General features: G+C 44.0%; 2 protein-coding genes and 1 pseudogene across 8 annotated transcripts; 2 read left to right on the forward strand and 1 right to left on the reverse strand.

Moving 5' to 3' along the window:
- Nucleotides 1-40,612: 40,612 nt before the first annotated feature.
- On the forward strand, nucleotides 40,613-103,045 carry TSPAN2 (tetraspanin 2). 6 transcript variants are annotated; one of them, XM_028102164.2, is made up of 9 exons: nucleotides 40,642-40,738; nucleotides 49,361-49,474; nucleotides 56,546-56,648; nucleotides 67,959-68,056; nucleotides 69,830-69,904; nucleotides 71,195-71,293; nucleotides 72,542-72,613; nucleotides 100,133-100,216; nucleotides 102,858-103,045. In XM_028102164.2, exons 2-9 carry the CDS (start codon nucleotides 49,406-49,408, stop codon nucleotides 102,921-102,923), a joined length of 666 nt encoding a protein of 221 aa, XP_027957965.1. In that variant the 5' UTR covers nucleotides 40,642-40,738; nucleotides 49,361-49,405; the 3' UTR covers nucleotides 102,924-103,045. The 6 variants fall into 6 exon arrangements, with proteins under 6 accessions (XP_027957964.1, XP_027957968.1, XP_087878449.1 ...); XM_028102165.2 differs by lacking the exon at nucleotides 49,361-49,474 and adding an exon at nucleotides 53,970-54,028 and having other exon boundaries at nucleotides 40,644-40,738; XM_028102163.2 differs by lacking the exon at nucleotides 49,361-49,474 and having other exon boundaries at nucleotides 40,613-40,738.
- A 3,824-nt stretch (nucleotides 103,046-106,869) lies between these two features.
- On the forward strand, nucleotides 106,870-109,980 carry LOC114207966 (large ribosomal subunit protein eL30 pseudogene; annotated as a pseudogene). The gene is made up of 2 exons (XR_015768115.1): nucleotides 106,870-107,077; nucleotides 108,961-109,980. The product of XR_015768115.1 is annotated as a large ribosomal subunit protein eL30 pseudogene (transcript).
- A 3,994-nt stretch (nucleotides 109,981-113,974) lies between these two features.
- On the reverse strand, nucleotides 113,975-118,225 carry TSHB (thyroid stimulating hormone subunit beta). The gene is made up of 3 exons (XM_028101874.2): nucleotides 118,167-118,225; nucleotides 114,670-114,832; nucleotides 113,975-114,229 (listed from the first exon to the last, which is right to left on the reverse strand). Exons 1-3 carry the CDS (start codon nucleotides 118,223-118,225, stop codon nucleotides 113,975-113,977), a joined length of 477 nt encoding a protein of 158 aa, XP_027957675.1.
- Between the last annotated feature and the right edge of the window lie 3,671 nt (nucleotides 118,226-121,896).

A 121,896-nucleotide genomic window follows, 5' to 3' on the forward strand; every position in this document is an offset into this window, starting at 1 on the left:
TTTACAAGTGCAAAGTGCAGCCCAATCATTTCATTAGTGTCTTATCATCTGGAGCCCAGTCCCTGTGCAGAGACTGGCAACAGAGGTGAGCTGGAGAAGTGCATTGGCCTTGGTGTAGCCCTGGTATTCTTTACTCACCCAACCCACCCACGCCTCCCCCCACCCTGACCTTCCAAAGGAAGGGCTTGGCCTGAGGTCCATGTGAAGCTTGGTTCACAGAGCTGCCCTCATGCATAAATAACAGTGCAGCAAAAGCAGCGAGGGCTCCAAACACCGTGGGGACTGGTGGTGCTCACAACCTTCAGGCCCACAGCAAGGAATGAGGACAAGAAGATGAACCAGAGTGTTCTCTGTCTCCCTTGGGGAGGATGTTCGCCCGCTGGGGAAAATGATGGTCTGTGCGTCTGTGCCTGTTGGAGAACCTTCCAAGAAGAAGATAATCAACTAGGTAATTTCTGGAGGACAGTGGCCCACTTACAGCATTATCCCCAACTGTTTCCTAAAATTCCAGGCAAATAGCACCTTCCCATCCCCCACCCCTACTCTAGCACACTCGGGCCAAGTTCATGGGCCCATCAGTGCGCTTGAGCATTTCAAATCATTTTGATAGTAACCTAAACAAAAGGGATCTGGAAGGTGAATTGTCTGTGTGTAAAATTGTAGGCTATTTCAGAGTCCAAAAGAACAGATCTATCCTTCGGGTAGATGTTCCCCACACACACCCATGTCCATCATCCATGCTCAGTGTTGCTCAGAATCCATGCTTCTGTGGAGGCTGGTGCTCTGGAAGCATGTCTGCACTGTTCATATCAAACATCAGCAGCTTTCCCGATGCGCTAAAAAAAAAAAAATGTGAACATAGAGAGACTTTTCTCAATTGTAGGCATTTCTCCCATAAATTTCTGTTCCGCCCTTGGTGCCTGTTACCACTTGCCTATTAGCCAGAGCTAGTATAAGACAAAATAAATGAATGAGTAGACACTATTAATGAGAAACTCAGAAACAAACACTCTTGCATCCTTCAGCAGTTTGCTTTCTTGTGGCCTGGGCCGCTGGTGTTTGTGGCTTAATACGATCATGTTTGCTGGGGGAAATCGCTCCTTGATCATTTGAAGGAATTCAAGAGATCATATTTTATGGCATTTGGAAAAAAAAGATAGACCCCATGACAAGACTTTGCGGAAGGGGATTTTGAGCCTGGTCTCATTCCCACCCTGGGCAAGTTCTTCCACTGACCTGATCTCTCCAGCCTCAGTTTCCATATCAGCAAAATGGAAATAAATAGTAAGCAATTGATGGGGGAACATTCTGAGGACTAAATGTGACCATGTATTAATGTGCCCTGTGCGAGGCAGGCATCAGTAAATATCAGTGACTGTTATTACCAGGATAAATGAATGTGCATTTTAAATATCCCTAGCCTAATTCCTCACACTTGCAAGGTGATCCACAAATGTCACTCCTTTGCCCTCCCTGCAGCCAAAGGACTGTTATTCCGCGGCTGCTCTGGCCTCAGACCTCCCTGAGCTCTGGGAAGGGCTTTACACCATGTGGCTTCAAGGCGGGTTTGTGAGCTCCTGCCCAGAGCCACCAGCTCCTGACAGCCACAAACAGCCCCCAGAGGGCCCCAGGGAGCTGAGGCTCAAGGACAAGTGAAGCCAGAGTGAGAGAAAGTGTCTGCACACCTACCACCAAAGGCATCCTGCCCAGGCCAAATCCTGCTGTTTCCTCAAAAGAGAGCCCTCCCCCCTCAAAAAAAGAAAAAAAAGAGAGCCCAGAGCTCTCTCACATGGGGTCCACCCAGGCCCCAGGGTCACCCCCTCACAGCATTGCCTGGACCAGACCCAGGAGTCTGCCACTCCTGGAGCTTTAATCACATGTAAAAAAAAAAAAAAAAATGTAAATAGTTCTCCCTGAAACAAAGAACAAGTGTTGCCACACAGAAAGAGCTAACCCCTTGGAGATGCACAGCCTGGTGCTCATCACAGGGTGTTAATCAGTTGGCAGAAAAGCACAGATGGGAAAGGCTCTTCTCGAAGAGAGAAAAGCTGGCTGGGCAGGAGTGCTGGCCCCTGGCCCCCTCCCCAAAGTGGTTCCATTTTTGGCTTCCTTAAGATGAATCTGTTTAAACAAGATTAAACAAGCATGGAATTTGGGAGGGAAAAAGGAAGAAATTTAATAAAAAAAAAAAAGGCAAGAGAATTTTTCTTACCAAAAGACCCAAAAGAAATCTAAACTGTAAAAAGAGCTTCAGCTCTTGGCAGCTAAAAACAAAACACCAATTTTCAGGCTGCAAGTGTCAGTGTCCAAGGGAAATTAATTTCCTGGGGTCAACATATGACAGAAGAATTACAAAGGAACAATGAACCCAGAGTCACCACCTTCAATTTGCTTTAGAAAAAAAAAAAAAAAAGAAACACATAGAAAGCTTTCTAGCTCTAATGCATTTCTACTTAGAAACACCAGCATCCAGGGGCGCCTGGGTGGCTCAGTCGTTAAGCGTCTGCCTTCGGCTCAGGTCATGATCCCAGGGTCCTGGGATCGAGCCCCGCATCAGGCTCCCTGCTCCGCGGGAAGCCTGCTTCTCCCTCTCCCTCTGCTGCTCCCCCTGCTTGTGCTTGCTCTCTCTCTCTGACAAATAAATAAATAAAAATCTTTAAAGAAAGAAAGACCAGCATCGGCCACTATAAAATTAGAAAACCATGTACTTTGTTAGGGCCCTGAAAACCTCATAATAGATCCACACAAAAGGATTCAGGGTCAGACTCTTGACTCATACATTCATCAATTTAGTCATTTAACAGACATTTTCCCAATACCTACTCGGTGCCAGGTACCATGCTAGGCACGGGGGCTACAACTGGGAACCTGAAGGAAATGATGCCTTCCTTCAAGAAACTTCAAGACTCATGGGGCAGGAGGCTTATAAACCTGCCACACTGGTCCTGCCCAGAGGGGTTATTGAGGCAACATATTGCTTCAGATGAGAGGTGACATTTACCGTGGACCTTAAAGAAGGAGTAGGGGCTCTTTAGGAAGAAGAGAAACAGGAGCTTTTTAAATGGTGCACAGAGGTGTCCCTGGGCATGCCATGAGCTGAGTCCTCCCTGGTGAGGAAAGATGGCTGTGTCCAGGCTGCCAAAGCTTTACCTACCATTTTCCAGAGCTCCAACTTTGCCCTGTGCATATTGGAGCTTCTCTGAAGGCAGAATGATATCATGAAGAGAGCACTGGATTAAGGGCCAAGAAACCAAAGGATCTGCCATTTCCTAGCTATGTGACCTTGAGTAAGGGATTGTCCCACTCTGATCCTGTTTCCTTCTCTGTCAAATGAGAGAACTGAGCAAAAAAAAAAAATTTTTTTATGAGAGGTGAAACAAGTTGAGCATGGACGCATGGTGTAGAAGCAGGTGTGAGGCTGTCCACTGGGAAGGTCCCCATTCCCCTAAGCTTTTCGACTAATGTCCTCTGGACCATGTACATCCATATATGTGCAATCACACCCTTCCAATCCGTCTTCCATTTGCTCACCAAACAGTGATAGGATTAAAGTACTTCTGGGATCCAAAGCCCCGGTAGGATAAAGCTAAAATTCCTCATCATGGAAGAGAAAGACCTTTATATCTCACAAACGTTATAATTGGACGTTCCAGCTCTGACCGGGCCTCTGCCTCCCTGGCCTCAATGCTTCTAGTACGTGATATGGCCTCACATACCTGCTCCTTGCCCATGCGGCTTCATCTGTCTGGAATGCCCTTTCCTAACCCTTGCTCACTTGGTAAACCCCTGTTCACTCTTTAAAACTTGCTCAAGAAGGACCACAGCATGGGCGTCTGGGTGGCTCAGTTAAGCCACCAACTCTTGAATTCAGCTCAGGTCATGATCTCAGGGTCGTGGATCAAGCCCCAGGTCAGGCTTTGCGTTCTGGTGGGAGTCTGCTTGAGGATTCTCCCTCCCTCTCCCTCTAAAAAATAAATATATAAATCTTAAAAAAAAAAAAAGAATGATCTCTTCCGCAAAGCTCCTCCCCGCCTCCACTCGTCATCCCTCCTTGTACATACTTCTATCCGTGCCTGGGACACGGGATGTAGCCACTGGCTTACAGGACTCTCCCTACAGAAGATGAACTTCTCAAGAACAAGGGCTCTGAGAAAATGCAAATCAAAACCACAGTGAGATACCACCTCTTGCCAACCACAATGGCTGGCATCAAAAAGGTAAGAAATAACTAGCGTCAATGAGGATATGGAGAGAAACTTTGTGCATGTTGGTGGGAATATAAATGGGTGCAGCCACTGTGGAAGACAGTATGAGGTTCCTCAAAAATTTGAATATATAATTACCATATGATCCAGAAATTCTACTACTGAATGTTTACCCAAAGAAAGCAAAAACATTAATTTGAAAAAATATATGCACCCCTATGTTCATAGTAGCATTATTTACAATAGCCAAGATATGGAAGCAACCAAGTGTCCATCGATAGATGAATGGATAAAGAAGATATTACATATACATACATACACACACAATGGAATACTACTCATCCATAAAAAAGAGTGAGATCTTGCCATGTGCAACAACATGGATGAACCTAGAGTATAGTATACTAAGTGAAATAAGTCTGAGGAAGACAAATACCATATGTTTTCACTTATAGGAGGAATACAAAACAAACAAAAAACAGAAATAGACTTACAAAGAACAAACTAGTGGTGGCCAGAGGGGAGGGGGGATGGATGAAATAGGTGAAAGGAATTAAGAAGTTCAAACTTCCAATTGTAAAAGAAAGAAGTCGTAGAGATGGAAAAGCACAGCGTAGAGAATGTAGTCAATAATACTGTAATAACATTGTATGGTGACAGATGGTAATTACACTTACCGTGGTGAGCATTACATAATGTACAGAATTATCAAATCACTGTTTTGTGCACCTGAAACTAATGTTCCATTGCATAGCAACTATACCTCAATAATGAAACTTTTTTAAAGAACTAAAAGATTTTAAAAAGAGAGAACAAGGACTGAGTCTCAGTGACACTCGTACCCCTAGCTCCTAGGATTGTCCCCATACATAGAATGCCTGCAGCAGACATCAGGAGAGCTGATCATTTGCAATTTTATTTAACTGTTCTGATTGTATGCACAATAACACAGGATGATTCTTTGATGGTCTTTTGGGAACCAGCGTCCCTCAGAGCTAAGTTAGATGCCAGAAGAGAACTGCCCAGCATAGTTTGGAGGCCCATCATCTTGTATATTCCCAACTTCTCATAACCGCACATCAGACCATGGGAGGACAGGTGAGAAGGTGGGCCCCTCACCCTTGCCCAGCAGTCTGTCATTTTCATATCATTTTCATTTCCTAGAAGCTATTGCAACCCTCCTCCCGGAGCAGAACACCTCTCCCCAGCACCCTGGAGTGCTGCTCATCCAGATTCGGCGGTCGCACCACGTCCTGGGGGAGCCTAGCCTATTCTGGACTGGTTATCAGAATATGCTTCCTCGCCTCGCGCATACAATCCCGGAGTTTCCTGTGCTCCCGTTGCGGTAACATCTCATTCCAGAGAAATAGTCTCACGACCAAGAAGAGGTGAAGATGCGATTCAAAAAGGGCCTGGAATTTCTCAGAGATCACCAAAAAGCCATCGAGTCATCAACTACAAACAAGGTCTCACAATCCGCTTTCTACGTAACTCGTTTTGATCTCCTACTCAGTGCAGAGACCCCCAAAACTCTTCCTTTTAACCATTCCCAAAAAGCCTGCCAGTGGACTGCAGCCTCTTGCTCAGTGCCCCCACCCACCTCCTGCCCCCTGACTGTGCGACTCTCGGGGATAATCTTAGCCTCTCTAGCTCTTTTACTTTCTGTTGTTTTCTCTCTTAACCCACTCCCCAGATTCTGCACTACAAAAGAAGGCCCAGAAGTTTCCTTGATTTTGAAAGCCTTGATATCTTCTATTCCTCTCTTATATGGTGGTGGAAGCAGAAGCAGGAACACAACAGGAAGCTCTCACAGGTTCCCTTCATCTTCTCTTCTTCTTTCTACACAGCCCCCAGTGTTTCATCGGATCCCCAGATGGCACAACCATTCTGATTACCCTCCTTTCGATACTTGATACTGTCCTGGGATAATTGCCCTTGTCTTTAAAAAGATGTGCCCATGACTGAACACAATAGTTCAAGTGTGGTTTCACAACACAGAGCGCTGCAGAACTTTCCATGAAGAAGAAACTCTATTAATGAAGCTAAAGAATGCATTGCTTTTTCGACATTCTCTACAAATTGAAAGTACTGCCCAGTCCAAAGCTGGCCACCAGCTTTCAGAGGTGGGCACTGCTCTCCGCAGGGAAGGCCAGTTGTGGGTGGTAGGCTGATGGATGTGCGCCTTAGCACGTCAAGGGGGACTGAGCACTCACAGGCCCGCCACCCTGTGTGTGAATGGAGGGGCTCTGAGGGCATCCCCACCCCTCCCACCAAGCCATGCCCACTGCCTGGGCACATAGCATGTGACTCAAAGGCATTGAAAGCGATTGTTAAGATGGCACCACGTCGATAGGAGGATGACACCCTCAAACTTGCGACAATTAGTGTCTTAGCCAGAGTGATTTCAGATGTTATTGGCTACCACTAAAGGAAGGAAGGACAGGTGTGAGTCGGCCACAGTTGAGGGTTGTGGTATACATCCAAGGGGGCATGAGGTTAGGGAAGGGTAGTGAGAAATACAAAGGATGCATCTAACGGGAGTGACGGGAGGCTGGTAAGGGCGGCACCGCTCCCATGGCGCCCCTGGAGCTCGCCTTGAGAAGCTAAGGAGCCCGCCTATGCCGGGCGCCCAGCGAAGCACACGGCGACAGTGCCCTCTAGCGGGAGCAACAAGCACTCGCCATCCTCAGGTCTGCGCAGAGCGGCTGGGGTCTATTCATCCATCACCTTCTCTGGGCGCGCATTCCACAGATACTGCTGAAATCCCCACTGGAATGCTCACCACCACCATAGACAAGCGACTGAGACATCATCACTCCCTCAAGAGGGTTTCAGGCTAGCTGGGGAGGCTGGGCTATCGTGGTAGCTCTGTGTGTGTGTGTGTGTGTGTGTGTGTGTGTGTGAGAGAGAGAGAGAGAGAGAGAGAGAGAGGGAGAGAGAGAGAGAGAGAGAAGGGCCCTGGCCTCGCAGAAGCGGAAGTGGTGGCACAGGAAGGTCTTCCCGAGACGGGCGACCCTCTGGATGAGATATGTGCCAGACAGAGAAGTGGAAAACAGGCCGTCTAGACAGAACAGCCCAGACTGGAGGTGTTCTAGTCCCATCTGGGAGAAAGAGAAGGTAGGGGCCACGGCCAGAGAAGAAGCTGGAGAGGGGAAAATCAGGTCAGATAAAGGAGGGTTTGGCCTTCATCCCAAAGGTGATAGAAGCCAGAGAGATATAAATCAATTTTACAGATTTAAAAGGATTTCTCTGGTAAAGGGGGCGGAAGTTGAAGCGCAAGAAAAAACCAAGGGCCTAAACCGAAGATGTCGAAGGCACAGAGGAGATGTGAAGGAGGGAAGGTCTACAGGCCTTGGTTGTGGACGGGGTGCAGAGGGTAAAGGACACAGGTTAGCATGACAGCAATGTCACCTGTCAAACCAGAAACAAAAAGAAGGAGCAGATCAGGATGCGAGAAGGTGAGTTCAGTTCTGAACAGGTAGAATTGGATGTGCCTGAGGGACAACCCTGAGGAAAATTCTGGAAGGCGGCTGTTCATTGACTATTCAGTCTGGAGCTCTGGGAACTGATTTGCGGGTTGGGAATAATCTGTGGCACTAGAAGGGAAACTGTCTCAAGGTGCACAGTCTATATGAAGAGAGGAGAGAGCTGAGGACAGACCCTTAGGGAAAGTTCATTTGTAAGAAGCTGGCAGAAGAAAAGTTGCCCCCCAGGGAGACCAAGAGGAACGACTGAAGTGGAAGGAGAACCAGAAAGGACTGAAGCCATGGAAGAGAGCTTCAAGAAGCCTGTGATCAATCTTGTCCAGTGACCACCAGGACTATGTGTCTTGCCATGGGTTGAAGAATACCTGTGGTATTAAACCGGTATTAAAGACCAAATACCTGTGGTCTTTACACACACTCTTCAACTTGGATTCTGAAAATATCTTTTTCCTTCTTCCTTCTTTACACACACTCTTCAACTTGGATTCTGAAAATATCTTTTTCCTTCTTCCACTCAGCTTCCAGCGCTACCCAGGTACAATATCTTCTAGAGGAGGCAAACCCTTGGTTTGATAACACTCCTTACAGGACTGTAAGAATTCGATAAAATCCTTTACGGGGAGCACCTAGAAAATTGCCCAGCGCATAGTAGGCACTCAAAGCTAGCTCCCTCCCCCACTTTGATAAAACAATTAGGAAAATAAATCTAACAGAATACAGACCCACATTGGATTAGCCAGTGTCTAGGCTGACCAGGTCATGGCTCCTACGCCTGAACAGGGTAACAGAGAGTGGGCTCAGCTCACGTGGACAAATCTCCACCAAGTGGGCATTGTGGTCAGGTGGCTCACACATTCAACTAGGGGTCAGAAATTGGGTTCTGAGATTTAGATCCATTAGCAACCTCAGTGGCCCATCACAGCAGTGGTACGAAGTAAGTATTATCATTATTCCCTATTTACAGATGAGGACATCAAATTTATAAAGATTATGTAATTCTCCAAATGCCACACATTCTTTCTTAGGAACCAGGGTCTGTTTTTAAACTATGTCATCCCCAGTGTCCTTGAAGATGTAGGAGGACTAGAGAGGAACACACATGCACGTACACACACTGACTCTACTGGATGGTAGCCACTCTGAGCAGGAGCCCAATTTTTTCTCCACTCCGCAGCAAGTTCATCGTCTCATCCTTATTCAGCTCCTTTCATTCCTCAGTTTCTCCATCTGGAAATGGGATGAAACAGTCTATGCCTCCCGCTTCCCTCCAGGGAGTGGCCCCGACGAGATCATGTCTGGATTGTTGGCTTGGACAGAGGGAAGGCCAGTCCCCCTCCCAACTTCCAGAGGATATGCATATCCAGAAGCACAAGCCAATGTCACAATGGCTGCCTGATCACATTGCTCCCTTCTGAGGCCTGAGGTGGGGGGGGGGGGGGGTTGATGACGGTTCTCCACAAGGAGCAGCAAGGAAATAACAGCTCCATTTCAATGGTAAACTTTCAAAAGGAAAGGTGGTAGGCCAACTGGTCAGTCTCGGCCAAACTCTAGTAAGATCTATAAATCATCCTATGGATCTTGGAATCTGGGTCCTTTACTCTGCCCTTACCCCAACCTTATCCCTACTTCTGATTTCAATCTCACCAAGTTCTGAATCCAGACACGGAAGCTGGGACATCCCTATTGGACATAACACTCTTGATGGGGTTCCTCAGATATATCTCATGCCTCGAGTTTAACACCCTCACACTTTCTTCATCACTCATCATACTTTCTTTTCCTACCTCACCATCTCACTGCCCTCCTTCTCTACCATCTACACACACACACACACACACACACACACGTGCACATACCCACACGCACGCATGCACGTACACACGCACACACACACATACACCTCTAGCCACTCCAAGCGGTCCAAAGAAGTGAACCACTCTAAGGGCACCTCAGCACCTCAGGCCTGCAGAAACAACACTCATGGGCCTGGAATGTTCCCTGGCCACCTCTTTGCCAAGCCTATCTCGTTCTCCAATCTAGCTGCTCCTGAAAGCCCACTTCCTCTGCAAGGTCTTCTTAGATTAATCACAGAAGCAGTTGCCCCTGCCCCACCCCACTTCAATCTGCATCTTAAAGCTGTTCCTGCAAGCTGCTTTCTTACCTCAATTATTCATTCATCACTTTTTCTAACCACCAGAATGCACTTAACCTTTATGTGTAACTGATGTTTATTCTCCACTGGCACGTTACGAAACTTTCTGCCTTCCCATGAGCATATGTGTGTCCATACTCATCCGTCAGCGTGGCAGGGAGGGTGAGCTCTCTGTGCAGCACCAGACGGGCATTATTAAGCAATTTGCGAAGATGGCCACAACAGTGATCACATTCAATAAGTATTGATTGAGCCGCCCCTATCTGCCCATCGGTATGCTAATTTGGTTGGGGTTGGGGTTGTGATAGAACCAGTAAAAACCATAAAGCAAAATCCTTACAAGAAGAGCATAATATCAATCCTCAGATGTCATTGTTCCCATTTTACAGATGGGGAAACAGAGGTTCGGAGAGGCTCACAGCTTGCCAAAGGTCCCACAGCACAGAGTGCCCAAGCAGGAACTCCTGACTCCAGCCCCAGGGTTCAGGGAAACAAAGAAAGCAATACACCACCAACACAAACACAAACCTCTAAGGCCGAAAGTGTATGTGGAGATGACACATGTGAAACGTATTTGAAGTGAGGAGGAATCCACCTCAGTGGAGGGTCTCGGGACAGCGGAGAGAAACACTGCTCACTGGCCACATGTCCCCTGCTCCGGGACAGCATCACACTGCCCACTTCGGACACAGAGAACAGCATTAGCACTCCTCAACAAATCACTTTCTGGGCACCAGAATTAGGAAACAGTTTGACTTTAAATGACATCTACATCATGAAAGAAACTAAAACTAGCAGTTTCTACTGCCATGACCCATTTGTTCTTCCAACTGGACTATCCGGGAGGGGAGCTTTGCTTTCCTTTGCCCATCCCGTCCACCCCATCACAGCCCTGCTGCTCCACGCTTATAGAAAGTCCGTATCGCAACCAAGTCTGTAAATGCATTTAAATTGAGAGATGCACGTGTGTGCATGCATGAGTATGTGTGTTCGTGTGTGCACGTGTGGACGTCCCCTGACCTTCATCCCCCAGGTTTCTAGGAAGTTAATCTGTTGTATGCATGAGACTGAAACTGATCAATGCTTCCTCTCTTCATGGGGGTTTCTTGACGGGTACATGGATGCAAGAACCCAGGAAAGCCAAGGAGCCTGGTATCAGGGGAGGGGCAGCCCCTGGGGGGTATGTCCCAGATCCGCAGCAGAGTTTGTACATCTTCCAGCTAATGGGCCACCACGAACGTGATTTGGCTTCCTTCTGTGCCTTCCTCTCGTCTCCCACCTCTGAGTGGCTCTCTGGCTGCCTCTGTATGCAGCTTCTCCCCACCTCACAGCTTCTGCTTCTCAGAGCATCTTGCCCACGTCCATCCCAGCCACCCTCCCGTCCCACGTCGTGATCTCACAGCTTCAGCTGCCATGGCTAGCTCATTCTTCTGGTTCAGAGCAGTTAGAGGGGAATCTCACCGGGCCTGGCTCATCTTTTCAGACAAACCAAGTCATGGGGAGGCCTAGGGGAGAGTTGCACCTAGGGCAGATGCTCTGTCCAATCCGGGCCAGCCTTGTGCAAAAATGAAAGCCTTGGGCTGTTTCCCAGAGCAAGCGGCTGCGAGTGGGAGGCCGGCGGGGCGACAGTGACAGGCACATCCAGTGTGCTCAGACCCACAGGTGACCCACAGCCAGGCCCTGTGTCCTTCTCACCTGAGACTCCATGGCAGCCCCTCAGCCCAATCCCCACTCCCCACACTGGGCCAGGATTGAAATCCTGGTTTTGCCATGGTTTTTCTCTCTCTCTCTCTCTCTCAGCCTTTAAATTATTCTCTGGTGCTCCCATTTGCCCATCTTCATTGTCTAGTTGACTCATCAACCAGACTGCAAAATCCTCAAGGCCAGGGAGGATCTTACCTTTCCTGCATATGACGAAGCACTGACTATGATATGCCATGCAGGCCAGAGGCGTGAATGAATGAACATATTAATTTAGGGAGGAAAAAAAGACTGACCAGATGACTTTCAAAAGCCAGGTGGCCTACAGCTTCCTGGACAGATGGTGTGTTCCTCTAGTCTGCAGGCAGCTAAGCCCTTGGCTACCCCGGACACCCAAGCCTACAGGGTCCGAGGAAAGGGCTTCCTTGTCCTTTAGGTCATACTCAGAGCCCACGTGGAAAATTAGCCGCCTCAGTTGGTTACTGGGACTCCAGCCAAGTCCAGAAAGAAAGGAGCCCAAGACATTAAGAAAAGAACATCTTGGGGAGCAGGGGAATTGGGGGGAGGCAGAGAGAGGGCCATCCTGGGGAGTCTTGAGCGTAGCCCGCAAGCTGGGCCTGTGCTCTGGGTCTGGGCCTGTTGCTACGCCAGCTGTGAGCTCTTGTCTCTCATCAGCAGTACCATTCACCTCAGCAGACCTTCCTGCCTCCGAGGGGTACTGTGAAATTCAGAGGCAATCACAAACATAAGATGGGTGTTGTCAGTGTCGGCGATGGCGTTGTCGCTGCAAGGCCAGATTTGTGCCCCGTGCGGCCCCGAGTCCCTCCCGCTCTGCCATCAAGGACAGACACACTCACCCATACATACGTGTGGGAAACACAGACGGTGGGGAGAAATCAAAACAAGACCCAAATACTCGTGGGGGTGTGTGTGTGTAGATCCTGTATCAAATGAAGCTAAGTGGTGGTTTATTTGAAACACCCATGCTCTGAGCATACAGTTGACTTAAAAGGAAGAGGGGGGTGTCATAGCAAGCCACCATCCCGGGTTCAGGTGCCCGTGTGCCATGCCCCAGTGCAGCCTTGAGATCGTTATCTTCTCTTCTGCAGAGAAGGAAACCGAGCACGTGGGAGAATTGAGGCTTGACCCCAGGGCTGTCGGACGGCAAAGCTGGGACCTGTCCACTCCAGGAAGCTCAGGGACTTTCCGGGCCAACCGCCCTTTGGAGCAGTCCATGCAAACCTGGCGACAGGTGGCTTGCTACGCCCTGGGGTGGCACGGACCGTGCTTGTGGACACCTGGGACCCTTAGAAACATGGCCGTCCACCAGCATGGCCAAGGGGCCACATTGCCCCCTGGGGAAGTGACCCTGCGGCAGTCTCCCTCCACATCCTGTACAAAGGGACCTGCCTCAGTCCCCAGAGAAACCTGAACAACCTGATTTTCACGACTGCCATTCAGATCCCAAGCAGTGCGTTCTGTTTTATGAACGGCCCTTGTTTTTAAGACAGAGAACACCGGTGATCTAAACACTTAGACAAAAACAAACAAAACCACCCAGGAAAGGACTAGTGACCCCGCGCTGCAGGATCTAATCATCTCCCCAGCAGCCAAAGGAAGGTTAGTGAGTTGTGAATCAAGTCACGTCACTTCGGGCCTTGGTGAGACACCCACATTCATAAACTGGGCTTTTGGGCCTTTTCAAAGATCCTAAGGCCAAAGCCCTGCTCTTCTCCCCATGAAATCGGGTGTCTTGGGGTAGGCAGGTGAGCCCAGTGGTGAGGAAGGTGCAGACTGAGAGTCCAAAAGGAAGTTGGAAAAGCCAGACAAAGGAGCTTCTAAGGGGCAGCTGTAGGCACTTCATGCTGAGGCCCAAGGACTCTCCATCCAGCCGCGGTCATGTGTGTTGCGTGTGCCTGATGTTTATAATCAGCAAATCCATTTTCATGGAGTTGGCTTGTTTTTGCTCAGTCAACTGACACCTCCTACTTTTCAACCATGTGGAAAATAATGAAAATGGCTTTAATAACTGGGATTACTTTTTTTTTTTTTTGGCCACAGCTTCCCCCAAAAAGGTATCTGGAACCCACAAAGAATGGTCAGATAAGAAACAAGTGGGGACCCGTTCTGGACCAAGCTGCAGGATGGCCGGTCCTCTCCCAGAACCTGGCAGACCCACTCAGGCCCCCAGCCTGCTCCCCTCAAGTGACCCAGGCAGAGGAACTTTCCATCAAGGCAGGACCTGACTCAACCTCTCCCAAACAAACCAGACACCAGCCACCAAACTGCCAGCACAAGAGTTTCCATAATGAGAAGCTTCCAGGAAAGCCCCATAAAACCTTTACTGTAAATTCAATAAACTGGATTTCCAACATGGTGGCTAGGCTGGGGAAGCCTGGAGCCACAAGCCACCCTCCACCCGTCTCCACCATCTCTGCACACGCAGAAGTAGGCCATTCCAGCCCTGACAGAGATGCAGCCCCACCCTTCCCCAAGTCAGCATCCCCATGCTCTCCCCACACCAGCCACACCACCAGAGCAGGGCAGGCCAGGCGTGGAGGAGCCACGTTGATAGAATCTCCACACAGTGCTCAGCCGCTCACGGGGTGTGAAAATCCAGCCCTTGGACCCCCTCGAGCACACCCACGTGCTTCATGAACTTAGCCCCCTGATGCTTGTAGGAGCCCCCCGCTTGCCTTTTCTGTGTCCCGTACCATTAGTCCGGTCAAGGAGCCAGCCATCTAAGACCAGAAAAAGGAAATACACCCCCCTGAATCATTGAATCCAGATGACCCACGCCTGGGTCATGCAGGAGGATCCAACACTTGCAGAGGGAGATGCAGAGGTAAAAATAGACCTCAGGCCTCCAGCTCTGTGCTCAGCCCACCTCACCAGGGCAGGTAGGGATCAGGAAGTGTCCCAGCAGAGTGTGAATGGACCGCAGGGGTGATGGCTGCATTGGCAGGAGCTAGCAAATCTGGGTTTGATCAGAAAGGTTCACCCCTCAAAGCCTGAGAATGGAAAGGGGCTCAGACTTCAGAGATGCTCCAACTCTACGCTTGCATTGTGCAGATAAAGAAACTGAGGCACAGAAAGATTAAGGCAACTTGCCCAAGGGCATACACTCATTCTTTCACACAATCAAGAAGCCACCTAGGGGCCAGGCACAGTGCCACACAGGTCAGGCTCCTGACTCCAGAGCCTTCACTCCTCAGCACCTCCCACCTCTGAAATAATGCAGCAGGGTCCCATGGGGTATCTGAGTCAAAAGACTGAGGGGCAGCCCACAACCTAGCAGAAGGGATGCTGGACTCACGGGAGACTGAGGTCTATGTGGCCCTAAGCAGACACCTCCCCTCCAGACCCTGAGCCCCTGTTTTGTACAATAGACCCAGTAGTGTCTACCTTCAACACCCCACCTCCCCGTTGACAGCAAGTGTCAGATGAGGTCATGTGTAAACTGTGAATCATTACCTAAGGTAGGAAGTGAGGAAGAGGTCACAGAGAGTAGGTTAGCCCTGGGAGGCCAAGGTAGCGGCAGCATCCTTGAGAAAACAGATGCATGCTCCATGTCCCCCTGAGTATCTGGGGATCGGACCAGGGATCCTGACTCACTGAACCCCTGCCATCTGAGGCAGCCTCTCAGGAGGCCACGACTTCCCGGCGTGAGTCCCCAATGCCTCCAAGAACAAGCAGAAAGTGAAAGGCACAGTGTGCCTGTCTCCTCCCCCCAGGGAGCGATAGGGTTTCATATTCCTTCCCGGCCTCTTTGCAAGAGGACCGCAGAATCTCCTCTCCGGCTGCAAGCCCGTCTAGAGGACTTCCCGCCCCTACTCTGCAGACACTTGGGGTGTGGATTTTTTTTTCCACATTTTTTTTAAGCTGCTTTTTTGGGAAACTATTTTCCTCCAGCGCTGGACCAAGGACAAACGAGTCAGTGCTTGCCATTGTGAGTGCGGAGGGTAGCGAAGCATTTGCATGGAGGCCTGGCAGTCTGTACTTTTCCATGAATGGAGGGAAGGGGGCAGCAGCAGAGGCGGCCTCCCTGGGAACGCTGCCTGAGCGACAGAGCATCCTGGGGACTTTCCCAGTTAGCTTTGGGGACCTTACTCCCACCTGATCCAGCTGTGGCCGAGGCCCCGATGGGTGTAAGGATTCAGCCTTTCAGTCCTGCTCTTTAGACGGGAGGTAGTCCTGCCTCCCCAACCCAGCCTTCTCTCCCTGCTGGACCTGCGTGGTAGTCCATCAGCCTGGGTTTCTGGCCTTGGACTAGCTGCCTTCCAAGCACCTACCCATTATTTGCATGACTTCAGTACCCCCAGCTTTAGGGCTGCTTCGGCCTCCCGGGTAACCTGGGGGTGTACCTGGGCAGGCCCAATCCCAGAGTCAGATGGAGAACGTGAACTCCTGCAGCCATCAGACCAGGATGACAAGAGTGTCTCAGGGGACACAGGCCATGTGCAGAAGAGGTTAAACACGTGGAGGTTGGGGTCTGACATACTTGAGTTCCACCGGCTCTGTCACTACCGGCTGCTGAGCGTCAGAGGACTGATGTGACCTACCTCAGAGAAGTGTAGGTTGGATTAATTAAAGTGACACATATAAAAAGTACTTGTCGCCGTGCCTGATACAAAATCAGAGAGGTACTGTAACAGGTAGGGTCGGCCGGGGTATACAACCTGCCCATCCTCTCATGCCGGAATTAGGCCCTAGGGCGGGCGGAAGAGAGGCCCACAGACAATCTCCCCCATGAGGAGCTGCACAGGCAGCTGGGTTTTTGTGGCGAAGGCCTGCAGCGGAGGAAAAGGTGTTGCCTCTAATCTGTTCCCTGGAGAACACTTCAGGGAGCTCACAGGTGGCTCACAAGCATCCTTCCAAAGTGGCACCCTACACCCATGGCCCAGACACACCCGTCTTCCTGGAACATAATGGGCTTCTCTCCGTCCCCCAACCCAGCCCTCCAGGCTCCTGTCGCCTCACCAATGTTCCCCTCTTCCTGCAAACCCCGGAACAAAACCACCATGTGACACTCTATGTTTCTTGAGTGCTGCTTGACAAAGCAGTATGTATAGGGTGATCATTCCAATTATGCTACAATTATCATACAAATATTTATCAGGGGTTGGAAAACTTACATGCCAAGACTGCTATATTCCAAGGTTAACAGTGATTACCTATTGTCTTCAGGCAGTGGGATTAAAGGTGATTTTATTTTCTACTTTGTGTTTTTCTGTGTGTTCCAAATGAACAATGTGTGGGTTTTATATTCATAGAATATGATCAGTGTGTTTTAAAAAATAATAAAATTCATCACTGGCTTTTCTTTTTTTTAAGTTTTTATTCAAATTCCAGTTAGTTAAAATACAGTGTAATATCAGCTTCAGGGGCACAATTTAGTGATTCAACACTTTTTTACATCACCGGCTGTTCATCATGACAAGTGCCCTCCTTAATCCCCTTCACCTACTTCACCCATCCCCCACCCCCCCCTCCTCTGGAACCATTAGTGTGTTGTCTAGAGTTAAGAGTCTGTTTCTTGGTTTGTCTCTCTCTCTCTCTCTCTCTCTTTTTTCGCTATGATTGTTGTTTTGTTTTTTAAATTCCACATATGAGTGAAATCATAAGATGTTTGTCTTCCTCTGACTGACTTATCTCACTTAGCATAATACTCTCTAGCTCCATCCACATCATTGCAAGTGACAAGATTTTTTTCTTTTTATGGCTGAGTGATACTGCATATTCTATATATATATACCTCATCTTCTTCATCCATTCATCAATCAGTGGATACTTGGGCTGTTTTCCATAATTTAGCTGTCATAAATAATGCTGCTCTAAAGATCGGGGTACATGTATCCCTTTGAATTAGTATCTTTGTATTCTTTGGGTAAATACCTCGTAGTGCAATTGCAGGCTCATAGAGTAATTCTATTTTTAACATATTGAGGAACCTCCATACTGTTTTCCAGAGCAGCTGCACCAGCTTGCATTCCCACCAACAGAGTAAGAGGGTTCCCCTTTCTCCGCATCCTTGCCAACACCTGTCGTTTCCTGACTTGTTAATTTTAGCCATTCTGACCGGCGTGAGGTGGTATCTCATTGTAGTTTTGATTTGCATTCCTCTCAAGATAAGTGACGGTGAGCATCCCTTCATGTGTCTGTTGGCCATCTGGATGTCTTCTTTGGAGAAATGTCTATTCATGCCTTCTGCCCATTTTTTAATTGGGTTATTCATTTTGGGGGTGTTGAGTCTTATAAGTTCTTTATATATTTTGGATACTAACCCTTTATCGAATATGTCATTTGCAAATATCTTCTCCCATTCTGCAGATTACCTCTTAGTTTTATTGCTTGTTTCCTCCACTGTGCAGAAGCTTTTTAATTTTGATGAAGTCCCAATAGTTTATTTTTGCTTTTGTTTCCCGTGCCTAAGGAGACATATCTAGTAAGAAGTTGCTATGGCCAATGTCAAAGAGGTTGCTGCCTGTGTTCTCCTCCAGGATTTTAATGATTTCCTGTCTCACATTTAGGTCTTTCTTCCATTTTGAATTTATCTTTGTATATGGTGTAAGAAAGTGGTCCAGTCTCATTCTTTTGCATGTCGCTGTCCAGTTTTCCCAACACCACTTGTTGAAGAGACTGTCTTTTTCCCATTGGATATTCTTTCCTGCTTTTTTGAAGATTAATTGATCATATAGTTGAGGGTCCATTTCTGGGTTTTCTATTCTGTTCCATTGATTTTTGTGTCTATTTTTTGTGCCAGTGCCATAATGTTTTGATCACAACTTTGTAATATAGCTTGAAGTCTGGAATTGTGATGCTTCTAGCTTTGTTTTTCTTTTTCAAGGTTGCTTTGGCTATTTGGGGTTTTGTGGTTCCACACAAGTTTTAGGATTGTTTGTTCTAGCTCTGTGACAAATGCTGGTGGTATTTTGATCGGGATGGCATCAAATGTGTAGCTTGCTCTGGGCAGCATAGACATTTTAACAATATTTCTTCTTCCAATCCATGAGTATGGAATGTTTTTCCCTTTGTGTCATCTTCAATTTCTTTCATCAGTGTTCTATAGTTTTCAGCGTACAGATCTTTCACCTCTTTGATTAGGTTTACTCCTAGATATCTTATGGATTTTGGTATAATTGCAAATGAGATCAATTCCTTGATTTCTCTTTCTGCTGCTTCATTATTTGTGTGTAGACGTGCAACAGATTTCTGTACATTGGTTTTGTATCCTGAGACTTAACTGAATTCTCATCACTGGCTTTTCTACTTGTACGTTAAATCATGCACTCTCCTACTTAAGTCTTTTCAGTAGTTTGTCATGACACACAGAATAAAATGTAAACTCCTTATCCATGGCCTGCAAGGCTGCACAGGACCCAGACCCTCCTCAGAGCCCCAGCCCAACCTCCTGCGGTTCCTGTCCTCACCTTCCAGTTCCAACCTCAGTGTCCTTCTCCTGGGTAAGAATCACAGCTCTACCATTTACTGGCTGTGTGACCTTGGGCAGCTTACTTCACCTCTCTACCCCATGGTTTCCAATTCTGAAAAGAAAAGAAATACGTACTGACAGTATCTACCTCACAGGATTGTTGTGAGGGTTAATTTAAGAACACCTGGCTTATAGTAAGTACCACGTGGTTTTATTAGTATCATTAGTATCATCATCATGCAACTCCATTGCAGTTGTGCACATGCTCTTCTCCCTGCCCAGAGGCACTCCAGTCCATTCTTCCCCTGGCTGACCCCTTTCCCATCTTGGCCTTTGTTTTTGCACCCCTTCCCTAGACAGGCCTTTCTGATCACCTATTCTCAAGTCCATCGCTCCTATTATTTTCTCATAACATCTTACCCTTTTCCTTCAGCACGTTTATCAGAATTTATAATTATATAGTTATATGTTGGCTAATTTCATTGAATGCTTGCCTCTCACCAGACGATAAGCTCCATGAGGGTTGGTATCATGGCAGGTTTGCCCACTTATGACTAACCAGAGCTTATAAAAGCCCAGCACACAGCAGGTGCCCAATAGATGTTGACTGAAACAATGAATAAAGAGAATAAATGAATGCATGCATTTGGGCTTCTCTGATGGACCTCAACTGTTTACCTTCCTACTTAGAAACTCATCAGCACTTGGTGTTCACATTCAATCTGCATGTTGAAACATGGCTGTGGGGAGGTGTTCCTTAGTCACAACGTGTATGTGTTCTCCCTGACCTTGTGAGGACAAGTGACAGGAACCCCACCGACACTAGGCCAGGCCAAAAGGGAAAGTTATTGGAAGGAGGGCTAGGACTGTGTAACCAAAGGAAGGTTGCACACCACGTCAAGGAAGGGCGAGAATGTAGCTGGACTCAGAGGCCACAGTGCACCATCTGTTGCCTGCTCTGCTTCTCTCTGCCTGCTGCTTCATTCTCTTCTGCTGACTGACCATGTCCCTTGCAGGTTGCCTGGTGGCTGAGGGCTCAAGAGCTTCGAAGCCTTTGGCTCCTACTTCCAATTCCAGTTTGGAAAAACTCTGAGGAATAACTAACAGGCCTGACTTGGTCAGAGGATCAACCCTGTGGTCAGGGCCAGGGTGTTCTCTGATAAGCCCAGATGGGTCAGGTGTGGACTTCTAGATCAGCCCGCCAGATGCTGGGCCTGAGACAGGGCCAGCCAGGACCCACCTCTGCTGGCCCCAGAGAAGGAAGAATGGCCATGAGTCAAGCACTCCAGTGAAGTTGCCACCGTGAGGCCTGAATCTCTCTAAAGAGAGCCCTTGTATTTCAGGAGTCCTTCCACGAACGGGCTCTTGGCTGCCCCCAAAGTGCTGTTGGCTCTCTGACAGACTAAAATTTAGACTATTCTTTTCCCTCTTTTATTTTACATATTTATTTTTTCTTCTTATGCATTCATCTGCTATTATTTGTTGTTTTTATTATGATAAATTTTATTAATATATAATAAATATTTGATTTGTGAACCCACCCAGGGCTGCCATACTGCACAGCTCTGGAAATACCACTCACATTGTCATTTGTGATTTGCAGTGGTTCAAAGTCCATCTTGCGTGACTGTCCTGGATGACCCTGCCTACCACCCATCCCCCCAACTAGAACATTAAGCAAAATACACCCACCTTCCTTCCTATCCCACGTTTCTGCCTCTTCTTTCCTAAAGCGCTAACATAATCTTCTTGGGTGATACATCTGAATATATGTTTGCTGTGGCAGATTGTATTTTCCAAAGATGACCTCAACAATATTTCCCACTCACCAGCTCTTCTTCCAAGACGACGTTGATATTTCTCCCATTAAAGCCTATGTCCTTTCCTTGAAACTGGGCAGATCTTTGGGATGACCTCAATCAGCAGAGTATGACGAAAGTTATGTTGTGTGACTTCCAAGGGTAGGCCAAAAAGTGCTATGGGCTTCATCTCACTCTGCTGTAGTGCTCACTCTAGGGGAAGGATGGTGCCATAGAAGCAGTCCTGCTGCCCTGAGGCCACCATGCTGTGAGGAAGCCCAAATGGGCCCATGCTGAGTGACACATGGCAAGTTCTTAAAACCATACAGAGAAGAGAAGACCCTCAGCCACTTCACATCCCCACAACCCCAGCAACAGCCACACTGACTGCAACCTCCCCAGAGACCCTGAGCTAGAACCGCCAAGCCCAACCCTTCCTGAATCCACAAGAGACAGAAAATGACTGTCCTTTTAAGTTTGAGGGCAATGCGTTATGCAGTAACACATAACCAGCACAGAGTTTGGTACCTGGAAGTGGTGTGCTGCCTTCACAGAGCCAAAAACACTTGGCAGTGGCTTTGTAACAGATGGTTGGGAGTTGGAAGGACCTTAAGATGCTGTCCGCAGCGAAGCCTGATTGCCTCTAGGAGCCTGTCAGTGCAGGCTTAAAGGAAGACGTGATGGGAAGCTGGAGGACAGGGCACTCGTTCTCTGCCGTGGCACAAATTCTGGTAATACGTTCACCTGTAGTAACATGGAAACTAGGACCCATACCCAACGAACTTGACGATCTGCAATTTGCAGGCAGAATATTGGCAGGGCCACCTGTCTGCTCCTCAATCCCTGGGATTCAATGTGAATGGAGAGAAACAAAGTAAAGGATGAACTGATATATATAATGGAGCATTTGAAAATAAAACTTCCTCATTTACAACCTCGCCACTGTCAACAATTCTCATATTAAGAAATGCATCAAACACAAGAAGTGGCTATAAGGTCCTTTGTCCAAACTTCAACAAGGCTCAATATTGTGCCACTAGGTCAATGGCTCTCTGCCAGGGGATTTTTTTCCTCCCCGCCCCCCCCCCAAATACATGTGGCACTGTTTAGAGACACTTTTGGTCATCACAACTGGGGGAGGCCACTGGCATTGAGTGGGTGAGGCTATCACTACACCTCCTCCAGGGCACAGGGCCGGCCACCACAAGAATAAAAGCTCATTTGGCCCAAAACATCGAGAGAGTGTTGAGTTTGAGAAACTCACCTCAGACAGACAAAAGACCTAAGAATATTTTTTGTGACGTACAGTTGACACACAGTATTACATTGGTTTCAGGTGCCCAACCCAAGGACGGGACAATCTATGCCTTATGTTGTACTTCCCACAGGTGCAGCAATAAGGGTAACATCTTTTCATCCCACAAAACTCTCAGTCCATCCCATGTACTGGACGCCATACTAGGCACTGGAGATACAACAGTGAGTATAAGCAGTCCATGCTCCTACCCTCAGGAGACTACCACTCAAGTTGGGTAAACAAAGGCTATCAGAGGAAAAGAAAAGTAATATTGGATATTGGGGATAGTGAGAATGGTCATAGGCTCGGCCTCACCTCTCCTGGAATGTTTTAGATTGCTTTTCCTTCTCTAGTGTCTTTAGGTGGAAGGTAATTTGACCTGAGAGGCAAATATTTGTTGCATGTGTTTATACCCTCCTAGCACTGCCTTCACGTAAGCCATGAGCTTGGGTACATTGTGTTTTCATTCATCTCCAAGCAGTTTTGTGATTTCTTTTGTGATTTCTTCTTTGACCCACTAGTTATTTGATAGCGTGTTCCATAATTTCCATATATTTACACATTCCCCAACTTTGTTTCTACTATTGGCTTCTGACTTCATTCCATTATGGTCAGACAACAGATTTTATGTTATTTCAATTGTATTAAATTTATTAAATTTTATTTACAATAGTCAAATTATGGAAACAGCCCACGTGTCCATTGACTGATGAATGGATAAAGGAGCTGTGGTGTATATATACAGTGGAATATTACTCAACTGTAAAAAAAAAAAAGGAATGAAATCTTGCCATTTCCAATGACATGGATGGAGCTAGAAAGTATGCTAAGTGAAACAAGTCAGTCAGAGAAAGACAAATACCATATGATTTCACTCATATGTGGAATTTAAAAAACAAAACAAATAATCATAGGGAAAAAAGAGAGAGAGAGAGAGACAAACCAAGAAGCCAACTCTTAACTACAGAGAACACACTGATGGTTACCAGAGGGGAGGAGGGTGGGGGTGGGCGAAATAGGTGATGGGGATTAAGGAGGGCACCTGTGATGAGCACTGGGTGATATATGAAGTGTTGAATCACTATCTTATACATCTGAAAATAATATAATATTGTACGTTAGCTATACTGGAATTAAAATAAACTAAAAATTTATTGAATTTTGTCTTATGGTCTATCCTGGAGAATGTACTCTGTGCACCTGAGAACATGTATTCTGCTCTAGTTAGGTGTGGTGCTCTATAGATGTCTGTTAGATCATGTTGATCTATAGCCTTGTTCAAGTCTTGTTCAAATCTTTCTCAAATATCACTTTCTTAACGAGATGTACCCTGACCTACTCCATTTAAGTTGAAAATTACCCCACCATCCCCACCATCATGCTCAATTGTCCTTACCTTCCTATCTCCTTTACATTACATTTATTTCTTACTGTCCATCTCCTCCCAGAAGAACGTAAGCCACCACAAGAACTGGCATTTTTATCTTTTTGTTTACTGCTATAGCCTGGACACCTAAAACAGGACCAAGCGCCAAGTAGGGTTGAATGAATTTTTATTGAATAAATGAACAAATGTCTACATCTTTTCCAATTCCCTATATTAACAAACTTTGTAATTTTTGCCAATTATACAGATAATTGTTAACTCACTGTTGTCTTAATTTATTTTTCCTTGATAACTAAAAAGTTGAATATCTCTTCATGTGTATATTAGCCATATATATTTCTTTTTCTGTGAAACCCCTATTCCTGTGACTTACCTATTTTTCTCTTGAGTTGTTTGTTCTCCCTTTATTGAATGGTAGGAATTATACATATATTGTCTTGAAATTAATCTCTTGCAAATTACATGTCACTGAGTATCTTCTCCCAGTATGCAACTTATCTTTAAGATGTCTAATAAACAGAAATTCTTTATTTTAATCTAATAAATGTTGTGGTAAATTCTTCTTATGTCTTGTTTAAGAATTCTTCTCACACCACGACATCAGTGTTGGGGGCCAGTCCTTTCAAAATCTTTCCTTTTAATTAAAAGCTTACTTGATTGCCCACACAGGGGTCCATGCATGAAATCCAAGGTATTACAAAGGATCTCAGGCCCCTCCAAAGAGTCAAGCCCACCCACCCCCAAACCCAGGCCCCCACCTTCAGCATCATCACCTTCTCCCCTCTAGCAACCTAAGGAGAGACAACACCATTAATCACTCACTGAGAGCTGCCAGGTGGGCAAGAGGTGGGGGAAAGTGGGAAAGAGCCCAAGGGAAGGGCTGCAGTTTAGAAATACCAACCAGCGGGAGGAGCCCTCCCTCTTGACAGAGGAACGGGGCAAGTCCCAACACAGGATTCTGAGGGGCACTTAAGGATTTGAAATGTAGCAAAAAAGTTGATAATAAGGTAGTGTGGGGATAATGCACTAAGGAGAGCTCAGGCTAAAGCGGGTGAGGCTGTGCTTTTAAAAAAAAGAGATATCCTTTCTGTATACCCTATCTGCCATTGAGGCGCGGGACAGTTGGGGTGACCTCTGCGCTTCTAAAAGCACCAGCGTTGGGCTGATCTGCACATGGGCACAGGGTCCTGGAAATGAGTGGACATCCAGGAAAGGGGAAGGTGAGGGGATGGGGTTGTTTGAATCCAAAGGCTATCAGTACTGTTCAGACCCTGCCATGGTCACCGACTGATCACAGACTTCCAGAGGCCTCCTCGACTTCACACCTGAAGATAAAAGTCCTTTTTCCTGTGTGGAGGAGAAAAGGAGACATTTCCAAACATAAACACCCGAAAATGCCCCTGCCCCCCTCTTCCTAAGCTTAGCCGGGCTCTCCGGGTGTAACCTGCAGGGATTCCTGAGCTGCCCACGACCGAGGAGCCACTAAATCTTATTTGAAGTGTTCAGACTTCGCCTCCAGTGAATATTTGGCTTTGACCCTGTCTATCATCTCTGCCGAGAAGGGAAGCAATAACCAGTCACTGCCAGAGCTTGGGCTGTGGGTAAACCTCCTGCCTCAGCTCATCCTCCTCAATCCCACCCAGATAGACAGCCTCGTGCTGAGCACCGGACTGAGAGTCGCAGAGCCAGATCCTGCTTGAACTTGTTCCTCTCATCTGTATAAAGAAGTTTTGAAATGAAACACAAACCAAAAAAATTGAAAGGCCATCAGGCAAAGAACGAAGTCCAGGCCCGATCTTTATCCTCTACCATCTGCCACAGAAAAGGATGAAGTGGGCTTCTATGCCCTGCAAAAGGCCATGAGGCACCCAGAGGGAGCTCCCTCAGCTCAGAGCCGATCTCCCGGCCCCACAGACATCACTAGACCTGTGAGAGGGGGATTTTCCCCTCCAGGTTTCCCTGCTGCTCACCAGCCCATGGCCATTTCAGGAACTGGGGTCCCTCGAGTGAGCAGGACACGTGTAGGTTTAGCTCTGCCGGGTAACTCTGCAAGAAAGGGAGCCCCACACCCAAATTGTTCACCATGAGTTGAGTCCTGGAACCCCGGCTTGAGACCCTGCACACACAGCGAGGCTTACCCAGAGCATCTGAAGGGTGGGATTGGGAGACAGGGGCACACGTCCTATCTTCAAGGATCTCCCAGTCCAAGGAAGACATCATGGGTGACAAGTCTCCTAATCTAAAAGGTGGAGGCAAAGTCCCCACTGTCAGGAAAGGAGCCTCCTCCAGAAAGTTCCCAAGCCCCTAGAGGCCCCTGATGGGGCAGATGAGCACAGAGTTGTCAGATTTAGCAAATAAAGATACAGGGCATCCAGTTAAACTTCAATTTCAGATAAATAAGGAATTTTTTTTGGTATGTAATATATAGGCCATACTTAAACTAAAAAAAAAAAAAAAAAAGACTCCTTCCCTATTTGAAATTTGTATTTAACCAGATGCCTCGTATTTTATCTGGCAACCGTAGAACAGTACAAAATCACAAGCCCCAGACCTCGGTCTGTGTATGAGGCAATATGTGAGTAAATGAAAATTCAAGTCACGGAGTCACAATGCTGTGGGTCTGTCGGCAGCGGGGAGATGCCTCAGACTCTGTCCCATCACTGCAGGTGGCTACTGGCTGCATCCCTGTGTGGTAGGCAGCTTGCGACTCCGAGAGAGAAGTCCGGGGGCTTGGCAGCCAGCTGCATCCTCTCAAGCCAGGGCTGAGGCCAAGCACGCTGGGAGAGAGAAGATCATGGGCGGGCCCTGGGGGAAGGCAAGCCAAGATCTGGGGGAATGCAGATGGGTGCCCAAGGGACAGTGTATGCTTTCAAAATGAAGAATGATGGGAAGTCTTCTTGATTGCCAGGAAAGAAACCTCCACGGGAACACTGCTGTTGGGTGCTGGTAGCACGGGAACCTGAGAGTGGGGGAAACTGGAAAACAGGAAACGGGAGTGATCCAGAGCTGAAGCCACAGACTCTGAAGGTCTGAGCTCCCAGTGACGCTGGGCGACCCAGGCTCTAGGAGCCTGGCACCAGGAAGCCCCCCTGGACAGGTTTCTGCCCCCGTACCCATGGGCCCCAGCACCCACCATGTGAAGCAGAAAAGCAGTTCCCCAAGTCCAGAACTATTCTGAAATATCTAACCACGCTTCTCCATCAGATCAGTGAACTCAGAGTGCCTCCATCTAAGGAGGTCAGGGGTCTCATCTTGTAAGAGGGGACCAAGACACAACCTTCAGAGAGGCAGAGGTAGTTTCAGCCACCTCAGCTCCCAGGGGCCCGAGGCCTGAGAATCACCAACACTAACGAGCTAACAGACCAGATGTTGATGTACCAGGGAGCTGCCTGGCACTCACCTTGCTCCAGCCCAGCCTTCCTCTTCCTCTTCTCTTCCTTGGTTTTGGACACCAGGCTCCGGCTCCTGGTGCACTCCTGTGAGGAGAGCTGAGAATGTCTCCCAGAACATCCCGGAGACAGGGAGGCTCTCATCACCGCCGAGAGTCCCACCCAGGACTGCCTCCTTTGAGGAGCTTTGAGAAGGATCACAATGATCACTGCTGTTATAACTATTTACCAATCACTAACTGCATACCAGGCAATGTTAAAAACTTTATACCCTGCCTCGTGGAATGCACGACCCGTGAAATGGGCACCATCAACGCTGTTTTACAGATGAGGACCTGACAGCCACAGGCGTCTACCAATCTAGACAGTTAACACTCAGGAGTAGAGGATACTAGTGAGACAAAAATCTCAGATTTTGGAATTGATCATCAGGGTTAAACCTCCTGTTCTTGGGAGAACAGTATCAGAACAGAAGATGCTAAGAGCAGGCGCCAAGTCCTTACAGCACTGCTCTCCGCCAGCAGGGGGCGCCAATGTCTGTGAAAAGCTACTTGCCACAGAAAATGTAGACACCATTGATGCAGAGGAATACAGATACCAAAGGGAAGAAGCGAGATGATCCCATGATCCCCATCGGCTCCAGGAAGGAAAATCAAAACAAGGCTGGCCCAGATTTAGAGCTAGATTCCGCCTTACTGAGCCTTCTTATCAGCTCCCCGACAGCTCAGCAAATGCTCCGAGGAGAAGACCAGCCTTGCCTTAGGGGCCCCTCTGGTTTCTCTGTCCTGCCAGCCCCTCGAGATGGCCACATCCTCTGTGGTTTCTCTTTCCCTCGGTGGAGTCTCCGCTCACTCAGATCAAGTGCACACCTGTGCCCAGACCAGGCAGATGCCCCCAGGGAAGAAAATGAGTGGGGATCGCCGGGCCTAGGAAAGGCTCTTTCTTCCCTAGCTTAGTTGCTTCCTACTCATTGCTTCCAAGGCTCTCCATGGTCTTCATACTTTGAACAATGTATCCAGTTTTCCTCTAGTTACTGCCTTACTGCAGCAGTTGCGGTGGCCTGTTGCAACTCTGTATTTTACCCAGAAACAGATGTCCAAGTTCCCTCTCTCAGCTTCGGCTTCCTCATTTGTGAAATGATGATGGTGTGAACTTCAAATGAACAGAGGCATGGCAGTCAGCCAACACAGTGCCCAGAGCATAGTGGGCACTTAGCGGAGTCTGACCTGTGATCAGCCACCTAAGGGATTTGCAGCGGGAGGCCCTATGAGTCCTGCTGAAGAGCACTGGACTTGGAGTCCGTGGGTTCGTATTTGAACCCCAGCTCCCCAATTTGCAAGTTGTGTGACCTTGAATAAGTTGCCTGACCTCTCCTAGCTTCAGTTTTCTCCTCAAAGGAGGAAAACTCATGTCCATCTCAAAGTCTTGTGCACATTAAATGAGATGCCACATGTGAAGCCCTCAGCAATGTGCGTGCCTGGCTCTCAGTGGGTATTCGGCGGTAACTAGTGGTATATCTTCTCTCACTTACTAGATGAAGAGCAGGTGGATTAAGGCATCATAGCATTTGGAAAGCACCTAGAAAAGACTAAATGTTACAATGGCTATCAGAAAGACATAAGGCAATGATAAACATTTCTCACATTTTATATCCACTTAGCAATTTTCCCAAGTGCTTTGACATTACCTCTTCATGTTCTCATAACCACCAGGTGTTAAGCAGTAGAACAAATATTACCCCCATTTTAAAGATGAGGAAACTAAGCTTCAGTGAGAGTAACTGAATTAGCTACTCAGGCACAAAACCAGAATAAGAATTAGTCTTCACACCCCTAGTTGCTGCCTTCAAGGATCTAGTAATTCTACCATGAAATGGGCCTCTGTAGGAGAATATAATCAGGTGGCATAAGGTGAACATTAGGCAGGAGTATGATCAAAGGTTGAAGAGAGGAGAGCTTCAGGAAAGCTTGCTAGCCACCATTGTGTTTGTGGGTTTGATTTGAACTCCAGCCATCACTGCCCAGTGCAGGCCAGAGCCCTAAAGAGAACAGACAAAGCCCAGAAATCCTGATAAGATAGAGACTGGGAGTGAGTTCATATCTCAGGTTGGCCTGGCAAGGTCCGATTGCACGTGTTTCCTGTATTCATTCAGCAAAAATGTTTTGGACTCTTCCTCCCTAGCAGGTGCTGTGTTAGACACTAGAACACAGTCAGGAACAAAAACACAGTTCCTGTCCTCAAGGAGCTTATGGTCTAGTGAAGGAGACAAACAATGATCAAATAAGCCACACACAGATATAGGATTGCAAAATACATGTTATGATGAGAAAGTACTAGGGGTGTTAAGAGAGCCCCTAGCCAACAAACCTGGGCAAGGGTTGGGAAGGGCACGGGAAGGCCAACTCCAAGAGACCCACACGCAGAAGGCAGCACGGGTGAATCCCCACACGAGAGCGCATGGGACACACAGTGAAGGAGAGAAGGCCAGTGAGGTCGAAGAGAGACTGATCACCCAGGAGCTGGGGCGGGGAGGCCCCCAGGGCCCATGGGGCCTGGGCCTTCAGGCTGCTCCGGGAGCTGCGTCTTGCTCTAAAAGAAATGTGAAGCTGCCAAAGCCGTAAACAGTGTGGGAGCTACAAGAGACGGAGAAAAAGGAGCGGAGGGTGGCCTTTTTGAGGTTCTTTGATCATCAACAACAGCAACAGAGTCTGGCTTACTTCAGAAAAAGCTAATTTATTGGAAGCAGATGTTGTGGCATCAAAGGAAAAGCTAAACAACAGGGTCTTGAGAAGGACAGGAACAAAGGAAATGCCACAGATCCCAGAAGTGGGGATTATAGACAGTCACCATCATCCCCAAGAAGCTGCCTGACCATTTCCAGTCCTTGTACGCATCTCTCGGACGGTGATTCCCCAGAGACAGACCCTGACAGCTCGGTTGGGTCACATGCTCACTTCTTGGCCACAAGACAACACACCTACCCTGACAGACTCTCAGTAAGACAGCTTCCAAGGGGAGGAGTGTTCCCCCAAAGGAAAATCGTAGAGAAATTGGGGAGATGTTCCCAAAGAAGTGGGAAGGGATTCTGGACCAAAAAAAAAAAAAAAAAAATCAGGCATTTACTACAGACTCTGAAAAAAGGCTAGAGGCTCATTAAGGACAAACTAAATTTACCTGTGGTTTTGCCTAAGAAACAAAGTCAGGCAGCATCATGTCAAGGGGTGGGCCATAGGGGAGGTTTAGGAGATGGAAAGTAGAGAAAGGAGGTACCAGATGGCACCTCATATCAGGTTACGTGCCATGTAACCCTCCCCAGGCTTCATCCTCTGACTCATCCATAGCATTCAGAGAGATAATGTAACCAACCTCTAAATAAATAAGCCACCAAGCTATGGAGAGGTGGCAGAGGAAACTGAAAAGGAATTTATTTATTCCGCCAATAATTATGTATAAACATGTCCATCTAAGGAAGAAGGCTGACTCTGAAGTGTCCCTCTGCTTTGGAAGGACGAAGGAAGGGATAAGCATTACCCATCCATGAGATTCCGGATGTCAGAACAAACAGCCAGGAAAATGAGCTGACAGACTCTAGGCAGGAAGCACCCAGAGACAGGCCAGAGCCACTTCTCCTGCTCCTGAAGATCTATCACGTTAGAATAGCACTGTAGTTTCCTTCCCGAACAGGCAACTTCCCTCACCATATACTAATTCAATGCTTAATTTCTCACAGGAAGAACATTTCATTGTGGGTTGCAGTATCTTAAGAAACCCACAATGCTTCAAAGAAAGTAGACATTGCAAAAGAACTAAAGATAAAAAGGGCACAGGCCTGGACATTAGGGTGGGACAGAAAGCCTTTGCCTGCCCCCGTGCTATTTTGTTTCACTGGAATAGAGCTCAAGATTCTTTGTGCAATTTCAAGGCATCAGCCTGACAGTTTCAGAAGGTCTTATTGTTCCCCGCACCCCCATCTCAACACACTCTTTTCACGGAAGACTTCTTTCATGGCAATGAGATGAAAACTTTTTGGTGCAAAAAGAATGGCATTGATTCTAAGGAAAAAGCTCAGAGATGAAACTGACATGTAATGTGTCAAATCTTCAAAACACCACTGCCAAAACCAAGAGATGTCTATTTGCAGAAAGGCAGTGGGGAAAATTGCGGCCATTTCCAACAGCACATGTTGCTTCCACGTGAAGCAAGCTGATGGATTTACAATAAGACCTTGAGCAAATATAGGACCGTGGGAAGGAAAAGTAGCGCGTGTTCCTTAAAGAGGAAACTCTTACTACTAATGCGTTACAATAGTTTCCTTACTGGTCTCTCCAAACTAGATCACTTTTTCCACTTTACTCCACTTTACACCAGCTCCCAGACTGATCTTTCTACCCAAGCACCACCCTAAACACTAGTGTGCCTACCCTCCTAAATCATTCTAAACTTAGCCCACTTTCCCTGAATTTTTCCTTGATGACCTTTGTCATATCTGTGCACCATCCAAATTATTACTTTGTGAATTGGATTAAATTGTCTCATTTTCTTTACTTTCCTTCATTGTAAGCAATATTATCATTACTGTTTAAATATTTCCAATGTACTTTAATATAAATGCTTAACTGATAAACTCTAAAGTGTCCATCATATGCCACCAAAAACTATCTCACGCATCCCCTAGTGGCACCACACTGTCCCTGGTTCCCATTCAGTGCCCTTCATTCATACACCCTGCACTCTGGCCAAAGCGGACAATTCGCCATTTCCCCCCCCCCAACACACACACACACACACACACACACACACACACACACACACACACACACACACACCACTCCACTCCAACGTTTGTCCCACCACCCAACCCTGCCTCTCAAATCACACTAATCGTTCAAGACCCTCCACTGTCGCCCTTCCTGAGTTTTTCCCAGACTCTCACAGCCTGAAGGAATCTTGTCTCCCCGAGCTCTCACTGCACTTGGAGCACCTGGGACTTCTCACTTAGGACTCTCAGTTGGCCTCTTCGAAGTGCAAGGTTTTGGTAGACACCTTTTCTTTCAGAATATCTGCAGGCTTGCTGAGACCAGAGGTCATGTCTGGTTATTTTGCAAAGGGTCCTGCTCAGTGAATGCTTGTTGAATGAATGCGTTCTCACTGTCCAGTGCTCTCTTTGGCAAAACACAAATCTGCTCAAATATCATTCTCCTGCTCCCCACAAAATAAAGTTTCAATAACTTAGCAGACATAAAGAGACAGGGTCCTTCATGATTTGGCTTGAGTTGCAGGGTAAAGAAATCTCTTCCCTCTCCCTTCACCCTGGTGGGTGAGACTGACCCTCTCTCTTTCCAGTTTGTCAATATATTTTTAGCCTTTTCTTATAAAGACAAGGTGATAGGGGATGCCCTTGGCTAGTAGACTAGGTTTCATTTCATCTCTTTGCAAGTCCTGCATGGACAGAATAATGGTTATTTTTATGTGTCAACCAGATCAGAGACAGGGTGCCTAAACATTTGGCCAAACATCATTCTGAATGTGTCTATGAGGGTGTTTCTGGACGAGATTCACTGTTGAGTTGGTAGGCTAAGTAAAAGCAGATTACTCCCCAATGTGGGTAGGCCGCATCCAAGCAGCTGAAGATCTGAATAGAACAAAAGGGTTGAGGAAGAGAGACCTCCTCCCATCTGACTGCCATAAGCTGAGATATTGGTCTTTTTCTGCCTCCAGATTTCAACTGAAAAATCAGCTGTGTCAGTTTTGGGACTGCAAGTATAGCACTGACTCTACATCTGCAGACTACAGGTCTTGGGACTTCTCAACCTCCCCAATCATGTGAGCCAATCCCTTATAATATATATTCACATACATCGCTTTGGTTCTGTTTCTCTAAAGAACACTACAAATACAGACAAACATACACCTTGGTTTAGAATGTAAAGGTCCTTAAGATTTTGTTCTCAGTCTTTGGACCCTCTGTCAAAACTTTAAAACAACAGGAAAAGTCACACAAAATCATGCCAGCTTATCATTCTGTAATTTTGTAAAGTTTTTCCTAATCCAGGTGATGAAAATGGGGATCATCTCTGAGATACAATAAATTTTCAGACTTGGACCTTGAATGGGTTATGTTCTCTCCCTTCCCAACCTCCTATAAAAGTGAAAACAAAAGTGAGCAGGTTATTCCCCTGGGGCCCTATGGAAACAATCAATTATCCTTTGTGTTTGTTCCCTCACCTGTTTCCTGGTCCCTTCTCTTGCTTCCCACATGTCTGCACAAGCAGGTGTGCTCTCCCTCCTCTCATCAGCAAATGCAGAAGCGAAACAAGGATGAAAGGGAGAGGGGCGCCTGGGTGGCTCAGTCGTTAAGCACCTGCCTTCGGCTCAGGTCATGATCCCAGGGTCCTGAGATCGAGCCCCACGTCAGGCTCCCTGCTCTCCCTGCTCAGTGGGAAGCCTGCTTCTCCTTCTGCCTCTTCCCTCTGCTCATGTTCTCTCTCTCTCTCAAATAAATAAATAAAATCTTTTTTTAAAAAAAGTTATGATAGCAGGCACACCAGTCTTCTTTTTCCAGCAGTAGGGCAGACTTGATATCCCAAACTATTTTCCCCACTGAAACTAGAACACTGGATAAAATACATCAGCATCTTTTTAAAAACACGTTGCTTAGCTAGAACAAAGGAAAAAGAATCTACAAAGGCCAAAGTGAAGTGAAAGCAAGAATCCTGGAAAGTAAAGGTGCCGAGGCCGCCTCCAGCCCCGAGTTTCTGTTTCAACAGCTGCAAAGTCTTGCAGTTCATCAAGTAAAGAGTGAAATCCCACTAAGGTCAAGAGTCTATTAGGAAACCCTACCCAGACCTGGTGTCCCCTCCCAAGGGCTACACTCTCAAGGTAGGAATAGAGAGGAAATAAACCCATCGTAAGAAAGGGAGCAACAAGGAAATGGACATGTTATGATCTTGAGGTCTGGGGCGGGGGTGGGGCGCGGTTCGGGTGGAATCTTGTAAAGCCAGCCTTGAAATGGGTCTGCTGTCTGAAATAATACTCTGGTGGTCCCTTGAGATGACTGATCTGCAAAAGTCTAAGTAAATCCTCTCTGGGGAAACAAAACCTCAACTCAGGACACAAAGCATTTCCACAATTTTCCAAGGAAAACGAGCAGCTTACAGCAAGAAAAGAGAAAGGAATCACACAATTCACAAGGAAACAAGATACTAAGATCAACAGGCAGAAAGTTCCACAGGCAGCAAAATCAGATCGCAGAGAGCTCAAGGGTTGAGATTAAGCAATCTAGAAAGCCGGCTTTTCCTACAACACCATCTTTGCCTGTTTTCTCCAGTCTCCAAATGTAGACCTCCATCAGTTTCCGTATCACCATGCCTTTCTATTTCTCCCCAAGACTCGGCTCTTGCTTCTTCGTCAACCTGTCTTTATCCACAGGCACCTTCCCAAAGCACTAAGAACATGTCCAGATCTTTCCATTGAGGAAGGGAGGAAAGAAAAGAAAACTGGCTCCCCCCCCCCCGCCATCTTGCTCTACCCCCGCTATAGCTGGGCTTCACGAAGAGCGGCTACAGCGACTCCCCCACTATTCATTCACCCCTAAACTGCAGGCTGGCTTCCACCCCTATCCCAACTCTTCTAAAGTAGCCCTCCCCCCAGAGTCCTGAGTGACCAGAGCACCGAATCCAGTCAACTCTTATCTCACTTGTTCCTGCTGAGGTTCGTGCACTGTGGCTATTCCCCCCAGTCAGAAACTTCTTCCTCCCCACCCCCACGCCCCGCCTCTATGATATTACTTTCTTCTGATTTTGCTCTTACCTCTCTGGTCATTTCCAGCCAGTCTCCTCTGAGTGTTATGGCTCCTCTAACCACTTCTTCAAATGTAGTTGCTGTAAAGTTTCCATTCTCCACACTTTTCGCATCCTCCCTGGCCATTATCATCCACTCTCATGGCTTAAAGCAGCCGTCCCATCTCTGGGGCATGCATAATAACCTGGCAGCATAAGAAATCTTTCCAGAGGGCACTCCAACGTGAATAGTTTCAAGAGAATCCATTTCCAGATCCTCAACTGCCATGTGTATTCCTTCCTAGAGTCACTCTGCCTGAGAATATGCCTGGGATCAAGCCGTCTTCCTTCACGAGCTCCTTCTTACTCAACCTAAATCTGAGAAGGGTACATCTCTTCAGAGTTTACAGGAAAATCTCTGGGCCAGCAACTTGAAAAACTGCTGTCAAAGAAAACAGTCTGATGGTTGCCAGAGGGGAAGGGGTAGGGGATGGGCAAAATGGGCGAAGGGAAGTGTAGGGTGAAGGGTGAATGGAGATACAGGCTTCCAGTTATGGAATGACTAAGTTACGGGCATGAAAGGCACAGCATAAGGAATATAGTCAGCGCTCTCATGATAGCTTTGTATGGGGACAGATGGGAGCTACACTTGTGGTGCGCGCAGCGTACGTGTACAGACTTGTCAAGTCACTACGCTGTGCACCTGAAAGCAGTGTAATATTGTGTGTCAACTATACTTCAGTTAAAAAAAAATGGCCGTAGACATTGAGACTACCTACAATGACTATAATACAGGGAATGACTATAATATGGGTAATAAATGCTCTTGTGAGTTAGAAGGATTCCAACTCTGCTTTCAATAAAATTGAGGAAAGACCAAATGGAGTTGTCAGCTTATTGATCATATGATGATAGTTTTTGATGAGCCATCCGCTTGTGAATTGGGGTTTATAATTCAGAAGGGGGTTAAAGAACTGATCAGCATTGCTATAACAACTTCTTCCACCCTCATCCGCCTACTTATCTAAACAACTTTTCTCAGCATTAAGATCAAAGCAATGAAAAATATTAAGGGAATTTATGCTGAACCCTGTGTTGTTCTAGCAATAAGGAATATTCATCCATGGATACATGAAGTAGTAGAAAAAAATCTCAGCCCCACCAAACTCATTAAGAGATGCAGCTCCAGTAATATTTTACTTTTATGTTTAATAATTATGTATTTAAACTCTATTATTATTTTAATCAGTAATCAATTGTGTACTAATAATTTTAATGATAGCTCAAGCTAGAATAAATTAATTAACACTTAGAGCATTAGGGTCTTAGGAGGCAAAATTTCTTTTAATAAACATATAATAATATTTGTTCAGACAAGTATAAAAGGAGATTCAAGAAAAATGTTTCAAGCATAAAAATTACTTTAGGATTACATTTCATGGAAGATGGAATGGAAATACAAGTTTAAGGAGAAAAAGAAAAGATGTCAAACTTTCACTCTGGTAAAGAGGCGTTTATTTATACATTTTTTAAGTGGAGAATGAATATGTACAAATAGTGAATCATTATGTTGTACACCTGAAACTAATATAATGTTGTACATCCTTTGCACCTCAATAAAAAATTATTTTTTAAAGATTTTATTTATTTATTTGAGAGATAGAGAGCACGAGAGGGAAGAGGGTCAGAGGGAGAAGCAGACTCCCTGCCGAGCAGGGAGCCCGATGCGGGACTCGATCCCGGGACTCCAGGATCATGATCTGAGCCGAAGGCAGTCGCTTAACCAACTGAGCCACCCAGGCGCCCTCAATAAAAAATTATTTTGAGTTAAGTTTCTCATCAATGAGAAAATATTTAAAAATTGAGAGATCACCATCTACAAGCCTTGATCAAAAATTTCCTGTTGTCATTTCGAGCACTAACCCTGATACATAAAAAGAAATGGATGGGGCGCCTGGGTGGCTCAGATGGTTGGGCGTCTGCCTTCGGCTCAGGTCATGATCCCAGGGTCCTGGGATCGAGTCCCACATCAGGCTCCCTGCTCCTTGGGAGCCTGCTTCTTCCTCTGCTTCTCTCTCTCTCTCTCTCTGTCTCTCATGAATAAATAAATAAAATCTTTAAAAAAAAAAAAAGAAATGGATGATGGTAGGTAGCAGATCACACTGACACTAAGTTTCTCCTGGGTGCATTAAAATGAGGGATGTGACCATTTTTTTTTTAATGTCAATAATTAAAATACATTGGAAATGACATCTTTTGCAAACTTAAAACTTAAAGAATTTTATATGTCAAATGAAAAATACATGAGGGTAAATACTGTACAATTCCATTTATATGATGTTACAGAACAGGGAAAATTAATCTATCATGAAAAAAATCAGAACAGTGGTTGCTTCTGGGAGGGATGGGGGCATAGACCGACTGTAAAAGGATTCAAGGGAACTTTCTGGGGTGATAGTAATGTTCTATACCTTACCAGAGTTTGAGGTTAGAAAGGCAAAAGTGTCTGTCAACAATCATCAAATGTGTACTTAAGATGTCTACATTTCAGTAAGGTAAGTTTTATCTCAAGAAAAAAGAAAAACTATAAACAAATATATGAACTCTATTTCATGTTATGTATGCAGAAGAATTTAAGGATGAAATGAATTGGTGTCAAAAACTTATTTGGAAATGTATAAAAAATTAGATCGACAAATGGACAGATGTAGCTAAAGCAAAACGTTTATAGTAGAAGCTAGGTGGTGTGTCTATGTTGTTCACTGCTCAATTATTTCAACTCTTCTGCATGTTTGAAAATATTCACAATAAAATATTGGGAAAGTATACAAACAAGAATATATTTTTTCATAATTCTTTAAGGGATGTGTGCACAAAAGTTTGAAGCCCACTGGTTTCTATCACCACCATTTGCTAATGAATCTCTAACCTAAACTTACAGCCCAAACCTCTCTCCAGAATCTCAATCATCTTTCCATCTGTCTCCTGGACCGCTCCATCTGGATTTCCCATCAGATCTAAAACTCAACAGATCCAAATATGAATTTATTGTCTTCCTGTGTCAGTTAGAAATACCATCAGCTACAAGTAACAGAACAGAACAAACAAAACGAGGGCGATTTTTCTTACATAACAAGAGATCTGGAGGTAGGTGGCTGCTGGTGTTGATTCAACAGCCTCAACGATCTCCTCGCTGGCAGGTCTACCATTCCCTTCCCTCATAGTCACAAAGTGTTCTACAGCTCCAGGCATCATATCTGAGTTCAAGATAGGAAAAGGGAGAAGGGAGCTATGCCAGTGACAACTGAACTTTTATCAACACAGCTTCAGATTTTCCAGAAGCCTCCCAGCAGACTTCCCCACAAATCCCATTAATCAGAACTGTTGCCCTAGTTGCAAAGGAAACCAGGAGGCAAGTACTTAATTTCCCTATCCTCTAAATTTGATGCAGTATTGGTTAATGGCGTAAGCCCGCCTACAGTATCTGTAATATTCTCCCCCAAACCTGCTCCACCTCCTATACTCCCCATCTTACCCAGGTAAGGAGCCCCAGGAGTCATCCTTAGCTCTCTTTCTCTTCTGCTCCTCATATCTACTGTCTTGTTGTTTTCTCAGTCTTTGAATCTCTCTCACATCGGAGCCTCCGTCCCACACCTGCTGCCACTGTCTTGGTTCAGGTTCTCATTTCTTCCCTGAACTGCTCTAACTAAGTCTCTTAGTCTTAAGTCTTAACTTCAAACCATCCTCCATGTGGCCCCAGGTTGACCATTCTAAAAATAGATATCTAACCATCATATCCCCTGCCTGGATCTTGTCTGTGGCTTTGCATAACACCTAGTTTAAAGGCTGACTTCCTTAGTATGTCATGTAATGTAGTCCCCCAGTTTCCTTAATAATATACTCTTGAAAATGCTTCGTTAGAGTGCTCCAGTCCTGTCAAGGATCAGCTCCCCTAAGACACAACTTCCTAGAGGGAGGAGCTGGGGAAGTCCATACTCAAAATCCAAACCTGTTGTGCTAGGCAGGCAGCCATCTGTCTTTAATACATTTGTGCTAAAACTGTAATATGAAAGAACAATAGATTTACATGTTATGATAGGGATTCTGTTTCCAGAGACTATAGAATATATCATCTCTAAATGCATTTTGTCTTGGAGACATAAAATTCAACAATATATTTAAAGTATAATATCATTGTTGTTCATTCGGTTCAGAAATTTATTGACTGCCCACTATGTATCCGACACTATGCTTTAGTTTTTTTCCTTTATAATAGAACAGAGATGACAGATCTAGAACGGTGTTCGACTGAAGCTATCTGCCTCTTTCTGCATACTTAATGACTTCCATCTTTTTCTCTATTGCACTATTTAAGACTTATTCTTATCACCAGAATCAGCACTTTCATTTTTCTGTCTTCTACTCATTTTCATAAATAAAATTCATTAGATATTCAAACAAATGTCTAAAAGCACAGATGGAGGCAAAGATGGCAAAGTGGTAGAAACTGGTTGATTGATAGAGTGCAATGTGATAATAGCTAAGCTTTATAGAGTACTTATTCTGTGCCAGGCACAGTTCTAGGCACGCTACAAATAGTAACTCCGTAATCCTCACAACTCTGTGAAGTAGGTACTATGATCTCCATGTTGCAGATGAGGAAACTGAGGCCCAAGGGTAGTTTTGCACCTCTGTCAGCTGAAAGCTATGCCCAACACCCCCCAGCCTCACCTCCTGTCTGCTTCGCTTGAGCTAACTACATTTCTCCTAGTTCCAGGGGGTGGTCTTTGCTCTCTCCGGCCCTGTGCTTTTGCACATGCTGTCCCTTCTGTCTGGACTGCCTGTGGTCTGTGCTCATTCTCCGAGACCAGGTGAGGCCCACTCTCCTCAGAAAAGTCTTCTCTGTCTAATGAGGTAAAGTCAGGCTGCACCTTGCCCAGCCTCCTCACCCTGCTATATTTATGTGCTTACAGCTCAGAGATGATGCTACCAGACCTGGCTCTCTCCTCATTCTTGAATCCCTGGGGCTTGCTACTATGCCTGGCTTATAATAAGCACTTAAAGGTTTGCTGAATCGATGCATAAGATCCCTGGATTTTACACTTTCTCGTCGCCCCCACGCCGTCTGGCACCACATATTGCAGACACTTAGTCAATGGGAGCCGGAGCCTGGTTTCCCAGCCAGCAGCCTAACTTAATAAAACAGAGCAAAACAAAACCCGCCCCCTTTTCTCCCATCTCCACATCACAGTAGTCCCCGAGGATTTGAATTCCTTTCCAAGCCCTCCCATCAGTCGAATCCAGCGGGACCCGAGGGGTCTGACTGACTCCCCTCCGCTGGCTGGGCGGAGCAGGGTGGGGAGCTGCCGTCAGGGCGCAGGGCAGCCGCATCCCGCGCCTTCTGCCACTTCTAGCCTATTAAGGTAAGAGTTCCCGGAGGAGCGCGGGAGGGACCGACGGAGGGTCCCCCAGAAGGGGCCCAGCGGCTTGTGCGCTCGTCCGGCGCCGGGGGAGCACAGCCCCGGGCCGGGTGCCCCGCGACGGGTGCTGCCAGCTTCAAGGCGACCCGGGGTCCCACTTTGCTCTTCTACCCGAGGCCACCTTCCTAGGTTTCCATAGCCACCGGGGCCGCGTCCTCATTCTGTACAGCCACCGCAGGCCTCAAATGAGTCTCTGCACAGGGCGCTGATTAAATGGGTCTCGGGTCCCCAGCGGACGCTCCTTCCCCGCAGATGCCCGGAGAAGCACCGAGGGCGCTGCGCTCGCGGGGCCCTGCAGCGGGTGGACGCACCAGCGTTACGGGGGCAGAGCGGGGGACGTGTCCTTCCGGCCGCCGGATCTCCGCCCTCTCTGCGCCCCCACCCCACGCCAGCCTCTCGGGGTCTCCCGGGGCCGGCTCCCGCCCCGCGCCCGGCCCGGGCCCCGCCCCCCGAAGGCCCCGCCCACGGCCCCTCGCGCTCCGCCCCCTCCCCGCCGGCTCCCGCCGCTCCCGGCGCTTCGAGCGCGGGCCTGGGGACTCGGGATCCCGCCGCCGGGGCCGCAGCATGGGGCGCTTCCGCGGGGGCCTGCGGTGCATCAAGTACCTGCTGCTCGGCTTCAACCTGCTCTTCTGGGTGAGACCCGGAGCCGGGCAGGCCGGGCAGGGGAGGGGCCGGGCGGGGGCGCGGGGCCGGGGTCCCCGGAGAGCTGGCAGCTGCGGCGTCCGAGCCGGGCTCCAGAAGGCTGGGTGTTCAAAAAGGCGGAGGTGAGGAAGAGGCAGACAAAGAGGGGGAGGGGAGAGATAGCGGGGGGGATGGAGCGGGGGGAGCGCAGAGGGAGGGAAAGATTGAGCAACAAGAAACGGTGAGAAGGGGGGGACACCTTGTGGCTCTTCCCTTTGAGGAACCTCCGCCTCAGCTGGTGACTCCAGGTGCGGGGACACCAACCCCTCCTCACCTCCTGAGGAGTCGCCCCCCCCTTTGCCTCCGGGGCACTCACCCCTTGTCGCTCTGCTTCTCCACTGCAGCCGGGGCCTGGCCAGGGCACTGGGAGAGAAACCCCTGTGCCCGAGCGGAGCGGGGGCTGCCAGGGGTGGTGCCCCAAACGCTGTGTGTGGAGACACCACCTGGCGGTGATGGTTTTGTTTAAGGAAATTGGGGGTAGGAATGAAAATGGCATGGGGGGGGCACGTGTCGTCCTTATTCTGGGTATTAGAGGAGGGTACCTGGCTGCGAGGAGGTGGTGGTGCTCTTCCGTGAAGCGGATGGACAGCAGAGAGGGGCTTCCAAAGGGCAGCAACATCTCCCCACAGTCCCTAGCCCACAGCCTCCGCTAAATACCACAGATGATCTCATTTGTTTGCATCAAACAAACATTCCCCGGATTAGTGGTTCACAGAGAGATAGGGGCCATGCCCCTTGTCTCCTATATTATTGGGACAAGGTTAGGGCCAGACCATCCCTAGATCTCTGGATACCCTGTCTCAGGTCCTGGAGGACTGTCAGACAAAGTCTAAAAATTATCTTGTCTGCACATTCCTCTTGGGCTTTCTCAAGAAACTGTCAGTCAGTGTCACTGCTCAGTTAGGCCCTGGGGGAAAATATAAATCTTGTGTTGGGTGAACAGGTTCCTAAGGCTAGTGGGGAGCAGCAGTGGCCTGGGTGCTTTGAAACAACCAGGAGAGAGGAGGATGGTGATTGTCCTATCTGCTCCAGGGAGTTTGTCTTCCCATGACTGCAACTAATTAATTATTGAATGATGGGCTCTGCTTGTGTCTGCCAACCCATTAGTCCAGATGCCTGGGTGACTCCAGCAACCCTAACCTCTCAAAAGACAACTTGCCATGCTCAGCATCCTTCAGCAGGGGAAGGTATGAAGGAGGCACCCCAAAGACAGCCCCTGAATTTTAAAAACACACATGGTTTTTTAACACCAGGCATTTATACTTAGCATACTACAGGGAGGGACATTTCTAAAGGTCCTTTAGGTTGTGCTTTTTAATAGTCTGGCTTAATTTTAAAAGCTGTTAATTATAGATGTCATGCTTCGGTGACACCCTTCGCTCTCACTGCTTACAAATTCAAAACAAGTTTTCTATCAGCCCCAGAAGGACTTCTCAGGCTGGGTTCAGTGCTTATTTAGTGCCTGGTGTTGTACCAGCCTTTCCAGGGGTCATGGGAAGCATTTACTGAATGTTTTCAGTGTGTCAGGGACAGTGCTAAGCACACTGGATTCGTTATTACACTTAATCCTCGCAACAATGCTCATGCATATAATATTGTCATCCCCATTTTTACACATGAGGAAACAGAGGCTCACGTAGGCTGACTTGCCCAAAGTCACATAGCTAATGTGTGGCAGAGGTGGGACTCAGACTCAGCCTCTGTGGTCCTAAGCACTGTGGCACATTACACTCCTAAGCGGCGGTTCCTGGACAAGAAGTATCAGCATCTCCTGGGAACTTGTCAGAAATACACATTTGCAGCTCCATTCTAGGCCAGCTGAAGCAGGAACTCTGGGGAAGGGACCCATAATCTACGTTAGCAAGCCCCCCCAGGTAATTCTGATGCTTGCTCAAGTTTGAGAACTGCTGTTAAACAATTATTAAATAAGTATTATAAAGATAATTTATAATATATAAATATAAATAAGTATATATAATTTGTAAATATAAAATGCTGTTCCCTAAGCTGCTAATGTTGTTAAGGAAATAAGTCCAATGCATATAGAACAACAAGTTAATAAGTATATAATCAAGTGACAAATGTCACACTTCTGGCCATAAGCCTAGTAAAGAGGGGAAGTAGGAACAAAGCAATGTTTGAGTGTCTGCCATGTGTTAGCCACTGGGGGTTAGACATGACCTTTTATATATATGATCTAATTAAGGAGTTCAGAGAAAGGTGGGGCACCTGTGTGGCTCAGTCAATTAAGCATCTGACTCTTGATTTTGGACTCAGGTCATGATCTCAGAGTGGTGAGATTGAGCCCCACATCAGGCTCAGCACTCAGCAAGGAGTCTGCTTGAGATTTTCTCTCCCTCTCTCTCTGACCCTCCCCCTTGCTCTCTCTCTCTCTTCCTCTCTCTGGAATAAATAAATCTTAAAAAAAAAAAAAAGAGTTCAGAGAAAGGATCACAGCAACAGCGAAGAGTCAGGACAGTCGTCCTGAAAAATAGGGTGTTTAAGCTGGACCTCAGAGGACTGGTAGAATGAAGGTGGGTAAGGCAAGGGGAGTGACAGGCCACCCACCAGCAGAGGAACAGCGTAAGGCTGAGTGTGACTACCATCTGACAAAGGGGTCAGGCCTGAGTGCAGAGATCCCAAGCAGGGTGTGCTTGAGTAAGTCACTCTTACTTCTCGGTGTCTGTTTGCTCATCTATACAATTGGGATAACAGGGTTGTCAGGAAGATTAAAATGAAATATGTAAGAGCCTGACCTCATCTTCTTATGAGTCTAGTACATAGTAAGTGCTCAAAAAAACATTGTTATTAGTGCCTGCACATAGGAGCATTCACTAAAAGTTAACTCTCTTTCCTGAGTCCCTTAATTTGGGGGAGTAGTATCTATGTTTGTGAAGTGACTTGCAGCTCGTCTTTGTTTTAGGATGACTACACATTATCCTCTCAATTTGTACCTGTGAATTTTCCCCACTAGAACTTGGAATACTTTGAGAGCAGGCTTTTTTTTATTATTATTATTCCGTTATGTTCACAGTTATATCTCCAGTGCCTAGAACAGAGCCTGGCATGCAGGATGCATTCAGTAAATATCTGTAGAATGAATGACTGAATCTGCAGGTTAGAGCACTTGGTACAAATGGCCTTCCCAATTTGCACTGAGGATAATCAGTGATCTGAGGACTGATCCTACCTCTTCCTGTGCATTAGCTGTTGATTTGTTCCTTGTTTGCACAGACTGAGCCCAGGACGGGGGTATGGGGCCTTCCTCTCTCCCAACTCCACGGGAGGGTGGGGACCAAGGGTGTCTGAAAAGTAGCAATTACAGGAGGCCTTCCCAAGTCTTAGACCTGCACCACCATAGGGAAAGGGCCAACTGAAACCAGTACATAATGCTTTAGGGGAAGGTGATTACTGGGGATAAATTATCTAGATATCTGCCTTCACCATAACTGAGGGAACCCGATTCCAGAAAAGCCCCACCCTAGTTTCTGAAGTTGTTTTTCCTGGTTGGAGGGGTTTGTGGGAAGTTTGGGGTAGGGGCAGAAGGCGGGGGCTGGTTTTCCTAGAAGGCTAGGCTTTCGCTGTGACTTCAAGTGTCTTATTCACTCACCCCTTTGCATGCTCGGGTGCCTGCCCTTCTGAGATATAAGGTCCCCCTCAGTGACCGCACTCTTTTTCCTATCAGGAACTCACCAGAAGGCAGGCAAGGAGGTGGGGGCGGGTGTGTTCTGTGATCTGCAATTTGTCCCCTTGGGTGACCACACTCTCTTTCCTATCAGGAACTCACCAGAAGGGAGGCAAGGAGGTGGGGGCGGGTGTGTTCTGTGATCTGCAATTTGACAAATGGATCTGCAGCCTCCTCTGGCAGCTTGGTTTAAGTAAGTTTCCCTAGGCTGTGCTCCTGATCTTATAAACATTCAGCTAGATCCTGCCAGAGCCAGCACAGCACTGCCTGGCCCAGGGCCGCTGACTGTATTCACCACTACATTTTTAAAAAACAAAAGTAAAGCCTGACCATGAACCCCACTAAATTCATTTCTGTTATCATGGTTGATGTCTAACCTGGAACCCCTCCCAACATCTGTCATGTCTAAACTCAGACGCTATAATCAGATAGCACAGCATATGCCCATGCTTCTCACTGGAATCACCTTTATTTTTTTTTTCCTCCGTTGCATAGCAATATAAATAAAACACCACAGTCCACCAAGCCACATATGTTGGTTTAAAGAAAAACCTGGGCGCTGTTTATTCCTTGCTTTATTGTTGTACGCTCAGCGTTTTCCTATCATTGTGCTGTACTGAGCAAGTCGGTGTTAGCAACCCACAGGAAGCAGGACTGTTCATTGTGGAAAGTCACAAGCCATATATGGCTTGTCTGAACTTGCTCTCCTTTCCTTCCCCGCCCCCCCCCCGCATTCGTGCAGCTTTGGGGGTTCAGTCAGTGATGCCTAACAGGTGCCGTTAGGAAAGATCGTGTCCCGTGAGCCTGGGAGTGAAAGGTGTTTGATGCGCCTTACCCAGGCTGCCTCCTCCTCTTTCTCAAACTTATTTCAGACCGTACTTTCAGAGCTACCACCTATCAGGAACACTGGTTTAAAAAAAAAAAAAAAAACCTGAAGAAAGTATTCTTTGGGGTCCACCCAAAAAGTTAGACTGCCCCAGAAGGCAGATAGGAATTTCCTTGGTCTTCTTGTAGGATAGTCTTCATTTCTGATTTCTGTCAAGGCAGGAAGACAGCAGTAGAGGCCAGCCTCCCCTAATGTGGACGAGAGGGGCCTGGAGTGGCCTGAAGGGGCAAGGAGCCTATGACAGGGGCCAGTGTGCAAAGGCTAGAGGTAGAGGGCCAGCAGTCCAGCAGCCCTTGAATAGGCCCAGGCAAGATGGCCGTTCAAAGCCAGAAACTCAAAGCCAGGAAGGTCGATGCTGACATCACACTGCCGGGGTTGACTCTTGCCTGTATTATTTACTACCTAGGAGACCTCGGGCATGTTGTTTAGCCTACGTGAGCCTCAGTTTTCTCATCTGGAAAATGGACATAATTAAGTACCAACATTGATCTGTGATTTTTGTGCAGATAAAATGAGTTAATACATGTCGAGTAGTAAATAGTATGGTCCACGTACATCATTAATACTCAATTATGTAAGATATTAGTAGTGGTCATATTTAAGCACTGGAAGCACAGGTAGAAACCAGAATCCAAGAGGTTCATAAAAGTAAAGAGAAGTGGCAAGTAGGTGTCCTAGGTCCAACCAGCCAAGAAAAAGAACAAGAGTTGCATAGCTTCTCAAGGGCATGGAATGCAAAGGAGAGATTTCCTCCTCTGCAGGCACTTGGGAAGCATATGCCGACGACCTACTCTGTGCCCTGTACCCTGGCAAGTGCCTGGGCATTCAAAAATGACGAAGACACAGTCTTTGACCTTGAGGCACTCATGCCTCTATTCACTGCTCCATTTTGCCTTTGACTAGTTTATTTCCTCTCTAGTGTCTTGGCTCCTTGAGGCAGTGACTGTTTCTTGCTGGGATCATCCTTCTCGCATCCCTCAGCACCTAGAAGAGGTTAAAGCAGTCACTGGCAAAGCTCCAGCTCACAGGACTGTGTGCACCAACGCCAGCATAGGAACTGCTTATTTATTCCCTGCCCTGCTTCTCTGCTACTGAGAGGAAGACCTTGGTGATTGGTGACCCTCTAATTTCAGTGTGTATGCAAATCATCTGAGGATCTTGTCCAAGTACATATTCTGTTCAGTGGGTCTTTTTTTTTTTAAAGGCTTATTTATTTATTTATTTATTTATTTCAGAGAGAGAGAGAGAGAGAGAGAGACATATGCGCATGAGCATGCAAGAGGGGGAGGGGCAGAGGGAAAGGGAGATAGAGAATCCAAGCAGACTCCCTGCTGAGCGCAGACATGGAGCTCAGTCCCAGGACCCTGAGATCATGACCTGAGCTGAAATCAAGAGCCTGACACTTAACCAACTGAGCCACCCAGGCGCCCCAGGAAGTCTGCATTTCCAACAAGCCTCCAGGTGATGCTGATGCTACTGGCCTAGGGAATACACTCTGAGAACCATTGGTAAAGACCTCCTGGTGGCTCACATTTCTGAATGGGGCAGAGAGAACCCTTCGTCTTGGCTTCCTTATGGCACTTCTCTTAATTCCAGTTACGATTTTACCATTATTGTTTTAAGACCTTTTTTTTTCATATTAAGACATGATGGCTTCTAGAATTACTAGGTGGCCACATGTTCATTGTCCATTGCATTTCACTGTGTAATTCTAGAACATCCATGCAGTGTCTTTGGGTCTCAAACTACGTGTGGCAAAAGAGAACATGACCTCTGTCCCCTACCTTAATGTTGACAATTAATATCACAACAGGGCTGTTCTCCTAAAGTAAATGATGCTGTATTGATTACTGAGACCATATCATGGTTGCTAAGGAATCAGGAGAAAGAATAGAGGAAGAAGCAAGTAAAATGAGAATATCAGATTGGCTAGGAGCACATCTTACAGATGAGTAAGGGTTACCTTGGCCCACCTTTTCATCCTTTTTGGATTTAATTGGGAACAAAACTAATAATGCTAATTAACGTTCATTTGGTCTTTTAGTTTACAAAATGCTTTCACAAGCATTATCCCATTTGATCATGAATTGCAGCAATCCCATGAAATAATGTAATTATCCCCATGTTACAGACATAGAAGCTGAAAGTCAGGCCCAGTATATGAGAGAAGCAGGAGAGCTAGGTTGAAACCACTACTGATCAGTTTAAGGCAGAGGAAAAGCAAGATGGGAGTTGAGAAAAGATATGTATCAAGAGACGTTTTTAAACTTAATTTCAGTAGCAAAAACTTGAAGGAGAGTAAGCGTGATATAAATGTAAGCTGTATGCTGCTGCTTTCCTGAGCACATTTTGTACACTGGTTCCTTTAATCCTCACAATGGCCCCCTGAAATAACAGCTGTTGTCACACAGGAGGAAGCAGAGGTCCAGAGAATTTAAAGAGACTTGCCAGGGACTCAGAGCCAGCCAGCAGCAGGGCTGGGTTCTGTGTGTGGCCCCAGAGTCTATGCTGTCCCCCACTCCAAACTGCAGACGAACAGGAAAGAAGGTTGGAGAGAAAGTGTGTGAATTCCAATATGGCGGCTAGGCTACTAATCACACGTGGCTATTCAAATTTAAATTCATGAATACTAAAAGAGATTTAATACTCAGCTCCTACATCACAGTAGCCACATGTCAAGTGCTTGATAACCATAGGTGGCGAGTGGCTGCAATACTGGAGAGCACAGATTGAGGACGTTACATGTACATCACTGGAGAAAGTTCTATTGGAGAGCTCTAGGCTAGATATAGTTATTCTTTTTCTCTAAACCATTTTTCTATTTATCTCTTATTGGGTCTTATAAAACTAAAACTAAAGAGAGAGAGGGGAGCATGGCTTCTAGAAAGGGGCACTGACATATTGAGTATAGATCATTTAGAAAACTCAAGGGATTCTAGCTGTCCTGGAAAGAGCGTAGAGCTAAAATAAAAATGAGTAGAGAAAGGCAGCAGAGGACTTTGTTATTGGTACTATGGGAGTGGTGTTTCCTACCTTGGGTAAGATTCAGTTTTCAGTTTGAATGTAACATTAGCAAGTCTACCACCATAGTAACACTAAGTGCCAGGCACTCCCCGTTCTAAATGTGAAACCCGAACTCGTTTAACCTCTTAGGGAGGCACTATTATTACCTCCACTTTGCAGAGGAAGAAGCTGAGGGTTTAAGCAATCAAGTGTCTTGCCCAAGATCACAGACAGAACCCAATTCAAATCTAGGAAGCCTAGAACTCCCCCTTTTTTATCTGCTGCAACTTCTCGACACCACGACACCACAGCGCTCTATGGTGGATGTTTTTGTTATCATTCTGTGTCCGGGCATCACTATGCAGTCTGAATACTCAGAAGAGGTAAAAGTTTCTGGAAGAGCAGTTGGCAGTATTCCAAAGGGCATGCCAAGTCGTCCTCCCCATCATAATGGTGATTGGGAAAGAGTCAGCTTATAAACTGGGGCAAGGGAATTGGGCAGGGATGGCAGAATCCCCAGCGGGGCAGGGCCTGGTGCCTTGCAAGCTACTGGCACTCAGCCAGGAAGCCCACTTGCTCGCACTGCACATGCTCGAATGGGTCCTATCCCCCCACAAATGACTCAGTGCTGCCTGCCTTCAGGACAAAAATGGTTTCTGGCAAGATTGCTGTGAAGTAAAAGCTGGACTTTCATGATTTCTCCGGGATTCCATCCAAGCTAACTTTTTAATAAACCAAAGCATTTAGGCTTGTTCCAGAGGCTAACCTGAGTTCTACCTGAAACGTTTTTTTCCTGCCATTGACTCTCAGGAACAACTAAAACTGGGTGTAAATCATTTTCATTGATTGACATGTAAGAATCATATTTATCTCAAGAGTAGTTCTCTCAAACTACCTTGAACAATATTAGGCTGTAAAACAAATATCGTTAAACGCCTAGTCTTTGCTCACAGGCAGCTCAATAGAGATGAGACCTCACAGCCGGCATTGTATCCCTCAGGGTGAGTGTTTACTCAGAGGGCGAGCCTGAGATAAGAGCCAGCCCATGTTGCCAGGAGGAAGTCAAAGAATGTCCACAAGGTTATTACTGTCCTGGAAATCATCGCTAGGTAAGGTAAGGCAGACCTTGGATTTCGTTCACTCTGGTGACTTGGTGGATTGGATCTTAATTCTGTATGTATTTGATCTTCACTTAATCAAGCCATCTGCTCCCTGGAATCACGAGCCAGCAGTCTGATATTTGTGTTGCTGTCAAAGACAACTATCCCGCCACCCTCTTTCTCCTAATTCTTGCTGGTCTTTCCTCCCTCCTCCTTTGCCCTGTATTTCTTTAGAGAAGAGGCCTTGTGTAGAACCACTGAATAAACTCAACACATTTCCCACCGCCTGTGTTGGATCTGCTTTGTCATGACAGCAAGCTTTCCCCCACCCCAGGTTAGTTTCTTTCCCCTGAGCCCGGAATGCCCCCAGCCCTTCCACACTGCCTCACAGCAATGCCAGTCGATCCACACAAGTCAACTTCCTAACAACCTAAGCAAACCGAAGAAGGTATGTTTGGCTCAACTACATAGCCCCTCATTCCTTCCAGAGATGAATAGCACACTCCTGATTCGGTCATGGTTGTGATTGCAGAACGCTACCATCAGGATGGAGAATTCAACACTGATTGGTTTTAAAATATATCCTTACCTGAAGGAAGTCTTTCGGGAATTTCTTAGCGTGAGCTTGTTCTCATGGAATCGTTATGAGAAAAATAATAGGGAAAATCAGAAACCCTGGTCCCTAACAGGTACATTTCCAAGCTAACAGCCGCTTCATCACAGGCTGCCACAGCGCGGCCTCGCGGCCCCATCTCATCTGCTCCTGACGTCAAGGCGAAGGCAGCAAGCTTCCCTGGAGGTGGTTTTGCATGGATGTCCTATGGCATTGGGCTCTTGTATGTCTTCTGACAGAATCCTTGATTTCGAGAAAGTGCCGTCTGACTCCTTGCCTTGCTCTTGAATAAGAGGATGAAAATCTTGGGAGCTGGCTTTCCTCTTGCAGAAAATTAGTGTCATCTTCCAGAGCAAATGTGCTTCTGACTTTTGCCTGCTAAAAGGATGGAACTCCATTCACCTTATGGTATCATAATGTGGTTTGAAATCAGACCAAGACTGTGCGTGCTCATTACCTGATTGCGTCTGGGATGGGAATTGCCACCAAGAGCAAGTATTGGCTTAAAAGCTTTTAATGAAAACTCTAGGTTATAGTGTCATTTCCAGCTTTCTGTGACTTCATTGCAAAGAAGAGAATTGCAGATGTGGTGGGTTATGTAGACATCCGGTGTTCACCCTGGGGAAGCAAGAACAGAAAATTGACCTTGTTCATTCTTGCATTCAAGTGCTTTGTGTGCATGCTGCTCTAATTGCATTAGGCATTCATAAGCCTCTGCCTCTAAAGGGCAGGTGTGGCTGTACCCTTGGTGTCCGTGCATGAGGCACGGCACACATCCCCACAGGCTTAAGAAAACACAGAACTGATACTACATGCCCTAGTTTTGTTCTGTTTTTCTGTGGGAAAGTACTTTGCTGAGTCTATTCAACAGTATGTTCACACTGTGCCTTCCGAGGTGTCTGTACAGTGTTTCCCAGGTGCAGATATTTTTGAAAATAGTACTTTGCAAAGGATTCCCATGGGGGCAATCACTCCTGACAGCCTGTCTTAATCAAGTCAGGTTGCCATTAAAAAAAATACACACACACGCACACACACGCACACACACGCACACACACACCCCACAGAGTGCCTTACACAACAGGAATGGATTTCTCACAATCCTGGAGGCTGGAAGGTCAAGATCAAGGTATCGGCCGATCAAGGTATTGGTGAAAGCTTTCTTCCTGCTTCCAGATGGCTGCCTTCTCACTGTGTCTTCACATGACAGAAACGGAGAGAAAGAGGGAGTATTCTGGGCTCTCTTACAAGAGAATCCCATCATGGGGTCTCAGCCTCATGACCTCATCTAGACCTAATCACCTCTTAAAGGCCCCACCTCCAAATATCATCACACTGGAGGCCAGGCTTCAACAGATGAATCTGGGCGGGAGACAAAATTCAGTCCGTAGCACAGCCTAATCGGTACCTTTGTGAAGGCCCTCCACTCTTTCCTGGAACAGATGTCTGTTGGGAGCCTGCTCTGCACACAGAGGTTAAGTGCAGTATACACACTGTCCCTATGCCCATGCAGCTCAGGCCTTCATTTTTTTTTAATTCCAGAAATATTTAAATAGAAATAGTTATATGAGACATGAAGGCAGGTACATACCCAGGCCAGGGTAGGCTCCCCAGAGAAAGTGACTTCAGAGCTGACAGCTGGGGCAGGGGTGGGGAGAGGGTTTAGCTAGGTGGACAGGTAGGGGAAAAGAGCTTTCTAAGCTAAAGAAATAGCAGGAGCAGAGACCCCCAAGTGGAAGAGGCAACTGAAACCTTGTGGCTAGAGGATCTGAGGACAGTTGTCCCCCATCTAGGTGAAAAAACATATGCTGTGTGAGAACTTCCCCAAGGAAGCTTTTTACCCAGAAAGGGGGCTTTCTGCTGGGGTTAGTAACCAGATAGCAGAGTGGTGTGTCTCAGGGTTGTCATCAGGGTTGGCTGGCCTCCTCTGGGTGCGGTGGGGGTGGGGGTAAGCTAGGAAGCCGGGGGGACCCAGTTCTGACAGCAATCTTAGCCTTTTTGCATCTCAGCACTGCCTGATTTCCAACTTAGTGCCAAGAACCAAGTTTGTGATTCATGAAATCTTTTTTTTTAAGTGAAAAAAAAATGTGTCCTCAAGATAGAACATTTCATCAGCAATCCCAGGAAAGTAGAAGTAAATACAGTAAAGTAAAACCGAAATCCTTTAACAAGTTCTGCTTCGTGTTAAATGACCTGTTTCTGACAGATAGCCATTACTTAAAGGAAACTTCTGGCCCATCCACTTTGCTTTAAATGCTTTCTGAGCAGGTCGGTAGTCCTCTCTTCTGCTACTTCTGTTTTAGAAGACAAACTGTCTTCTCTAAAAACATATGCTTACAATTTGCAATTTTGTGTCCGGCAGACTCTGGAATATGGTTAGAAACTGAAATCACTTGCCGGTGAAGATGCATAGTATAATTGTATCTGGTGACCCCCCCCCCATTTAATAACATGGATTGATATGTCACTGTTCCTTTCACTGCTGCTTTTTTTTTTCTATTTTATTTCTTTTTAAATAATGGGTACACTTTTGCCCTTGGAATCCTGTCTCATCACATTCTCTGAGTTCCTAACACACAGCTGACACTCAGGAAAGAAATGTGACACAAAGAAATGATGATATCCAGCATCTTCTCTTGGGCTGGTTCTGTGACTGAATTCTCACCTGCAAGGTTAGTGTCCCTCCTAGACCACCCAGTAGGAATCAGCTTCTCCACGAGCCCCTGAGATCCTCCTGAGAAGGAGCTGGATCTTCCTTTCCTATTAATCCTTGGCTCCTGGCTCACAATAGATGCTCGATAAATGTTTATTAAGTGACTAGCGTCAAAGTCCCACTCATGCTGCTGTACAAAATAGTGCATTCCTGGAAAAACAACATTTCTAGTGATAATTATTCCAAAGGCATGGGGATTGGTACTAGTCCTGGAAGCAGGGCAGCCCTCAGCCACGTTCTTTAGTCAGTAGAGTGGATCCTTCTGGTCCTCACTGCTCACCACATCCACTCCCCAGCTTCGCCGCCCTCACCCTCGGCCATCAGGTCTTTATCTCTGGCTCCTCGCTGTCTGGCATCAGGGAGCACTCATGCTCCCAGTTGATTCCATCAGAATGAATAGCTCCCGTCTCCCCTCCCTCGAGGCCCTGCCATGGACTTTCCAAGATGGTAGCAGGCTAAGAAGAAGCCATGGGCCATGCATGGTCTGCCCCAACTTGGCCTTTTCCAACCCCAGATTCCTCTTTGCCCAAGACAGGCTCCAGGTAAGGAAGCGAAGCCTTACCCATGCAGTTCCCTCTGTCTGGTGTTCACTCCTCCCTCCAGTCCTCCCCTGCTCAAGGACATCAAATTCATTCTTCATGGTGTAAATCAAAACAGAATGTCTTCTGCTGAACACCGATTGTCGTGCTTTGCTCTGCTCCCTAGGCAGTGTGACGCTCTTCCCCTGAGCACACTTCCTGCATTATATTGCACATACCCATTTATGGGATTAGCTCCCATGTGAGACTGTGAGTCCTGGCTTTCATCATTGATTCCCTGAAGCCTAACACATCCCCAATCCGGACCGCAGTTGATTCCTTGAAAGACAGGAAGGAGTTGAGAGCAGGGGCAAGAGAAGGAAAGGGCAGCTTCTCATTCCTTACTTGTTCTAACGTTGCCTAAGGGGCAATGTTGCGGCTGAGATTAAGAGAAGAAAGAACAGGGAACAGAGGGGTTTGGGTCTAGAAGGGGTTAAAATTTTTCATGGGCCTGAAGGCTTCCCCCATATCATTTAGTGAGATGTCTCTTCCGGGGCTTGGGATACACAGAGCAATGGGACTTCATAACACTTTAGCCTTGCTCACGTTGCTCCTGACTTGGTCTGGAACTGGGGTGAATTTTTTCAATTCAATTCCATTTCTAGGATGAGGCAGATCAACCAAAGCCCAGTGACCAGAGTATAACCGGAGCCTTATAGGAATGGTGAGTTTGGAAAGACCAAAGGGCTACGTGGTCTCTGTTGATGTCACTTTCCAAAGCAGTGATCGCTGTTGTCACGAGCAACCTCAGGTCTGATGGGTCCTCACCCACGTATTACTGACATGGCCAGTGGCTGTGTGCTGGGAGGATTCCCTCTACACAGTGATGACATTCAGTTAAGCCACAGTTTCCTTGACCCGGGAGGAAACCCGTGTGGTTTGGGGTTGGGGGTGTGGATGAGCAAGCGCAGATTTTTTCTCATTGCCCCATGGCTTGAAATTGCAACCTCTCTTTTAATTTTCCATTATGCATCAAATACATCTGTGCCAGAAGTGGACAAATGTATTCCGTCTGGGAGGATGATCCCAGACAGCAATAAATTAGAGTCTGTGTACAGACATACCAAAAATGTGGCCGCGTGGTAGGGTGTCCCTGGGACCAGTCACCTCCTCCACAGTCGGTTTGGTGGCTGTAGGCCTTGGCCTGATGCCTCTGTCAATAGATTTTGCTTTGTATTTGGAAACTGTCTTTCCATCAAGTCACCACAGAGGCAAAATGGGGAGGGTTGCCTGTGTGGCTTTGCTGGGCATATCTGTCCCAGGCAGCCTCGGGAGCTTCCAGGACAGTGCCTTCCCAAGGGCATCACTCTCTTTCCTGCACCAGAGCAGCAATGACCTCAAAGCTGGTTTCCTCCCAAAGTAGAATACGGCCCAAGAAAACCCTCTCCACTTTTTCTGGATGGAGCAGATAAACTACCATATAATGCATCGAGGAAACAACATTTTTAAATGTACAAGAGTAATTACATGCTTCATGCAGACGATTTAAAAGATAGAGTGAAAAGAAAAAAGCCACCTGTAATCCTACCTTCAAAGATAAATACTGTGAATGTTTTAGCCTGACTTCTTTCAATATTTTTCCATGCCATGCTACCCTTTTAAAAAGGCAAAACTCTTTTAAAGCTGGTTGAGTCCAGCTCCTTTAGCTGTCCCTCACATTATCCAATTAGTGCTTTCCTCTGAGTACTGGAAACTTTTACTTATTCCACATGAGAGAGTCCAGCTGGTTGAGCTCTAGCCCCTCTGACTCCTCACTGAAGTCACGCCGCTCTTCTGAAGAAGCTGGCCTGGAGGGGAGAGAAGAGAATGACTAAGGCCTTCTATAAGTCCAGCCAGAGAACCCCAAAGGGCAGCCCCAGGTCTTGACATGCAGCCCTGCCAATAGAGGGACCCTGTGTACAAAGGGCTCTGGTCTGCCCCTGACTTTGATACCATTTGTCCTTATTAAACCTCTACTTGTCTGACTTCATCCTGTCCTGTTGCCAGCATCTGTGTCTGCTCTTCGGAGAGGGACAGCCTCTAAACTGTTCATCTGGTGACAGGCTAGGGGCCCCCCACACTGTTGGAGGTCAGGGACAGGGACAGCCTCGAAACTGTTGATCTGGTGACAGGCTAGGGAGCCCCACACTAACTAGATGGGTTGGCAGAACCAGGAGGCAGTCTTTATATCTGCTTACTTCCCCGTGTGACTTGAGTCCAGAAGGTGCCCAGCAAATGTCTGTTGCTTGATTGACGTGATGCAATTCGGGGTGGGTGCTTGTGGTGGGAGCCTGCCGGCAGGCAGTCCCCACAATCCTACAATGGTAGAAAAGACCCAGCGTTGATGCGGAGCCTCACAAAAGCCCCGAGTCACCCAGAGGAAGCAGGCAATGACTCTACCAGCCACTGCCTGTACCAGCCACACAGCCTCACCATGAGCCACACAGCACACAGACCATGCTTTTTCAGAAAAGTTTTTTTTCCTTTCTCACTTTCCATAGAAACTCAAAATAGCAACCAAAAAAAAAAAAAAAAACCCAAAACAAAACAGAACAAAAAATGGCCAAGCTCCCTCTCTGCCTGCAAAACCATCCCCAGGCAATGCAGTGACCCTGGAGGCCCTGGGGAGAAAGTGTTCTAGATGTCTCTGAAACCGCTTTCTAAGTGGTACTGCACACTCCTGAGGTGTGGGCAGGTCCTGAAGGTTGTGTGTTTCCTTCTAATTTAGAAGAGTGGGTTTCCACCAGGTCTGAGAGTTCCTCTTGCTGTTGGCAACCCAGAGGCTGAAACACAGTCCCTCTCACAGTGATGCTGGTGAGGAGGTCTGGGGTCCCCAGCAAGGGACAACAGGGCAGGGGGCAGATGCCTTCCAGGGGGACTGTTATTGGAACATTCTTTTTGAAATGCCTCCCCGGGCAGTGCTGTCTATACCCAGAAACCACAGGGCAGCCCAGCAGAACGGGGACAACTCAGCTTGGAATCAGGAAACCCTAGTTCTGATAATACCGTCAGGGACCTGGGGGGCTTTGAGCTCATCGTTTCTCCTCCCCCAGGAAACGTGAAGGGCAGACAAGCTGATTTCTAAAGGGATAGCCTTTTCCAGCCTCAGCACTCTGTGCCCACAGCCCACTCCTGGGCTATGCCTACCCTGTCCCCTTCCATTTGCTGAAAACCAGTGTTGTTTCCCTTTTTTCCCTTTCAGTTGGCAGGGTCGGCTGTCATTGGTTTTGGACTATGGTTTCGGTTTGGAGGCACCATGAAGGATTTCTCATCGGAAGACAAGTCCCCAGAGTATTTCTACATGGGTGAGTGACTTCAGCTTCCCTGAGCGTGACCTGGAGCTGCCCCAGAGGCTTAGAGCAGAACCTGCACCTGGACTTCCATGGGAGGGGAAGTGAGGAGGCAAAACTGAGTCCTGTAGACTCTCTCTGGCCCAGGGGCCGGAGGGGCTCTGTGGTCAGGGCAGGCAAGGACCCTGCACCCCTAGCCTGCCCGCTCCTCACATGGTTCATCGAAATCAAGAAAGACCAGTGTGGGAGGACGGACCCACTGTGCTTCTTTCAGCCACCACTCATTTCCAAAGAAATTCGAAGACTCCTTTTTGCCCACTGAGCAAAGTGGATGCTCCACAAAGTCAGTTACACATCCATCCATCTGGGCTGATGTGGCCCCTGGCGAGTGAGGGGTTTATTTGTGATCTTGTATTTTAAGTTGTGCATGAGGGAGACATAATTCCAAGTGAAGAGACATTTCAAGGTTCAGAGGTACTCACTTCCTCCCTAACTAGAGACTGCAAAGGGCAGGGCTCCCCTGGGGATGAGGCCACCTCCCTCCCAGCTGTAGGGAAGGGGTGAGGCGTGGGGGGTGGCCTGCAATTCTGAGACAATGTGGTAAATAGGGGCTGAGCATTTCCCTGGGTTTAGTCCCTCTGATCTACTTCTCGTCTTCTTCTGCGGGCTGTCCTCACTCTCCAGCTGAGTACACCCAGGCTCGAGATTTCAAAAAGCCTGAGACCATTGTCACTACAGGTCATAGTCCTATGTGTCTGGCCATTCCAAGGTCTGCGCCAGCCACAGAGTACATAGAGTATGGGGAGAAGCAGGGTCCTGTGCAGGTCATTTGCTCCCGGTTCCAGAAAAGCAGCGTCTGCTTCCCGGGAGGGAAGGAGCCCCCAGGCTCACCCCGAGCCTCGTAAAGTGCTGCTCACAGCTCTGCTGCTTCCTCTTCCCAGCAGCCTTCCCAAACCGGAGCCTCCTGAAGAGAGCAGCCATCGCAGCGAGGATACTTCTAGAAGAAAGTAACCACAAACCTACTATAAGACAGTGCACATTTCCTCAAATCTTAGATGCAGTCTTTGGTAAAACACACAGTTATCTTAAGTTCCACTAAGAAAAGGAGAAATGCTGCCAATTCAACCATGACATACCATAAAATATGCATCCTAATTTTAGGGACATTAAAATGTGAATACGTCCAATGTATCCATTGAAATTGGTGAAACACACTGAAAGAAGCGTGGAGACGGGGACTCTCCAGAGTTAGTTCAGAGTTCAACAAAGTCATCAAGGACCCAGGTTTTTTCCATCTTTCCCCTGGCCATCTTCGGGATGACCTCAAATGTGTCCCCTCAGATTTAAAAGATAGTTGTGGTGGCTCCAAGTATCATATCCTCATACAGCAACGTCCAAAAGAGGAGGAAAAAAAGGAAGTTTCACCTCACATGGCCCTTTTTAGGAATGAATACAGCCTTTGTCAGAAGACCCCCAGCAGACCTCTCCTTGTAGCCTTGGCCAGAACTGTACTGTGTGCTCATGCCTGAACAAGTCCTGGCCAAGAGGAGACCTCCTGTGACTGCCCCCTGTGACTAATGGAGAGTCACCCTGGGCTTGGGAAGGGGCCCAGGCTCCCCAGAGGGCCCCTCACGCTTGGACAAAATCAGAGTTTTGTTACAAGAAGAAGCAGAGGAATCTGCCATCAGACTTAACACTGAAATGCTCTTTTCCACCCACATGGTTTCCAGGTTACACACACCCCTCTGTCCAAAGCTAACACACACACTTAACACATTTCTCCTTGAGGAACTCCTGGCTCTGCGAGCCTCCTCAGAATCGTTCTCCATCCCAGAGCAGGCCCCAGTGCCCCAGGACAAAGCTCCGCATGTCCTGGTCCTGCACCACCTCCAGGGGACATGCAGGAACAGTCAGGGGAAGGTAGCAGAAGGAATGCATCTTCCCTCGTGTTGCTCATGGTCCCAGGGCAGCTTATTTCATAACTGTTCCCTGTGATTCCAAACTCCACTCGGCACTGTCACATCTCAGTGCCCACTGGATTACCCACAGCAGAGGTCTGATCCCGCCGTAATGGGATTCTTGCCTCTACAGACATATGCAATAATAAATAGCAGACAGTAATCACAAGCATATGTTAAGTGCTCATGGGTGGTATGAAGAGAATCACTGAATTAAGAAGTGAGAAGGGGCGCCTGGCTGGCTCTGTGGGTAGAGCATGCAACTCTTGATCTCGGGGTGGTGAGTTCAAGCCCCACATTGGGTGTGGAGCCTACTTAAAAAAAAAAAAAAGATTCTGTGTGGGAACAGGGATGGTATGTGCCTGTGACTTTAGCAGTCACGTTAAAAAAACATCACAGATTGAGGAGAAGCTTCTAACAACCACCTGGCTGGCTCAGTCAGGACAGCATACTACTCTTGATCTCAGGGTCATGAGTTTGAGCTCCACGTTGGGCCAAGTTAAAGAAGAAGAAGGAGAAGGAGAGGAAGGGGAATGAGAAGGAGAAGAAGAAAACACTGGGGGCCAGCAGGAGCCAGCGGGACAGGCCTCAAGGTGGAGGGGTGCTTGAATGGGGCCTCAGAAGACAGTGGGTTTCAGATAGACTGAGTTAGGGAGAGCCGTAGTCAGGACTCTGAGTTAGCACTGGCCAGTGTAAGGCAAGCAGCTGCCCACCCATTTCTCTAGCCAGAGGAAGAGATGGCTCGTCGTTCAGGATACTCTTTGAGGGGGGTCTTCCTAACCTAGCTCCTCCAACCATATATAACTGATCCTCAGAGTGAACATTACTTTCTCTCTCTACTCTGAATGCAGTAGTTACCTGATGTCCTAACACGATGTCACTCCCAATAAAACGGTGAAAATCTTTTGCTCCTGAAATTCAGGCATATAGAGGTTCAGGGTATCAGCCTTCCGTCTGTCTTCTCTTCACATGCTCTTGGCTCTGCACCAGAACCCTATTTATCTCCTCTTCCTCAGGTAGGACTCCCAAGACTTTCCCTCAGAAGCTGCTTTTGTGCCCTCAGGTGGGTGGGGAGGAGTCCGCTCTTCTTTAGAACCGAAAGGTGGGAAAATATCCACCCGTTCACTTACAGGCAGACATGCCCCTTCAAGTTGTTTGGCAATAACTAACTGCCAAAAACCCAGCCACCTACCCCCCTCACCACCAAGGTTGAGGTTGAAAGATGTAAATCTCTATAATGTAATTCCTGAGCTTGAACTGGGAATTTTGGGCCGCAGTAAAGAAAAACCATTTTTATAAGACCAGAAGACCTGGGATATACGAAAAACATGTAAGAAAGGCTGTCTCCCTTTCAATGAGGATAAACATCTGGCTATCTAAAAACCTCTTCATGGTGTTTTTAATTTGGGGATTTCATCAGGTATTTGGGTTTCTGCAAACATAGTTATGCATTGAAGCAGGGGCTCCTCTATTCTTTCCCTCTTTTTTTATAGGCTCTTTTTCCATTTAGGAAAAAATATAATCTATTCACGGATACATCAGCCAGCATCTATAGTCCTGGGCTCTGGAGTCACACAAAGGAGGATGAGAACGCCGTACTCGCTCCCATGTCTCTTTGCGGTCTATTTGAAAAGACTCACAGAGCTAACAATTTAAATTCTAATGGAAACGAGCGTGTAACTAAATGCCAGCTAAGTGGTATGTGCCGTGGGTGCATCAGGGGTCATTCTAAACCAGCGAGGCAAGGATCTGATCTAGGTTTGAAAGACCAGGCTGTCATCAATGAGCGGAAGACAAACAGGGACAGCAGAGGTTGTTGGGCAAAGACGGCACCGGCGCATCCACGGGACAGTGATCAGCAAGCCCAGGCTGGGCAGAGGACTCTGGTCGGAGTGGAACAGACTGGGGCAAGGTGGGAGGTAGGATTAGAAGTGCCAGGGAGGGAGGGAGAGGACAAACACACAGGGCCCTGAATGTCATTTGGTAAAGCAACAGAGGGATAATTCAGGGTTTGGGGGGAGGTATGATCGGCGCTGCATTTTAAAGAGATTATTCTGGCAGCAGCGGAATGAGAGTGGAGACAGAAAAGAACACGCTAGGTGACTGATACCGTCAGACAGAAGGGCATCGGCGTGGTGGTTGTCAACAGTAGGAACTGTGAAGAAAGAGACAGGAAGGCAAGCAATGTTATTAAACGTTATTATTAAGCAGTATTAAAGTCAGGGACAGAAGGAATCAAAACGATCAAAGATATCAGTGATAGAAGAGTCAAGCCTAGCAGGAATAATTCATGATTCTCAGTGGGAACCGGAGTTGCAGAAGGAAGGGCTCCTGCTCAGGTGGGGGGTGGGGGGGGTGGGCTGTGGACCTGAGGTGCAGTGTGGGGAGCAGCCTCTGTCCGCGTTGGCCCACAAAGTGCTGACAGCAGTTTCACACGTGTCGATTTGGGTCCAATGTAAGAAAACCTTTTTCATGTTTTTATAAGCCCAAGAAACTGAGCAGACTCCCACAATAAGAGTGAACTTTCCCCCACATTGGTATTTACTTAACCACTAACGTGGCAAAAATCAGAATGGAGTGTTTGTCAATTCCGGAGGTTCCAGGGTTGAGTAGGAGGGGAACTAGTTCCATGCAGACATTCCAGATCCTATTTACTAATCTTAATTGAAGCAATATGAACGGCCCAAGATGCAAGAAATGTCCTATCTTGATGGCCATATCTGTCAGGACTCTTTTCATTGCAAGTCACAGAAACTTGACACAGGCTGTCTTGAGCAAAACAGAAATTTCTTGACTCACAAAACCGAAAAGTCCAGGATTCGTGCTCATCTCGGGGGGTGCAAGTGATGGGGTCAGAGTCCAGCCTGTACCCGTCTCTTTGCTCTGCTCCCCTTTGGCTCCGTTCTTGGGCAGGGTTCCTCCAGACGTGGTAACATGGCTGCTCACAGCTGCAGGTGCCGGCTCCCTAGTAACCCTGGCAACGGAGGTACCTACTTCTCTCATTCCAGCAACTCCGACTAAAACCCTGAGCCTCACTCTGCTTGGCAGTCTTGGGTCCAGGGCCTGTTCCCACACCAGTCATTGGAATGGGCTTGTTGGCCAAAGTCTGGGCTTCACATCTGCCTTAAAGGCTAAATTCCACAGGGACTGAGCAGAGAAGGTTTGTTTCTCTCACAGAGATGAAGAGGAAGTGAATGCTGGCTAGGGAAAACAACAGTCTATATGGCAGGGCCAGAGTCCTTCTAGTGTGTTCTTAGTGACCCCCTGGGGCGTGGATGTGGGCTCCGCCCACCCTTAATTCTTCCTCAGCCACACCTCCCGTCTCCGGGTCTGCCCTTGAGTGGCCAGTGGTGAAGATGCTCGTGGTCAGTGCTCCAAATTCAGGGAAACATGTGGTCAAGAATCTTAGGACTAGGGGCGTCTGGGTGGCTCAGTCGTTAAGCGTCTACCTTCGGCTCAGGTCGTGATCCCAGGGTCCTGGGATCGAGCCCCGCATCGGGCTCCCTGCTCAGCGGGAAGCCTGCTTCTCCCTCTCCCAGTCGCCCTGCTCATGTTCCCTCTCTCACTGTGTCTCTGTCAAATAAATAAATAAAACCTTAAAAAAAAAACAAAACAAAAAACGAATCTTAGCTAGGTAGAATAAGGAAACAGAACCAGTGAGGAAACAACGGGGGTTGGCAGTCAGCCACGGTTTTCCAGCTCTTCGTGGTGGGGCTCAGCCCACAACCCAAGTCTGCCGACACCCCGGCCTGTGCTTGTTCTGTTTCCCCTGGACAGTGGCAACCAACAGTCCTGGGAAGTCAGAGACCTCCTCTCCACTCCAGATATTTCTTATATTATAAATGGAGCCATCTACATGTGTGCAGAAATTGGTATTTCTTTCCTCAATAAATAATTGTCTAGATAGGAAAGATACCTGCTCTCTGGCAATAAAACGAGAAGAAAAATACACCAGGACACCATGTGTGGACTTAACAGAGCAAATGGTGTGAGGTAATAGGACTTTAAAAAAGAAGCAGGCCCAGATTTTGGAAAATCTCGCTTCATGTCACAGGGTGGCAGTCACTGAGCTGTGTGTTTTCTTTTCAGAGTAAGTGCCAGAGCAATCAGCCCACAAAACTCTTATCACCCCTTTGTTAAAGAGTGTTGGGGAACAGGCTTGGCACATTCAAGTGGCTCTTAAAGAAACAGAGCCTCACAGCCTAGAGTTCCCTCTCTGAGAGGGACCTCGGGAACACACGTGGCCTAGCTCCCTGCTTCTGGGCAGATGACTGCCAGGCTTTGTAGGAGAACTTTCTCGCTGTCCTTGATGGGGGATGCTTTCCTGTCTGGGATCCTTGCTTCTTCCTTGTGATGGAGAGAGGTTCCCTTCTTGTGGTAAAGATCCACCCTGACGTCGCAGCTGGGGACAGGGTGGAGAGATCCAGCCCTGAGCCCTGAGGAGAGCAGGCGCTGAGGGCAGCCAGACTTCTACCTGACGCCCCTTCTCAAGGTCCTCTGAGTCCAGGCCAAGGTCTGGAGGCTGGTGCAGGATATCTGTGTCCCTGGAGTGTTAACATGGAGAACGGAGAGCCTGCCAGAGAGGAACTGCTGAGATAAGTTGGGGTTTCCTGTACTCTCTCCGCTGTAGACTCCCTCAGCAAACTCCTGGGCGGGGAGCTCCCCTACCCTCTGTCTTCCAAACTCCACCAACTTGCCCTTGGACTTCCTGTTACAGTCCCTCTCCAGGGGCTGCCTCCTGGAGGGACAGACACTGCAGGGGGCTCCTTCCAGGGGTGCTCAGTGGGGAGCCGGCCCCTCAGGCCCTCAGAAGCCTGGACAGGGCGTGGGTGCTGGAGTGCATGAAGCCGTGTCTGTGAGCCGAGGACGTTGGCAGGTTTTCTCCACGAAGGGGCTGCGCTCACAGACAGCAACCCCTTGGCTCTCCAGGGTCACAGGCTGACCCGTAGCTGTCTCTCCCTGTTGAATTCAGAGTCCGGGAGCCTGGTTTCGATTGTGCGTGGACATCATGTGTAAGGAAAGGGTTCCAGTGCTGAATGCTGAGGAGCTGGCTTGCCTTTTTCAAAACTCTGACTCGTTCCGATCGTATTTTTTTACTTCTTGGTTTTCAGTTGTACTTGAGAGTCGTGGTGGTTGCAGAAGAGAGGTGCTATAGCTTACATGGTTGAGAGTTTCTCCAAAGCATTTTTACAAGTTATATTATTATTTCCATATCACAGATAACAAAACTGAGGAAGAAGAGGAGGTACTTAAAGGTCAGTTGACAGGCCTGGATCTCTAGCTCCCAGCCCTGTATTTTCAGAGGCAAACCCAGACATCATCCATTAGAGACTGCGCAACCCTTTTCTGAAGGAAGAAGAAAGAAGAGCACCCTCCTGACATTTATAAATTGCTAAGTGAACAGCCTTTTAGCTGAGAGTCCCCATTCTTCTGAGTTCCCACTGGAATTGCGCCAGAGGAGTTAGGCTGTACACTTTGGAGCAGACTCCCTAGCTCGGTTCCAATTTTGCCCCTCATGAGCTGGGCAGTCTCTGGCAAACGCCTTAAATTCTCCGTGTCTCAGACTCCCCGGCTGTGAAATATGAATATTAATATGCCACAGACCTCATAGCATGACGTAACAGAAGAGCACGCTTAAGCGCAGTACCCGTGGTGTAGGTTTTATTATTCTGATGTAGGTAGGTAATTGTGTTCCTCAGTAAAGGAAGGAGCCAGCCTACAGGAGGATTACACGGGAGGATATGAGAAGGAAAGTTAGATAAAGGAGTGAGTGGTTTAGATGCCGTGTAGTCAGAATGAGAGACTGGTTGATCACATTGAGGCTTCTCAGGAGGCAGGTTCCCGAGCTGATGCCTGTCAGGAGCACAGTGTGGGTACTGCATGGAGCAGGCTGAGGTGCCAGGAAGTGGCGGTTGTCACTCTAGGGCTGAATGACTCCGTGACTCAGACATGTTAAGCTCCATACAACAGTACTCAATAACGATAGCTGTTATTTACACAGAGCTCAAGTCTTTACCTTCCGCATAAGCTAAGTCCCATCCCGTATTCTAGATACATATAAATTATGTGCACCCAGGGCAAGATGGGAGGGAGGGAGAGTTGCCCAGAGGCAGAGAAAAAACATTCTTAGATGACAAATGGTCATTAGCCGGGTCTGTAAAACCGTCTGCCGCCAGAAAGCCACGGAAATTGATGACCATGCCACTCTTCAGTCCCATGAAGGGGGGAGTCATTTTTTTTTTCCAAACCAATTGATTACATTTATTTGCATATCACAAAGAAAGGTAGAGAACTTGAGCATTCAGTGTGAACTATGTTCTTGGTGACTTACATACATTATCTTTTTAAATTCTTACAACCATATCAAGTAGGTATTTTTTCGGAAGAAACAGAAATGTGGAGATGAAGAAACCTAACCAAGGGCACACAACAAATGAGTGACAGAAGTAGATCACAAGATCTGACTCCAAAAACCATGTCCTTTTTATCTCAACACACTGCTTCTGGTAAATTCAATAAGCCATCAGCTTAAAGACGAGAGAAACGAGATGGAAAACTATATAGCAGCTAACACTGTTGGGAGCCAGAGAAATGCAATCTGCAACAGATTATGGAAATTATATATATATATAAAATGTATATTGTTATGAGTATGTATATTACTTGTATATGAAACAGGACAAAATTCCTGAACCATTTCTGGTAGAGGATGTGCCTTAACTTGTTTCAGAATGAATTGCTCCCAAGACAGTCTGAATCCAAAGAGGGGAGTCCTTTTAAAATGAGTTGATACAGACAAGGCTTTTTGGTTGCTGGGGAGAGGCCTCAGGAATTGGAGCTGCTGGGTCCGTTCCAGGCTGTGTTTGCTCTGAGTTCTAGGATTCCGATAGCCTAAGCATGGCCTACTATACCAATAAGCAGATTTTCTTGGGGTGGGGGGTGGGGGGTCATTATTTTAGAAGGACAAGGATTGTTGCCCGAGGGACTGAGTGAGCTTGTGTGCAGCTCGGGGAACAACTGTGTCCTCCACAGGCCCCACGCCTATGTCCACCGCACCCCAGCCTCCGCAGGAGCAGCCTCTTTCCTGTGTTCCAGACTCCCAGGAAACCGTTCTCAGGGTGTGCAGCCATGCGCTCATCTGCCCGGCCCTGAGAGAGCCCCACCCTGTGGCGGCTCGGTGGGGGTCTGCTGAGATGTATTCCTAGCATGTATCTCTCAGCAAAGATGGGCAATGGCAGACCGCCAGGCTGATCAAGAATTTTGTCTTGTGCTGGGCATAGTCTAGGTTGGGTGAATAGGGTTAGTTGGTGGACTTAAGCAAACAGAGAAAGACAAATATGAGAACGTGCAAAAGCACCAAATGGAAAAGAGCAGGGCCAGGTCAGGTCGCGGTACATTCCCCTGTGGCCGGAGCCCAGGCTCAAGAAAGATCCAGGTGGGCTCGGGCCCTAGGCTATAACTCTGAGCAGAATTTGTAGAGGGAAATCAATGTAATAAGGCCACCCGCGCATGAGACATTTTGTGAGGGGACTGAGTAAGGTGAGGGTGGCCCCCTGCCTGCAGCCTGTTGGGACAGGACTGGAATCGGGTCTCCAGGCCTGACCCCCCGGGAGCAAAACAGAAATGGAACCCTTGCCTCGCCTAATGGGCTTGTTCGAGAAGCCAGTGAAATGACGAAAATGAAGGAGCTTTGAAAAAGAAAATGTTTAAGACAAGGTCTTGAGGCAGCGGAGCCTACAATAGCCCTGTTTTTAATACGGTGTCATTTCTCGCATGACCACATCCATTCCACACGAAATCCTGCTTTTGGCAGAGAGGAAAGGGGAGGAGGGGGCCGAGCCGGCAGAGCAGGACTGCAGACGCTGCAGGGCTTCCCCGGCCCCGGAGGCCCTGAGAACAGCCTGGGTGGTACCGGAAGTGCAGCAGCCTGTCCTGCCACCCCGTCTGTGTCAGGGACCCGACAGATCTGCCCACAAACCACCGGCAGCACCCCAGAGGCCCCCCCCAGGCACCCCGTGGGCGGGTGAGCTCAGGCTTCCCCCCTCCCCCCCCCCGCCCCCCAGAGGTGGACCGCCCGGCTCCCCACCCTTTCAGAGAATGGGAGGGGTTTCCAGGTGACTCATATGAATACAATGCAAAAAATAAAATAGGGACAATTAGCATTATTCTAAGCAACTCAAGGACCAGGCCTCACATTGTGTTCTAACTTATCTCCGGATCAGAAAAGGAAATAAGAAAGGGCTTGGCTTTATTTCTCTCAGAACAAGAACATTTCTGTCCTTTGCTTTCTCCATGAGAACAACAGTTCCTAGGGCTTGGCTTCAGTAGTAAGTAGTAGTAACTTCAGTAGTAAGAGAAATTAGCGCCCACATTAAGGCTGCTATTATTGCTGGGACGCGGGGCAGGTTAGGGTAATGGTGATGGGATGGCTTTAGAGGTGGATGGGTATTTTTATCCCAGCTCTATGATCTTGGGCAAATCGCTTAACCTTTGGGGGCCTAGTTCTCTAGAAAATGGATCACGAAGATTAAATTAATAAATCTTCCCCAGTTGCTGTGCCCAGAAAACAAACCCTTCATAAACGTAGCTAATATTGTATTAGGATGAGTATTTGATGTGTGTTACCTTGTCGCCTCCTCTCCTTGGCTGTTTTCTTGCAGCGTTGCAAACCTCCCACGTGCCCAGCGTACATGGTGATGCCCTCTAAAGTGTGTGATTCTCACAAAGCTTTTCGGCCTTATTGCTGTGTCTTCCCCCTACCCCCCCCCCCAACTAGAGCCTCCCTCTTCTGTCCCATTGTGTCCCTGCTTCCCCATCTGGGCAGACCATCAGCCCTTTGTCCTCCCGGTCTCTCCTATCATGGCGACAGCCATTAATTAATTCCTGAGTGCCATGAGAGCCCAAGGGGCTCCTAGGGAGGTGTGGGTTTGTGTCCTGGCCCTGGCACTGATCCTGACCGCCCCTGGGCTCAACAGCATCACTTTTACGCAAATGATAGTAACAGCCACTTTGACAGGGGCGGTAGAGATCTGGAAGGTAAAGTGCCTGGCATGGGGGAGGCATGTGGAGGTGATTAAGAGCATGCGCTGTGGGACTCTGACAGCCGAGGTTTCCAGTCCTTGCGGCTCAAGTGACGGTGAGGAGGTCCCTTCACCTCCGTAAGTGCCAGCTTTCTCTGTTCCCTGGGGATAACCGTAGCCCCTGCCTCTCAGGATCCCTGCGCAGCGCCCTTCAGGTGCATGCCACAGGTGTTACCCATTACATTATCCGCAGTGGACGTGACACCCGGCCGACGCGGGCCCCTGGAGCGGCCGGGGAGCCCGCCAGCTGAGGGTCAGCGAGCGACTCCTCTGACTCTTCCCCGCAGGGCTGTATGTGCTGGTTGGAGCAGGGGCCCTGATGATGGCCGTGGGCTTCTTCGGGTGCTGCGGAGCCATGCGGGAGTCGCAGTGTGTGCTCGGATCTGTAAGTGGGGCGTTGGGGGCGGGAACTGGTCTGAAGCAGGCCCCCGGGTCTGGCCTCCAGCGCCAGCTCCTGGGGCCCACTGAGACCTTGGCACTCGCGCCCTCCTCCCTGAGTCTCCGTTTCTCCATCTCTTGCTTAAGAACAATATTATCTTTATCCCTGCCTCATATGGAAAGTATGAAAAATATGAGGTCATTAGCGTGAAGATGTTTGGGGAGGAAGCGTGCCTAATAATTGTAAGGGATAATTATGATTGCTCTTTCAAAATTATATCACAGTGAGGGAGGCAGCTAAGGTTCCTATAGGCAGGGAAGTGCTGTTAACTATAAGACAAGAATTGCTGTTTGAGATCAGTAACTTCACCAAACATCCCTCTTGTAGTTTATTTTATTAAGCAGCCTCTGTCTTAAAGAAAGAAAGAGAGAGAGAGAAAGAAAGAAAAAAGAGGAAAGGAAAAGAAAAGAAAAGAAAGAATGAATTTTAGTTACTACCATACATCCAATACCAGAGTGAGCTGAGAGAAACAAGGAAGAGGGGCCGGAGGAGAGAAAGATCTTGTCTATCTCCACGAGGGGTCTAGAAACAGCAATTTTAGGGGGGCAGTCTCTCCTTACTCGCTGCCAATCTTTGACTTTTAACTGTGGCTGATGCTTCTGATCTCTTGCTGGGTAAAATCTCTAACTCATCTCCTCGGTCCTCTGTTCTGCCTGTCTTTCCCCTGTTGCTGAGCATCCCTGTCGTTTATTACTGAACACAGAGCAGACCCGAGAGACCAGAACAGAAATCTGTCCAGGAGGACACCCCTCACTGCCACTCCCACTCCCCAGAGAAGCCTCACAGCCCACACAGTCTGGGCCCCTTCTTCCCCAAGTCCAGGCCCCACCAGTTGCTCCCAATGTCCTGGCCTTGTTTTGTATCTTTATGGAATCTCTTTGGTTCCTCAAGAATTCATTGAGCACCTAGGTGCCAGGCACTGTTCTCTAAGTGGCAGGATTTCTTTATCACTACCTGAAATGATCTAACTCGCTTTTTTGTTGCTTTACTCATTTCTCATACTTCCCATTTTCTTTCTTTCTTTCTTTCTTTTTTTACTATTATGTTCAGTTAGCCAGCATATAGTACATCATTAGTTTTTGATGTAGTGTTCAGCGATTCATTAGGTGCGTGTAACACCCAGTGCTCATCACCACACGTGCCCTCCTGAATACCTCTCACGGGGCTACCCCATCCCTCCCACCCCCCTCTGAAACCCTCGGTTTGTTTCCTGGAGTCCAGAGTCTCTCACGGTTTGTCTCCCTCTCTGATTTCTTCCTGTCCAGTTTTCCCTCCCTTCCCCTGTGGTCCTCTGCACTATTCCTTATGTTCCACATATGAGCGAGACCATATGATAATTGACTTTCTCTGCTTGACTTATTTCACTTAGCATAATCCCCTCCATGTCGATGCAAATGGTACATATTCTTCCCATTTTTCTAATAGGAGGTCCATGATAGCAGAGATGTGGGGATTGTATCTTATTCCTCACTGTATACCCAGTGTCAAGGATGGTGCCTGGTGCAGAGTAGATGCTTAATGATAATTGCTGAATGAATTAATGAGCAAATGAATGAATGAATGAACTACAGGGGAATGGAGGTAGATGCTTCCTACCAGATCAATTCAAACTAATAATCTTGCCTAATGTTTTTTTTTTAAATGAAACTAGCATTAAAGAGGCCAAATAAATTGAAAAGGTATTGAGTTAATGAAGTGAGTATATTCTCTTATCTACAGTTCTTCACCTGCCTACTGGTGATATTTGCTGCTGAAGTAACCACTGGAGTATTTGCTTTTATAGGCAAGGATGTAGTAAGTAGAAATTACAATTTCTTTTTACGATGGTTAAAGGGTTTCTTTGCGGCAAAGGCTATGAGAATATTACACCCACAATGATATTGAAAACTAAATAATCCCCAAGATATCATTTGCACATAACTTTTTAACCTAGAAGTATTATGCAGACCTGTGCATATTGCATGTATAAGTGTGCATACATTTACTTGCACATATTTTTCTGAGGAGGTAGTTCATAGCTTTCATTAAATCTATAAAAGAGTCTATGATTTCTTTTAAAGCATCTCTAGTTTAAGATGATCCCATTTGTAATGGGGAAGCGGGTAGATTGCACACATGAGAAAGAGGTATGGAGAGGAACATGCATTTTCATCCCTTGTTAGACTACCATTTGTCCATAGGGATTGGCCTGAAAAGAGGTCACGTCATCCTCAAAGACTTAAAGCCCGACCTGCTGTGTGCTGGTGAAGCCAGTTTATTTAAATTGGTGTTCAAACTATAGGTGTCCAAAATAGGTTATCAAGAGAACCCACAGAGGAAATGGCCTTTTCATAAGGGACACACTGTGTTAAGACACACTGTGGGAAAGAAGGCATGAGAAGGAGGAAGAATGGAATCTTAAGTTTACTGTATTTCATGTAAATTCATGTGCTATCAGTATTGTGTTTATGAACTTTAGATTTTTTTTAAAAAAAATGGTAAATATGTAGAATAAATAAATATCACCTCCTTTGGAATATTTCTAAAGTAGCTGGTTCTATCTGTAGGTTGGAGGAATTGGATCTTAGGACCTTTTGAGATGCTATGGATGTCAGATCACCTGCCTTTATACCAGAAAAAGCATTCCCTAAGTTTCATATTATATTTGTATTTCATATTATATTCCTTGGTCATGAATATTTTTCAAACCATGTCATGAATAGACATGAGTACTTTCAACCAGTAAGGTACCAAGAAGGCATAAGTCACCACTCTGGTTATATGTCAGAATCTCCCGGGCGGGCCCAGGAGTCTGGGGGCTGATGGATGCTGATGTCCATTCAGGTTTGAGAACCTCCACTCTCAGAAATCTTTCTAGTCTATGAAAGTTATTCTTGGTTAGTTCTATCCTTCCATCTCCAAAAGTATCCGAGAAACTCCAGAGTCTATAATCTGTCCCATATTTGGAGAATTGTCTTAAAATACAGATAAACATGGGGAAAGGCTGTATTTTCCAAGGGTAAGGAAGAGGGGTTTTCCTTGATGAAAGGAGAATGTTTGAAACTTCCCACTCACTGTCCCTTTGGTTTCCTGGTATTTTTTCAGGCCATACGGCATGTTCAGACCATGTATGAAGAGGCTTATAATGATTACCTGAGAGACAGGGAAAGGGGGAACGGGACTCTCATTACCTTCCACTCAACAGTAAGTAACTTTACTTCTTCCTTAAAATCATATCTTCTAAAGAGCATTCATTAGCCAGCTTCTCTCCCATCACCTGGATCAGAGTAAATTTGGTATAATGAAGCCTTAGCCCTGTATTTCAGCCCTCACGGGAGCCACAGTTGACATTCTGTGTAGAACCTAGAAGAGGAAGAAGCCGAGCACAGAAAGTTCACAAGAGGAAGTCAAGAAATGTGCCCCAGAGAGACGAAAGAGCACAAATAAGAACACCCAGAAAGCAGCCCAAATAAATACCAAGGTCTCTCAAAAGGTGGCAGGGTGGCGTTACAGAAACAACCATGACCTTCGAGTCAGAAAAGCTCAGTTCTAGCTGCAGTTCTGCCACTGGGCAGCTTCGTGACCTTGAACAAGTTCCTTGTCTCCCCGATAACCGTTCAGCTCCCCATTTGTACAATGAAACGGCTCGGACACAGCCACGCTCCCTGGAACGTTCCATGGGACTGTGCTGTCCGTGCAGTGCTGAGGGCTACACACAGTTAACCAAGGAGGGCATACAGAGGAGAGGAGAGGGGCCAGGCCAGAGTCTTAACCCCTCTGATATGGAGAAGTAGCTATGAACTCCTGTGCCAAGTGCTTTCAGGTAGCGCCATTCTTATTCATCACGGGAATGTCCTGGAAGGTGCAAACCATTTCTCCTTCTCAGCCTCAACTGCCCCCAGGACATCAAGCAGCACACACCCTCCTTTGTCCTTGAAGGACCAGCCGTAAGGCAGGACACCTGTCTGCTGGCCAGACCTTCAGGCCCTGACCTGTCAGCCTCCAGGGTTTATTTACTGTGGTCACTTCTCCTCTCCATCCCAGACTGTCCCCGGTTAATGAGCCCTTCCTGAAGCTCATAAAACTTTAGCTATTCAGCAGGTTAAATTACTCCCAGGCTGAAAAAAAAAGAATCTAAAGACCGAATTTCTGTCTAAAACACAGCAATTGTGTAACACAGACACCGTCAATTGCCTTCTTGCTTTGTTTGGGTTGCCTTGAGTCACTTCCCATCGGAAAACTCAGAAAACTTTACAGAAGTCCTTCTCTTGTTTTGCTAGCATGATTATGTGAGTCTTCACTATCTTTCTAGAAATGGCAGTTTGGGTTGCAGTCACTGGGCCCCGTAGCTGCTTTGCTGCCTCAGTGCCCCAGGGCCTCAGCAGTGATGCCCAGACTTGTAGCTCCCGCTTCTCCCTCCTGTGCCCTAAAAACTCTTCTCTGACTCTCTAGTTTCAGTGCTGTGGCAAAGAAAGCTCTGAACAGGTCCAACCCACATGCCCAAAGGAGCTTCTGGGGCCCAAGGTAAGCTTCTCCATCAGGGTCCCTAACCCACCTGTCATGTAAGATGGTTCTAGCCCATGGGGTGATGGGTGTGACTCTAGGAGACCCTCTCCCAGGGACTTCTGTGCCTCAGCTCTATTCTATGTAAACTAAGTGAAGCACGCTGAGTCCAGTATCCCAGTGCCCTGGGAAACGATGGTATGCTGACTTGCCCATGATGGGGCAAATGCTGTGGCATTAATTAAACTTGCCAGGGCCAGGGGTGTGCACCCTGAGAATGTTGCCCCACTCCTCTCTGTGGAAATACCTGATAAGTGCTTCACTTATTAAGTGCTGTGTGGCAGGCACTGTGCCAGGTTCTGAAAACTCTCAGATGAAGAACATGGCTCTTGCGTCCGTGGCCTCGCAGACTAGTCAAAGGAGAAGGTGCTGTGCCTGGTCTGTACAGAGTACAGTGGACACGGTGGTATTAGGAAAGCTTCACAGAGGTTGGAATCCTTGAGCTGCATTTTGATAAGGAAAGGTGATCCCAGGCCCAGAAAGCAGCAGGAACAGAGGCGTGGCAGAATGGAACTCCAGGAAAATAGGGACCCCAGAGGGGATGGTGAGGTACATGTTTGGGGAGGAGGTAGACAAAGGCATGATTTTACACCTGGAAGTTTGGGAAAGGTGTTGCTTTTAGCAGAGGATTAACATAGTCAGTGTTGCATCATAGAAACAGTACTCGGGCTGCCGGACGCAACAGATAGATGGTTGGAGAGTGATGGAGGGAGGCCACTTCGTTGACACTTGTGGTCACCCTGGTAGGAGAGGATGAGGAGCTAATGCAAGTGACAAGCTGTAGGAAGTGAGAGGAAGCAGCAGATTCAGAGACGTTCAGGGTGGAATCCACAGGCCTCTTGCATGTGAGTGGGGAGTAGAAGGGAGGAAGTTAAGACTTCAGACTTCTGCTTGGGCAGAGTGGGTGGGTAGAGGCTCTGCTCCCCGTGAGAGGTGAATATAGGGAAAGGAGCAGATCCTGGGGCAGTTTTGGTCAAGTTTGCCCTTGACGTGCCTGTGGGACTTACATGTAATCTGAGCTAAAGATGGGTGTAGGGATCCCAGCATAGTGGTGGTAGCCGAAGCCATAGCAGTAGAAGGGAGCCTCCAGGGATGTTGTGTAGAGTAAGGTAGAAGTGGGCTGGAAACGCTGTCATTTAAGGGGTAAGCAGAGGACAAGAAACCAGAAGACTGTGAAGGAGGAATCGGACTGGGGGAGTCCAAAGACAGTGGTGTCTGGGAAGTGAAGGAGGAGTTTGTCCATAGAGTCCAAGGCTGGGAAGAAGACAAAGAAATGAAGGCCGGAAATAATATGTTGGGTTTGGTCTTAGGAGATCGTTAATGGTGTTTGCTATGCAGTTTCAGTAAAGGGATTGGGGAAAGCACAGATACAATGTGGGAAATAAGGGGGGGGGAGATAGGAGAATGTGGGGACAGTGACATGGATGCTCTAAGCATGCAGCTGTGAAGGGACTGATGAGATCTTAGCTCCAGCTTGTGTCGTGAGTCATGCATTGAACACTTATTGACTCCCTGTGAGTTGGATGGCATGAGTAAGGCACAGCCACGGCCCTCAAAGTTCTCACCATCTGCTGGACAGACCTGCCAGGGAGCCAGCACCACCACACAGTGGTGCATGAGTAAGGCTACATGAGAGGGGGCACCACAGACTCAACAGGGGCATGCGATTTGAAGGCTTGCAGGAGGCCCTTCGGATGTGATTCGTTTTTGTTTTTGTTCAAGTATCATTAACATACAGTGTTAAATTCGTTTCAGGTGTATAACGATTCAATACTTCTGTACATTACTCTGTGCTCATCACAAGTACACTCCTTAATCCCCTTTATCTATTTCACCCAATCGCCCACCCACTTCCCCTCTGGCAACCACCGGTTTGTTCTCTGTATTTAAGGGTCTGTTTTTTGTCTTTTTTTTTTCCCTTCTTTGCTCATCTGTTTTGTTTCTTAATTTGCACATATGAGTGAAAGCACGTGGTATTTGTCTTTCTCTGACTGTGTTTCTCTATTTCACTTAGCATTATACCTTCTAGGCCCAACCATGTTGTAACGTAACATAATAAAATAAAATTTAAAAAATATTTAAAAAAATAAATATATAGGCACTCAAAGGCTGTAGAGGTGAGAGATTTTTGTTTCCTTGCTTATAAGGAAGTAACAAAAATAATTTCTTTTTTATGTAAGACTATTAAAATTGAGAAAATGATCTAAAAAATGGTTAAGATTTCGTTCTTTTATATGGCTGGGTAATATTCCATCGTGTATATATACTACTTCTTTATCCATTCATCTATTGATGGACATTTGGGTTGCTTCCATATCTTCACTATTATAAATAATGCTGCAATAAACATAGGGGTGCCATATATCTTTTCGAATTAGTGTTTTTCTTTGGGTAAATACCCAATAGTGAAATTGATGGCTCATATGGTATTTCTATTTTTTATATTTTGAGGAACTTCCACACTGTTCTCCACAGTAGTTGCACCAGCTTGTGCACGAGGATTCCTTTTTCTCCACATCCTCGTCAACACTTGTTTCTTGTGCTTTGATTTTAGCCATTCTGACAGGTGCAAGGTGATATTTCATTGTGGTTTTGATTTGCATTTCCCTGATGATGAGTGATGTCGAACATCTTTTCATGTGTCTGTTGGTCATCTGGATGTCTTCTTTGGAGAAATGTCTATTCAAGTCCTCTGCCCATTTTTTAATTGGATTATTTGGTTTTTTGGTGTTGAGTTCTTCAAGTTCTTTAGGTAGTTTGGATATTAACGCCTTATCAGATATACCATTTGTAAATGTCTTCTCCCATTTATAGGTTGTCTTTTTGTTTTGTTGATTGTTTCCTTTGCTGTGCAGAAGCTTTTTATTTTGATGTAGTCCTAATAGTTTAATGTTGCTTTTGTTTCTCATACCTCAAGAAACATATCTAGAAAAATGTTTCTACAGCCAATGTCGAAGAGATTACTGCTCATGTTTTCTTCTAGGAATTTTATTTTTTCAGGTCTCACATTTAGGTCTTGAATCCATTTTGAGTTTATTTTTGTGTATGATGTAAAAAAGTAGTCCAGTTTTCCCAGCACCATTTGTTGAAGAGACTATCTTTTTCCCATTGTGTATTCTTGCTTCCTTTGTCATGGATTAGTTGGCCATAAAAGTGTGGGTTTATTTTTGGACTCTGTTGTGTTCCATTGATCTGTGTCTTTTTTTGTGCCAGTGCTGTACTGTTTTGATGATTGCAGCTTTGTAGTGTAGTGTATCTTGAAATGTGGGATTGATTTTATCCAGCTTTGTTCTTGTTACTCAAGTTTGCTTTGGCTATTTGGGGCCTTTTGTGGTTCCATAGAAATGGGATTATTTATTCTCATTCTGTGAAAAATATTTTTGGTATTTTGATAGGGATTGCATTAAATATGTAGATTGCTTTGGGTAGTATGGACATTTTAACAATATTTGTTCTTCCAGTCTATGAGCATGAAATGTCTTTGTGTCATCTTCAATTTCTTTCATCAGTGTTTTATAGCTTTCAGAGTACAGATCTTTCACCTCCTTGGCTAGGTTTATTCCTAAGTATTTTATTATTTTGAGTGCAATGGTAAATAGAATTATTTTCTCAATTTCTAATTCTGCTACTTCATTATTAGTGTATAGAAATGCAACAGATTTCTATATATTTATCTTGTATCCTGTGACCTTACTGAACTCATTTATCTATTCTAGTGGTCTTTTGGTGGATTCTTTAGGGTGTTCTATGTGTAGTATCATGTCATCTGCAAATAGTGAAAGTTTTATTTCACCCTTACCAGTTTGAATGCCCTTTATTTCTTTTTGTTGCCTGATTGCTGAGGCTAGAACTTCCAGTACTATGTTGAATAAAAGTGGTGAGAGTGGGAAAAAAGGAAAAAAATGGTAAGAGTGGATATCCTTATCTTGTTCCTGATCTTAGAGGTAAAGCTCTCAGTTTTTTTACCTTTAAGTATAATTTCAGCTGTGGACTTGTCATATATGGCCTTTATTATGTTGATGCATGTTCCCTCTAAACCTACTTTGCTGAGGGTTTTTATCATGAATGGATGTTGTACCTTGTTCAGTTCTTTTTCTCCATCTATTGAGGTGATCATATGGTAAAATCTTTCTCTTATTGATGTGATGTATCAAGTTGATTGAGTTGTGAATATTAAACCAGACTTGCATACCAAGAATAAATCCCACTTGATCATGGTGAATGATTTTTTTTAATGTATTGTTGGATTTGGTTTGTTAGCATTTTATTGAGGATTTTTGCATCTTTGTTCAACAGAAACGTTGGCTTGTAGTTCTCTTATTTTGTAGTGTCTCTGTCTGGTTTTGGTATCAGGGTAATGCTGACCTCATAGAATAAATTTGGAAGCTTTCCTTCCTCTTCTGTTTTTTTGGAATAATTTGAGAATAGGTGTTAACTCAGGGAGCCTTGGTGACTCAGTCAATTAAACATCTGACTCTTGATTTGGGCTCAGGTCATGATCTCAGGGTCCTATGATCAAGCCCCACATCAGGCTCAGTGCTGAGCATGGAGCCCCCTTAAAAGTCTCTCTTTCTCTCTCCCTCTGCCCCTCCCCCCACACTTGTGGGCTCTCTTTCTCTCTCTCTTGGAAGGGAGGGAGGGAGGGAGGGAGGGAGGGAGGAAGGAAGGAAGGAAGGAAGGAAGGAAGGAAGGAAGGAAGGAAGGAAGGAGGAAGGAAGGAAGGAAGGAAGGAAGAGAAAATACTAAAAAAAGGATAGGTGTTAACTCTTCTTTAAACAAGTGGTGGAATTCACCTGAGAAGCCATCTGGTCCTGTACTTTTCTTTGTTGGTAGTTTTTAAATTACTGATTCAATTTCATTGCTAGTATTCCGTCCGTTCAAATTTTTCATTTCTTCCTGATTCAGTTGTGGGAGGTTATATGTTTCTAGGAATTTATCCATTTCTTCTAGGTGTCCAATTTGTCGGCATAAAGTTTTTCATATTCTCTTACAATCTTTCATGTTTCTGTGATGTCAGTTGTTTTTTCTTCTCCTTTGTTTCTGATTTTATTTATTTGAGTTCTGCTCTTCCTTTTTTGATGAGTCTGGTTAAAGGTTTATCAATTTTATTGATCTTTTCCAAGAACCAGCTCCTGTTTTCATTGATCTGTTCTACTATCTTTTTAGTCTCTATTTCATTTATTTCTGCTCTAATGTTTATTATTTCCTTCCTTCCACTGGCTTTGGGCTTGGTTTGTTCTCTTTTTTTCTAGCTCCTTTTGTGTAAGTTTAGGTTGTTTGAGATTTTTCTTGCTTCTTGAGGTACGCATGTATTGCTATAATCTTTGCTGTTAGAACAGCTTTTGCTGCATCACAAGGATTTTGGAATGCTGTGTAATCATTTTCATTTGTCTCCATGTATTTTTTAATTTTCTCTTTGATTTCTTGGTTGACTCACTCCTTGTTTACTAGCATGTTATTTGGCCTTCATATATTTGTGTTCTTTCCAGATTTTTTCTTGTGATTGATTTCTAGTTTCATACTGTTGTGGTCAGAAAACATGTATGATATGATTTCAATCTTTTTGAATTTATTGAGATGTGTTTTGGGCCTAACATGTGACCTGTTCTGGAGAGTGTTCCATATATACTTGAAAAGAATGCGTATTCTATTCTTATTGGATGGAATGTTCTAAATATATTTGTTAGATCCATCTGGTCCAATGTATCATTCAAAGCCACTGTTTCCTTGTTGATTTTCTGCCTGGATGATCTATCCATTGATGTAAGTAGGGTGCTAAAGTCCCCTACTTTATTGTAGACTATCAATTTCTTCCTTTATGTGTGTAAATAGTTGCTTTATGTATTTGGGTGCATAGAAATTTACAAGTGTTATATCTCTTGTTGGATTGTTCCCTTTATCATTATGTAATGACCTTCCTTTGTCTCTTATTATAGTCTTTGTTTTAAAGTCTATTTTGTCCAATATAAATATTGCTACCCCAGCTTTTTTTTTTTTTTTTTTGCTTCACTTTGCATGGTAAAGGTTTTTCTACCCCTTCACTTTCAATCTGCATGTGTCTTTAAGTCTGAAGTGAGTCTATTTTAGGCAGCATGTAGATTGGTCTTGTTTTTTTATCCATTCAGTCACCCTGTGTCTTTTGATTGGAGCATTTAGTTCATTTACATTCAAAGTCATTCTTGATAGGTATGTACTTATTGCCATTTTGTTACTTGCTTTGCGGTTATTTTGTAGTTCATCTCTGTTCTTTTTTCCTTTTTTCTCTCTTGTGATTTGCTGATTTTCTTTCATAATTTGCTTAGATTCCTTTCTCTTTATTTTTTGGATATTATTACAGGTTTTTGGTTTGTGGTTACCATTAAGCTCATATGCAACATCTTATGCATATAGCAGTCTATCTTAAGCTCGTGGTTGCTTAAGTTTGAACCCATTCTAAAAGCACTAAATTTTTACTCCCCCTTCTCCACATTTTATTTATACGATGTCACACTTTACATTCTTTTATTTTGTGAATTCTTTGACTGATTTTTATAGATATAATTGATTTTACTGCATTTGTGCTTTAATCTCTGTACTTCAATCTACTACTTTCGTTATGTTTGTATTTGCCTGTGAAATCTTTGCCTTTCATAATTTTCTTACTCCTGTTTATGGCCTTCTCATTCCACTTAAAGAAGTCCCTTTAATGTTCCTTGTAAGTCTGGTTTAGTGGCGATGAACTCCTTTAACTTTTGTTTATCTGGGTAACTATCTCTCCTTCTATTCTGAATGATAGCCTTGCTGGATAGAGTATTCTTGGTTGCAGGTTTTTTCCTTTCAGCACTTTGAATTTTTCGTGCCACTCCTTTCTGGCCTGCATATTCTCTGCTGAAAAATCAGCTGGTAGTCTTATGGGGTTTCTTTTTTATGTAACTGTTTACTTTTCTCTTGCTGCTTTTAAAATTCTCTCTTTATCACTATTTTTTGCCATTTTAATTATTATGTGTCTTGGTGTGTATCTCCGTGGGTTCATCTTGTTAGAGGCTCTCTCTGCTGCCTGGACCTGTTTCTTGCCCCAGATTAGGGAAGTTTTCAGCTATTATTTCTTCAAATAAATGTTCTGCCCGTTTTCTCTCTTCTCCTTTTCTGGTACTCTTATAATGTGAATTTTATTATGCTTGATGATGTCACTGAATTCCCTTAACCTATTCTCATTTTTTATGGTTCTTTTCTTTCTTTTTGCCGTTCATCATGGTTGCTTTCCATTACCCTGTTTTCCAGCTCCCTGATCCATTTTTCTGTTTCCTCTAATCTATTGATTCCCGCTACTGTATTTTTAAATTTGATTCTTGAGTTCTCTGTCTTTGGTCCTTTTTTATATTTTCTCTTTGTTGAAGATCTCAGTGAGGTCCTCCACTCTTTTCTCAAGTCCAGTGAATATAACCATTGCTCTGAATTCTTTATCAGGAATATTGTTTATCTCCATTTCATTTAGTTCTTTTGTTGTGCTTTTGTCCTGTTCTTTTATTTAGGATTTTCTGCTAATGTTGTCTAACTCTCTGTGTTTGTGTCTATGTATTAGGAAAATCAGTTATGTCTCTTGATCTTGAAAATAGTGGCCTATGAGGAAGAGGTCCTGTGGTACCCTGCAGTGCAATGTCCCCTGTTCACCAGGACCAGGAGCTTCAGGGGTGTCTTCTATGTGGGTTGCATAGGCCCTACTGTTCTAGCTAAGCCTTGTTTATCTTCAGTCCAGACAGTTGCAGTGGCCCACTTTGCCTATGGTGGGCAGGGTTTGGTCCCTGTGCTGTTACAGAGTTAGTCTGGGGCCACAGTGGGCTTATTGGGCAGTGTCAGCAGTCAAACCAGATGTCTGCCCTCATCCATCTACTGGGGCTGTGGTCACACCAAACTGCAGGGCACTATCTCTGCCTTGTCCCCTGAGAGGCTTTCATTGGTGGGTGGGGCCCACAGTCAGATCAGATGTCTATTCCCAATCCATCTGCTGATGCTGCAGTGACCATGAACTGCAGGGCTCTCTTCCTGTGAGGTCCTAAAGAGGTTTTTGTCAGTGGGCAGAGCCAATAATGAGATCAGATGTCTGCCCCCAGTCTGTCTGCTGGAGCTGCAGATGCGCTGACTGGCAGGGCTCTCTCTCTAAACTGCCAGTTATAAGGTTTGGCTACTCAGACTACAGTTGAAATGGTGTGTATGGTTATCTTCCCCTCTTCCCAGGGCAGGAGTCACTTTGGAGTGGTGGAGTCCCTGCCTGGGCTGATTGCAGGTTGAGATATGGCAGGAGCCATTCTGGAGAGACTGCTGCCAAGTGGGGCTGGTTGGATGGGGTGGACCCAGATCCACAGGAGAACACAGAGGCAGGCAATGTGGTGTTAGCAAGCTAGGTGGCAGGTGTTCTCACTGGTTCCTGTAGATATCTAGGTATCTAGGCTGGGGAGCAGGGGGAGAGAAATGGTGCCCACCAGGTCTTTTGTTCTTGGAAAAGTCTCCTAAAGATCCCTGCCCTTCCAGCACATGTTCTGGGATGTAAATAAATCTCCTTCCCATAAACCCCAGATACTTTTCAAACTGCTGCTTCTATGCTGTATCTCAGTAGGCCTGTTTGTTATGCTGGCTCTTTAAGAATAGTGACTCAGTTTCCTATCACCCTCTGGCTCTCCCAGAGCAGAGCATGCTGATTTTTAAAGTTCCTGGTATTAACCCCACTGATTGTAAAAACTCTCAAAGTTAAGCCCCTCTGGTTTTCAAAGCCAAATGTTATGGGGACTTATCTTCCCAGTGCCAGTCCCCTGTGCCTGGGATGCCTGGGATGGGGTCTGTCTCTCTCCTTTCTCCATGCTTGTGGTGCCCCTCCTGTTTGTGGTGAGTCTACCCAGGGGTTTGTTTCCCAACTGCATCTCTGCCCTCCCTAACCTTTTCAATGTAGCCTCCTCTCTGTGATTAACCATGGAAAGTCTGTTCTGCTAGTCTTCAGGTTTTCTGAGTTGGTTGCGTGGATGTAGCTGTTATCTAGGTGTGTCCATGGGAGGAGGTGAGCTTAGGATCATCCTACTCTGCCATCTTTCCAGAAGTCCTCTCCCCTGGTGTGATTCTTAGGATGAGTTTTAAAGGATGAATTGGAGTTTAGCAAACAAAAGAGAAGCGTATTCCAGGTAGAAGGGATAGGGTAAAGGCATGGAGGCAAAAGAAGGTAGTTGTATCCAGAAAAGTGCCCACAGTGGGGAGTGAATGAAAGCTCAGGTGGCTGTGGATATGAGTTCTTCAAGGATGAGGGCCTGTTCTTGAAGGGCCTTGCGTACTCTTGTGAAGCCAAAAGTCTAAATTTCATGCTGTATGCCTAGGAAAGAATCTGGGATGGGATTTGCATTTTCTTGAGTTTGCTGTAGTAGCAGTTTGGAGGATTGATGGAAAATGAATAATCTGGAGCCAAGGAAGCCAGTTGGGAAGGCTGCTATCTCATTGTCAGCCAAGAAATGTTAACTGGTAATAAGCTGGACTGAGCACCGGGAATGGAGAGAAGGCCATTTAGAAAGTAAAATCTACAGGACCTGGTCACCAGACCAGTTAGGTATGAAAGAAGAGGGATAGATACCAGCTGGATAGATGGTATCATTTATTGAGCTGAGGAACAGAGAAGAAGGAACAAATTTTGGAGAAAAGAAAGCAAGTTCAGTGCTTAACATGGTAATTTTGAGGAGCCAGTGGAACTTCCAGCTGGAAACGTCCAAAAGACAGCCAGAAAATCTAGCTTGCAGCTCAGGAGAGAGGTTTGGGTGTCAGTACCTTGTGGGAAACTTAAAGCTGTAGATAAGAATTTGATCCACTAGGTTTGGAAGAAAGAAGGGCAAGAATAGAACTCCAGGGAACAAGAACATTTAAGGATGGGGAGAGGAAGAGCTGCCAAATAAGGAAGGTAGAAAAAATAGAAACACATGTGAAAAGACACATGGTGGGGGGGGAGGGAATGGTCACCAGGGTCAGGTGCTGCCACGGAGGTCAGCTCAACATTTATCAATACCTATCTTATGCCTGGCACTGCAAATACAAAGATGAATGATACAAAGTCCCTCCTCTCAAGGAACTTGCAGTTTAACAGGAAAGATGAGCCCAGAAATGAATAAAGTGCAGGAACAGAAGTATGCACAGAGTGTACAAGTGCTATGAAAACACAGCGGGTTACTTAGTGAGGCCAGAGGCTGGACAGATCAGGGGAAAGCTGACTGGAGCAAAGATGTCTCAGCTAACTCTTCAGGTGTGAGAAGTAACTATGGAAGCATTAGACAGGAGAAAGTAGGGGGAGATCTGTCTGCAGAGGAAATAGCATAAGCAATGGCACAGAAGCAGAAAATATGGTTTGTGTAGGGAACTAAAAGTCCAAGGAGGTTCAGTAAGATAACTACTGAAATGTTGATAGGATTGAGCATTTTAAAAAGGTGCTTGATGTCAGGGGCAGAGTGAGGACAGAATCCATGCTGCATGAAATGAGATGTAAGGAATAGGGGTGCCCTTTCAAGTAGTCTTGGGGCAAAGGACAGGAAAAGAGAGTTTAGAAAAGATGAAATCGAAATTACCATTAAACACATAAAAATGTAGGCAATTAATAGCAATGTTTTAAAAAAATTGCAAATTAAAGAGCTGTCATTGTTTAACCTATGAAATTGGCCGGGTTTTTGTTCTTATTAATTATATATGATGTTGGCAAAAATTATATAAAACAAGCATTTTCAGAGAAATTGGTACAAAATTTTTAGAGATCATTATGACTGTAAAATTCATGAGTTAAGAGAGCTTCTAAGATGGCAGAGTAGGAGGACTCTGACCTCAACATATTTACAACTAGATATCACCCACATCCAAGTCAGTAAACTGGAAAGCAATCCAAAGACTGAAAAAACAAACTTCACAACTAAATATAGAGAAGCTGCATCTGAAGGGTTAGGAAGGTCAGAAAGGCAGTGGGAGGCTGCCTACAGAAGGGAGAGAGCTGCACACGCAGAGAGGACAGAGAAATGGACTCTGGCACCAGGGAGCTCACGCAGGGAAGACTAATCCCCATAAAGTTGGCTTTAAAAACCAGAGAGGCTGAATTCCGTGAGTTTGTAAAACCTGTGGGACTTGGAGCCTGGAGCTTGAAAAGTCAGCTGACTCAGCACTGGGCAAGCTGGGAGGGTGAGAGATAGCTGGGTCACCACCCTTAAAGAGCAGCCTGTATGGAGAGGCAACATGAAAATAGCAGTTTACACAGTGCCAGGGGCAAACAGGAGACAGATCTGTTCATACTGATTTCAGAGCATGTTGGGTGACTTTGAGAACAAAGGAGCTGGGCAGGTACCATTTTCCTCCACCGTCCTCCAGCATAAACATGGGAAGCAGGACTGTGCAGATACTTGCTACCTAACCTGCTAGCAGTGCACCATGACCATGAGATCTCCTGAGGACTCGCCCACTCCAAGCCTGCTAACCTTGGCCCTGGGCTCAGAACAAATTCTGTTAAAGCTGCCTGCACACCTGCTCAGCTTCTGACTACCCAGCTGCTGCACCATGCCCAGTAGAGTACCCTAGCCACCATCATGTGCTAAGTCACAGCTACATACAAGGCCCAGCCTCATACCCCTGGCTGCCCTCGCACATAGCCCCAAGCTATCACACTGCTTTGGGGGTCCAGCATAGGACTAGTGGCCCAGTGCAAATTTTGCTAACACTGCCACCCTGCTCCCAAGTTCCCTGGAAGGCATGCCCACTCAGAGCTGACCTCCCTGGGTCCCAAACAGCACAGAGAGCAAGTACAACACACCAACAAGCAGAAAGTCAGTGCAGACAATTGAATGGAAAGAAAAAGTAACTCAGACACAATAACGGCATAAGCAACACACATAGGATACTCTCCTAAAGTGTCAGGACCTCTTTTTTATAAAAGAGCATTTTCAAGAACAGAAGACACAGCTGACTTTCTTTTTTTTTTCCCTTTAAATTTATTGTTATGTTAATCACCATACATTACATCATTAGTTTTTGATGTAGTGTTCCATGATTCATTGTTTGTGCATAACACCCAGTGATCCATGCAGAACGTGCCCTCTTTAATACCCATCACCAGGCTAACACATCCCCCCACCCCCTCCCCTCTAGAACCCTCAGTTTGTTTCTCAGAGTCCATTGTCTCTCATGGTTCGTCTCCCCCTCCGATTTCCCCCCCTTCATTCTTCCCCTCCTGCTATCTTCTTCTTCAATTTTTTTAACATATATTGCATTATTTGTTTCAGAGGTACAGATCTGTGATTCAACAGTCTTGCACAATTCACAGTGTTCACCATAGCACATACCCTCCCCAATGTTTATCACCCAGCTACCCCATCCTTCCCACCCCACCCCCACTCCAGCATCCCTCAGTTTGTTTCCTGAGATTAAGAATTCCTCATATCAGTGAGGTCATATGATACATGTCTTTCTCTGATTGACTTCTTTCGCTCAGCATAACACCCTCCAGTTCCATCCACGTCGTTGCAAATGGCAAGATCTCATTCCTTTTGATGGCTGCATAATATTCCATTGTGTGTATATACCACCTCTTCTTTATCCATTCATCTGTCGATGGACATCTTGGCTCTTTCCACAGTTTGGCTATTGCGGACATTGCTGCTATAAACATTGGGGTGCACGTACGCCTTCGGATCCCCACATTTGTATCTTTGTGGTAAATACCCAGTAGTGCATTTGCTGGATCATAGGGTAGCTCTATTTTCAGCTTTTTGAGGAACCTCCATACTGTTTTCCAGGGTGGTTGCACCAGCTTGCATTCCCACCAACACTGTAGGAGGGTTCCCCTTTTTCCACATCCCCACCATCTGTCATTTCCTTTGTTAATTTTAGCCACTCTGACTGGTGTGAGGTGGTATCTCATTGAGGTTTTGATTTGGATTTCCCTGATGTGCTCAACATCAAGCGATGTTGAGCACTTTTTCATGGTCTGTTGGCCATTTGGATGTCTCCTTTGGAAAAATGTCTGTTCATATCTTCTGCCCATTTCTTGATTGGATCGTTTGTTCTTTGGGTGTTGAGTTTGATAAGTTCTTTATAGATTTTGGATACTAGCCCTTTAGCTGATATGCCATTTGCAAATATCTTCTCCCATTCTGTCGGTTGTCTTTTGGTTTTGTGGACTGTTTCTTTTGCTGTGCAAAAGCTTTTTATCTTGATGAAATCCCAATAGTTCATTTTTGCCCTTGCTTCCCTTGGCTTTGGCAATGTTTCTAGGAAGAAGTTGCTGCGGCTGAGGTCGAAGAGGTTGCTGCCTGTGTTCTCCTTTACGATTTTGATGAACTCCTGTCTCAAGTTTAGGTCTTTCAACCGTTTGGAGTCTGTTTTGTGTGTGGTGTAAGGAAATGGTCCAGTTTCATTCTTCTGCATGTGGCTGTCCAGTTTTCCCAACACCATCTGTTGAAGAGACTGTCTTTTTTCCATTGGACATTCTTTCCTGCTTTGTCAAAGATGAGTTGACCATAGAGTTGAGGGTCCATTTCTGGGCACTCGATTCTGTTGCATTGATCTATGTGTCTGTTTTTGTGCCAGTACCATACTGTCTTGATGATGACAGCTTTGTAATAGAGCTGGAAGTCCGGAATTGTGATGCCGCCAGCTTTGCTTTTCTTTTTCAACACTTCTCTGGCTATTCGGGGTCTCTTCTGGTTCCATACAAACTTTAGGATTATTTATTCCATTTCTTTGAAAAAAGTGGATGGTATTTTGATCGAGATTGCATTGAATGTGTAGATTGCTCTAGGTAGCAATGACATCTTCACAATATTTGTTCTTCCAATCCATGAGCATGGAACATTTTTCCATTTCTTTGTGTCTTCCTCAATTTCTTTAATGAGTATTTTATAGTTTTCTGAGTACAGATCCTTTGCCTCTTTGGTTAGATTTATTCCTAGGTATCTTATGGTTTTGGGTGCAATTGTAAATGGGATCGATTCCTTAATTTGTCTCTCCTCTGTCTTGTTGGTGTATAAGAATGCCACTGATTTCTGTGCATTGATTTTATATCCTGCCACTTTACTGAATTCCTCTATGAGTTCTAGCAGTTTTAGGGTGGAGTCTTTTGGGTTTTCCACATAAAGTATCATATCATCTGCAAAGAGGGAGAGTTTGACTTCTTTGCCGATTTGGATGCCTTTGATTTCTTTTTGTTATCTGATTGCTGTGGCTAGGACTTCTAACACTATGTTGAATAGCAGTGGTGATAGTGGACATCCCTGCCGCGTTCCTGACCTTAGGGGGAAAGCTCTCAGCTTTTCCCCATTGAGAATGATATTGGCTGTAGGTTTTTCATAGATGGCTTTTATGATATTGAGGTATGTACCCTCTATCCCGATACTCTGAAGAGTTTTGATCAAGAAAGGATGCTGTACTTTGTCAAATGCTTTTTCTGCATCTCTTGAGAGGATCATATGATTCTTGTTCTTTCTTTTGTTAATATATTGTATCACGTTGATTGATTTGGGGATGCTGAACCAGCCTTGCAGCCCAGGGATAAATCCCACTTGGTCATGGTGAATAATCCTTTTAATGTACTGTTGGATCCTATTGGCTAGTATTTTGGTGAGAATTTTTGCATCCATGTTCATCAAGGATATTGGTCTATAATTCTCCTTTTTGATGGGGTCTTTGTCTGGTTTGGGGATCAAGGTAATGGTGGCCTCATAAAACGAGTTTGGAAGTTTTCCCCCCATTTCTTTTTTTTGGAACAGTTTTAGGAGAATAGGTATTAATTCTTCTTTAAATGTCTGATAGAATTCCCCTGGGAAGCCATCTGGCCCTGGGCTTTTGTTTGTTGGGAGATTTTTGATGACTGCTTCAATTTCCTTAGTGGTTATAGGTCTGTTCAGGTTTTCTATTTCTTCCTGGTTCAATTTTGGTAATTGATACATCTCTAGGAATGCACCCATTTCTTCCAGGTTATCTAATTTGCTGGCATAGAGTTGCTCATAATATGTTCTTATAATTGTTTGTATTTCTTTGGTGTTGGTTGTGATCTCTCCCTTTCATTCATGATTTTGTTGATTTGGGTCATTTCTCTTTTCTTTTTGATAAGTCTGGCCAGGGGTTTATCAATCTTGTTATTTCTTTCAAAGAACCAGCTCCTAGTTTCATTGATCTGTTCTACTGTTCTTTTGGTTTCTATTTCATTGATTTCTGCTCTGATCTTTATTATTTCTCTTCTCCTGCTGGGTTTAAGCTTTATTTGCTGTTTTTTCTCTAGCCCCTTTAGGTGTAGGATTAGGTTGTGTGTTTGAGACCTTTCTTGTTTCTTGAGAAAGGCTTGTATTGCTATATACTTTCCTCTTAGGACTGCCTTTGCTGCATCCCAAAGATTTTGAACAGTTGTGTTTTCATTTTCATTGGTTTCCATGAATTTGTTTAATTCTTCTTTAATTTCCTGGTTGACCCATTCATTCCTTGGTAGAATGCTCTTTAGCCCCCATGTATTTGAGTTCTTTCTAATTTTCCTCTTGTGATTGAGTTCTAGTTTCAAAGCATTGTGGTCTGAAAATATGCAGGGAATAATCCCAGTCTTTTGGTACCAGTTGAGACCTGATTTGTAACCTAGGATGTGATCTATTCTGGAGAATGTTCCATGGGCACTAGAGAAGAATGTGTATTCCGTTGCTTTGGGATGGAATGTTCTGAATATGTCTGTGACGTCCATTTGGTCCAGTGTGTCATTTAAAGTCTTTATTTCCCTGTTGATCTTTTGCTTAGATGATCTGTCCATTTCAGTGAGGGGGGTGTTAAAGTCCCCCACTATTATTGTATTGTTGTCAGTGTGTTTCTTCGCTTTTGTTATTAATTGCCTTATATAATTGGCTGCTCCCATGTTCGGGGCATAGATATTTACAATTGTTAGATCTTCTTGTTGGATAGACCCTTTAAGTAGGATATAGTGTCCTTCGTCATCTCTTATTACAGTCTTTGGTTTAAAATCTAATTTGTCTGATATAAGGATTGCCACCCCAGCTTTCTTTTGGTGTCCATGAGCATGGTCAATGGTTTTCCACCCCCTCACTTTCAGTCTGGGGGTGTCTTTGGGTCTAAAATGAATCTCTTGCAGACAGCATATCGATGGGTCTTGTTTTTTAATCCAATCTGATAGCCTGTTTCTTTTGATTGGGGCATTTAGCCCATTTACATTCAGGGTAACTATTGAAAGGTATGAATTTAGTGCCATTGTATTGCCTGTAAGGTGACTGTTACTGTATATTGTCTGTGTTCCTTTTTGGTCTATGCTGCTTTTAGGCTCTTTCTTTGCTTAGAGGACCCCTTTCAATATTTCTTGGAGGGCTGGTTTTGTGTTTACAAATTCCTTTAGTTTTTGTTTGTCCTGGAAGCTTTTTCTCTCTCCTTCTATTTTCAGTGACAGCCTAGCTGGATATAGTTCTTGACTGCATCTTTTTCTCATTTAGTGCTCTGAATATATCATGCCATTCCTTTCTGGCCTGCCAGGTCTCTGTGGATAGGTCTGTTGCCAATCCAATGTTTCTACCATTATAGGTTACATATCTCTTCTCCCGAGCTGCTTTCAAGATTTTCTCTTTGTCTCTGAGACTCATAAGTTTTACTGTTAGATGTTGGGGTTTTGACCTATTTTTTATTGATTTTGAGAAGGGTTCTCTGTGCCTCCTGGATTTTGATGCCTGTTTCCTTCCCCACATTAGGGAAGTTCTCTGCTATAATTTGCTCCAATATACCTTCTGCCCCTCTCTCTCTTTCTTCTTCTTCTGGGATCCCAATTATTCTAATGTTGTTTTGTCTTATCGTATCGCTTATCTCTCGAATTCTGCCCTTGTGATCCAGTAGTTGTTTATCTCTCTTTTTCTCAGCTTCTTTATTTTCCATCATTTGGTCTTCTGTATCGCTGATTCTCTCTTCTGCCTCATTTATCCTAGCAGTTAGTGCCCCCATTTTTTATTGCACCTCATAAATAGCCTTTTTGATTTCGACTTGGTTAGATTTTAGTTCTTTTATTTCTCCAGAAAGCGTTTCTCTAATAACTTCCATGCTTTTTTCAAGCCCAGCTAGTATCTTTAAAATCATGATTCTGAACTCTAAGTCTGACATCGCACTAATGTCCATATTGAGTAGGTTCCTGGCAGACAGTACTACCTCTTGTTCTTTTTGTTGAGGTGATTTTTTTCGTCTTGTCATTTTGTCCAGAGGAGAATAGATGAATGAGAGAACAAAATGCTAACAGGTTAACAACGTCCCCAGAAAATATACTCTAAATAAATCAGAAAAGACCTGAAACCAGGGGAAAAGAAAGGGAAAGAAAGAAAAAAAAGAAAAAAAGAAAAAGATAAAAACAAACAAAAACAAAACAAAAAAGAATATGATCAAATATGATCATGCTGGTGTATAGATCAGTGCCACACACTAGATTTTGGGTGTATTTTGGTCTGTTAGAAGAAAGTACCTCCTAAAATTTTAAAGAAAGAAAGATTTATATATGTACAAAATAAGGGTTGATATGATGAAGGGATGGAATATGACTATAAAGATGAAAATTATAAAAAATTTTAAAAAAGGAATTGATAAGAAGGTGTTTGAAAAAATAAAGAAAAGGATTAGAAAAAAAGGAAAGAAAGAAAGAAAAAACGGGGGGGAGAGAATGTGATCAGATAGGAGACTGGAACAAAGCCATACACTAGAGATTTAGGGTATACTTTGATATGTTAGAAGAAACTATCTCAAAATTTTAAAGAGAGAACAACATATATATGCCAAAAATAAGGGTAACTATTATGAAGGCATAGAATATGACTCTAAAAATGAAAAATAAATTTTTTTTTAAAAAGGATTGATAAGATGTTGGTTGAAGAAGGGAAAAAGAAAAATTCAAAAAAAGAAAAACAGTTAAAAAATTAACTTTGAAAGACTAATGAATCATGGTAAAAAAGCCATGAATTCTATGTGCAGTATTCCCCTAGCTCTGGAGTTCCCCCCATTCTCACTGATTGGTAAACTTGGTCTTGGCTGGCTGTTCTTGCTGATCTTCTGGGGGAGGGGCCTGTTGCCGTGGTTCCCAAATGTCTTTGCCGGAGGCGCTATTGCCCCGCCCTTGCTGGTCCAGGCTAAGCAATCTGCTCGGGTTTGCTCTTGGGAGCTTTTGTTCCCTGCAAGCTTTCCGTACAGCTTTGGAGGATGAGAGTGAAAATGGCGGCCTCCCAATCTCCGCCCAGGAGGAGCCAAGAACTCCTGGCCCCGCTCCTCAGTGCGCCCCCAGAGAAAAGCAGTCAATCACTCCCGTCTCCCCAGTCTCTGGCCACACTCCACGCTTATCTGGCCTGCGACCAGGCATTTCTATCTCTGGCACCCAACTCAGTGTGGAGTCTCCAAACCCAGCAGATCCCTGTGGTGCGCTCACGCACCACTCCTCCTGGGGGAGGAAGGGGAGTCTCCCCGGATCTGCCACTTGTTGGGTCCCTGCTGGAGGACCAGTGGCCCGACTGTGCCACGGATCAGTTTATGGCAACCCTGAGCTGAGAGCCCGCGCCTCGGCTCCGTCTCTGCAGCCAGCTTCCCCGCTCTGATACCTGGGAGCTCTGCTGCACTCAGGCACCCCCGGTCTTTCTGTGACCCCGAGGGTCCTGAGACCACACTGTCCCACGAGGGTTCCACCCCCTGCTTAGCCACTGGAGTGATGTCCCTCCACGGAGCCGACTTCTAAAAGTTGCGATTTTGTGCTCCGCTGCTCTATCACTTGCCAGAAGCGGCCAACAGAGGCCCCCTCCCCTGCCGTCTAGCCTCCCAAATATTGCCTCGGATTCACTTCTCCGCACGTCCTACCTTCCAGAAAGTGGTTGCTTTTCTGTTCAGAGAGTTGTTGCTATTCTTTTCTTCAATCTCCTGTTGAGTTCGCAGGTGTTCAGAATGGTTTGATCCCTATCCAGGTGAGTTCCTGAGACCAGATGAAATCCAGGTCTCCTACTCCTCCGCCATCTTGCTCCGCCCCCACCGACACAGCTGACTTTCTTAACACTCAGAAACAGACACAGAGAGGCAGACAAAATGGGGAGACAGAAATTTATCCCAAACAAATTAACAGGACAAGGCCACATCCAGAGATCTAAGCAAAACAGATAAAAGTAACATGCCTGATGGCATATTTAAAGCAGTGATCATAAGGATACTCACTGGACTTGAGAAAAGAGTGGAAGACCTGAGTGAGACCCTTAGCACAGAGATAAGGAATAACATAGCAGAAATAAAGGGCTTAATAAACAAAATGAGAAACATGCTTGATGGAATGAACAGCAGGATGAAAGAAGCAGAGGAATGAATTAGTGACCTACAAGACAGAGAGTAATGGAAAGTAATGGAAAGCTGAACAAAAGACAGAGAAAAGAATTATGCAAAGTGAGAATAGACTCAGGGACCTGAATGACTCCATCAAACATAATAGCATTCCTATATTAGGAGTCCCAGAAGAAGAAGAGAGAAAAAGGGCAGAAAATTCATTTGAAGAAATAATAGCAGAAAACTTCCCTAATCTGGGGAAGGAAACATATGTAGAGCTAAGAGACACAGACAGTTCCCATCAAAATCAACAAAAGCAGATCCACACCAAGACATATTGTAATTAAACTGGCAAAATATAGGGATAAAGAAAAAAATTTTAAAGCAAGACAAAAGAAGTCAGTACAAGGGAAAACCCATAGGCTAGCAGGAGATTTTCCAGCAGAAACTTCCCAAGCCAGAAGAGAATGGTATGAAATGTTCCAAGTGCTGAATGGGAAGGATCTTCAGCCAAGAACACTCTATGCAGGAAGAATACTCTGTCATTTAGAATAAGAGAGATAAGGAGTTTCCCAGGCAAAAAACAAAACAAAATAAAACAAAAAACAACAGAGGAGTTAATGACCACTAAACCAGCTCTGCAAGATATAGTAAAGGGGACTCTTTGAATGATAAAGAGAGACCAAAAGTGACAGCATAGAAGTAGAATATACAAAAAGAATAAAAATGATTATTTCTGTAAAAAATCCATCCAGGAACTCACACAAAAAGGATATAAAATATAATAATATAACAACATATAAAAATATGGGGAGGAGAAGAAAAAACAATCAGTTCAAACTTAAACAACCATCAATTTAATATAGACTGCTATATGCAGAAGAGGTTATATACAAACCTAATGGTAACCATATGTCAAAAGCCACTAATGTGCAAAGAATAAAGAGGAAGCCAAATATATCACTAAAGAAAATCAGCAACCAAAAAAGAAAGACAAGAAAGTTTCAGAGAAAATCTTCACAAACAACCACAAAACAAATAATAAAATGACAATAAATACACATCTATAAATAATTATTTTGAATGTAAATAGACTAAGTGTTCCAATCAAAAGACACAGGGTGACAGAATGGATTAAAAAAAACAAGACCCATCTATATGCTGCCCGTAAGAGACTCAGACCTAAAGACACATGCAGATTTAAAGTGAGGGGACAGGGAAATGTCTATTTTACAAATGGATATCAAAAGAAAGCTGGGATAGCAATACTTAAAATTGGACAAACTAGATTTTATTTTATTTTTTTTAAAGATTTTTTATTTATTTATTTGACAGAGACAGAGAGAGCAAGAGCAGGAACACAAGCAGGGGGAGTGGGAGAGGGAGAAGCAGGCCTCCCGTGGAGCAGGGAGCCCGATGCGGGGCTCAATCCCAAGACCCTGGGATCATCACCTGAGCCGAAGGCAGACACTTAATGACTGAGCCACCCAGGCGCCCCTGGACAAACTAGATTTTAAACCAAAGACTATAACAAGAGATGAAGAAGGGCATTATATCATAATATAGAGGACGATCCAACAAGAAGATACAACAATTGGAAATATTTATGCTTCCAACAAGGGAACACTTAAATACATAAAACAGTTAATAAAATACATAAAGGAACTAATCAATAAGAATACAGTAGGAGAGAACTTTAACATCCCACTTACAACAATGGACAAATCATCTAAACATAAAATCAACAAGGAAACAATGGCTTTGAATGATACACTGGACTAGATGGATTTAACAGATACATTCAGAACATTCCATCCTAAAAATTTTAAAGTGCACAGGGAACATTCTCCAGAAGAGATCACATATTAGCCCACAAAAAAAGCCTCAACAAATTCAAGGTCAAAATCAAACCAAGCATATTTCTGACCACAACACTATGAAACTAGAAATCAATCACAAGAAAAAATCTGGAAAGACCACAAATACATGGAGGTTAAATAACATGCTACTAAACAATGAATGAGTCAACTGGGAAATAAAAGAAGAAATGAAAAAGTACATGAAACAAATGAAAATGAAAACACAATTGTCCAAAACCTTTAGGATGCAACAAAAGCAGTTCTAAGAGGGAAGTTTGTAGCAATACATGCCTACCTCAAGAAGCAAGAAGAATCTCAAATAAACACCTAACCTTACACCAAAAAGAGCTAGAAGAAAACAAACAAAACCTAAAGCCAGCAGAAGAAAGTAAATAATAAATATTAGAGCAGAAATAAATGATAAACTAAAAAAAAAACAAACACAAAGAACAGACCAATGACACCAGAGCTGCTGCTTTGAAAAATCAATAAAACTGATAAACCTCTAGCCAGATTTATCTAGAAAAAAAGAGAATGGACTCAAATAAATCACAAATGAGGAGGAGAAATAACAACCAACACCATAGAAAAACAATCTTAAGAGAATATTATGAAAGACTATATGCCAACAAATTGGAAAACCTAGTAGAAATGGATTAATTCTTAGAAACATATAACCTCCCACAACTGAATCAGAGAGGGAAAAAAAAATGTGAACAGACTGAATATTAACAATGAAATTGAATCAGTACTTTAAAAACTCCCAAAAAACAAAAATCCAGTACCAGATGCCTTCACAGGCAAAGTCTACCAAATATTTAAAGAAGAGTTAATACCCATTCTTCTCAAACTATTCCAAAAATTGAAAAGGAAAGAAGACTTCCAAATTCATTCTATGAAGCCAACATTACCCTGATACCAAAACCAGATGAAACACCACTAAAAAAGAGAACTTCAGGACAATATCCCTGATGAACATGGATGTAAATATTCTCAACAAAAAAATACTGGTAAACCAAACCCAACAATACATTTGAAAAATCACTCTCACCATGATCAAGTGGGGTTTATTCCTGGGTTGCCAGGGTGGTTTGATATTCACAAATCCACATCACATCAATAAGAGAGAGGATAAGAACCATATGATCAGAAAAAGTATTTGACAAAGTATAACACCCATTCAAGAAAAAAACCCTCAACAAACTAGGTTTAGAGGAAACATATCTCAACATAATAAAGGCCATATATGAAAAACTAACACCCTCAATGGGGAAAAACTGAGAGCTTTCCCCTAAGGTCAGGAACAAGAAAAGGATGTCCACTCTCACCACTTTTATTCAAAATAGTACTGGAAGTCCTAGCCACAGCAATCAGACAAGAAATAAAAGGCATCCAAATCAGTAAGAAGTAAAACATTCATTATTTGCAAACGACATGACACTATATATAGAAAAACCTTAAAGTCTCCACCAAAAAATTTGCTAGAACTGATAAACAAATTCTATAAAGTCTCAGGATACAAAATCAATGTACAGAAATCTGTTGCATTTCTATACACCAATAATGAAGCAGCAGAAAGAGAAATTAAGAAAACAATCCCATTTATAATTGTACCCAAAATACTAAGATACCTAGAAATAAACCTAACCAAAGAGGTGAAAAACCTGTACTCTGATTACTATAAAACACTGGTGAAAGAAATTAAAGATAATAAAAAGAAATGAAAAGATATTCCATGATTATGGATTGGAAGAACAAATAATGTTAAAACGTCTATACTATGCAAAGCAATCTACACATTTAATGAAATTTCTATCAAAATACCAAGAGCATTTTTCACAGAACTAGAACAAGCAATCCTAAAATATGCATGGAACCACAAAAGACCCTGAATAATAACTAAAGCAATCTTGAAAAAGAAAAGCAAAGCTGGAGGCGTCATAATTCTGGACTTAAGAAATAGTACAAAGCTATGGTAATCAAGACAGTATGGTACAAAAACTGGCACAAAAACAGACACACAGATCAATGGAACAGAATAGAGAGCCCAGAAATGGACCTTCCAACTCTATGGTCAACTAATCTTTGACAAAGCAGGAAAGAATGTCCAATGGAAAAAAGTCTCTTCAACAACTGGTGTTAGGAAAACTGGACAGCAACATGCAAAAGAATGAAACTGGACCACTCACTTAAACCATACACAAAAATAAACTCAAATGTATTAAAGACCTACATGTGAGACATGAAACCATAAAAAATCCTAGAAGAGAGCACAGGCAGTAACTTCTTTGACATTGGCTGTAGCAACATTTTTCCAGATATGTCTCTTGAGGCACGGAAAACAAAAGCAAAAAATAAACTATTGGGACATCATCAAAATAAAAAGTTTCTGCACAGCAAAGGAAACAATCAACAAAACTAAAAGGCAACCTACAGAATGGGAGAAGATATTTGCAAGTGACATATCTGATAAAGGGTTAGTATCCAAAATATATAAAGAACTTACAAAACTCAACACCCCAAAAAAAACAATCCAATTAAAAAATAGGTAGAAGACATGAACAGGCATTTCTCCAAAGAAGATACACAGATGGTCAACAGGCACATGAAAAAAATGCTCAACATCACTTATCATGAGGGGAATGCAAATCAAAACTACAATAAGATACCACCTCACACCTCTCAGAATGGCTAAAATAAACAACACAAGAAAGAACAGGTGTTGGTGAGGATGTGAAGAAAAAGGAACCCTCATGCACTGTTGGTGTGGATGCAAACTTGGGCAGCCACTGTGGAAAACGTTATGGAGGCTCCTCACATAGTTAAAAATAGAACTACCTTATGATCTAGCAATCGCACTACTGGGTATTAACCCAAAGAAAACAAGAACACTAATTCAAAGTGATACATGCACCCCAATGTTTATAGCAGCATTATCAACAAAAGCCAAAATATGAAAGTAGCCCAAGTGTCCATCAACTGAGGAATGGATGCAGAAGATACTGTGTGTATACACAAACACACACACACACACGCACACACATTGGAATATTATTCAACCATTAAAAAATGAAATCTCCCCATTTGCAATGACATAGATGGAGCTGGAGAGTATAATGCTAAGCGAAAGAAGTCAGAGAAAGACAAATACCATATGATTTTACTCATATGTGAAGTTTAAGAAACAAGCAAAGGGGAAAAAATAAGAGAGAGAGACAAATCAAGAAACAGACTCTTAACTATAGAGAACAAACTGATGATTACCAGAGAGAGGGGGGTGGGGAGATGGGTTCAATAGGTAATGGGATTAAGGAGTGCACTTGTCGTGATGAGCATAGGGTGATGTATGGCACTGTTAATTACTATATTATACACCTGAAACTAATATAACACTGTATGTTAAGTAACTGGAATTAAAATTTAAAAAGAAATTAAAAAGTCTAGTGAGTTAAGTATGTTCATGCCCTCTGATTCAGAAATTCCACTCCTCAATTTATTTTAAGGAAAAGAAATCAGAGATAAGGTATCATTGCAGTGTTTTTCATAAGAATAAAATACTGAATAGGCCATTAATATGTAACAATAGGGGATTGTCTAAATTATGTACTATGATATGATTGTTTTACAACCATTAAAAGCCACTATGTCAGGGCACCTGGGTGGCTCAGTCAGTTAAGCGACTGCCTTCGGCTCAGGTCATGATCCTGGAGTCCCCGGATCGAGTCCCGCATCGGGCTCCCTGCTCGGCAGGGAGTCTGCTTCTCCCTCTGACCTTCTTCCCTCTCATGCGCCTTCTCTCTGTCTCTCATTCTCTCTCTCAAATAAATAAATAAAATCTTTAAAAAAAAAAGCCACTATTTCAAAGAATTTTTAAAGAAAGTATAATTTTGAAGTCATAATTTTAAGTCTAAAAAGCACATAGTTGGATATAAAGAACGAATTTAGCATGTGTTTGTGTTTAAGAATACACCAGGGGCGCCTGGGTGGTTCAGTCAGTCGGGCGTCTGACTTCAGCTCAGGTCATGGTCTCGAGGGCCTGGGATGAGCCCCGCATCGAGCTTCATGCTCAGTGGGGAGTCAGCTTGCCCCTCTCCCTCTCCCTCTCCCTGCCCCTCCCCCCCTGCTCATGTTCTCTCTCATTCTCTCTCAAATAAGTAAATAAAATCTTTAAAAAAAATACACCAATAGGGGTGGCTGGCTGGCTCAGTTCGTACAGCATGCAACTCCTGATCTCTGGGTTGTGAGTTCAAGCCTCACGTTGGGTGTAGAGATTACTTCAGAAAAATAAAATCTTAAAAAGAAAAAGAATACACCAACAGTGTTAGTGATTATCTTTAGTGTAAGAATACACATATGTCTTATTTTCTTTTTTTTAATCTGCAGTAGTTCCCCCTTATCTGTAGGGGATATGCTGCAAGACCCCAGTTGGTGGCTGAAACACAAATAGTACCAAACCCTATATATACTGTCTTTTTTCCTATACATACATACCCATGATAAAGTTTAACTTATAGATTAGGCACCATAGAACATGCACGGTAACTAATAATAGAATAAAACAATCATAATCATATACTGTAATAAAAGTTATATGACTATGATCTCTTTCTCACTCAAAATATCTTGCTGTACCCTACCTACCCTTGTTCTTGTGATGATGCGAGATGATAAAATGATGAGATTACTAGGTCAGTGGGCTCCTAATGACCTAACAGTATGCTGGGATCATCTGCTTCCAGACCCGCGGTTCATCATGGGTAACAAACTGTGAACGCAAAACCACGGATAAGGGGGATCTACTGAATTCCCCAAATTTCAACAGTAAACACATATTTCTTCTACAATGAAGCAAACAAATACATGTTAGTTTTTTCACAAAGAAGAAGCTGGGTGTGAAAGCAAGGGGGGAATATGGGCAGAGCTAGGGGAGGACAATAGTAGAGGGTACTGTTTTAGACTGAAGAACACGGGCACGGCATTATATGATGAGTGGAAACGTCAATGGAGAAGTAGAGGCTAAATGTATAGGAAGAAAAGCTTGTAATGTCAAGAAGCCTGACATTACAGGCTTCCTGAGGTGATGAGAGGGAGGAGACCTGGCTCCGTAAAGGGGTTCACTTTCAACAGAGAAGGGCACTTCTGTGGCTTTGATGAGAGAGAAGGAAGTAAGGAGCAGCGCTGCCTTGTTGACTTCGCATGCTCACTGCCTACAGCAGCGCCTGGCACTGAATGGAGCATGTCAGTTTATAGGTGAAGGAGAAGAAGGTTGGAGGATTTCTATAGGTTGACTCCCATTTTCTCCAGTGAGAGAGCCACTCTCTAGTGCAGTGGTTCTCAAACTTGTACCAGAATGTATTATAATGTGTTATTTTTCTGTGGGTCTGTATCATTTTCTAAACTGTGAACTCCCTAAGGGCAGAAGAAATCATGTCTTATCTCCATATCTACCACACCATTCCAGTGACTGCCTGATGCAGGGCAGATGCTCAAGAACTGTTTGTTGAATGAATGAATGAATGAATGAATGCAGTATGGTAGGAGACATAAGTGGTAAGGGTTTCATATAGCTTATGTGAGTGTTAAAGGGAGTTGACCAGTGACAAATAAAAGGCCCCGGGCAGCCTAAAGACAAAATTGCATAGAGAGCATACCTCTGTACTTAAGAGAATTCCAAATAGAAGCTGGAGAAACTATTTATAATTACAAGTGACCCCTACTGCTCCCTGTCCAATTATCCTCCATTCTTTGAACCTGCCCTGCACAAGTGTCTATGGGGCAGATGAGAGGATAGAGACCCACCCAGCCCAGCCATCATAGAAAGGAGTGGTCCTCTAACTGCTAACATTGTTTTCTTTTGTTTAATTTGAACGCGTATAGAATTTTAAGCCTCTTATTAGGTAATACCTACCTTCCATAATAAATTGGACCGAGTATGTAGAAAGTCTTTTAGATTATTAATAACAGTACAAAAGCAAGGGACTATTATTTGGGGGTTATTTTACTTATTTTTATATGCTGAAAGCAAGAAGATGCCCCAAATTTTTAAATGCTTCGGGTCCTAGAATAGCTTCCTCCAGCCAGGTTTCAGGGTTCTGAAGTGGTCGTTGGCCTAAATAGGAACATTCCACCAAAAAGAGAGGATTGTATTTTTTCCCCAATACACATTTTTGCTTTAAGGTTATCAGAATGGTGCTATCTGAGAGAAGTGGTTTAAATGTGAGCAGAAGCTGACAGGGATTAACTTTCACAGGATGCTCTGTAGAGCAGAGGGTTGGATCAGAGTGATGATTCACAGATACCATCGTTTGTTATTCCTTTTTTTTTTCCAAAACAGAATTGCATTGATGAAATTGAGGCCATAATCAGTGTTAAGCTCCAGCTCATCGGAATTGTTGGTATTGGGATTGCAGGTCTCACGGTGAGAAAGTTCTAGAACTTACCTTTTTTGCTTTCTAAGAAGCCTTTGCATCTTATTTGTCTTCAAGTGTGATATGGCAGTATCTTAGAAGAGATTTCTCATAAAAGTCGGACGTTTGTTGACAGGACATCTTCTAAGAACAAAGCTCATTTGACATAGCAATACTCAGTTCTCTAAAATATGATACCAATTTTAACTTTAACCTAATTATGACCTTGAGTTGATCACTGCAATAACTTCCCACATTAAGGCCAGCAAGCTTAAACTAGACAAGTCATTTCCAATTCTGGGTCACTCCTTACTGTTAGAAATTTTTAAAATAGCCTGCCAGGTTAATCTCTCTCACCTGTGATTTGCAGAAGTAGCGTAGTATAGTGATTAGTAGTGCAAGCTCTGGCATCATGCTGTCTGGGTTCACCTCCTGGCTGCGCTACATACGGGCCCCGGGTTCACCTCCTGGCTGCGCTACTCACGGGCCCCGGGTTCACCTCCTGGCTGCGCTACTCACGGGCCCCGGGTTCACCTCCTGGCTGCGCTACTCACGGGCCCCGGGTTCACCTCCTGGCTGCGCTACATACGGGCCCCGGGTTCACCTCCTGGCTGCGCTACATACGGGCCCCGGGTTCACCTCCTGGCTGCGCTACTCACGGGCCCCGGGTTCACCTCCTGGCTCCGCTACTCACGGGCCCTGGGATCATGGGAAAGTTTCTTAATTTCTCTATCCCTCAATTCCCTCGTCTGTAAAATGAAGATTTTAATGTACCCACCTCATGAGATTGTTGTGAGGATAAAATGGGGTAATACAGATAAAGTATTTATAGGAATTAACTCATATAAAGTGTCTGGAAGATAGCACTCAATGAACGCTAGCTCCGTACATAATCGGAGTGTTCCGAAGCCCAGAATCCAGATAAAGGGAGTAACATATGCGGAAGTGTGAAGCATAGTGCACCCAGGCAGCTGCAGATGGCTCCGGGCCTCCAAAGTACAAGCGTGTGCAAGAATCGATAGGAGTCAAACGGATGTGATAGGAGCAGCAAGAGATGACCGTGAGGATGGTGTGAGGGTCCACATAACCGTGGTCTTTGTGTGCCCTTTTGAGAGACTGGGCTTTATCCTTAAGGTAGTAGGAAGCCACCAAGGGCTAGAAGGACCTGTGCTGCCGTGTGGAGATAAGTTGGAGGGAGGCAGGATTTGAGTCAGGCCAGTAAAGAGGTGATTTCCACTGTCCAGGGGTTGAGCGATAATAGCTAATGCTAATGTAGTACTTACCACCTTGCTATCTCTGTAGATTAATTCATGGTATCAGCTAAGGCAGAGGCAAAGGGCATTACAAGGAAAATCAAGGAATTGGCAGTTTTCTGGGACACACAAGCATCTTCCCTCTTTTCTGTATTTAGAGCACAGAGGGGTGAGGCAACGGGGTGAAATACTATGCTGAGGACCTCCCAATCCAGGGACATCTCTCAGGCCCTCCTCACCTGCTCTGGGGCTAGCCTGGTTGCTATTCTGTGGCTTCCTGAGGACAATTTTGAGGCAGAAGATTTAAAAATGGGCTGCATAATAGAGGTATCAAAGAGACACTCCTAACAATTCTACAGTCTCAATGAGTGAGCATCCTAGAGGCAGTCACCCCTGACTCATGACAGTGCCAGGACAGTGCTGAAAAAGTTCCTTTCTGAGGGGATCCCTTTAGAGTACAACCAGGATGAAGCAAGGGTTGCATCCAACCTGACAACCACACTAAAGGGGGAAGGCTCTCTTTTGGTCATCTTGAATCAGCACCCCCAGAGTTCCTTCTGTAATTCCTTTCTTCTTAAGGTAAGAGTTGCACAGCGTGATCAGTTAGCCAAATGTCCATTAGATGTCTCCCCTGCCATACACTGGAACTGAGTTCTGGCAGCCAGAAGCATAGAGCCCTGCTCCAGGCTGTTCTCTTAAGCCTACCTCTTCCCTTCCATAATAGCAGATAATACATGGCTTTTTAAATGTAACATTTATAGGTTCTAGCCTGATGTAGGATAGGATTAAGGAGAGAATCATAGGGTTATGGTACAGATTTCTTTAAACAAACATTGACGGTAGTTAATAAACATCGCACCCACAGATTACATTCTATAGGCTTTGTGAAATTGTAGGGGAAATGATTGAGAACAAGAAAGATCTTTTGGCATCCTTTTATTCAAACCATACCAGTGGCTATTGGTTTTGCCAAGTATTTGGCTTTTCAAGGAATTATCCAAGAGGCAGAAGACGTCAGTAATACCATAGTTCCAACACCTCAGTTTATGCTTTGGGAAAACTATTGAGTTAAATAGTGAAGCATCATTTGTACCTTAAAATGGAGCAGGAAAAGTGAAGAGATGCTCTACTTTGTAATCTGTGGTCACTGTTTCAAAATTTCAGAGTTTTTCCAACAATAAGAAACTATTTAGACCAAAGCGTAAACAGCTAATAGTTGACAGGTTAATATGGAACTCTTTAGCCATCAGCCGTAATTAAGTAGTATATATAAAAATGCCATTATAGCCAGTAATTATTGGTTATAATTATTTGTTAGACATCCACGCAGTTTGCTGACTTTTTTTAAATCAATTTCTATCATTTGAAAGTCATTAACAAGTGGTTCCTTCTGTTTCAGATCTTTGGCATGATATTCAGCATGGTTCTTTGCTGTGCAATACGAACCTCACGAGATATGATATGAAGCTACTTCTACATGAAAATTGCAATCTAGAGCCTTCATACGGCTGTCACCAGAACTGTCTCCTGGCTCATTTTTAATATTCAAAGGACATTAGGATCTAAAATAATATGCTGTTAATTGTACATTTGCACATGTATGTATGTTTGGCTCATTATTCGTTTACCCCTTGAGTGAATGCTGTGTATATGTTGACTGAGATTCATGTGTGATCTGTGTTTCTGGTGTATGCATTGTACATAATGAAATCTGTTTGCTGGAAATTCCTGGTTCTTATTGTATCAGAGGAACAACCTATTTGACTCTCAGAAAAAGATCATCAAACTTTGATAAACTTTAAAAACTTGGCTATTCAGAAGAAATGATAATGGGTCATTTTCTCAGATTCTAGCCATAGAAAGTTAGATACAGAGAATTCAGGATTTCTGGTTAACGGAAGCAATAAGTTACAGGACTTGAGAGATCATGGTGTAGTGCTAAAACTGACTACATCTGAGTTAGGTGTAAGGGTTTCCTGGGATTTTTTTATATACATACTCTACCCAGAACACAGTAAAACACAATTTTAGAACTAAACACATCTGTAAAACTAAATATAGCATGGAAAATCTAATTTGAATAAGTCATACTTTCCTAGTATTTAAAAACAAAAAACTCCCTCTGAAGAGTGGTCACACAATCATGTGCCCTATAAAAGTGAGTGTTTTTAGGACTTTAAAAAAATACCTTTTAGTAACTTTTTAAAGAAATTTTTTGTTCTTATATAAATACATTTAAATATTACTTTATAACTTTCTTTTTCTGACTCTGCTCTGAACTACAGCAGCCCTCACATGAACAAAAGGGCTTTTATCTCAAATTTTTCCATGTTTCTCCAAATGTACAAATAGAAAGACAAAAGCAAGAGATCTGGCAGTTGCAAATAGTGGGAAAGAGAATTTTTACTGGCACTGTATCTTTGAAATACCTCATAACTTGAGTTTACATATTTTCCTAATTTTTTGTATTTTTCTTATTCACCTAGAGAATTCTTCTTCATAGATTTTGACCTACTGTTTTCACCCCTTAAGATAAAACAGAATCCTTCCTAATTCATATATTATAAGCATCCTTGGCCAAACCAAAAGAAAGAAAAGCATCTACTGGTTGTGTGCACATAGCAGAGACAAGCTAAGAAAATTAAAATACTTAAACCCACAGAACAGAAATATTTTTTCTATGTAAATCTCCCATAAAAATAAAATTTTCATGTTCTTTATGGTCTTGATGCTTCAATTTAGGTAGGTAAACCCAAATTTAGAATCTAAACTTATATCTTTGTCAATTTTTAACAACTTAGTACATTTAGTAGATCATAGAGGGGTTTTTTTTATTACATTTTAAAAGGCCACACAAAAGTGAAAGTACGGGGGACTTTGGAAACCATGTAAGTTCATATGCCTGTGAGAACACAAGTCTTTGGGTATGCACTAAAGGAAAGTGTGCACTCCCAAGAAACTTTTACAAAACGTTTTGCTGAAAAGACCTAACCGCTACAAATGGTCTTATTTGCATAGAGAACCACACTTCCTCTGCCATACTTGCTACGGCTACTAACTTTAGAGGAAGCTTCTATGGAAAAAAGAAGTCAGATTGGAAGCAAGCTAAAAATTTAATTGTACATGGCTACTTCACTGTGTCTATAGCTAAAGAAAAGTTTATTTTAACAAAATCACTTCATGAAATAGATGTTTATACTCCAGTAGGTGAGAAATATAACCTTTTAAGCAAAGAACAAAGAGCCCATCTCTCTTCATGGCTGTAGTTCATCCTCTACCTGAAGACAGGCCCAAGTGCATACGTTTCTTCCACCTCAGAATCGTCTCTGATTCAAAAAAACTGTTTCATTCTATACCTGATTAACAACCTTAAGAAGACTACAATACTTAAAAGTGGGGGAGTGGAGATCTGTTCCATCTATGGTTAATGTGTCCCTCTTGGGAGTAGTTTTTCCAAAATCTGTGCCATGAGTAAAATTAGAGAATTCCACCTCTGAGTGAGGGTAGATTTTTATATATCGTAAATCTATATATATCTTGAATTCCTATATATCTTGAATCTATATATGTCTTAAATCTATATATCTTGAATATATAACTCTTGAATATATATACACATATAACTTGAATATATGTATGCCTGAATGTGTGTGAATACAGACATATTCATGTATACATATATGGGTACATATATACACACACACACACATATATAAATTTTTGGTTATATCTGTTTACCTGAACTGATTTGAGATCAGACCCAAACATATTCTTAAGCATCTGGTACCAAGGCACTGAATTAAAATTTCTTGATGAACTATTTTAAGTTATTTCAAATTAAATTTTCTATGTACTGGAATTGCTTGCTTGATTTCTCTTAAAATTCTATTATATCTTTTTTAAAAGGGATTTTTAAAAAGATTTTATTTATTTATTTGACAGAGAGAGACACAGCAAGAGAGGGAACACAAGCAGGGGGAGTGGGAGAGGGAGAAGCAGGCTTCCCGTGGAGCAGGGAGCCCGATGTGGGGCTCAATCCCAGGACCCTGGGATCATGACCTGAGCCAAAGACAGGCACTTAGCGACTGTGAGAAAGTTCTAGAACTTACCTTTTTTGCTTTCTAAGAAGCAGGTGCCCCAAAATTCTAATATATCTTTATACACATCTTTACGCAACTTATCTAAATGTCCAATTACCAAACAATATGGTTAAAAAAAAAAAAGAGGAAAGAATAGTAACCCTTCTGTAGTATGACTATGAGGAGCTAGACTTAAAAGCAACACCCTAAGGACTTTTGTGCAAATAGATTTCAATTAACATTGTCTCATCCAAACCATACTATCCAGAATAGCTCCTTTGTTGTCCAGAGTTCAATCTGTAAAGCCACACACTGATACAGGGACCAGTGTAGTCCCCCGCACAGTTATCCAAGAGAGTTGCTCTCCTTTCCCCCTGTGCACCATTAATAGATTTACTTGATGAAAATGAGGCTTGTGGGGAAAAGGCAGTGAAGGAGATAGTGTAGCTTTCCTTCTGAAGTAAGTATCAAAGATTAAAAGGAAGAGGCACCCTTGGGAGTTCAGGAACTTTCCTGGTTCACTGCTCCATTGACACCCCCTTTGGCCACCAGCCCCTGATTTCAGCAACCCTATTTTACCCACCCATATGAGGGAGGATTCGTGGGCCCCAAGGCCAGTCAATTAACAGCATCATCTTAATTTGGACTTGTCAAAATCAAATTTATATTAAGGTATATTTTAAGGGCACAAAAAGTTTCTACTTTCTTTCAACATGACTATTTTTTCCTATAAAATGTACCTGTAAGTTATTATCTGTAGGTATCCATTGCAAGGTAAAAAGACTACACTAATTCAAAATGTTATTAATCATTTTGTTGATATCCTCACTGTCAACAAAAGTTAAATACATCCCAGGAAACCACTACTCCAATGGCTATCTCCTGGGGATATGGAAAGCATGAAGTATAGAAGTAATATGTCCTGAATGCTGTGAAGCAAAATCTGTGCTGATTTCATAAAATTTTTAGCTAATGTGCCAAAAACCCATCTGAAGCTTTGGGATTTGTTTTCGTTGTTTTTTTTCTTGTATAATTTAATGTTAGTTTTACTTATATTAACTAGAAGAAATTTAAATTAAAAGAAATAACCAACGATGAGGTTAGCAAACCTGGCAATGAATGAATATTATCTAAATTGTTACAATTATTATATTGATGAGAGTTTCTGTTAATTATAAATCAAATATGCATCATCATGCATAACCGAAGATACTTCTGCATCATACCAAATGCCTATTTGAACACATTCATTTGTTGAATTAATGAATAACTTTTGATATATTTCCCAATTCTATTTTAATTCAAAGACTTAATACCAATAGCCATAGTCTGAGTCCCTATATTTTCCTCTGGGCCTGCTCTGCCTTATAAGATGCAACCCACTCTAATATTAGATTTTTGTTTACTTTGTTTGAGGACTACTATTTTATACATTTGAAAAAACTCTTTAGAAGATAGTGATATGCTAAGATGAACAAGAGAAGTCTGCCTTCAAGGAGCTTCGACTGGGACAAAAACAGGCAAATATAATTCCCATGAGGTAAGTGCTATGATATTGACTAACCAGAAGTAGACCCTCTCTATCTTGGAGAGGCTGGTCAGGGGAGAGAGATTTTCTGAATTTTGAGGTCTCTAAACTGAGTCCTGAAGAACTCATACAAATTATCCAAATAAAAAGTAATAGCAGGAGAGAAGAAAAGTGGATCACTAGGGTAACGACATCAAGAAGACCCTGAAACAGACAGCATGGAAGCATTCCAAGAGGACATGTCAAGAACCGGGGAGATGAAGGGCCCTGTTAAACTATACCAAGGAGTCTTATCTTTGTACAGCCATCACAGCATAAATTTTAAGCAATGAGTTACAGAATCAAATTTGAACCTTTTAAAAATCACGTAGCTTTAGTATGAACAATGATTGGAGGGCAAAGGCCAGAGGATTTCATGAGGATTTCTAACTAACATACTGGGATTCCTACCAAGAAGTAGACAGATATAGGGGCAGTTGAGGGAAAGAGGAACGTGGAATCATTCCCAGGTTTCCTGACAGCTGAAGGATGGTGGTGCCCAGGAGAAAAAGCAGACTGCAGTGACGAAGCAAGTTGGAGATGACTATAGGACATCCAAGAGGAAACATAATCAGGTACTAGATACATACCCTGAAGCTCAGGAAAGGAGTCTGAGCTGGAACTATAGTTTAGGAATCTGCAACATAAAAGTAGTAGTGCCCATATTTGAACAATATGGGTAGCCTTTCACATTAAAGACCTCAGTGAGAAATTTTCAAAAACTAAAATCCTCTACTCCAGTAAAGTTTAAAGCCCGAAACAGTTCTATACTCCCCATCCATTCCTCCATCTCACGCTGGAGGGTCTCTATCAGCTACCTGCGAACTCCTTCAGTAGCTGCCATCTAAACCATCTTTTATTGAAATGGGTAGTTTCTCATCTGTTGTACATTTAACAGGGTCTGAAGGGTCAATAGGATACATAAGGTTATCAGAACACTAGCCCTTCTTTCACAAAATGTGCAAATTTCATTCCTATAGCACAAAGCAAAATTACATTTCCAGAAGAAGTACAGTTCAGAACTACATTACAGTTGCCTGCTAGACCATAGCATGGATTTCTACTCATCATAGAGAAGGATAGCAAGAAAAGACAGGAAAAGAGAAAATGTGGACTTTGGCCTCATTAGGACTGATTATAAATGCCATAGATGTATTATGTTATGAATCCAGATATGTGACCTCCACTGGGCCCTCTAGGGTGACACAGTGGTCAGAGAAGATAAGGACCTGTATATCGGACTATTAGTAAGTCATTGTCAACATTACTGGAAACAGTTTCAAGGGAAGATGGGAGCGGAAGTCAAATCATAGTGGGTTGAGAAGAGAATGAGAAGTGAGGAAATAAATGGTCAGTGTAGGTGGCTTGTTATAGTCTGAAAGTTTATGTCTCCTTAAAATTCATGTGTTGAAATCCAAATGCCCAGTGTAATGGTATTAGGAGGTGAGGTCTTTTGGAGATTCCTAGGTCATGAGAGTGGAGCCCCCATAAATGGGATTAGTGTTCTTATAAAAGAGGCCCCACAGAGATCTCTTGGCCCTTCCACCAAATGAGGACACAGTGAGAAGGACCAGTTATGAACTAGGAAAAAATCTCTCAATGGAACACGACCATGCTGAGCACCATGACCTTGAACTTCCCAGCCTCCAAAATAGGTTTCTGTTGTTTATAAGCTACCCAGTCTGTGGTATTTTGTTATAGCCACCCAAACAGATTAAGATGGGATTTTTACACACACAGGCACGCACGCACGCACAAACTGGAATAAGAATTCAAAGAGAGAGGAGCAAATAAACAAAAGGTTGCACAGGCTCACAAGAAGATTTAGTTGTTTTTGCTTTTACATTTTTATTTAGGAAGAGATTGAAGAATGATTCTTGCTGAGGAGAAAAAGCCAATAAAGAGGAAGCAAGAGAAAAGAGAAAACAGCAAAGTCCTGGAGAAAATGGGGGATGGGATCTTTTAAAACTAAGGGGAAAGTCTTTCCTTTCTCTCTCCCAGCCATTTTGGCGGCTGCTTTTGGTTGGAGCTGTCCCACATCTAAGGCAGGAAGATGGTGGCCACAAAGAAGACGAAAAAGTCGCTGGAGTCGATCAACTCCAGGCTCCAGCTTGTTATGAAAAGTGGAAATTATGTGCTGGGGTACAAGCAGACTCTGAAAATGATCAGACATGGCAAAGCGAAACTGGTCATCCTCGCCAACAACTGCCCAGCCTTGAGGAAATCTGAAATAGAATACTACGCCATGTTAGCCAAAACTGGTGTCCATCACTACAGTGGCAATAATATTGAATTGGGCACAGCATGTGGGAAATACTACAGAGTATGCACACTGGCTATCATTGATCCAGGTGATTCTGATATCATTAGAAGCATGCCAGAACAGACTGGTGAAAAGTAAATCATGCAAAATTTTTCTTTAATAAAACTGGCCACAGCTTGTTAAAAAAAAAAAAAAAAAAGACTAAGGGGAAAGATGCTGAATCAGTCAGTACTTTTCAGTTGCAAGTGTCAGAATCCCAACTCGGACTAGCTTAAGCAGTTATGATTAAAAGTTACAATTTCAGTAAGACTGTTGAATCACAGACCTGTACCTCTGAAACAAATAATACATTATATGTTTTTAAAACGATAAAAGAAGATAGCCAGAAGGGAAAAATGAAGGGGGTGGAATCAAAGGGGGAGATGAACCATAAGAGACTATGGACTCTGAGAAACAAACTGAGGGTTCTAGAGGGGAGGAGGGTGTGGGGGATGGGTTAGCCTGGTGATGGGTATTAAAGAGGGCACGTACCGCATGGAGCACTGGGTGTTACACGCAAACGATGAATCATGGAACACTACATCAAAAACTAATGATGTAATGTATGGTGATTAACAAACATAATAAAAAAAAAGTTACAATTTCATTTAGACTTGAAGTCAGCTTCTGATTAGACTCAAATGATATCATTAGGTCTCTCTCCTTCACCCTCTCTTGCTGTCCTCTGGGTTGGCTTTATTCTCAGGCTGGCTGTTTCCAGGAGATGCCAAAGATGGCCAGCAGTGGCTGTAGGCTCACAGCTTACAAACCCCAATAGGCCAAACATTCCTCTTTGTCCAATAGTTATAATAAAAGCCCTGAGACTGACTCCTACTGGAAGAGATTAGTTCACATGCCCATCCCTCAATCAATCAGGGTTGGTTGAGCCTAAATAGCATGCCCACCTCCATCATTTGAATTGAAAATGTGGGTGGGGGTGGTACAGGACGAGAGGCACTTGGAGGGATGACAGGCAGGAGTCTGTCTACCTCCTGGCTAGGAGGTAAAAATTGGGATGGGAACAGATATGGACACTCCAGTAGAAAGCACTACATTTGTGGTCCCAATGAGAGTCAACCCCTACTCGATCATCAACATCACACCCTTCCAGGAGGAATAGCCCCTGCCCCGAGACCCAGATGCTGAAGAAGAAAACATGAACCTGCCCATGTCCAGCAGGTACTCCATGTCCTGTGGCTGTGCTGCACCCTGCAACCTGCCACTCTACCTGCTGGCCTACTCCAGCCCTGTTGTCAATCACTCCAGGTTCCTGAATGAGGAAGTGCACCCCCAGGAGACAATGACCTTAAGCATCATACCTTGCAACCTGGGGATTTCATCTGTTGGAAAAGACACCTCCAGAAAGACTCTTTGACCTCGCAGGACAGGCCCATAATTATCAGGAATTGCTAACCACCTTTGTGCTGCCAAACTCTAGGGAACAGACTCTTGGATTCACATGATGCATCTAAAGAAAGCACCAAAGCCTGACTGTACACCGTCTGGTGACCTGAAAGTAAAGATTTCCTGGAATTGAAGCAGACACATCTGATGAGACAGCTTTTCCAAGATGTCTGGACAGGACTATATACCTTTTACTCCCTGTTGCTTCTTCTCTCTGCTTCTTCCATGGAAAGACCATATCCTTGTCCGCATTTCCCAAGCCCTTGCAAAAGAGGAGAACCTAGTCTTTTGATTATGGCTTTTCAGAAACAACTTCATTATGATCCTGGGACACATTAATTTTCACTTGCTTTTTCTGAAGGGTTAGAATTTTCAGAATTCACAAAAGTCTTCTTTTATCTAAACTATTAACTGACTTTGGATTTTTATCCAGATTTATGGTTTCTGAATTTGCAAACTTACAGGTTGTATTATCAATAACACATTTGGTTCCAAACAGTTCTTTTGAGATAAATAGTATTTTAAAACATCTTTGAAGTTTTGCTATTTTTCAAAAAGTTCATCAACTATTTCTTCATGTTTATACTTGCACTCTGTCTTCCCAAATGCACTGGGTTAATTCTTTCAGTACACTCCTGCAGTATTCACTAATCTGCTTTCATGGTCGCTTTAAGCAGAGACTTCTAGGAGGCATGCATGACTCCAGGTTTGCCTTCACAGAGAGAACCTTTCTCCCCATAATTGGGATAAATGCCAATAAATATTTCAGTTGGCTATTTTCAGACCTAGAGTCCTGGTTTAAAACCATCATACAATTTGGAATTGTTATGTTATTTCTTTTATTATGTTAAGTTTTGTATTTTCTTTACCATCAAACTTCTTTTAAAAACCACATACCTGGGACTCCTGGGTGGCTCAGTTGGTTAAGCGACTGCCTTCGGCTCAGGTCATGATCCTGGAGTCCCGGGATCAAGTCCCACATCAGGCTCCCTGCTCAGCGGGGAGTCTGCTTCTCCCTATGACCCTCCCCATCTTGTGCTCTCTCACTCTGTCTCTCAAATTAAAACAAAACAAAACAAAAACATGTACCCAATAAAGGTGATGCTGGCTCAATGCTTCAAGGTGAATTCCAACACTTAAAACCTTGAAAAAATAGGCTTTTTTAAAATTAATATTTGTTTATCTATTTGAGAGAGAGAGAGAGAGCATGGGGGGAGGGAGAGAGAATCACAAGCAGACTACCCACTGAGTACAGAGCCTGATGCGGGGCTCAATCCCACAACCCTGAAATCATGAGCTGAGCCAAAATCAAGAGTCGGGACACCTAACCAACTGAGCCACCCAGGTGCCCTGAAAAGATAGACTTTAGAGGAGCAGTACCTGAGAGTTTCTCCCTGCTAACCTTCCTTCTTGCTCAGATGTAGCCTGAAGTGGTTTCTAACTACTCTGTCCTTTCCCTCTGACATAGGACATGACAACCAGGAAAAGTCCTTCCTGGTACCAAGGGACAAACCCATTAAATAGAAAGAACTTGACTTTTGATCAGTGATGCTTTCAAAGAAAGATCTTGATCAAAATGTGAAAATTAATAAAAGGAAATCTTGTTCAGAATGGCATCCACCAGCTAGGACGGGGAGCTCTCATGACCCACGATGTCTTGTCAATTTCAGGTCCCATGAAAGTCGTATGTGATTAGTGCCAGTTAGGTTTGAACATTAGACATTTTACTCATTAATCAAAGATCTGTGTTTCATATACAGTTTTTAGAGGGGATGTTATAATCCTGCAGCTTTAAGTGTTCATGTTATCAAGTGATATGAGAACCCAAACCCCCAGATTAATATTTGAAGACTATGCTGATGTCAACCTCAAATATTAAGGTAAGCATAATGTGGATCCCTGACTTTGTATATAAATGTACAACTATTCCCTCCCCGTTGGCAGAGCATTACCTTGGTACTAATCCATCTACACTACCTCACCACCTGCACACACGCACGCACACACACACACACACACACATGCGGCACTGTCAGCATGTAGGCATTTACAAGATGCCCAGCTGAATTCATCCAGTGACTGTGGGATACAGCAAAGACAACCATCCCTGATGATAATTGATTTTTACCCTGATGGTAACAGTTTAGACGGAGAGAAATGGGCAAATATAGGATAAATCATCTTTTTGAGGTCAAGTCTGCAAGGCACTAGGTCTGTCTCACTTCACGCATCTATTGAGACCAAATTCATGAAACAGTACCTAAGGAAGGAAAAATAAATAAATAAACAGCCACTTACAGAGTTCATCTGCCAGAAAACAGTGTTTCAATATTGGTGAAGGTTTAGATTAGAATTTAGGATGATTCTATGCTATTTAATCCCTTAGCACTCTCCACCTGTCCCTAAAATCTTTCACAATCATACTAATTTTTCAGGACACCAAAAGCTAAAACAGCACAAGTTGCTTTTGGTATAAATACTGAAAAGTGTCTCCTATTACTTGAAAGAATACAAAGGATTTAGACTTCCACATGTAAAATGATCATGGCCTCTTTTCTAGGCTTTTGGGGTATAACTTTCATAAGTCAGTTGGCCCATCAGAGTAATTAAATTAAAGAGAACAGTTTTTAGAATAGAATATACTGTCTATTGAGTTTTGGTTAAGTTCTATCCTGTGTATTTGAATAACTAGAATACAGTGTTATGTTGCAGATTTCACATATTTTTTACTCTCTATGTCCTCTCCAGTCCTGCTTCTAGCTTTTGGAAGCAAGTGTCGCCAGTACCCTGATGCCCTATGTTCCTTCAGCTTCTGATCACATTACCCTTATAACTCGGCAGCATCCCCATATTCATTTTCTATGTCAAGATAAGCCTCATGTCATGGCCTTCTGTTAAGAAAGCCTGCTCAAGCCTGGCTTTCATTAGTACTTCATATCCCTGTTTGCCATTTTACCTGCACTCTGCCCTTTCATGTGGAAACTAACCCTCATATGAGCTCAAAAGGCTCTTTCATTCACCTTTTCTTCTAAAGCCTGTGGGTATAGGTTTGGATGAAATAGTATTCAAAATGTACACAATGTGTTGTGAAATGTATTGATATTTTATTAATTTTATTCCAGGTGAACACATTTAACTGAATTGCAAGTTACATCACTAGTAAGTTAGATAGAAAATCCCACCACATAGGACTTCTGAGGTTTGGTACAATAGTTTGTCTTGATGGCCTCATGTATACAGTCACTATAGTCAGTATCACACTTGCCACACTTACAGCTTATAGCTACAGGGTAGGAGAAATAGGGAGTAACATGGCGTGGGCATCCTGGTATTTCTACAGTCTTGTACATGAAGTCTCTATATGTACAAACATCCTGGGACAGAGCATATTTGGGAAGAAACAGTTTGCCATTGATATCCTGAGGAAAGAACAGAAAAGGGAGCATAATGTTAATTCACTTATATTCCTTTGACACAAATAAGATTGGGGAGGATTCCTTAGTCCCATTCCCCAGTACCAAGTCAACATATCCACACTGAATCCTATAGAGACAAAAATCACACACACACACACACACACACACACACACACACACACCCCTCTCTTTTATCCTTGATCATGGGAACAATATAAGGTTTAAATAAATTCTGGGAGTAAAACTATCATGAAATTTTCTATACCAATTGTGCTAAAAAGATCGATATAATACTATAACCTGGGGACTCTACCTCTAAGGAGCCAATAACATTAGATTTAGGAAATGAGGTTGTTATTTATCTCATTTCCTTTCTGGATAGAAATGGACTGAGTCTAGGTTTATCTAATTTACAGCCAAAAGAAGTGAGGTGAACTACATACCCGTGTCATACAATATCCAGCACAGATGGTGGTGTTGATGGTTAGGCAATAAGCACACTCTTTCCTTTCGACATGCATCGTATACTCAGTTGGAAAACAAAAAGACATTACTTGCCCACATGCAAGGCCAAAAAGCATGGACATCAGGTAGATAGCAGTCATGCTAAATCAAAGATAAAATTAAAGAATCTATTACATGTATCCTTTAGGACATTCAGAAGTGACATTTAGAAAGAGCTAAAATGTGTGTGCATGCATGTGTGTGTGTGTGAATATTTGTATTTATTGAATGCCTACTTCATTCTAGGCCTGATATTAGGTGCTTTTACGTAGTTAATACTCTCAATAATCTTTCTTTATGCATTTAGATGTGACTATGAGTCACATACCTCATAATGGAGGAACTCACATAGTCAAGGTCCTGCTTGCAAGTGTCACTTAGCAACACTGGGCAGTGTAAAGGAAAGCCTGAAACATCACAACAGAACAGTGGCAGAGACACATAATGTCAACTAAGTGTAAAACAATTCACTCAGTGGAAACAGTACGAATACCTGCCCCTAATTATAAGATGTCAGCTAAAAGCGAGGCCTCAGTAGGGGCTTTCTCAGAACAGTAGTTTTCTAAAAACTTTAGTTCATTACGGCCAACAGACCAGTCATAATCAGAAAGCCCAAAGAAACTAAGAAAAAGTATAATCAGACTTCAGTACCATCTCAGCACAAATCATCTTGCATATAATTCTATCCAATGTCTATCAAGGAAGACAAGATAAAGCTAGAGAATGTCCAGAATAGGTCAACTAAAATCACCACTGGTGTTAAAGGGCTAGCCCAGAAATCTAGAAACCCCCCTTTTTTCAACCCTGAGGATATGCAAAAAATATAGGTTGACACAGAGAAAGACCATCAAGGACAGACCCGCTGTTGGTTAGCCAGAAAAGTAGAATAAGTTTTAGCTGCATGGAAGACAACAGAGGGTCCATTGTGCCCCAGACAGAAGAATATGTATCTCAGTAGAACCTGTCTAATGAAGAGTTTGTTCAATATCAACTCTGTTTATCATAATGAGCTGGATAAAATTATGACTAATGGCAGATAAATTAGATAAATATATATTGAGCATTTAAACCAGGCAATGAGAAATACAAAATGGATAAACTATGGTCCTTGACTTCAAGGGCTGAGAGTCTAATCACAGTAGATAAGATTGAGCACTAATAAAAAAATATTGTTCTAAGTGCTCTGAAAGAGTCCAAATTATGACTCTGAGACAAAATTATCAAAAATTTCTTCTGTATAAACAAGGAAGTGAAGTAATCCATTAAAAAGTTTTCCTGGTTAACTCCTTTAGATAAAATGTTGCATATTCAAGTATTCTTCAGAAAGTTTTGGTATTTCAATTAAAGAGCAAAAATATAAGAATTCCTTCCTCATGGAGTCTGGTTCTCTCAAGTGTTTTGTGAATGTAAGCTCTCTTTATGGTACAGAATTGGTTCTGTTATTTTAGAGCCACAGACCTAGAGGATCCTCTAAAAATGACATAAAATACTCAGCCATCATGATCATATCGTTCTTGCCTCTCTAGCCAGCCAACTACTGGGTTTTTGCATAAAAAATAATTAATCACATATTTTAGCTCTGTGATTCTACATAAAATAGATGTGTGGTAATCTAGTGGTAAGTCCTGGAGTCAAGGGATAGAATTCTATTTCAAGATCTCCCATGGCTCTATAAGAAATTGACTAAAATATTTAATCTGTCTGGGCCTTATTTTCTTATCTGGAAAACATAGAGAGACAAGTAAACCCAACCCTATTTTTTTTATTGTGTTGTCACCATATAGTACATCATTAATTTTTGATGTAGTGTTCAACGATTCTTTATTTGCGTATAACACTCAGTGCTCATTACAACATGTGCCCTCCTTGATACCCATCACCAGATTACCCCATCCTTCCTCACTCCCCTCCACTCTGAAACCCTCAGATTGTTTCCCGGAGTCCATAGTCTCTCATTGTTCATCTCCCCCTCTGGCTTCCCCCCCTTCAGTTTTCCCTTCCTATTTTTAATTGTAGGAGAAAACACTGTTTTAGAACTTTTACCCGTTGTTATCATATTCATTATGGATACTATATTTTTTCAAATTTCCTCTTATAAATGTAAAACTCTAAACAAACAAAAGGAAAAACTAAAAGGGCTGAATTACTAGCAATGGTAGCTGTATAATTTTGTGGATTTAAAAAAAGTAAGAATTATTCTTTCCCCTTTATTGCAAATAGTAAAACTTTACCTACAGAATCTTTCTGAGCCTCAATTTCCTCATCTAAAAGGAAGGCTTAGAACCAGAAGATGATTGAGAAGGTCTTTTCAGCACAAATAGATTGTAATTCTATGTGATAAATTAGTGTCAGGTCCCTATTCCATAAGACTCAGTGATCTAGAATTCTGCTTCTAGATTTTCTTACAATTATGTGTAACTGAGCAACTTAATATCTTTTTGCCTTCATTTTTCCATATGCTCCTTCCTAAAATCATAAAAAGAATAAAACAATATATGTGAAGCTCTTGGAATGATATGGAAGAAAGACTAGTAACTATATAACACTATATAAATCAGTATTAGTTAATACCTCCCTATATGATCTGCCATAATTTCTTCTTTATTGTCACCTGGATTCTAATCTCTGCAACTTAATTGCCTCTTTTAAAATCATGATAAATGATTTATTGAGCACCTAAGCACAGAAGGCATGATATGATTTCAGGCCCTAAATAATGAGAGATGCCTTTTTCAGTGGCATGACCATCTGTCTACACTTTCAATATTTTACCTTATTATAAGATATCTTCTTTCCTTTACCACTTACCCCACCTTACCCTCTTTTTGTTCTTACTGCCTTCATTCTTAATAAAGACATTGTTCTCTACTCCTCCAATTTTCTCTGCCAATCTTTTCTCTCCAATTTCCTTACTATGCTATGAAAAGAATCAATTGCCCACTCTATAAGCAATCCAGGAACTTCACTAAACAATATATTTTTCTAGAAACCAATATGTACTATAAGGCAGGGAATGTTCATTGGACACTATCCAAAGTGAATTTACTGTAAGTTTTCCCAGAAGTATATGATCATCAAAGATAACCATTAGTAATTTATAGGATTTAATATACAGATTATTCAATTAATAAAAATGTTTAAATCAAAATAGAAATAGAAAGCAATGCACATCAATTAGCCTTCATGAGGGAATTGACCAGTTATTCCTTTTACTTGAAGTCAATGAAATTTTTCTTATCCTTATATATGTAGTTTACCCACCTTTACCTACCACCGAACAATTTTGGAGCAATAATTAGAATTCTTAGAGTCTATAGAAGCAAATTATCACTTAGCATTTGCCATTTTTTAATATCAACTAAAATGGTGAAAATGAAAAAAAGAATTAGGATGAGAACATTTCATTTCACAAAGCCTTCTCAGTGTAGACACCTACCTTACTTTGCATTGGGGAGCTGATCGTATAATGACCCAGACTAAAAACTCTTGGTTCATTTTATACCCTTCAGGATAAATCCTCTCTGATCTCCTTGTTTATATAGTTGCGTTTGAATTACTGCTTTCTTATCTGAAAAGACAGCTATTGAAAATTCATACTGAACCCCAAATAAAATGTGTTTAGACAAACAATTTCACAACATACTCCTCTGGAAACTCTGACATTATTACAGCATGAATTTTCCTCTCTCCTATTTCAAAATAAAATTACCCTTTTAAATACATCCTTTATTAATATTTAGTAATACTAACAAAGGATATACACAGGAGAAAAAATTTTAAAAAAACTCTATACCATCTAAGTTAGTCTTGAGAATAAAGAATTTATTTTGGGCTTGAATGCCCCAAATTTTGCCTAAATTCTCATTTACAGATATATAAAATTATTGCTTATCTACAAAACAAAGGCAACTTTTTAATGGAACTCCAGGGCAAATAACATGTGTTGCCGATTAAAACAAAAAGAAATCCTTGATTAGTTCAGAATATTTTATTGTTTTATCTTCGGATTTGAAAAAATAATAAATATAATTTACATGTGTGTAAGAACAGTCATTTAAGTAAATGACCAAATCTGACAAGATGTCAAACTGATCTGAAATCAAATCCTGGCTCTGCCATCTACTATGACATTAACATGCTTGAGCTTTATTTTCATTTTGTCACCTATTTAAAGGTAATATCAGTGTTTATGTAAAGCACTTAACACAGTGTCTGCCATATAATAAGTGCTTAATAAATGATAGCTAATTTAATAATTCAACACTTATTTGTTTAATAATTAGTCAGAATGCCTAGTATATAACAGGCAGTCATTTTTTATGTTTAATGCACAAATGGCTGAGGGAGTGCATGAATAAAAAATTATTGAATTTTTGAAAACAACATACACTTTTCTCCATCTCCATGGCTGTAACTCAATTTTACTTCTTTCAATCCATTTTTCTCTGTTCAAGGTAATATACCAAAAGTTCAATGAGAATTTTCCATTGCCCTCAGAAAAAAAGTCCCTTACAATGATACTTGTAATCTATTTTGCAAGATACCTTGCAATCTATTTTGCCTCTCTGGTTTTATCTGTCACCCCTCCCCCTATCTTCTCCACCCTCCCTCCTTTTTCTATGTTCTTCAGCCAAACTAAAAGGAATTCCTCAAATTAGTCACTTTCTTTCTTGCCTCCAAGTCCTTTCATATGCCATTCTCTCTGTCTAGAACATCTGCCTGATCCCCCACTCCATGCCTCATCCCACCTAATTCCTACTCATCTTTCATTAGTTAAGTGAGAAAGCAGACCTTCTGGAAAGCCCTCTCTTGATTCCCCAAGGCCTTCCTCATGGTTAGTGTTTTAAAAGAATTAGAGAAAATAATAGGACATCTGGCACATGGTAGATACTCAATAAATCATAGATACTATTCTTGATTATTGACAACCCCATTGATCTTCATTTATCCTAGTCTTTAGCAAAAGTTAATGAAAAAAAAAAAAAATAAGTGCGGGTATAGGTGAGTCTCCCTGGTGGTGGGATGGAGAGATCAAGGCAGAATCTGGTATATTTACCAGGAATAGCCATTCCAGAGGCCTCCAAATCTCAGAAATATAAGTTACTATGTAATAAGAGAAAAACTCTGAAAACAGGAAAAGTGGAAATGAAGATACCAAACTTAACCTGCTTCATGTGATTCCAAGCAAGATATTAAGACAGGAGTACAGTAATTGGGAACATTAGATGTTTGTTTCTAGTGGAAGTAGTACCTCTGTTGTATAAATAATTAATTCAGGAACTCAGTTTCTAGCACATTTACATACCTATCCCTGAGAAATATATATATGTATAATAGAATTGATATATACTTGGCCTATTACTTAAAAAACTATTAAAATATATCATATATTTATGTAATTATTTTCTTTTCAAAGGGAATATCATGTATATGATCTCATACTCTTAAAAGAATCCAGGCAGACTGAACTTTCACTTCTGGCCCAGATTTCCTCTCTCACCTAAAATAACTGTAAGCAGGACAAAATATATAAAACAATGCTTTGCATACAGTGGACATTAGGCAACAACAACAAAAAGTGATCCCAGAGAGATGGGAAACAAACAAGAGAACTACAGCTTACTGCCTGGAGAAAGTTTCTGGCAGGTGGTACAGGGAAATGCACCATGCATGGCTGAGGCCAGAATTGTCCCCAAAATGAGGAGATGGACTTGGGAGTCCATGGAATCCGGGTCCTAGAATTCACAGAGAGGAATATTGGAGAAGAGAGAACTACACACAGAAATCTGGAGATCTGCAGAGGATGTCTTTCAGTATTCAGTGGAAAATGATAAACTCATGCATGTGATAAAATTAGATGAGGCTAGGAAAAGAAATATCTGGAAGGATTAAAGAGAATAGTCGTGGGACTCACACAGGGTTAGGCATAGTGCTTGTACCCACCAGCAACAGTGGAAAATCTCCTAACTCATGGGAAATCAGGCAGTATACTCAGAAGGGTTTTGCTTCAGCAAGGGGAAAAATTAGCCCTAAACTAACTGCTGTTCTGACCCTGCCAAAAAAAGCTTACAAACAAGACCTAAAATGATCAACTGTTTGCAAGTAACATAACTGTCAATAAACTAAGCTGAAGAATATTTACAGGTATGCAACAATATTTGGCACGCAAGAAGGTAGAATCTACAATATGTGGCATTTAATAAAAAAGTTAGTAGTCAGGCAAAGAAGCAAGAAAATACAATTCATAATGAAAAGGAAATTAGTCAATTGAAACTGACCCAGAAATAGTACAGATAACAGAATTAGTAGACGAGGAACATCAAAACATAACACTACCAAAGGAATACAAAACTTTTCAGTAACTAATCCCAAAGAAATAGAAATCTGGGAGTTACCTGAAAAACAATCCAAAATAGTTACTTTAAGGAAGCTCAGCAAGATTCGAGGGAATGTAGGCAATTCACTGAACTCATGAAAAAAATGAGAAACTCAACAAACAGACAGAAAATAATAAAAAATAACCAAACAGAAGTTCTGGACTGAAGAATATGTAAATCATATTGAACTCTAGTATGTTAGTTAAAAGACAACTGGTGAAAAAAATTTTGTTAATGGATACACAATATATAAATTAGGGCACCAAAAATATAAAATGGGGGAGACAAGTAAATATATAGAACTTTTTATGCAAATGAAGTCAAGTTGTCAGCTTAAAATAGACAATTACAAACATTACATGTTTTTTTAATTTTTTATTGTTATGTTAATCACCATATATTACATCCTTAGTTCTTGATGTAGTGTTCCATGATTCATTGTTAGTGCATAACACCCAGTGCTCCACGCAGAACGTGCCCTCCTTAATACCCATCACCAGGCTAACCCATCCCCCCACCCCCTCCCCTCTAGAACCCTCAGTTTGTTTTTCAGAGTCCATCGTCTCTCATGGTTCGTCTCCCCCTCCGACTTACTCCCCTTCATTCTTCCCCTCCTGCTATCTTCTCCTTTTTCTTTTTTCTTAACATATATTGCATTATTTGTTTCAGAAGTACAGATCTGTGATTCAACAGTCTTGCAAAATTCACAGCGCTCATCATAGCACATACCCTCCCCAATGTCTATCACCCTGCCACACCATCCCTCCCACCCCCCCACCACGCCAGCAA

This window comes from Eumetopias jubatus, unplaced genomic scaffold (genome assembly GCF_037043125.1).
Source record: "Eumetopias jubatus isolate StellerSeaLion01/CBP00866 unplaced genomic scaffold, mEumJub1_p1.0 scaffold_4, whole genome shotgun sequence".
Lineage (NCBI taxonomy): Eukaryota > Metazoa > Chordata > Mammalia > Carnivora > Otariidae > Eumetopias > Eumetopias jubatus.

What these genes read in the sequence shown, in the direction of transcription:
- TSHB (XM_028101874.2), bottom strand. Translation starts at nt 118,225, where the DNA reads ATGAACCAAGAGTTTTTAGTCTGGGTCATTATACGATCAGCTCCCCAA. An exon ending in GCTCCCCAATGCAAAGTAAG is followed by an intron (nt 114,833 to 118,166) that starts GTAGGTGTCTAC and finishes TCTTTGATTTAG; the next exon opens with CATGACTGCTATCTACCTGA. An exon ending in CTGGATATTGTATGACACGG is followed by an intron (nt 114,230 to 114,669) that starts GTATGTAGTTCA and finishes TTCTTTCCTCAG; the next exon opens with GATATCAATGGCAAACTGTT.
- TSPAN2 (XM_028102163.2), top strand. Translation starts at nt 40,670, where the DNA reads ATGGGGCGCTTCCGCGGGGGCCTGCGGTGCATCAAGTACCTGCTGCTC. An exon ending in CGCAGTGTGTGCTCGGATCT is followed by an intron (nt 68,057 to 69,829) that starts GTAAGTGGGGCG and finishes TCTTATCTACAG; the next exon opens with TTCTTCACCTGCCTACTGGT. An exon ending in AGGAGCTTCTGGGGCCCAAG is followed by an intron (nt 72,614 to 100,132) that starts GTAAGCTTCTCC and finishes TTTCCAAAACAG; the next exon opens with AATTGCATTGATGAAATTGA.